Here is a 122,784-nt window from a genome sequence, read left to right as displayed (position 1 = left end):
GAGAAAATTACAATCATGGTCTTGAATTGGAATCATTTTTTTTCTGGACTCTGTCTCGTACCCCGTGTCCCCCTCCGGTCTTGGTCTTGACTCGGTCTCGTACCCCTTGTTCCCCTCCGGTCTTGGTCTTGACTCTGTCTCGTACCCCGTGTCCCCCTCCGGTCTTGGTCTTGACTCGGTCTCGTACCCTTTGTCCCCCCGCGGTCTTGGTCTTGACTCGGTCTCGTACCCCTTGTCCCCCTCCGGTCTTGGTCTTGACTCTGTCTCGTACCCCTTGTCCCCCTCCGGTCTTGGTCTTGACTCGGTCTCGTACCCCTTGTCCCCCTCCGGTCTTGGTCTTGACTCTGTCTCGTACCCCTTGTCCCCCTCCGGTCTTGGTCTTGACTCTGTCTCGTACCCCTTGTCCCCCTCCGGTCTTGGTCTTGACTCTGTCTCGTACCCCTTGTCCCCCTCCGGTCTTGGTCTTGACTCGGTCTCGTACCCTTTGTCCCCCCGCGGTCTTGGTCTTGACTCGGTCTCGTACCCCTTGTCCCCCTCCGGTCTTGGTCTTGACTCTGTCTCGTACCCCTTGTCCCCCTCCGGTCTTGGTCTTGACTCGGTCTCGTACCCCTTGTCCCCCTCCGGTCTTGGTCTTGACTCGGTCTCATACCCCTTGTCCCCCTCCGGTCTTGGTCTTGACTCGGTCTCGTACCCCTTGTCCCCCTCCGGTCTTGGTCTTGACTCGGTCTCGTACCCCTTGTCCCCCTCCGGTCTTGGTCTTGACTCGGTCTCGTACCCCTTGTCCCCCTCCGGTCTTGGTCTTGACTCGGTCTCATACCCCTTGTCCCCCTCCGGTCTTGGTCTTGACTCGGTCTCATACCCCTTGTCCCCCTCCGGTCTTGGTCTTGACTCGGTCTCGTACCCCTTGTCCCCCTCCGGTCTTGGTCTTGACTCGGTCTCGTACCCCTTGTCCCCCTCCGGTCTTGGTCTTGACTCGGTCTCGTACCCCTTGTCCCCCTCCGGTCTTGGTCTTGACTCGGTCTCGTACCCCTTGTCCCCCTCCGGTCTTGGTCTTGACTCGGACGAGATTTGCTCCTATCTTGGTCATGAATTGGTGTCGCTTTAGGTGGTCTCAAACACAAGACTGGTCCAAACACTGGTTACTCTGTGAACCAATAGTTAATTTGTTACTCTTTGTTCACATGGTAACCATAGTGTTTTATAAAGAAATAAGCTGCACTGTACCAATTTGAAGATGGAGATGTTTAGATGGCCATGCCCTCAGACTGCAGTCAGAAACCTCCATATCAATGAGAATCGTCCTTAGTTTCACGCTTCTCCTCATTCCTCTCTTTTTCTCCCTCTTTCTTTTTTCTCCAGCCTTTGTCACCATGACGAACACCTCGTCTGCCACCTCCTCTGCGGCTGCTGCCGTCTCTCCCCCGGCTGTGACTGTTGGTCCGTTTTTCCATCCATCTCACTGTACGCATGTCCAGGGCACCACCCACTGCACCTGTGACCCCGGATACACCATCTCTGGGCGTGACGGCACCTCTTGCAAAGGTATACTGCAAACAGCTACCATTGCTATGGTAACATCAAAAGACACACCGTCTGTAATGTTATATACTGTTACTGACATCAATGGCAATTTTAACTGTGTGTGTGTGTGTGTGTGTGTCTTTCAGACATTGATGAGTGTGAGTTCTTCCACATGGGTCAGGCTGGCCGGCTGTGTTTACATGCCTGTGTTAACAGCCCTGGAGGCTACCGCTGTACCTGTCCTGCTGGATACAATCTCACCCGCGACGGACGCAACTGCAAAGGTGAAAGGAGACCACACACACTGTACCAAAGTCTCAAATGCTCCCGCAGCGCTGAACACACACACTCACACACACCATCAAATCCTTTGGCTCAAAACATGCCAGTTATGCCAGATGAATACTAAACATTTGAATAGTCTACCACAATGAGAAAGAAGATCATTTGGCTGAAGGATAATGAATGTTTCCTATTATTTCCTATCCGTTGTAGCTGTAATTCCATGCAATTCTGTTATCCACTGGCTGAATAATTAAACAAACCATACATCTGGTCTGAATAAATGTTTGTTTTTGTAGACAATTACAATAAATCAGTTATTTCTCTGTCTCGCTCTATTTTCTCTCCGTCTCTTTATCTGTCCCTCACTTTTAGAACATATTATTCTCCCTCTCTCTCCCTGGCCTGTAGACATAGATGAGTGTGCCACCAGACTGAATAACTGCACCCGGGACCAGATGTATTTAAACAACTACGGAGGGTTTCCAGTGTGTACGTGTGGACTGCTCCCGCATACGAAACGCCACCTACAGCAAAACCTCACCCATGTGAATACCTCCTCTTATAGTTAATCAAGAAAAGATTTGATAACTATTTTTATCAGTCTCTTGCAATAATCCCTCTTAATGCCTATATCCTTCCCCGTTCCCCAGGCGTTGTGAGCGTAACCCCTGCTCTGTGGACAACAAGGTGTGCTCTCAGGCCCCTAACTCCATCTCCCACCACTACCTGTCTGTCGTATCCAACCTGTCAGCACCACGCACCATGTTCCGTGTGTCGCCCCTCCGCCTCATGGGCAACACGCTGCGTTTCTCCCTGCTGGGCCGTGGGCAGGCCCGACGTCACTTCACAGTGCAGCGGTCGGACCGCCAGACAGGCCAGCTGGTGCTGGGGAGCCCGGTGCAAGGACCTGCTACACTGGAGGCAGAGGTGGAGATGACCGAGCTGGAGAAAGGGGTCCAGCTGGGGCGGTACATCACCAAGATCACCATGTTCATCTCCCAGTACGAGTTCTAGAGGGAGAGAGAAAGGGAGGGGTGTGAGTTGAGGGAGGCCAGCTGGAGTTGGATGGAGAATGGAGGGAAGAAAGTGGATATGGGGGGTGGGTATGGAGAGGATTTCAAAGAGACAATAGTTTAGATAAGAGTTTGGACGAAGGGCCGTTGGCAGAGGGGTGCGTGAAAGGGTACTGTGGTAAGAGTTTTGGAGTGGGGCAGTGGCTAGGGGGCTGGGAGGGGGGTAGAGAGGGTTGAGGCACTAAGTCCTAAGGATCAAAGAGGGACTAAAAGGAGGGGAAGAGGGAGTCTAAGTTGAGTCGAGACATACAGGTATGGCAGGAACGGATGCATTTGGTAGAGTTGTATCAATTCTAATGACAGTAAGGGAAGGGTTCAGTTAAGGTTTAGGGGTGTGCAAAATTAGGGATGGGGACAAGGGGTCAAAGACATGAAAATTTGAAAATGGCCACTTGTGGTGGAGATTGAATGTTTCCTCACTGTAGCAGAGAGAGTGAGAGAGAGCTGGGCTTGTAAATACGAGCTCCTTAACTGGTTTTATTGTTTTACATCCAACATATGACAATCAATATCTGTAAAATGAGAAGACATGAAGCTACACATTGACAATCCTTTATTTCCTGGTCTTGTGTTAAACTTATTTTGATACACAGTTGAAGTCGGAAGTTTACATAAACTTAGGTTGGAGTCATTAAAACTCGTATTTCAACCACTCCACAAATTTCTTGAAAACAAACTATAGTTTTGGCAAGTCGGTTAGGACATCTACTTTGTGCATGACACAAGTAATATTTCCAACAATTGTTTACAGACAGATTGTTTCACTTATAGTTCACTGTATCACAATTCCAGTGGGTCAGAAGTTTACATACACTAAGTTGACAGTGCCTTTAAACAGCTTGGAAAATTCCAGAAAATGATGTCATGGCTTTAGAAGCTTCTGATAGGCTAACTGACACCATTTGAGTCAATTAGAGGTGTACCTGTGGATGTATTTCAAGGCCTACCTTCAAACGCAGTGCCTCTTTGCTTGACATCATGGAAAAATCAAAAGAAATCACCCAAGACCTCCACAAGTGGAGGTCTTCCTAAATTGGCTTCCTATTTCGCAACAAAGCATCCTTCACTCATGCTGCCAAACATACCCTTGTAAAACTGACCATCCTACCAATCCTCGACTTTGGCGATGTCATTTACAAAATAGCCTCCAATACCCTACTCAACAAATTGGATGCAGTCTATCACAGTGCAATCCGTTTTATCACCAAAGCCCCATATACTACCCACCATTGCGACCTGTACGCTCTCGTTGGCTGGCCCTCGCTTCATACTCGTCGCCAAACCCACTGGCTCCATGTCATCTACAAGACCCTGCTAGGTAAAGTCCCCCCTTATCTCAGCTCGCTGGTCACCATAGCATCTCCCACCTGTAGCACACGCTCCAGCAGGTATATCTCTCTAGTCACCCCCAAAACCAATTCTTTCTTTGGCCGCCTCTCCTTCCAGTTCTCTGCTGCCAATGACTGGAACGAACTACAAAAATCTCTGAAACTGGAAACACTTATCTCCCTCACTAGCTTTAAGCACCAACTGTCAGAGCAGCTCACAGATTACTGCACCTGTACATAGCCCACCTATAATTTAGCCCAAACAACTACCTCTTTCCCAACTGTATTTAATTTTTATTTATTTATTTATTTTGCTCCTTTGCACCCCATTATTTTTTTATTTCTACTTTGCACATTCTTCCATTGCAAAACTACCATTCCAGTATTTTACTTGCTATATTGTATTTACTTTGCCATCATGGCCTTTTTTGCCTTTACCTCCCTTCTCACCTCATTTGCTCACATTGTATATAGACTTGTTTATACTGCATTATTGACTGTATGTTTGTTTTTACTCCATGTGTAACTCTGTGTCGTTTTATCTGTCGAACTGCTTTGCTTTATCTTGGCCAGGTCGCAATTGTAAATGAGAACTTGTTCTCAACTTGCCTACCTGGTTAAATAAAGGTAAATAAATAAATAAATAAATAAGTGTGGTTCATCCTTGGGAGCAATTCCCAAACGCCTGAAGGTACCACATTCATCTATACAAACATCATGGGACCACGGAGCCATCATACCAATAAGGAAGGAGACGCGTTCTGTTTCCTAGAGAGGAATGCAATCAATCCCAGAACAACAGCAAAGGACCTTGTGAAGATGCTGGAGTAAACAGGTACAAAAATATCTATATCCACAGTAAAACGAATCTTATATTGACAAGACCTGAAAGGCCGCTCAGCAAGGAAGAAGCCACTGCTCCAAAACCACCATAAAAAAAGCCAGGCTACGGTTTGCAACTGCACATGGGGACAAAGATCGTACTTTTTGGAGAAATAGAACTGTTTGGCCATAATGACCATTGTTATGTTTGGAGGGAAAAGGGGGAATCATGCAATCTGAAGAACACCATCCCAACAGTGAAGAACGGGGGTGGCTGCATCAGGTTGTGGGGGTGCTTTGCTGCAGGAGGGACTGGTGCACTTCACAAAATAGTTGGTATCGTGAGGCAGGAAAATTATGTGGATATATTGAAGCAACATCTCAAGACATCGTCAGGAAGTTAAAGCTTGGTCACAAATGGGTCTTCCAAATGGACAATGACACCAAGCATACTTCCAAAGTTGTGGCAGAATGGCTTAAGGACAACAAAGTCAAGGTATTGGAGAAGCCATCACAAAGCCCTGACCTCAATCATATAGAACATTTGTGGGCAGACCTGAAAAAGAATGTGCGAGCAAGGAGGCCTACAAACCTGACTCAGTTACACCAGCTCTGTCAGGAAGAATGGGCCAAAATTCACCCAACTTATTGTGGGAAGCTTGTGGAAGGCTACCTGAAACGTTTGACCCAAGTTAAACAATTTAAATGCAATGCTACCAAATACTAATTGTAAACTTCTGACCCACTGGGAATGTGATGAAAGAAATGAAATTTCACGTTCTTAAAATAAAGTGGTGATCCTAACTGACCTAAGACAGGGAATTTTTACTTGGATTAAATGTCAGGAATTGTGAAAAACTGAGTTTAAATGTATTTGGTTACGGTGTATGTAAACTTCCGACTTCAACTGTATTTATTTTGAAGGTGTTGTAAACCCCTCTTTGTGATCTGCTTTTTATTTATCTGAGAAAGCACTATTAAACATTTAATCAAAACACTACAGTATGATTTCTAGGGTTTAATTATTTACTTTCCCTATATATGTATGTCTCTGCACAGGACTGAATAAGGGGCTTGCCTTGAAGTGTGACCTGTAGATGATCTGTCCGTCATAGTGGATTAAACAGGAGTATGATGTACAGTATGAGTAGTGCAGGTCTGAGGAAGACATTAGGCATGGCAGTACAGAGCTACACTGTCCAGCAGACAGACAGCCAAAGTCACTCTGCTCAAAGAGCTACTAGATCCTTACAGTATATGAATCAGCTAAACCACACACACTGTGTATATTGTTACTTAATGAGATATGACAAATTTAAATGCTCTTTTCCACCTTTTTAGCACTGGGTGTTTGGGGGCTTAGGAGTACATGCGCGTGTGTGTGTGTGTGAGATGTACTATAGATTCGGCTGGTGTTGTTGTGTGGGTTGTAGAGGAGGCTGATGAAATGTTTCACCCCTGTGTCAAGCTGCCCACAAACCTTCCCCACTCTCTGCACTCTATCATCTGGATGGACGTGAAACCCCTGGTTAACACCACACCACACACACGGCCAATGCCACAGACACACACAAACAAGATCCAAGTGAGCAGTGGTGTGAGAACGCATACACACAAACTCTTACACAATAAATGACCAGTAGTGTATAAGATATTCCACATCACAGCTCCCTCAACATGGAGCACCCTGCAACGACCACAGCACCTTGAGTGTACTCTAAAGTTTATATGTCACGTGCCCTGAATACAACAGGTATACAACACCTGTTTGAATTCAGCGCACGTGACAAATAAACTTTGATTTGATATAGAGTACACTCACTGTGCTGTGGTCGTTGCAGGGTGCTCCATGTTGAGGGAGCTGTGATGTGGGATACCTTACAGTGAAATGCTTACTTACAGGCTCTAACCAATAGTGCAAAAAAGGTATTAAGTGAACAATAGGTAGGTAAAGAAATAAAACTGTAAAAAGACAGGCTATATACAGTAGCGAGGCTATAAAAGTAGCGAGGCTACATACAGACACCGGTTAGTCAGGCTGATTGAGGTAGTATGTACATGTGGTGGGTGGGACACAATGCAGATAACCAGGTTAGCCACTGTGTGGGAGCACTGGTTGGTCGGCCCAATTGAGGTAGTATGTACATGAATGTATAGTTAAAGTGACTATGCATATATGATAAACAGAGAGTAGCAGCAGCATATAAAGAGGGGTTGGGGGGGCACACAATGCAAATAGTCCGGGTAGCCATTTGATTACCTGTTCAGCAGTCTTATGGCTTGGGGTTAAAAACTGTTGAGAAGTGTTTTTGTCCTAGACTTGGCACTCCAGTACCTCTTGCCATGCGGTAGTAGAGAGAACAGTCTATGACTGGGGTGGCTGGGGTCTTTGACAATTTTTAGGCCCTTCCTCTGACACTGCCTGGTGTAGTGGTCCTGGATGGCTGGCAGCTTAGCCCCACTGATGTACTGGGTCATACACACTATCCTCTGTAGTGCCTTGCAGTCAGAGGCCGAACAGTTGCCGTACCAGGCAGTGATGCAACCATGTTGCAGATGTAGAACCTTTTGAGGATCTCAGGGCCCATGCCAAATCTTTTTAGTTTCCTGAGGGGGAATAGGCTTTGTCGTGCCCTCTTGTCTTGGTGTGTTTGGACCATTCTAGTTTGTTGTTGATGTAGACACCAAGGAACTTGTAGCTCTCAACCTGCTCCACTACAGCCCAGTCGATGAGAATGGGGGCGTGCTCGGTCCTCCTTTTCCTGTAGTCCACAATAATCTCCTTAGTCTTGATTACATTGAGGGATAGGTTGTTATTCTGGCACCACACGGCCAGGCCTCTGACCTCCTCCCTATAGGCTGTCTCGTCGTTGTTGGTGATCAGGCCTACCACTGTTGTGTCGTCTGCTAACTTAATGATGGTGTTGGAGTCGTGCCTGGCCATGCAGTCGTGGGTGAACAGGGAGTACAGGAGGGGACTGAGCATGCATCCAGTTGCAGAGGGAGGTGTTTAGTCCCAGGATCCTCAGCTTAGTGATGAGCTTTGAGGGCACTATGGTGTTGAACACTGAGCTGTAGTCAATGAATAGAATTCTCACGTAAGTGTTCATTTTGTCCAGGTGGGAAAGGACAGTGTGGAGTGCAATAGAGATTGCATCATCTGTGAATCTGTTTGGGCGGTATGCAAGTTGGAGTGGGTCTAGGGTTTCTGGGATAATGGTTTTGATGTGAGCCACCAACCTTTTAAAGCACTTCATGGCTACAGACGTGAGTGCTACGGGTCTGTAGTTGTTTAGGCAGGTTGCCTTTGTGTTCTTGGGCACAGGGACTATGGTGGTCTGCTTGAAACATGTTGGTATTACAGACTTAATCAGGGACATGTTGAAAATGTCAGTGAAGACACCTGCCAGTTGGTCAGCACATGCCTGGAGCACACGTCCTGGTAATCCGTCTGGCCCCGCAGCTTTGTGTATGTTGACCTGTTTAAAGGTCTTACTCACGTCAGCTACGGAGAGGGGGATCACACAGTCGCATATATAGGCACTGATGTAGGTGTAGAGTGTGAGGGGTTAACCAGCCCAGTGCAGCCACACAGAGCCAGGCAGTGTGCATCAGTGGAGACAAACAGGCACTAACACACTGAACCTAGCTCCACCTCGGAGTCACCCTGTTGGGCCGAGAGAGAGACGAGGAGGGGGGGGCTCCCCTGGCCTGGGTGAGACCCACTAGGGGAACAGAGGGGGGGGGGGGGGGGGGGGGGGGGGGGGATCCCAAAATAAGATTGCACACTGAGGGACGGGGGAAATGATAAAGAGAGATAGAGGGAGAGAGTGATGGCTGAATAGAGTGGTCTGAATATCAAGCAATTCAAAGCAGTTAGTCAGTCATCGCCTGAAGGCTGCTGTGAATTAAGAGCCCAGTGTCTCTATTTCTGCTCTGAAAGAGACCCCTCGCTGTTCTTCACTCTGTCTGTATCTCTCTCCCTTTCTGTCTTGATGAAAGGAAGGGACAGAAAGAGAAAGGAAGAAAGGAGATGTATAGTTGAATGGCATCCTGTCCCAATGTTGTCTGTCCCCGGGGGAGGAACAAAGCTGATGTGGTGATGAGTCAGTCCCCACATCCTCTCTGACCCCTTCCACACCTCTTCTCTCCTCACCCCCTCCTAACCCTCCTGTCTCTGCCCACCCAGGACTACCTGTATCTCACCCGCACCCTCCTCCTGTCCTGAATGCGAACCCTACACTCTGACCTCACTCCTCTCCTCTTTTCAATTTGTCTCAGACCCCACACAGACACATTAAAGGCCCAATGCAGCTGTTTGTTTTTTTATATCAATATCAAATCATTTCTGGGTAACACTTAAGTACCTTACTGTAATAGATTTCCATTCAAATGGGCAAAAATTCTAAATGATTTCTTAAGATAGAATTTAATTGGTCTATTAACCAATTACCTGCATGGTGATGTCACCATGGAAAGCCAAAACTCCCACCCATACAAATCTGTGTGGAAGACTGTATTTTAATCCAGCAACATTTTTAAAATTCAAATAGGCAAGTCAGTTAAGAACAAATGACAGCCTACCAGGGAACAGTGGGTTAATTAACTACCTAGTTCAGGGGCAGAACAAGAGATGTTTACCTTGTTAGCTCAGGGATTCGATCCAGCAACCTTTCAGTTATTAGTCCAACGCTCTAACGACAAGGCTACCTGCCACCCCAAGAGAGATAACACTGATTAATGTTTTCACACTTTTACAGTGTTAGTTTCATCAGCTGCACTGGGCCTTTAAAACACAAGCATGGACAAACATGCATGAGCACCCAGGCGCATGCACACATACACACACACAAACACACCCTGGGTCTGAGTTGAAAACAGAGTTGGAAACAGTAGCGAGCGTTCCAGTACTCTTTATCTATTAGTAACCTTAGACCACCATTCCATTCCAACAACATCAAAGAGATCCAAGATCTCTTCCTCTCTATCCCCCTACACATGCATGCACACACACACACACACACACACACACACACACACACACACACACACACACACACACACACACACACACACACACACACACACACACACACACACACACACACACACACACACACACACACACACGCACGCACACACAGTACAGCCAATAGGGTGCTCTGAGGATTTCATCTATCACAGCCTGTCTGTGGGTGCCCATGTGTCAGGTCTAGAGTGTCTCTCCTTCCCTCCATCTCTCTTTGCCTATCTCTCTCTCTCTCTCCTCTCTCTTTCCCTAGATCTTCCATCGTTATCTCTCTCTCTGTCTGATGTGGTGGAAGAGTCACCCTCTGAGCAGATAAACCTCTGAGTGCCAGCGGTGCCAACTCTCTGAAATCAATATCCTCATTCTGGTCTGGCCTCCCCACACAATAAGAGCTTATACTCCTATAAGCCTTTACCTAGTCCTCTTTGAAGCCCCTCTCAGTCAGACATCAGGATTGTATGTGAAAGGGGACACTCCGTCCCTGTCGTGGATTTAAGGGAAGGAAGGAGAGTTGGGGCCCAGACCCTTGTCTGTTGACTGGACCCAGGCAAACTGAGACATGCCCTAGATCTAGAGCCAGAGTTTGGCTGGCACAGGCCCAACCTGGGTGGGCGCGCTGGCCAGGTGAGAGGGGTTGGTATGCATGGTAGCAGTGCCCAGCTGTTACAATGGGAGGTCTGTGAGAAATGAGGCCAGGGCCAACAAAGCCCTGACTGTGCCCACGTCAATCCCCCAGTCCTAGAGCCAGGAGCAGGTAACACATGCAGCCAGGTGTGGAGTGGGGGAAGGAGAAGGGGAGGAACTGTTCTGGAAGATGTCTAATCTGACCTCTAACTGTCCGTTACTCCTCTCCCCGGGACTCCTCTATTCCTCCCTGTCCCACCCTCTCTCTGCCCCTTCCTCTTTTCTCTATTGAAGGTGTTATGGAGGTGTTATGAATTCCCTGCTGGTGACTGTTATCAGCACCTCACAGCCCTTCCAAGCTGCTCACTCCACTCCCAATCCCTCACGACCTGGAGCCTGAGGGTGTAGAGGCACCTTAGACCGTCCTCTCAAACTTTCCCTGAACTGTGTGACCTGGCCCTGATTGATCGTTGCTAAGGGGAACGTTGTTAGGGGCCAGGACACCCGGCAGCACTTCAGACTGTGCAGGCCACTATCTCCTCACTTGTCTGAGTGGACTTGTGGATTGGAGTGCAGAAAACCACATCCTTACCACTAACTATCTGTTGTATGTGTGTACGGCATTAAAGTTCCCTTGTGTGTAACTCTGAGGCTGCCTCATTCAGCAGTGGAGGTGCTACAGATCAGCCCGAACGGAGAGTCACTCTCTTTCAGGCTACAGTCCCACTTCTGTCTTTGATGGAAATTAATTTGTCGCTCTGATTAGTAGCATAGATTCCAAAGTATGTGTGTGGTTATTATGGGGCATTTGGGGAACACTGCAGCTGTGTGTAACAACAACTACAGAGTGTAGTGCAAGCGGCCTAGTACATCACTGGGGCAAAACTTCCTGCCATCAAGGACTTCTATACCAGGTGGTGTCAGAGGAAGCCCCTAAAAATGGTCAAAGACTCCTGCCACCCTAGTCATAGACTGTGCTCTCTGTTACAGCACAGCAAGCGGTACCGGAGCCCCAAGTCTGGGTCCAAGAGGCTTCTAATCAGCTTCTACCCCCAAGCCATAAGACTCCTGAACATCTATCAAATGGCTACCCAGACTATTTGCATCGCTATTGTTATTTTACTGCGTCTCTTTAACTATTTGTTACTTTTATTTTATTATGTTTTTCAATATTTTCTTAAAACTTTATTGTTGGTTAAGGGCTTGTAAGTAAGCATTTCACTGTAAGGTCTACACTGGTTGTATTTGGTGCGTGTGACAAATACAATTGGATTTGATTTGATTTGAAGATCGGTTTACCAGTCCGTCACACGGAGCTGCACTGCTCCCTAGTGTCAATAACAAGGCACTTTACCAGCCTAGCCTGAGGGGAGGCATGGGTTTATGTGGAGGCATCATCTTAATGGAACAGCACAATACCGCTCACCAAACATGCCTACCCTATAGATCCTCCCCCCACTTTGTTTAATTGATGTCAAATGATTAATTACAGGATGTGTCAGATTGGTCAATAATGGTGTTATACCACAAGGTGGCAGCACCAGCTAACATTGATTCACTAATATGATAAAAGGTGAACTGAGCTGCCACTGCTTCTCCACAGCTCCACAGCTCCTGTTTCCCTTGCTGTGAATTCAATATCACTTTAAAAGGACTCACATCTCACAATCATCGCATCAAACGAATCAATAAAGTACTCGTAACACAAAAGTCTCTCCTATTATTGATCCTAAATGTTGATATCAGGTTAATCAATGATTTCGGAGAGGTTGATGTTGTTTGCTGTGACTGCAGTATGAGAGACTCAGGTTGTTTCCATCTATTAGCTGTTGTTCATCAGCAAATGGAGCCTGCAGTATGTTTCCTCTTCTAGTTTGTTATTCTTCCTCATCCCTCTCGTACTACCTCCATCCCTTATTAGACAGTCAAGCTCACAAACAGGTGGTCGTTCATATCTTTCTACCTTTACTGTGTGGGAGAGAGCATGTCTGTGTGATTACTGTGGCTCAGTGACAGAAATAACACAAGCTTTCCCAATTACAGCTCCAGTGTTAAGCCACCTGTTTCTTCCTGAACATCATGCTCAGGGTAACTGTACCTGCAGGTATGATGGCTTTAAATACTTTAACCCATTTGTTCCCACATTTTTCACAGACATGACACTAAATATTTTGCAATTAGTAAGCCTAACATGTAAGCCATATTTACTTTTTTATACATATTAAAAGTATATACCGCGTTCAAAAGTTTGAGGTTACATAGAAATGTCCTTGTTTTTGAAAGAAAAGCAAAAAGAATTGCCCATTAAAATAACATCAAATTGATCAGAAATACAGTGTAGACATAGTTAAATGTTGTAAATGACTAATGTAGCTGGAAACGGCAGATTCTTTATGGAATATCTACATAGGCCTAGAGGCCCATTATCAGCAACCATCACTCCTGTGTTCCAATGGCATGTTGTGTTAGCTAATCCAAATGTATCACTTTAAAAGGCTAATTGATCATTAGAAAACCATTTTTTAAATTATGTTAGCACAGCTGAAAACTGTTGTACTGATTAAAAAAGCAACAAAACTGGCCTTCTTTAGACTAGTTGAGTATCTGGAACATCAACATTTGTGGGTTCGATTACAGGCTCAAAGTAGCCTGGAACAAAGACCTTTCTTCTGAAACTCGTCAGTCTACTCTTGTTCTGAGAAATGAAGGCTATTCCATGCGAGAAATTGCCAAGAAACGGAAGATCTCGTACAATGCGGTGTACTACTCCGTTCACAGAACAGCGCAAACTGTAACCAGAATAGAAAGAGGAGTGGGAGGCCCCGGTGCACAACTGAGCAAGAGGACAAGTACATTATATTCCAAAATATTCCAAAACATGCATCCTGTTTGCAACCTAGCACTAGTAATAAGTAATACTGCAAAAAATGTGGCAAAGCAATTAACTATTTGTCCTGAATACAGAGATGGGGTAAATCAAATACAACACATTACGGAGTACCACTCTTTATATTTTCAATCATTGTGTTCACTCTAATCAAATAAAATGTTATTGGTCACATTCACATGGTTAGCAGATGTTAATGTGAGTGTAGCGAAATGCTTGTGCTTCTAGTTCCGACAGTGCAGTAATATCTAACAAGTAATGCAACAATTTCCCAACAACTACCCAATACACACAAATCTAAAAGGGTGAATGAGAATATGTACATATAAATATATGAATGAGCGATGGCCGAGCGGCATAGGCAAGGTGCAATAGATGTGATAAAATACAGTATATACATATAATATGGGTAATGTAAGATATGTAAACATTATTAAAGTGGCATTGTTTAAAGTGACTAGTGATACATTTATTAAAGTGGTGAGTCATTGGGTCTCAGTCTAGTCAGCAGCCTCTCCAAGTTGGTGATTACTGTGTAACAGTCTGATGGCCTTGAGATAGAAGCTGTTTTTCAGTCTTTCGGTCCCAGATTTGATGCACCTGTACTGACCTCACCTTCTGGATGGTAGCGGTGTGAACAGGCCATGGCTCAGGTGGTTGTTGCCCTTGATGATCTTTTTGGCCTTCCTGTGACATCGGGTGCTGTAGGTGTCCTGGAGGGCAGGTAGTTTGCCCCCGGTGATGCGTTGTGCAGACCGCACCACCCTCTGTAGAGCTTTGCGATTGAGGGTGGTACAGTTGCCGTACCAGCCTGTGATACAGTCTGACAGAATGCTCTCAATTGTGCATCTGTAAAAGTTTGTCAGGGTTTTGGGTGACAAGCCAAATGTCTTCAGCCTCCTGAAGTTGAAGAGGCACTGTTGCACCTTCTTCACCACGCTCTGTGTGGGTTGACCATTTCAGTTTGTCTGATGTGTCCGCCGAGGAACTTAAAACTGCATCATGTTATAGGTATGCTTGTAATAGTTAAGGACTGGGGAGTATTTCAGGATAAAAAAGAACAGCACAGGCAAAATCCTAGAGGAAAACCTGGTCCAGTCTGCTTTCCACCAGACACTGGGAGATTAATTCAACTTTCAACCAGAGGAGGCTGGTGGGAGTAACTTTAGGAGAACAGGCTCATTTGTAATGGCTGGAATGGAATGATGGAACGGAGTCAAACATGTGGTATCCATATGTTTGATGTGTTTGATACTGTTCCATTAACTCCATTCCAGGCATTACAATGAGCCCATCCTCCTATAGCTCCTCCCACCAGCCCACTGCTTTCAACAGGACAATATCCCTAAACACAAGGCCAAATCTAAACTGGAGTTGTGTGTGTGTGTGTCTGCATTGTACTGGGCCATTAGGATGCTGTTGTTGATATGTTGTTTGGACTGTGAATGTTAATTGGAACACTTATAATCCAGTCAATGATAAGAACTCCCTCCTGCCCCTCTTCCCTGTACGCATGCTCCCACGGACGGACGCACACACACAGACATAGACACACACACCATCCACAAACAGCCAGCTCTGCTGTGGTCTGGTCGGATGCGTCCCTGGAGCAGAGCAGAGATGAAGACACACTGAGCATGTGATGAGGCAGTGAATGGCTGCGAGCAGCGGGAGATCTGAGGGCTAGGGGGAGAGGTATGGGGGCTCATAGGAGCACTGGAACAGTATGGAGGGCTGAAAGGAGCTTTATAGGGGGCTGTGGGGGACTGTGAGGAGCGGTGTGGTGGGCTGTGGGACGACTGTGAGAAGCGGTGTGGTGGGCTGTGGGACGACTGTGAGAAGCGGTGTGGTGGCCTGTGGGGGGACTGTGAGGAGCGGTGTGGTGGGCTGTGGGACGACTGTGAGAAGCGGTGTGGTGGCCTGTGGGGGGACTGTGAGAAGCGGTGTGGTGGGCTGTGGGACGACTGTGAGAAGCGGTGTGGTGGCCTGTGGGGGGACTATGAGGAGCGGTGTGGTGGGCTGTGGGACGACTGTGAAAAGCGGTGTGGTGGGCTATGGGACGACTGTGAGAAGCGGTGTGGTGGCCTGTGGGGGGACTGTGAGGAGCGGTGTGGTGGCCTGTGGGGGGACTGTGAGAAGCGGTGTGGTGGGCTGTGGGGGGACTGTGAGGAGCGGTGTGGTGGGCTGTGGGGGGACTGTGAGGAGCGGTGTGGTGGGCTGTGGTGGGACTATGAGGAGTGGTGTGGTGGGCTGTGGGGGGACTGTGAGGAGCGGTGTGGTGGGCTGTGGGGGGACTGTGAGGAGTGGCGTGGTGGGCTGTGGGGGTACTGTGAGAAGCAGTGTGGGGTGCTGTCAGAACCTGTGGGAGGCCTTCCACTCCTCACCCAATACATTCACAGCCTGCATCACCAGGCGACAGCACTCAATTTAATATCAGCTGTCAGCAGTCCATGCGTCTTAGTGTTGTAACAGGCCTCTCCTCGGGTGGCGATCACGCTTTCAAAGATAACATCTGTACTGAGATATATAGCTGCTATGAAAAAATGAATTACATGTGGTGAGATCAATAGTTGGGGGCAAACTCCTCCTAAGCCTTCATGTTCTAGTCTTGACACTAGGGTGTGAGAGGGTTCAAGGGGATGGCTCTATTGCTGTTTATTTTCCCTCCGCCAATTAGTCCTTATATTTTAAGTATTTATCTATTTCCCCCGATGTTCTGCTTTCTCTAACTATGTTTTTCATGCTTCTTTTTTAAAATGTCATTTTAAAAATCAGTGTCTATGTGACAGCGACATCAGAGGAAAGGGAACAGAATCATTGATGGTGAATATGCCAGAGCCAAACGCACAGGGAGGGTGTTATCTCCTAGTTTGCAAATAAATGCACTGTATGCACTCCCTGCTGATGTCAAATTATTTCTGTGTGAAGAGAGAACAACATAATCAAAACCGGAAGTATGGTGTGTCAATATAGAAGATTTAAATATTATAACGCTCTAGAGAAAAAAACATCAATAACTACAGGGGTCTATGTAGTTGATACACAGTTGGTAGAATAAGTGATTCAATCTTTTATTTCTCTTTTGTCATACATGTATCTATAAACATAGATTGTGAACAAGAATGCATTCTCATTTCTAACAACAGCCAGCTGAAGACTTGCAAGAGAGTGTTAAGGGGTTGAATTGGCAAATTAGAAGCTGGGATGATTAGGTTGGTATGATAATACTGTATGAAGGGCCAGATTAGGAAACTAGGAAACCGGATCGATAACCCCTCTCATGACAAGTGCCATAGGATCTTTAGTGAACAGTCAGAAGCTATGTGTGTGACACAATCACTAACAACCTGATTTTCCTTGGAGGTATCCGATCCAAGTAGTTAACCCAGGCCCTGCAAATTAGTAACAAATTGAAAATAACAAGTTAAGAGTTGCTGGTCACATACAAGGGTTAAATGTAGAAGGACTGGAGGTGTTCGTCATTAACGACAACCTTATTCCTCTCAATGGGTGCTCCCCCGTCACACTGTCACTCTGTAGGACCCAGAGAAAGTGAAAATGACATACCTCCTTCTCTACGGGACAGAAGGGACCCTGCCCTCTGGTAAGAAACACTCAATAAAATGCCATCTCTCATTAAACCACCTTTTCTTCCTGTTGGAAGTGACTGGTGAGATAGGGATTTCTGATTAGTGTGGTTCACATAGAGAAACACTGCCCTTATGTCTGGAAGTGTTGTTATCTTAAGAAAAGGATCATGCTACAGTCAGAGATGTGTATTGACATGGCTTTGGGTCATGCCAAGTCAGTCTTAGGTGGCTAGGTCATGTACTGAGGATGTAATCAGACGTCAAAGTCAAGACAGTCCTTTGTTGGACACCACAAAGGAAATGACCCCGGGGCAGGTCAAGGACCCTTGTGGCGTGGGTTTGTTGCAGACTTCTGCTCCACAAGGAGCAAAGAGGAGGGAGTAAGAAAGTAAAATCTCACAAACTGTACATACACAACATGAACAAATTCTGAATAATTGGTGGTCCATGTTCAAGATTGAGTAGTGTACATGAATCCAACACCAACAGGAGCAGTATATAATGCCAAATGGGGGGGGGGGGGGGGTTGAATACCAGCATGCCATGTTTGTCAGGCAACTACATTAAGTGGTTGAAATGTTGCTATTAATGGTTTTGATGTTGGGTTATTGTTGCAGTTGTTCAAGGCTCTTGTTGTTGATGACATGACCTGTTGCTAAATCTGTTGTTAAATCAACCACTGACTTTGCAGTTAGGCAACCTCTATGGTAACAAGTGATTGCATAAGTAGAGGCACAGAGGGTTAAATCATATGGACTTGGTAAAAATCAACACACTGCAGTCTACCACGAGGCCATAACAAATTGCCATCTTTAAGACAAAACCAGAATAAGACCACTTGTAATTACTGAGACTGTGTGAAGAACACAATAAGAAATTCGTTCATCCATAATTTCTTTGGGCCATATTTCATTGGAGGCCTAAATGTATTTTTGTTATTCATATATATATATATTTTTTTACATTCATTCAAATACTAATTTAACTACAGCACATCCTCCCGTACCCCGGCTCTTGGAGAAGTGCATGGTATTTTAGGGCTGCATCTAAAAAGGGTTAAGATTCTTGCCCTTGCCCACTATTACATCAGCTGCTTCGTTGCCATGACAACAGCAATTAGCAGGAACTCAGTTTCCAGGCAGGCAGTGAATAACTCTGTGCCTTGTCACCATGGCAACCAAGGTCAGGGCAGCCACACACACATCTGTCTGAAGTGAAAAGCAGCCATGATGGTGTGGAGCAAAGCACATGGGCTTCTCACTGTAGGGACAGATACAATTTATCAAAATACAACTATCTAAGCTAAGCAAAACGTATAGTGCATGAGTTGCATTAAGTATAGGATCAGTTCATTTTATTCCTTTGTGTAGTCATATCACCCTTGGCTACTGAAGAGATTTGATGCCATATTTCTTCGAACCCCTACCATCTCTGCCTACAAAATACTAAAATGTACAAAATTATATTTGATTCGTGGAGCATTTAATATCCAATACTTATTTGTATGACTTATTGAAAATGATCTATGCATGGCTGCAATAATGCATAGCCTCATATAATTTCCAAAGGCTAAAGTAGAAATATTAAGATTTAAAATATGTGAATACAATAGAAAAAATGTAAAACACAAGCACAGTAATTATTCTACATTTTAGCCCATTGTTAAGAATAATTATTATTCTACTGATCAGACTAAATAAAGTAAATAGATAATAAAATATCCTAAAGATTACATACATTTGCTCCTATAACCTAACCAAATCATTTTTTGATTCATTGTTTCCCCTATACACTCAAACGTACCCATATGGAATCACAACTGTTTGACAAAATGATATTCATGGTTACAGTTCACCCTACCAAACTTCCCTGCTAAAAACATACTGTAGCTCTCTGCTGCCCTTTCGTTGTCACAACCTTAATTCCAATCACCAAACGAGGGGACTAATGCAGGTGTGGATTAAATCGATTTTAGTACATGCTGTCAAAAGGCTGCATTCTGCAACAGGGACAGGAGTAGCAGCAACCACATTTTGTTGTCAACACTGTACATAAAACAACGTTACCATGCTGCTCTTTTTACAGTTTCATAAACTCAGCAGATAACGTTCTCTCTCAATTCAGCGTCACTCTAATCTTGAGGGGCGTTCCTTTAAAAACTGCATCCAATCCCCCTGATCCCTTACATAGCTAGACCAATCATATGCTTCAAGGTGCCGTGGTTCACAGTGCTGTGGCAAGACAGAACAATGATAGAGATTCCGCCCGTGATGTTAAATTGCAGTCGCAGATGCTCCGACTTCAAAACGATTTGGAGGTCAGTTGAAAAGTCAACGCACTGACTATATAATGGACTAATGAGGAAAATAAAAGCAGTACTTTTCAATGCATGAGATATAAGAGGTGTGCCGTGTGAGCGTGAGAATAGGGTAAAATACGTGTGTTTCACAGCCAATGCATATGAGTTGGCAGTTATGATGTTACATTATCTTTTAGTTTATGTGGCATGATATGATGGACGCTCACCGGAAGCGTTCATGGGGATGGTACACGTCTTAGTGTGTAATGTAATATGGGAGGTCAACACCGTTGATCAAATCTACTATATTTACTCAAGAAAACCATAATAATAAAGATGTGTCTACTGTTCATCCTGTTCACATCACAAGGTCAAACATGACCAAAATACACAGCCTGTATGCAAAAGGCCTCAGTGTGCCAAATGCATATGGTAAATGCAACAGGTTTCAGTTTTTTTTAAACATATGAGATTACTGTTTCATTGCACAAATGTTATTTAAAGCAGTTTACAGTTAAGCCACATACTGTATAGACATGCATGCAAGCACCATGCCTCAGCAACCTGAGCCATCGGGAACCAGATTTTGCAATTTAATCAAAACTGTGAACCTTCAAACTACATATGGACTTAGGAAATACCCCCGACAATGAGGAGAAACTTTTATAAGGTCACTAAGAGATCGTAATTTTAAAAATCCACTTTCATGTCATTTGCTCTTGCATGAAGTACCTGCAATTCTAACTTTTCCCAAATGAGAGAGAGGGCTGAAGTGATTAGACTGAAATAGGGACTCCTGTAGGGTTTTCTGTTTCATATTACAGGTCTGGCAGTCAGGTGAAATCAAATGGAAAGCATTCCACATGCGGACAGACACCCTCACACACACACACCCTCACACACACACACACCCTCACACACACACACCCTCACACACACACACCCTCACACACACACACACACAGCCTCACACACACACACACACACACACCCTCACACACACACAGCCTCACACACACACACACACACCCTCACACACACACAGCCTCACACACACACACACACACACACACACCCTCACACACACACACACACACACAGCCTCACACACACACACACACAGCCTCACACACACACACCCTCATACACACACAGCCTCACACACACACACACACACACACCCTCACACACAAGGAGCCGCTGTAGAATCACACCTCTCAGAGAGAGAAGTAAGAGAAAGAGAATTAGAATTGTACACTATCAGTTCACCTCACACACATAACACAATCAAGGCAAATTCACAAACTAACACAGAATATTCCAATCAATTATCGACCAGCTCATAGAACACAAATTCAACCCTAAGATGAGGCCGCACCAGCTCCACTAACACTGTCTTGGCATCTCTTGAGCCCACTCGCTCTAAATTGTGTTTTTTTCTTCCAGATGGCCATCCTGTCCTAAATAGTTTAACAGTCCTTCCTCCTAAACGTGTATCTTAGTTCCCCAATTTCCCCTCCCCCTTCCTACCGAAGGATCAGCGTCTGTTAGCAACAGTTCTGTGAATAATCCTTCACTGTAGAACATACTGTATGTTTCTCTATGGAGGGCTTTCAAGAAGGATTCAGGTCAATACAGGACAATATCTCATACTAGGGTTGGGCAGTTTTCAGATGTTCATACCATCATACCGTTCCTGGACCATACCGGTAAACGGTATTACGGGCAGTGCACACAAGGGGCACTATTTCTTTCCAAATGTAAAAAAAAATACCAATGCTAACAAGCAAACATAAACTAATTGCAAAGGCAGACAACCCAGCTCATAAAATTATAAAACTTCTGTATCTTAAAATGGCACAGTCTTTTCAGGGTCGGTTTGGGAAAGTGGAGGGGATTGATTGTCTCTGCTGTAACAAAGAAGCTTGATCTTGCAAGCTAGCCACTTAGTTAGCATGTTAGCAAACCAAATGCATAGCTGTAGCCCTGAGCTGGAGTTAACTATCTAAGATTTGCCAAATAAATTAACTTGTAGTTTTAACACTGAGTTTACAAAACATTAGGAACACCTGCTCTTTGCAGGACATCATAACTGACTGACCAGGTAAATCCAGGCGAAAGCTATGATCCCTTACTGATGTCACTTGTTAAATTCACCTCAAATCAGTGTAGATGAAGAGGAGGAAACAGGTTAAAGAAGGATTTTTAAACCTTGAAGCCTTAAACCTTGAGACTGTTGTTCAGAGGGTGAATGGGCAAGACAAAAGATTTAAGTGCCTTAGAACAGGGTATGGTAGTAGGTGCCAGGCCCACTGGTTTGAGTGTGTCAAGAACTGCAACACTGCTGGGTTTTTCACGTTCAACAGTTTCCTGTGTGTATCAAGAATGGTCCACCACCCAAAAGACATCCAGCCAACTTGACACAACTGTGAGAAGCATTGGAGTCAACATGGGCCAGCATCCCTGTGGAACACTTTCAACGCCTTGTAGAGTCCATGCCCTGACGAATTGAGACTGTTCTGAAGGCAAAAGGGGTGCAACACAATATATCGAAGGCGTTTCTAGTGTTTTGTAAACTGAGTGTGTAGAGAGTTGGGCAAATGCAATTTCTGTCTGAATGTTCCGATAGTGCCACTTTTTCCTCCATAGTCATTGCTAAGTGATACAGTATGTTAATTGACACTTCTGCGTTGTGCTGTTTATTTCTGATAGTTTTCAAAACCTGTGAAGATGTCCAACCCCCGAATACCATGGGTATTTCAAAATACCCCGGTATTCGCTCTATACGGTATACTGCCCACGCCCTTTTCATTCCATTTAATGACCTTGCAATGTGCTAAGGACATACAGTACGTCACAGCATTGGGTATTTGTTTCAGGATAGGTTTCAATGGTAAGAAGTCTTGTGAAAGGCCTTAATACAAAGTCCACAATGAAAAGACTCCTTTATACAGTACGCAGTTTTACAGCTTTCTCATACAATTGATTTGTCCTACAATTTTCATTCATTCCTTTTTTACATTGGATGCACCCAACTATTATAAGCCCATGTTCTTTCAACCCTTACATGTGTCTGTTCGTCAAATATGAACAAGAATGGCATTTTAAACTCCTTTGGTATCCATTATAGCATTCTGTTATTGTACTGTATTGTATTCTATTATATTTAATATGACATTTTTTAAGGAATAACATATTGATTTTAGATTTTCTTTATAAGAAAAAGAACACAAACAAAGGAAACGGTCTTCTCAGCCCCCTGTTTGATCTTGCACTGTGATTCAGTGCGCTCTAGCATCGATGGATGTGTGTATCAAAAAACAAACACAAAAAAGAGCGAAAAAGGCTTAAAGCAGTGGGAAGGACTGCACACGTGGCCTTGAGTGCAGCATAATGGGTCTAACACCAATTATCCCTGTTCCACGCATGGCCACTCAACAACTTGTAATTTTCTTTGCTAGCAGCATGTTATAGTACAGGCTAACATTAAAACAGACTTTAAAAATGAGGGAAAGAACATTAGAGTTTCTTAGTGAACATTGCAGTATGTACCGTGGATTCTCTCTAATAGGGGCTATGGGGACAAAAGGTCTTCATCTTTTCATCAGGGTAAAACTCACATCCTGTACGTGGTATGGCTATATCTGTGCCTGTCCAGGGTTGTTCTGAGGACACACACATTTGGCCCAGCGTTTTCCTGAGTACATGACATTATTAGTGTATTTCTAGAAATGCAATTATACTAGTCTTGCTCGCTCAGGCTTTTAGCAGAAGCCTGAGATGTATTATGAAGATTGACTAGACCTGTGAGTGACACAGTGAGAAGGAGAGAGAGAGAGCAGTACTTGTGCCATCAACGGAGGAAGGCAAGGGGGCCTACTTGAGCTCCATTTGGTGACTCTCACCTGCCTCTCTTCTGTAAAAAGCTCCTTTGTTCTGCAGGCGACCATGCGGGAGGTTGGAGGGAGGATGGAGGATGCAGATGCTCAGGAGGGGGACTGCATTTGTTCCTCTAGCGTTGTCTAGACATGGTGGTGGTGGGCCAAGCCATTTTAGAAAAGGCAAATTGTGAAAGGAAATTAAATTCAGGTACGGTCGGGGATCTGTGATGGACGTGACTGAAAAGTTTACTATTGATGCAAAAAAGCTTTATATTATATTAATATATACAGTACCAGTCAAAGGTTTGGACATCCCTACTCATTCAAGGGTTTTTCTTTATTTTTTACTATTTTCTACATTGTAGAATAAAAGTGAAGACATGAAAACCATGCAATAACACATATGTAATCATGTAGTAATAAAAAAAGTTTAATAAAAAATTTTTATATATTTGAAATTCTTCAAAGTAGCCACCCTTTGCCTTGATGACAGCTTTGTCCACTCTTGGCATTCTCTCAACCTGCTTCAACTGGAATGTTTTCCAACAGTCTTGAAGGAGTTTCCACATATGCTGAGCACTTGTTGGCTTCTTCACGCTGGGGTCCAACTCATCCCAAACCATCTCAATTGGGTTGAGGTCGGGTGATTGTGGAGGCCAGGTCATCTGATGCAGCACTCCATCACTCTCCTTTTTGGTCAAATAGCCCTTACACAGCCTGGAGGTGTGTTGGGGTCATTGTCCTGTTAAAAAACAAATGATAGTTTCACAAAGCGCAAAACAGATGGGATGGTGTATCGCTGCAGAATGCTGTGGTAGCCATGCTGGTTAAGTATGCCTTGAATTCAAAATAAATCCCCAACAGTGTCACCAGCAAAGCACCCCCACACCATTACACCTCCTCCTCCATGCTTCACGGTGGGAACCACACATGCAGAGATCATCCGTTCTCACAAAGACTCAGAGGTTGGAACCAAAAATCTTAAATAATATCCAGCTTGTTTTTCTTGGCCAAAGTCTCTTCATCTTATTGGTGTCCTTTAGTAGTGGTTTCCTTGCAGCAATTCATGAAGGCCTGATTATGCAGTCTCAGTTGCAGAACAGTTGATGTTGAGATGTGTCTGTTACTTGAACTCTGTGAAGCAGTTATTTGGGATGCAATTTCTGAGGCTGGTAACTGTAATGAACTTATCCTCTGCAGCAGAGGTAACTCTGGGTCATCCTTTCCTGTGGCGGTCCTCATGAGAGCCAGTTTCATCATTGCGCTTAAGGGTTTCTGTGACCGCACTTGAAGAAACTTTCAAAGTTCTTGAAATGTTCTGGATCGAATGACCATCCATTCTTAAAGTAATGATGGACTGTCCTTTCTCTTTGCTTATTTTAGCTATACTTGTCATAATATTTACCAAATAGGGCTATCTGTATACCAGCCCTACCTTGTCACAACACAACTGTTTGGCTCAAATGCATTAAGAAGGAAAGAAATTCCACAAATTAACCTTGGCACACCTTTTAATTGAAATGCATTCCCGGTGACTACCTCATGAAGCTGGTTGAGAGAATGCCAAGAGTGTGCAAAGCTGTCATCAAGGCAAAGGGTGGCTACTTTGAAGAATATAAACAACACACTTTGAACACTTAAACAACACAATGTAACTACAAGTCAATCACACAATCGGTGTCCTGTGTGAATTTAAGTGTGCTCTCTCTAATTCTGTCTCTCTTTCTCTCTTTCTTTCTCTCTCTCGGAGGACCTGAGCCCTAGGACCATGCCTCAGGACTACCTGACATGATGACTCCTTGCTGTCCCCAGTCCACCTGGCCGTGCTCCTGCTCCAGTTTCAACTGTTCTGCCTTATTATTATTGGACCATGCTGGTCATTTATGAAAATTTGAACATCTTGGCCATGTTCTGTTATAATCTCCACCTGGCACAGTCAGAAGAGGACTGGCCACCCCACATAGCCTGGTTCCTCTCTAGGTTTCTTCCTAGGTTTTGGCCTTTCTAGGGAGTTTTTCCTAGCCACCGTGCTTCTACACCTGCATTGCTTGCTGTTTGGGGTTTTAGGCTGGGTTTCTGTACAGCACTTTGAGATATCAGCTGATGTACGAAGGGCTATATAAATAAATTTGATTTGATTTGATTTGACCTTAATCCAATTGAGCCCTTCTGGGACATCATGTCTCGACCCATCCACCAACGCCACATTGCACCACAGACTGTTCAGGAGTTGGCGGATGCTTTAGTCCAGGTCTGGGAGGAGATCCCTCAGGAGACCATCCTCCACCTCATCAGGAGCATGCCCAGGCGTTGTAGGGAGGTCATTCAGGCACGTGGAGGCCACACACACTACTGAGCCTCATTTTGACTTGTTTTAAGGACATTACATCAAAGCTGGATCAGCCTGTAGTGTGGTTTTCCACTTTAATTTTGAGTGTGACTCCAAATCCAGACCTCCATGGGTTGATCAATTTGATTTCCATTGATCATTTTTGTGTGATTTTGTTGTCAGCACATTCAACTATGTAAAGATGTAAGAATATTTAATTCATTCAGATCTAGGATGTGTTATTTTAGTGTTCCCTTTATTTTTTTGAGCAGTGTATATATATATATATATATATATACTTTTTTTGTGGGGACCAGATAATAAAAAAAATACATGCTTTGTTATATTAAAAGCCATGCCTGACATTTTGAAGAAAGCCTCATTTAGGAGTTAACTGAATGACTCACTACATCCTCATCAAATTGTGTAGTACATGAGTGAATAAAAATGGTTTTAGCTTGCATAGAATTGCATAGAATGTTCTAGACAAAATGTGTCTGAGTAAATGGTACTGGTTTATTCCGATTTATTGAACAATTATCTCCCCTTGGTAATGCCACGTCATATAACTCTAAAGCTCAGAGAGAAGATACTGTAGTTGTTCGGCTGTGAAAATCACACAAAATAAAGATACAAAAAATATATATATACATATATATATATATAAAAAAAAATATATATATATATAATTTTTTTAAATATATATATATCAACAAAAAAATATCGAATTGGTGGGTGTTTATATTTGTCCTGTTACACACAAGTGTATAATACAAATGTGTTTCTTGCATATCTCAACTCCCGCTGAGATACCCGCAGGAAGTGAGGTGGCCAAGGTCACCATTGTCCTACGCCCCTGTTGAACCATAATGACTCAAAGAACCCTTTGAGCGCGTCAATGGTTCTTTGCAGTTCAGAAAAGGGTTCTTTCCTCTTTCTGTGATAATTAAAATGTAGGGGCGGCAGCTCATGAGAATATTTTGAGGTGTGGTTTGCGCACAGCTTTTTTTGTACAAACGTAAGTGTCATTCCAGTTTATCAAATGTGTTGTCTTATACCATTAAATGTTGAACATGACTACAGCCAGAAATTGTGTCTCGTGAAAGACTCACAGAAGTCCTTGTGTCATGGGAACTGTTGTCGATATCAGTGGTTCTCAAACCTCTCCCTGGGAACTCAGAGCAGTTTCATGTAAATGATCTATTCCAGAGCTAGCTCACCAGATGAATCAACTAACACTATAATAACAACAATGGAATTTTAATTTAAGAGAAAATAATATAATATGGCTAACCAGAATAAACAACCCTGTATGGTTTTCAAGAGGCTATTGAGATTCTCCATAAAGGTTATGTACAGAAAAAAAGGTAAAATATAGTACCAGAATATATATATATATATATATATATATATATATATATATATATAAACCATATAAACTATATGGTATGGTTCTTTATGGAAGCTTAGGAAGGGATTCTTAATTGCACAATAACACTGGGGACAGGTAACCTAGTGGTTAGAGCGTTGGACCAGTACCTGAAAGGTTGCTGGATTGAATCACCGAGCTGACAAGGTAAAAATCTGTCGTTTTGAACAAGGCAGTCAACACACTGTTCCCTGGTAGGCCGTCATTGTAAATAAGAATTTGTTGTTAACTGACTTACCTAGTTAAATTAAAAATAAATTAAGGTTCCATTTAGAAATGTATGAGCATGGTTCTTTATAGAACCTTTAAAAACGAGATCTATATAGCACCTAAAAGGGTTCTGGTATTTTTAAGAGCCAAATAACCCTTATTTGGCTCTATATCAACAACAAAAAAATGTCAAGTGACACCTGAGTAACGTGTGATGTGTAAAAGTAGCCGTCTCTGTCTGTTTCCCCACCCAGTCCTACTGCTCCCGCCCTGCCTGTGTTGCTTCATCCTGTTCACTCACTGAAAAACAGCTCAGGAAAATGTTGGTTGCTTTTTACTCTAATGCTGGTTGCCATGGAAATAGATATGTGCCAAACAAAGGACAGAGGGAGAGGGAGAGAGAAACAGGAAGGAAAGGAGATAGCTTAACAACTCACGTGACGAGTGTGTACGGTTTGTCTTGCATCCAGTAAAAGATTTATTCAGGTGTGATGGAGTAATTGTGTATATTTGCTTAAAGGAAGTTCAGAAGCCATCAAGACACCTATAAATATTTGTGAAACGTCTTGGACTTTTGATTGGTTTGAATGATTGGTGTTTAATTGGCTACTTTTATGTGTATGTTCAAGAGGAAGAGAGAGGAGGGGAGAGAAAGAGGCAGAGATTGAGCGAGAGAACGAGAGAGAGAGAGACCGACCATGTGTTTGTGTGGGTGTTACGTGGGCGTCCTAACAGATTGGATGACTATGCTCTTGGTGGTGCACGGTTGTTTGCTATTAAACTAGTCTTCTCTCATGTGGTGAGCTATGTACTCTGTCAGTATTCTTTGATATTACTATGAACTATGAATAGGCATAGTATTGAAAAGGGTTTTACTCTGAAACATTCAAGGAGTATATCGCCTACTCCAGTCACGCTGAAGGCTAAATGAATGTTCGTATCGCCTACAGTCATATCACCCACTATAGTGAAGTCTGATACTGATATTTTTTTTGCACTGCACTCTACTACATAAATGGAATTACGTTACATCTTTTTCTTTTTCCACACTTTCTTTTTGAGAGCTGGTGCTGTTGGAGTGTGGGGTGAACAGTATGAGAACACTAATGAGAGTTTCAGGGAGAGCAAGGTACCGAGCGAAGGAGGAGAAATGGAATAGAGATTGGCCAATCAATTATTCCCTTCATTTTCTAAATGAAGAGCAGAGCACTAAGAGGTCAAGCAGCACTGTGGGTGGGCTGAAGTGAGAACAGACTGACACCTGAACTCAACAGGAGAAACAGTGGGGAGTCGGGGGCTCATATTCACAATGGGGCCATTTGGAGGGAGTAGTCTACTCAACAAAAAAATACCAAAATTGGACTACCAGTGGTTTTCCTTTAATTTGCCACACAACATCATGCTGCCGTTATACCCAAGGAGATCAAATCAATCTGAATCTCAGTTAGGTCTTAATCTCAGTTAACCCAGAACAAAAATCTTGCTTAATTTGGTCAAATATGTCTCGTCTGTCCACAAGAGATTAGTTAAATGAGGGTCATGGTTCTGCAGCATGCATTGCCAGGCTGGAGAGCATTAGCCTTGTTTGAGGTTTTACACCCTACCAAAGAAAAGGTCATTAGCTGATGAGGGCAGTTACCTGGAAGAGAGGCACCTGGTGGGTGATCCTGCTTTCCTGTTGGCTGGAGAGATAGAAATCGAGAGAGAGAGAGAGAGAGAATACATGAGCAGATGCTCGCTCTCACGCAGCACAGTGAATTACCCATACCCTGCCTAAACAAACCCAGCCCATCGCAGACAGGTGTGTGTGTTGTAGCACTGATACCGAGTACAGACATCTGTTCTAGTGACCTTTGAACCTCAGCTCTGTTTTCATGGCAGGTAGCAAAGCCCTTATCGTCTCCTGAGAACTCTGAATGGCTGATTGGAACCATGCATGATGAACCATGGTGTATAAATACAATGTGAGCCATTCCCTCTGGTCCAGGCTTTTTATTAATTGTCTCGTTAAGCACTCTTTATACACCGGGATTAGAATAGAATCAAATCAAATTGTATTTGTCACATGCGACGAATACAACAGATGCAGACTTTATCATGAAACGCTTACTTACAAGCCCTTAACCAACAATGCAGTTCAAGAATCACACGCTTACAGAGAAAATTATGGTATTGACTGGCATTGTAGAAATAATACACTAATATCACAATAACCAGAATGTTTCAGTAATAATGTTTCATACATGAAAGAATATCTAGATCTGTGATATGCAAATGTGTTTTCAACGACTACAGTATGTTAGACCCGAACATTTAGCGCCACACAATAAAAAAGCTAGTATATTATATTGAAGTCATTAGTATAACGCTCGACAAACTATATTTTGTGAGCTCTTCATAAGATATATTTCCATATGTCTCGTTTATAGCCACCAAGACACGTGCATACAAATCAAAGCACATTTCTTTGGACAAAATACAAAATTCAGGTGTTCATTCAATCAGAAAAAAACTATAACTCTACATATTTTGAGTAGATAATACATCTGAAAAGATTACATGATCTCTTGCTTTGTGAAACATTATGAAACTGCTAAATGCCAGTTACAGGCTCTTTGCTGCTGTCTTGGATAAAAGAGAGGAAATATGCATGTAAAAAGCCCAATTTGAGATGAATACAGAGAACAATTTGCCTCCATGCGTTCTTCCTGAGGGTGGAGACACTGTGTTTAAATACAAGCTGTTTCTTTGAAAGGCTGAGGTGCTGGTCTCCAGCGGAGAATGGAGGCGATGTTCTGTATACTGTAGTCCACACACAAGTTGGACAAAGCAGGAGCAGATCAGCCAGATGTAGACAGGCAAGCATGCTGGTACGCTACTATACAGCTACTTGTTTAACAGGACAGGAATACAGTGAGACAGTGGTCAACATGAACAGAATAGTGTGTGTCTCATTTGAACAATAAAATGCCTTGTGAATAATACATATAGTGACTTTTATCACATTAAAAAGAAACTACATGATTTGTCATAATTATTGATACAGTTGCTAATTTCCCTATGATTATCAAGGCATTAAGAATATAGATGTAGTCTTAATGCATTAAGGGGTTAATTGGAGGTGTTTCAAATTGGGTTTTCACAATGCATGCAAAAAACGTGGAAGGTGTTTAACCCGATCTAGTCCCAACAGGCAACAGCTGTGATATCTATCGCTCTAATATGAACAGGTATATAGTATCTTGCATATTCAAATGTATATGTTGAATGGCTCGGTGAAAGATTGGCTGGAGTTGTGGTGTGCCCTTTAAAAAAAAAATCTTCAGGGACTTTCAAATTCAGTCTCCTCGATGGTGACGTCACCGGTGTTCAGAATATTGACAGGCCACCTGTCGGGCGAGCTGCTCTTTAAAGCGGCAGGACTGTAACGACGCTAGACTTCTCTCTCTACACATGGCATCGAGACGGGCCGTCATCTTTCTTCCTCAACAGATAGCAAGAGAGTAAGCGACAAGTAAACAGAGGAACAGAGGTAGAGCAGGTAGACAGAGAGGGAGAAGGAAGTGCTATAGGTTGGCGCTAATTCATGATGTGCAGTTTATACCATCTGAACATGATAGTCCTTCTTAGCAAACCAGTGACGCGTGAGGCATCAGCAACCAGGGACGATTGAAGAAAGAAATACACGCTGTGTCTAAGTACTCTGAAGGTAAGATACTTGTGTGTGTGTGTGTGTGTGTGTGTTTGTGTGTGTGTGAGAGAGAGTTTATGTTGGGGTCGGGTGAAAGGAGAGAGGATGCCGGACTGTGCAACAGGTCGGCTGTAGCAAGCAAAATCCAAGCACTCACACGGCTTTTTCCTCCACCGACACAGTAAGCTACTTGGGCTACATTTGCAAGTTAAAAGCATTGGTTAAGAGCCCCCGATTGAAATAGATTTCTTGTAGGCTAGGTACCGTTTATATAGTTCCCATAAACCATGACCTTTCGAACCGTAGACTACATTATATATTTATTCACGATTCCTGGGATTAGAATTGAGCAGCTGTAGTGCGTCGCTATCAAACGGATTTGCAGTTAATTACTTGTAAAAACGTCTTCTACTTTGCTTTCGGATAAGTAGGCTATATGTAACCATATCCGTTCGGACACATCATTTATTATTGCTTTATGCTACTTCCGATAGATAAACCATCCATAACACACACACAGCACTACCATCTCTGGTTCAGCACCACCGATGTGGACGGCTCCTTTCGCTATGTGTTGGTCGTAATTGGCCTCTTAGTTGCCCACTGTATATGATCCACGGTAAACACAAAACTAGCAGATATATTTTCTAGAAATCATATTTGCATAACAATTGCAGGTTAACGAGTATACCTGTTCATTGTTCCTGTTTAACCAATTGAAGTGGCAGAATAGGGCACCTGTACTTATTGATGCATTATGTTAAACTGGTGGAGAAAAGGAGTCGTATATAATATGAGCAAACATGTTTAACAAACAGGTTGGTTAAATGAATTCAGTGGGTTTGGTGTAGTTATTTGGAACAAAGCAGTATACATAAATGTAGAAATGAACCAAACCAATTCATGCTAGGAGTCACTCTTTGATGTCTGATTGTTTGTGGAGAAATTATTTATCATATTGATGCCTCTGGCCCCCTCAAGGCTAAACAGATATGTGCAAGCAGGGATGCATCTGCCAGGAGCACATCGCGCGAAATTCAGTCTCAGCTCTAACCTTGAAGAGGGCAATCTGCTTCTGAAAGAGCAGCTCTTTTGAAGCGCCACAGGGTACAGAAAACACACACAAAAACAGGTCTAAATGTATTTCTATGTGTTGTGTGTCTGAGAGAGTGTGCATGTATGTGCATGTGTGCGCGTGTGTATGTCTGAGAGAGTGTGCATGTGTGTGCGTGAGTGAGAGAGAGAATGGATGCCATTTAAAGAGAGACATTTGAAGTGCAGTCCCAGTAGTTAATGCCAGAGTGGCCGGTTTGTATGTGTGTCCCCATGGAGCCCAGGGGAGGAGACCCAGCATCTGAACTGTCCTTTCATCAGCCTGTCAGGGCAGGGAGCTGGTCACCCACACTGAGAAAGAGCACCCAGACTCCTCATCACCACACGACTCAGATATATATAGAGAAAGAAGAAATCCACAACAGCCGAGATGAAATGAGACAGGAAAGAATACAGCTGATCAGAGGAAGGGAGAGCAAACATTCCCTCCAAATGCACTAATCGTTCTATGCTCCACTAAAAACAAACCTGTTTAATGTCAGCTTTCAAAGGATAATAGAATATGAATAATAGAATAGAAAGTGTGTCATGTATCAAAGCATATCCATCCCTGTTGGTTTGTGACGCTAGATTGTTGACACAGCTTTTGGTGTCTTAGAATACATTTCCATGGTTTCGCTGGAGCAGAAGGGAAGGAGAAAAAGTGTGAACGGTATCTATGGAGAAGGAGGTGAGGTGGCGGTGTGGATGCATGATAGAAGTCTGTTATACGGTCAGTTTGGTGGATAACATGTAGACAGAGTTGAAGCTCAGTCCTAATGTAATACAGAGGAGTGGGGAAGGAACGAGGCAGATCTGACACCAGATGGATGAGTTGAGAGTCAGTCAGTGTGGCTGTGTGCCCAGAGAGAGTCACCAAGCCTCTCATAGGACCACATATTCACTTACTGACATGGACACCATGGCCCTAACCCCCTAGCCACTGTTTCTAACCAACACACTCATTCCTGGGCATCCACACATCATAATATTACTACTCACATATCTCTCATATCCCTCTTATGACTGACTACATTGCCTCTTATGACTACCCCAACCCTTTCTACACACTTACCATCATCTCCAACCACTCTCCCCCCACACACTTTGAATATCCCCAATACCCCAGTCTATCACCCTGCATCTACCTGTAACCTTCATAACCCCCCCCCCCCCCCCCCCCATCCCATCCCATCCCATCCCTACCCCCTCTGCAACAGCAGCCTCCATTTCAACCCCAGAATCCCACCCCACTGCTACTTTGACATACCTCCAGTGATGTTATGGTAAAAATATATATATATATATTCTGATCGCAGTTCTCGGTGAGTAAAGTAACATTCCCTGTATACTTTCCATTCATTTTTACGCAAAAGGTGGGTTAACGACCATAACGTGCGTTTACCCTCCACCACACCCCTGTATACCTCCACCCCTGACTCCCCTCCCTCCATCCCCCAGCACCTTACTTTCCCTGAAATGTGTTTTATTACAGTAACAAGAGGGCTGCGCTTTAGAAATCAGTCCACAGTCCCTGTGCTCATCTTCTTCACGCCCGTCAAAGTGTAAAAAATCCACTCTGAAATACATCTGAAACAGAAGGAATCTTACACTAGACGAGGAATCGTACTCTACAACGAGGTAAAATGATTGGGAGAGCGTGCAGTGCACACTAACTGAGTCACCATAGAGCACATCCATTGGGGAGGGGACCAGGGTGGAGGGGAGGGGGCCACTGCCCCCAGTCTTCTCTCCTGCTGAGGCATGGCTGTGGGTGGTGAGTCGCCAGGCTCCAGCTGGCCTACTGTCTGTGGCAGCAGCTCTGGTGCAGGAGTGGCGATAGATCACGCCCCACACATGAACAGGGTCACTGATAGCACAGCACCTGACATGAAATTACATACTACGTGCAATGAAACATGGAGAATACAGAATAAATACAGCGGACAGTTGCAGTCAGGCTACACCTAATGTGATCTTTTACTGTCATTTGATCATACACCAGCAAAATGTTATTTCGGTTAGTGTCTCCTGAAAATGGGATCAAACTGCCCATCCTTTGAGGTGACGGAGAATTGTAATCGAATGTGTATTGACCCAAAGGTGTTTTTATTTGATTTGCTTGGTAATTGATAAGGGAAAATACAGTCTGGATAGCCTGGGGATGTAGTGGATTTGATTTTCCTGCACCGCGTGTCAGCAGCTGTAAGGTAAGATGTAATATTAGGACTTACAGGATTTCTTCCATTGTGCAAAATTCAGTTTCTAGCCACAGCTTTTTACAAGAAAGAAGCCACATATTTAGAGCTTGTTTCCAAAGGAACCCCATTGGCCCATAAGACAACCGTTTAAGACAAACCAAAATCAATTTACACAATGATAAAAAATCCATTTAGATAATGATCATTCTTAATTCAATACTAGGGAGGCTTTCTAGGTAGGACATGTACAGTGTTGTTGGGAATCACTCCATGTAGATGAGCTACAGTAGGAAATCATTCAATTGCAATTACAGCAACAGTGTGCACTGCACACTCTCACAAGCGGTTTTCCTCGTTGTAGAGTACGATTCCTCGTCTAGTGTAAGATTCCTTCTGTGTCAGATGTATTTCAGAGTGGATTTTTTACACTTTGACGGGCGTGAAGAAGATGAGCACAGGGACACTGGACTGATTTCTAAAGCGCAGCCCTCTCGTTACTGTAATAAAACAAATTGTTCATGTAACTCGACAGAGATCTCAGGGGAGACATCATGCTTGAGTAGTAAAGAGAAGCTGAGCTGTGCTCCAATCATAGCAGACACTGGATCGTGTGCTGTTTCTAGAGCTCTGAAACCTCCTCAGATCTGCCGACAGGCCACAGGCAGGTATTCTATTATTACATACAATAAGAAACAACAACGCCTGCTGTATTTCATGTTCCCCTGCCACTGTAATGTTAGTCTGTCAGATGGAAACAAACTGCATTCCAGATCGAATTGAGCTGTTATTCTGAGCCGTTTGCTGTCACTCGCGTAAAGATGAGGCACCCGGGATTCAGACTGAGATGTACTCCCTCATCGGCTTCTTAATGTGGGATCAAAAGGGAAGTCCCCACAAGTGTTTGTGTGTGTACCTGCATGCATGCGAGTGCATGCGAGTGTTTGTTCATCTGTTTGCGCGTTTCTGTGTGTGTGTGTGTTTGTGCATGCACATCATACAGTATGTATGTAAAGTGTGTGTGTGTTGTTATCGGAGATAGGGGAGGGTCTGTCTGTCTCCATAAGTCTTTCCACTAATCAGAGCCGCTCCACACCTGTGGAGAGACAGAACTAATGAAACGAGGGGTGAATAAAAAGCCATTTAAGAAATTCCTGCCATGTTCCCTGCTGACAGGGCTGGGTGATGAGATGTTATAATGGAGTTAAGGTGAGGCCAGAGAGCTGCCCTAAGGGCATGATTATTCTCACTCAGAGTTATTGAATTAAAGTCTCCCTCATCCTCATTTCAGTCTGGTTCTGGAAAACTGGAATGTATTTTTCTTTTTACACCTGATTGTTTGGCCTCAGGGAGTCTGTTTTATCTTTCTCCCACATGCCAGGTGCATGCTGGTCTAATTTGTCAGTGTTATTTAGAATCAGAATGTTTCCAACTGCACTGTCTAGACATTGTGATTTTAAAACTAACAACACATATACTGTATCTAGGTGTTCTTCCTCTGTTGTTCACCATTCTACATCTAATGTCGAAAAGGAGAATGTGAAATGTTCAGTGGTGGTGTGTTTTAGTCATGGGGTCAGGAAGAAACATGCTTTGGTGTTTGTTATTTTCTCCTTTCTGTGTTGATGGGAAAAAAAGGCAAATTGCCAGTATTTTATGAATCATAGTCTGCCATAATCATAGGCGCTCTAGTTGAACATTAGTTTCCATTCAAAGCGCACAAGGACAGAATTGGCCCTGGCCCCTCGCTGCCCGCTGTGTCGGTAATTGTATAGAGGACAGGCCTTCATTTGAGCTGGAGAGCATAATTCAGCCGGCTTTAATAATGCATTACCATTCTATGCTGCACCTATTAGTTCTTCCAGGACTCCAGCAGAAATAAGAGGAACATATTCCAGACCTTTTTCCTCATGAAGACCCCAAGTAAATATATAAATGGATGCAGAGGCAGGCTCTGCTTTTTTGAACAAGTCTCTCATATTCACACTAGCGGATGGCCCTATTATGGTTCATATATATTTAATTGGGAAAACGTATTTGATCCAAGTCAATTTCCCTCTCACAGTGGGACTCCTAATGTAATACATTACCCATGGCGGTGGCAAGTTACCCTTTCCTCCCCAGCCAAGTCTGCTCCCATTGAGTGGAGCTGACTCCCATACAATGCTATCCAATTATGACCTCCGCTTTTGTTTGTGATAACCCAAGCAGTTCCTTATGCAAAATAAATGGGACTTGAATATAGGCTAATCATGCCAGTTAGCACACAGCCAAACACGTCAGTGGGGGTAATGACAAAAAGCTATTTAGAGGCTAATAATTATATATTCATTGATATAGAATGATGTGTGTGTGTGTGTGTGTGTGTGTGTGTGTGTGTGTGTGTGTGTGTACTGTAGGTGTATGTTGTGTAGACAAAGAGAAAGCAAGAGGGATGGAGAAGAGTAGAGAGACAGTCTAAGGCTAAGCAGTCAGAATACCATTTCAAATGAAGCACATTAGCCACAGTTCCAGTCAGAGGCGGCCAACACAGCTCTACACTACCTGCTGAGATCAATGGGGAATCATTCATTTACCCAAGTGCCTTATTTCACATTGACTTGTTTAAAATTCAAGGACCCAACTCCCTTTCAGCACCTTTTCAGCATCCAGACAGGTTGAACTGCCTTTGATGAGCAAGTTGATAACTTGACACTGAAAGACTGTTAGCTACTGCTACTCAATATGTTCAGACCGTTAAACAGAATGGCTAAATATTCATCAGAAAGAATAGCGGGTGAAGTATCATGTCCTATTTGAACTCTTTATTTCTACTTCAATGCATCCAATCAAGAGATCTGTTCGTGATTGAAAGTATCTTAGGAAAATGATGTGCATAAACACGGTCTATTGCACATTAGTTTCTCTGTGTCCCGCCGTGTCACTTGGACCATTGGTTGCACTATGCATTAAATGCAGTTTGAGCGTTTACAAGGACAACCCCTCTCCATTGATGGGTTTTATTAGACTCAGAGTGCTGTGGCTGTATTGGCTATGTCCTTCCTGAGCACTGAGAGAGGAGGGGGACACAGGTGACAGTCTCTGGAAATGAAGGAGAATATTATGAATTTGGAAGACTCTCTGCCCACTCACTGGAAATTGGGATTTTACACCATGACATTATTAACTTCTCCAAAACAGGATTTGTAAGGGCAGATAGAGCCTTAATAAACAATTCCAACAGTTTAGTAGCTATAACTGCAGTCTTTAATTTGTCTTAGTTTCCTAGTAATTAATACAGGTGGTAAATTAAATCTTACAATGTATCTGGCTGGCCCTGATCGAGCTTGTCATGTCTTTTTATTTTCCCTAGGGAGATGACACTGCATCGTGACTCAGGGGGCTACCATCCAAGCTGACCTTACAGAACGCTACAACAGAAACGGAGCCACAGCTCAAGGTGAAGAGTTCTGACTTTTGTGGTCCTGGACGCTATGGAAGACTAGTGATTTTGTTGTTGTAAATTCAGCACCCAGACAACAAGTCATAGTCTACCTCAGTGTCCAGAACTCATGCATCAATGACACCTCAAGCTTTTAGTAGAGACATAATCGTACAACGCTTAGGAAGAGTGGAGTCTTATTTTGAAATTGTGGGATGCACTGTAACCTATTGTCATTTCCGATGGCTTATGTGTTCTTTGACGTTTCATCATAAATTCACATATTGTATGTCTTTTACCATTAAAGGAAACTCCTCTTGATTGAGAGGTGTCTTTTATTATTCTTTTAAAATATAATGGCTTTTGTCAGTTCTGTGTTTAGGCTACATCTGATGTTAAAATGGACACGTTTCGGCCATAGGGGCTTCAATCATCAGATGTTGGGTCCATTGTGAGTGTTGATATGGAATAAATCCTCTTCATTCCTATGTGCAACACAAGTTTTCCATGAGAGAGCACCACTGCTGCTGATCTCTAGTCTTTTTGGGAATGTTATTCCATGACAGGCCACGGTTCTTCTCCAGGTTTCTTGTCTAAATTAATAAATACTCAGTATGAATAAATACTCAAAGATTAATACTAGCGAACTTGGTTAGAGTTGAGCACATCTTATTGAACTTTATATACCTGATATTACCAGTGTGAGCTATGAACTACCATCCATGATCAGTAATGGGATTGATATATTTAGAAAATGCAAATGTGTTGAAATATGTTATAAAACAATGGATTATGTGTTGTGATTTCTTATTCGATCAAGTCTTATGAAATCTTAGCGTAGGTACTTTAACTTTTTCTTTAGTGTTACCAATCAGAAGGTTATTAACACTGTAATAACACAATGCACACACTCTGTTTACAGATATCATTCCATAGACCTTGAGTGGCAAATAGTAAGTAGTAAGCCTTGTCCACGCCAGACAGCCCATAGTGCCAAAATGACTGTGATGTATAATTTCCCAGCAGTATGGCCTTTACAATTTTGTGAAATTCTAGACCTCTATAAATTCATTCGCCGCAAGGAAAGAAAAATGTATTGAAGGAAATTAGTTGTATTTATTGCATTTACAGTAGTTACTGGATGAAAAGAGAGATGGACAGATTAAATGGAAGCCTAATGACAGCCATTTGTAATAGCTTTTTTTGAATATGAATATGCATCACAGAGAGTAACAATGAGAGTGGGCGTTACCTTCAACTCTGAGATCAGTGTAGGATGTTTCCATGGTTACTACCATGGCAACCTTTACTAAAAAACAGACATCGGCCTAGAACAAATCAGTATGAAATAGTCTGATTTCCATGGCCTCGAGGGTCATTGTTGGTGAAACTCAACAACCCTTTCACTGTGCTGTAGAAATACATCTCTATGGAAAAGGGGCATGCTGTAGATAGCTGGATAACTGAATGGTGCCTCAACTGAAATGGCCAGACAACCAAAAGATAAAGATATAACTGCTACAATAATATCAGGCTATACTGCAGGAAGAATAATCTCCAAGGTCTTTTTGCAAAATGGAGCATTAAAATGGCCTGAAGTACAGTGAAAAGATTGTTTTATACAGTGCATTTTGAAATTAATCCATAATAGATGATACCAAGCTGAACTCAATGTTGGAGAAATACCTTTGGGATCATTTTAGCAGTAGACCTCCTCTGTCTCCATTTTTATTAGGTCATTAATTGTGCCATAGGGTTAGGTTGAGTGGGTTTGAAACAGGGGCTCAGAAGCAATAGCCTACTGAAATGGCTTTTCAAGCATAGATCCAATAGTCTCAAAATCTATTTCTTAAAGATCTAATGCAGCCGCTTTTATCTCAATATCAAATCATTTATGAGTAACAATTAAGTACCTTACTGTGATTGTTTTCAATTAAAATGGTCCGAAATATATATATATATTTCTAATATCAAAAAGAAATTTCTCAAGCAATAATTTACAGACAGAAAACTAGCTGTTCACGAGGCCTTTAATGAGCAAGGATATGATACTACACCCAAAACATCACGTTTACATAAATTGATAGTGTTATTATTGGTTTATTTGTAATTATTTGCATTCTTTTATTTGGGAAAGTTCATTTTTAACGTGACTCCAGCTGGCTTTCTGCAGAAACATGACAAATCATGATCCACACATACAGTGCTTTTGGAAAGTATTCAGACCCTTGACTTTTTCCACATTTTGTTATGTTACAGCCTTATCCTAAAATTGATTGACGAGGAAAAAAACTATCTGCGCACAATAACCCATAATGACAAGGCAAAAACAGGTTTTCAGAATATATATATATATATATTTTTAAATGAAATATACATTTACATAAATATTCAGACACTTTACTCAGTACTTTGTTGAAGCACCACTGGCAGCGATTACAGCCTCGAGTCGTCTTGGGTATGACGCTACAAGCTTGGCACACCTATATTTAGGGAGTTTCTCCCATTCTTCTCTGCAAATCCTATCAAGCTCAGCCAGGTTGGATTGGGACTGTCGCTGCACAGCGTTTTTCAGGTCTCTCCAGAGATGTTTTATCGGGTTCAAGTCAGGGCTCTGGCTGGGCCATCAAGGACATTCAGAGTCATTGTACTGTTGGAAGGTGAACCTTCGCCCGAGTTTGAGGCCCTGAGTGCTCCGGAGTAGGTTTTCATCAAGGATCTCTCTGTACTTTGCTCTGTTCAGCTTTCCTTCGATCCTGACTAGTCTCCCAGTCCCTGCCGCTGAAAAACATCCCCACAGCATGATGCTGCCAACACCATGCTTCATTCACAGTAGGGATGGTGCCAGGTTTCCTCCAGACGTGACGCTTGGAGTTCAGGCCAAAGAGTTCAACCTTGGTTTCATCAGACCAGAGAATCTTGTTTCTCATGGCACGAGAGTTCTTTAGGTGCAATTTTGCAAACTCCAAGCGGGCTTTCATGTGCCTTTATACTGAGGAATGGCTTCCATCTGGCCACTCTACCATAAAGGCCTAATTGGTGGAGTGCTGCAGAGATGGTTGTCCTTCTGGAAGGTTCTCCCATCTCCACAGAGGAACTCTGGAGCTCTGTCAGAGTGACCATCTCTGTCAGAGTGACCATCGGGTTCTTGGTCACCTCCCTGACCAAGGCCGGGCCGCAAGCTCAAGGAAGAGTCTTGGTGGTTCCAAACTTCTTTCATTTAAGAATGATGGAGGAACCGTGTTCTTGGGGACCTTCAATGCTGCAGAAAACAGCATGACATCACCAACAAAGCCAGAACAAGTTATAATTTGTTTCATAGAATCTTCAAAACGAAGTATGAATGAAGTCAAAGACTGTGGTGTTTGCTGTGTAGTAGCAATCATTTATGAAACTCAACAGAAAAAACTATAGTGCCTTTCCAAATCATGTCCAATCAATTTAATTTACCACAGGTTGACTCCAATTAAGTTGTAGAAACATTGAAGGATGATCAATGGAAACAGGATGCACCTGAGCAAAATGTCGAGTCTCATAGCAAAGGGTCTGAATACATATGCAAATAAGATATTTCATAAAAAAGGTTTTGTTTTTTTATAAATTTGCAAACATTTCCTGTTTGCAAAATCTGTTTAACCTGTTTTTGCTTTATCATTATGGGGTATTGTGTGTAGATTGAGGGAAATGTTTTATTTAATCCATTTTAGAATAAGGCTGTAACGAAATGCACTTTACGAATGCACTATATATTAAATCACATAGATAACATAATGTAGCCAACCATATGTGGATATTGCAATAATAATAATGAGACTATGATTAACCATGTTTTAATATTGAAGGATAAACTGCCAAATAACCTACTGCATATTTGCTAGAGTACTCTTATTTCTCCTGTCTTATTCAAATGTAAAACAACCGGAGAACATTCAGAATCATAGTTTGTTTGATTACAGTCATTGGACCAGAGCGGTTTCAATTGAACACGCTCAGCACATTACTTTGGACGGGTTGTGAATAGATACAGTACAGCTGCGACCGGAAGTGACTTTTCATAGTACGCTAGTAAAGGATTTTAGTTAACCCTTTTCCTAACCTTAACCTAATTATCCTAACCTGCTACGAAAAAGTAACTTACGGTCATGGATGTATACCCAAAGATGTGTTCTATCTGTGCCACCACATAGTCGAAACCCTTTGGACGAGCATCTGCTAGTGTCTACTGAATGACATCACTTCATCCAAACATTCCCACACCTTCCCTGCAACTCTCAAGCCTCTCTGCTGGAGGGTAATGGATTGGAAGATGAAAAGTTAAAGTTTTCAGTAAGTGAATACATTTCACTGTTATTTACGTACACATTTGTTTGTGGATGCTTTATGTATGCATAAGAGGTACGGGATAACTAATTTGTGTGTAACAAAAAAAAAAGTTTTAGCTAATGTTAGCTAGCTAACTTTTTGGGGGGCCAAATTCTGCTAGCTAACTATGGCGTTCTGTGAAGCTACTCAACCAAATTAGCTATTTTGGCAACTAACGTTACGGTATACGTATATGTATTGTGTTGTTCTCGTAAAACAATTTTAGCCAGCTAACGTTCGTGAGTTAGCAACAAAAGTTACTTTCCTAGCTAGTTAGCCAGCTAGCTACCGAGACTATCGTTAGATCTGGTCCATCGCGCGATGACAACAAATTGGCTGGTCATTTATTTATTTAACCTTTATTTAACTAGGCAAGTCAGTTAAGAACAAATTCTTACCAAAAGGCAAAATGCCTCCTGCGAGGATGGGGGCCTGGGATTAAAAATAAAAACAATATAAATATAGAACAAAACGCATCACAGGGGAGACAACACTACATAAAGAGAAATGAGGCAACAACATAGCAAGGTAGCAACACAAAACATGGTACAAACATTACTTGGCACAGACAACAGCACAAAGGGCAAGAAGGTAGAGACAACAATACATCACAGCCATAACTGCCATCTGCTAACATCATCTTCAGTCTGAGTGTTATTTTTGTCTGTAAATTACTTTTGTTTAGTGACTGGCATCAATATACCATTGCTGTAACTCAGAGTAAAGATGTTGCCAGAGTGATGGATAACGTGTTCTTATGTGCGCACAGGGTGGCATACCTTTAAGCACGTTGGTCCACGCTCATACGACGGATCGCCACTAGTGCAAGCGCACCCGACGTCAGTGGTAGAAAGTATTTTATTTATGATAAATGGTACCCTGCACACGCAGAGAAGGGTCAGAGAGGAAGATGCCAAGCGTTAGTATGTATGGGCAACTTTTTTGCATAAACGCCTTCCCACCTTTGAGACAATGACTCCCGTTATTAGGGCGGAGACATTAACATCTCATTATTGTATACAGATTTCTGGAAAACTTCTCCAGACAGCACTCTCTGGCAACATTTATACTTTTGGGTCTACTCTACAAATCATTGATTGGGTTCGACTATGCAATGGACACGCAATGGACCAGAGCTATGCCATCGTGTGTAACTAAGCTAAAGCTAGCCAGCAGGCTGCGCGAGTTCCAAATCAAAGTTTTTGTTTACTTGGCGGTCTAGACGTCAGACATCTTTTCAATTAAAGTAATTAATGTATAAAATCCCCAAAACAAATTCAGACTGGACGTGCTGTTTAGCAGATGACTAGCCAGTTACAGAAATCCACATATTGCTTTGCTAGATGCTTATTTTATTATGACCAGATAACAATGCCATCTATTAAGTTCCCATTATAGCATGGACTCATTGGCATTGTCTATATAACTAGATAGAGCTAGGCCTATATTTAAGTAATAAGGCCCAAGGGGGTGTGGTATATGGCCAATATACCATGGCAACGGGCTGTGCTTATGCACAACGCAACACAGAGTGCCTGGATACAGCCCTTAGCCGTGGTGTATTGGCCATATACCACAATCCCCAGAGGTGCCTTACTGCTATTATAAACTGGTTACCAATGTAATTAGAGCAGTAAAAATAAACGTTTTGTCATACCCGTGGTATACGGTCTGATATACTACAGCTTTCAGCCAATCAGCCTTCAGGGCTCGAACCACCCAGTTTATAATATATTATTTACACAATATATTTGTTTAGTCTCTTTCTACTGGCATTTTCTTTCATTGACACATTTTATTTCTTATTTCTATTGAATGTTAACATATTTTCTGTATGAGGATTATTGATGGGGTTTTCTGTATGAGTGTATGAGTTGATTGTGGTTATTTTGGCCTGTGTAGGATGTCCTGTTTAAGATGATTGAACTCACAAACCAGAGACCCTGAAGGGAGTCCTGGACCCCTGACTACTAGCCCAGCCTGCCAGCGATGTCTCCCAAAGTGCCTGGCCATGGCAGGGTGGAGGACACGGCGGTACAGGTCGCTGTTCGAGTGCGCCCCCTGCTGCCCAAGGAGCTGCTGCACAGCCACGAGAGCTGCATGACGGCTGACCCTGAGCAGCGCAGGGTCACTCTGGGTCACGACCGACACTTTCACTGTGACTTCCTGTTTGAGGAGACCAGCTGCCAGGAGGAGGTGTACGCTGTGTGTGTCCAGCCCCTCATAGAGGCCTTCTTTCAGGGCTTCAACGCCACTGTCTTCGCCTATGGTCAGACAGGCTCTGGGAAGACCTACACTATCGGAGAAGCCAACCTTTGTGAGTTTCTGGTTTCTTCCCAGCTACCTGCAATGTTTGGTCATTTAATCATTTTTGTTCTATGTCTTTTGAGTTCCATCAGAGGAGATGTGCTAGCTTGTAGTGTAGAGGAGCGGAGAATAGATGCACATCTTCTGGTGTGTGATATAGAAATGCTGATATGCAGAGAGTTCACACCCATCCTGGAAGCCAACTGCACTTCCTACAATTCAGCTGCCACAGCCTGCGGGAACAGTCCATACCAGACAGGCTTGCCATCTGAGCTACTGGTGTGTGAGATGGCAAATCTGTGTGGGTGGGTTATGGTTACAACACAGAGCGTGTGTGTTTGTGTGTGATGAAGTATGTGCTATATTAGATCAGTTCTGTGGTGCATGTGTGTGTCAGAGGTACGTGTTCCTTCAATGAAAACAGTGCAAAGCTGCAGGCAATGGTTTTATATACGTACATACTTAATTATCCTCAGAGAGGTTACTAGGCTATACCATACAGGGTATATGAACCCAGTGTCTCTGTGTGTAGCTTCCTTTAGGGATGAGGAGCAGGGCATCATCCCCAGGGCTGTGGCTGAGGTCTTCAAGCTGCTGGATGAGAATGACCTCAGTGACTTCTCTGTCCGAGTGTCTTACCTGGAGGTGTACAAGGAGGACTTCAGGGACCTGCTGGAGGTGGAGACAGCCAGCAAGGACATCCACATCAGAGAGGATGACAAGGGCAACATTGGTATGGATATTTGTTTGTTTGTTTTTCCAACAAATATTTATCACAAACAAGCATCTCTCTGTGTTGTCAGGGATCTTAAAGTTCAACATGAGGGTAGGGAGGAGTCAAAGTCATGTGTGTTAGTTATTCATGTCCCTGTCTGTGCTCGTGTGTGCGCTTCCCTGCAGTGCTGTGCGGGGTGAAGGAGTGTGAAGTGGAGGGGCTGGACGAGGTGCTGAGCCTGCTGGAGTCTGGCAACACGGCCAGACACACAGGTGCCACCCAGATGAACCCCCACTCTAGCCGCTCACACACCATCTTCAGTGTGCACATGGACCAGCGCAGTGGCAGCTCCCGGGCCCATGGTAACCCCACCACGGGCACCGGGCCTCACGTCCTCTCCTCTAAGTTTCACTTTGTGGACCTAGCGGGGTCGGAGAGGATCCTCCGCACAGGGAACACAGGGGAGAGGCTGAAGGAGAGCATCCAGATCAACAGTGGGCTGCTAGCCCTGGGGAATGTCATAGGAGCCCTGGGAGACCCCAAGAGGAGAGGCACCCACATACCATACAGGGACTCCAAAATCACCAGGTATGTAGTCATCTAACATTTGGGGACTCATAAAATGGTGTGCAGGGTATATTGTTTTTCCTCCTTTTTTTGCAAATAATTTAAGTCTGACATTTAAATTCTGTATTCAGGATCTTGAAAGATTCTCTGGGAGGAAACGCCAAGACGCTGATGATTGCATGCATCAGCCCCTCCTCTGCGGACTTTGACGAGAGCCTGAACACACTGAACTACGCCAAGCGAGCCCGCAACATCCAGAATCGGGCCACGGTGAACTGCCGAGGAGAGACGGACCGTGTGGAGGGGCTGGAGCAGCAGATCCGGGCGCTTCGCAGGGCCCTTGAGAACCGCCAACGCTCAGAGACCCGTATCATCGCCCGCTCGGACCCAGACAGGCGATTGCGCCCCGGAGAGGGAGAGATCATCAGACTGCAAGCCCAGAGTGCCCACTACAGGACCTGCACTGACACTGCATACAGGTGAGATGAAATGCACACAAACTGCTTTAATTTTCTTAATAATCACTGGCATTAAGTTCAGTAGTTGACTAGAAGTAATATTATCAGTTTCATAAACAGTTTCATAAAAGGGCACTTTATTGTGAGGATAGATGTGTGTGGGTGTTGTGTTTGGCTAATGAGCTCAGGAGTAGTTGTATGAATATGTAAGTCTGTGTACCCATCCCCAGGTTGCTGTGTGAGCTGCAGGGTGAGGGGGTGCTGACTGCGGAGCAAGGCCTGAGGGTGAAGGACTGGCTGTGTTCTGTGGAGGAAGAACGCAGCGGCCTGACCACTGCCTCAGGACCTGACAGCGGCATCGAGAGCAGCTCCACCGAGGACACCTCCGCTCTGAGGAGGGGGAGGGCTGCAGTCAAGAACCAGGTCATACACACATTAACAATCACTACATCGCTCACTACATATTCATAAAGCTCCTATTTATTCAAAGAAAAGGCTTAACAAAATATTTTATCTTATCAACAAGAGGTTCATCCTAGGGCTGGGTAATATATCGTATTTTAAGGTATACCGGTATGGACCCACATCCTGCTATGGGTTTTTACAATGCTGTTTATAGCGATATGTTGATACAGTGCTAAGTAAGTTAACAGTTCCAAAAAGTGGACTACTTCATGGTCAGTTTTGGATAACGTTTTCATATGTATGCACATGGTGGCATACTTTTAAGCACTTTGGTCCATGCTCATCTGTCCGATCACTAGTGCATGCGCACCCAACGCTAGAGGTTGAAAGTATTTTCTTGTGGATAAATGATTCCTGGCACACGCAGATAAGGTTCTGAGAGGAAGAGGTGAAGAGAGACGTTTCACGGCTCATAAAACATATTTAGAATGTTTATTTTTCAGAAACAGAAAATACTGTCAAATACCGCCATACTGTCAACATTTTTAAAAAGATGTGATATTTTGGCCATATCGCCCAGCCCTAGTTCATCCTATCCTAAAAGCATTCAAACAACCTGATGGAATTATGGTGGTAAGGCATCAATCATCTCACCGAACAATCCAGGAAGTGTTGTTGTGCTCTGTGACTCATAATGTATCTGTCATTGAACCCCACAGGAGGCAGAGAGTGGTGGGGAGGAGTTGGGCCGTAAGAGGGAGGAGAGTATGGCTCAGCTCCAGGGCCAGGTCCAGCAGCTGGAGAGAGAGAACACAGACTTCCTGGCTGCTCTGGAGGACGCTATGGAGCAGTACAAACAGCAGGTCAGAACTACACAGCATTTTGACTTCTTACTGGCATTTTGGTGTTCAACATGACAGCACTGTAATCATCAAAGAATAAAAGCAAATACATTTTGTCTCATTTCTTAGTCTGTCCTCATTTGCCTCCAATATTTCAGTACTAGTCTCCGTAGATAATCATTTACATCTTGAGAGATGATCAACATTGTTCATTGTTTCAATGTTTCAATTATTCTCTCCCCCTCCCCTAGAGTGATAAGCTGCAGGAGCAGCAGGATGTGATAGTGGAGCTGCAGTGTCTGCTCTCGGGGCCAGGTGTACCGAGGTTGGGATTACACCTGACACCACGCCCCCACACCGCCCCCCAGGGCTCCACGAGCCACTCCCACAATGGACTCACCAACAGACAGGTACCTGACTGATCAGCACCTCTTAGTAGTGGAATGAAAACTGGCATGAAGTTCCACAGTCTCAACGTTAATCAGTAGTGTGTTCCACAGTGTATGTCGCTGTGCTATGAGTGTGACTGTGTTGGCTGTAGGTTAGTCCAGTGGACTGTGTGGAGAGCAGCTCATTTGGTGACCAGATCCAGTGTGGTTATGGTCAATCTTCTCATGACCACGAAGACCTAGGAGAAAGAGAGGTGAAGGACTCTGAGGAGGAGGACACTTACGTCAACATGAGCCACGACAGACGGAAGTATGGAGAGAATATCACATCTTTATTTAAAACTGAGTGAGATCAGGCAGATTATAGAATGCCCAAGCATCATTGACTGTCTAGGTTATTGATGGCTACTGTATGTATCTCTTAGACACGTGAATCTGACTTGGACTAAGAGAGATATTATGGGTGGATCAGCAGTTGGAGGGAGAGGTCTCCTGTCTCAGCTGCCTGGGCTGCCTGCCTCTGAACAATTCTCCACCAGGCGTCCATGTGAGTCCCACAGCAGGACGGGGCCTAATCAAATTCTAAATGAACTAATTCAAATTTAAGTTGACTGTGGAAGCACTAACATGTGTTTACATCCCCTTCTCTCTGTGCAGCCAACTCTAGTGTAGGGGACAGCTCAGTGGGTCTGGGGTCAGAGTGGGGCCTGCTACAGGCCCAGCAGAAGATCAGAGAGCTGTCTGTCACCATCCGCATGAAGGAGGAGCTCATCAGAGAACTGGTCAAGACAGGTACATACCTAAGACCATTCCTTCCTGGCTTTCTATATGATGGCAATCACATGCCTGTTTTCGCCCCATAAACAATACGTGATGTACCATGGAGTGGTGGGACAGATGTTATCATGTGTTACTGTAGGTAAAGACGCCCAGGCTCTGAACAGGCAGTACACCCGTAAGATCTCTGCCCTGGAGGGGGAAGCTGAGCAGGCCAGGCAGGAGGTCCAGGAGGCCCAGAGACAGCTTCAGGACCTGGAGAAACATGAGAAGGAGACCAGCGGTGTCACTGACAGGACCAGGGCCCAGGAGTGTCGCAGGAAGATAGCTGCAGCACAGAGCAAAGTACAGGTCTGTCTGTCTGAGCCAGACTCCTCCTTGCACCTAACCATAAACATCAATGCCTTCCTTAATATCAATACACAGAAGTATATTTTTTTACACCTGCATATTTAGTTAAAATAAATGCATGTTAGCAGGCAATATTAACTGCGTTCAGTGCAAGCAGAGTCAGGGTATATGCAGCAGCTTGGGCCGCCTGGCTCGTTGCGAACTGTGTCAAGACCATTTCTTCCTAACAAAGTCCCTAATTAATTTGCCAGAATTTTACATAATTATGACATAACATTGAAGGTTGTGCAATGTAACATCAGTATTTAGACTTAGGGTTGCCACCCGTTCGATAAAATCTTGAATGGTTCCGTATTTGACTAACAGAATAAACGTTTTGTTTTCGAAATAAATGATAGTTTCTGGATTTGACCATATTAATGACCAAAGGAACCACCAGCTTTCATATGTTCTCATGTTCTGAGAAAGGAACTTAAACATTAGTGTCACAACTTCCGCCGAAGTTGGTGCCTCTCCTTGTTCCGGTGGCGTTCGGCTTTCTAGCTGCCACCGATCTACGTTTCTTTTTTCATTTGTTTTGTCTTGATTGTACACACCTGGTTCCCATTACGTTATAATTTATTCCCTATTTAACCCTCTAGTTCCCACATGGTTTTGTGCGTGTTTGTTCTTTGTTTAGTGTTCAAGACTTCTGTGAGCTGGTGTGTTTTCCCTGCGTGGAAATTTTGTTGTTTCTTTTCGAGTAAAGTACGTCTTTTACTCAGTTCTGTGTTCTGCGCCTGACTCCGTCCTAACCGCTGCACATTGACACATGACAGTTAGCTTTTTTAAATGGCACTTATTGCACTTTTACTTTCTTCTCACTGTTTTTGCATTATTTAAACCAAATTGAACATGTTTCATTATTTGAGACTAAATTGATTTTATTTTTGTATTATATTAAGTTAAAATAAAAGTGTTCATTGTTCATTCAGTATTGTTGTAATTGTCATTATTACAAATATATATATAAAAATCGTCCGATTTTAATCGGTATTTGACTTTTTTGGTCTTCCAATAATCGGTATCGGCGTTGAATCACAATCGGTCGACCTCTAGTTTGTACTCTCCTGTGTCGGTTTATTCATATTTGTGTGTGTGGGCGTGTGTGTGTGCGCGTTAGGTCCTGAGCCAGCGTCAGAGGGACACGGCGCAGCTGGCCTCACTGTCTGCACAGAGCGAGCGGCGTGTTTCGGAGCTGGAGCGCAGCGTGCAGGGCATGAGGCAGCAGCAGGAGCAGCTGCAGAGACGTCTGCGACACGAGAGCCAACAGAAACGACGCCTGGAGACAGAGATGCAGCGACGCACGCACAGAGTCAAGGTGCAGCCCTGAAGAATGTAGAATACCTACTAAGAAACAGAGTGGAGCAGGACAATGCTGTGGTTTTTAAGGATTGGCATTTGTCACATCCAAAAGTTTTCAGTGATCACATGACATCAACACATGACTAATTTGCATTCATAGCGTATTACGAACACTCCACTGTGGCCTAAATTCTGCAGACAGAATTCCAACATGTAACTAACACCCGAATTATGCATAGCAGCTATTTCTAAGCAGCTATTTCCCCACATCAGTTTTCTCAAATGAGAGGACTAGGCAGTTTGATGGCAATTATATTGTTGCTATTAGAATATGATGCCTGCCTACCTTGGTATCCCTCTGTTTTTACTGAATACTCCTTCTTTCCATCCCTCTTTCCCTCCCTCTTTTCATCCCTCCCTCTCAAGGAGCTGGAGATAAAGAATGAACAGCAGCAGAAGATCCTGAGGATAAAGACTGAGGAGATTGCTGCCTTCCAGAGACAGAGACGCAGCGGCAGCAACGGCTCTGTCATATCACTGGAGGAGCAACTGGTGTGACATGGGTCTTGTACAATGCTTATGAAGCATTTATATAGCACATATAAACAGTTGATGAAGTATTTATACACCAGTTATACAATAGGCATAGAATCTCAAAAGCATTTATACAGATGTTACATACAAACCATGCAGTAGTTCTACACCATTTATAAAGTAATTCTATGGCCTTTTAAAGTATTTTATGTGGTTTTATCCATAGTTTCCTCTATATATGAGTAACAACTAAAACTAGCCTGGCCAGGAGATCAGCTGGCTACATATTTATCCAAAAAGCATGTTCCAACATCCAAAGGCTTTATTTCCATTGTTAAGAGTGAAAGATGAAAAATGTCTCGTATCCCCCAGCAACTAAATGCAGCTGAGTTTCCCCTGTGTGTTTCCGTATATCTCACACTCATAGTACACATTGAGTGGAGAGAGTCTCAAGTCATTATCATATGTGCCTGGACAGGCCCAGAGCTCACACTGACGCTCACACTGACACTCACACTGGACCAGTGTGATACACAGCCACCATACTGAACTCTGTGAGAAAGCCTGTTTTAGTGGGTCTCTTAGCATGGTCTTTTTAATGAATAGAGTAAGAGACCTGGCAGTCTGTGTGATGGAGATAGGTGCGATATAGATCAATACACTGAATGATAGGCAATCAACAACAAAAACTCCCAGCTGCCTGTCAGTTATAGATTTACAATGTTGTGGGGCACAAGTGTTTAATTATTTCTTGTCTGGGCTTCCAATGAGCAAAATGGCTGGTCTTGTTATTGAACGTTCTTCAGATGTGGGATGTGTCTACATTTGCCCCTTTTGTGTGCAATGTGAGTTACGTCTGAAATATTGAATTCCTTTGTACGGTACTACCGTGTTTCATTGTGGATCCAAATGAAGTGTGTCTGCATGTGCTCCTGTGCGTGCAGAAGATTGAGGAGCAGAAGCGCTGGCTGGATGAGGAGATGGAAAGTGTTCTGGAGCAGAGGAAAGGACTGGAGGACCTGGAGGGAGAGCTGACCAAGAGGGAACAGATCCTAGCCAAGAAGGAGGCCCTGCTGCAGGAGCGCAGTGGCCTGGAGACCAAAAGACTCCGCTCCAGTCAGGTACACACACATTAAACAAGCCCCACACACTCAGTGGCCCTTTAGGTACAGTGGTTTGCCAAGCTAATTTCAATTTAATGATTTACCGTACTCATTGATAAATCATTAATAAATCTAGTATGGCCGAGTAGCGTCTTTCCTTCAACTGTAGTATATCTCTTCTCTCCCTGTAGGCCCTCAGTGAGGACCTTGTGACGTTGTCTGGCCGTATCGAGTCTCTGGAGCGGGAGCTGAGTGAGAGGAACGGCCTGCTCCGCAGCAGCAGTGCCCAGGACTCCCAGCAGATCCGCCAGGAGATCAACAACCTGCGCCAGGAGAAGGACACACTGCTCAAACAGAGAGTGGAGCTGGATGACAAACTACGGCAGGGTAGTCTGCTCTCACCAGAGGTCAGAGACCCTACAGGCTTACAGAAGCTTCTAACACCGCCCCAACACTTCTCTGTGGATTCTTTCCATACGTAGTATTTGTATAGTTTCTGTAGTTTGGCGTGTTAGGTTCTGAGTGTCAATGCAGGCGGTGCCCCTGTAGTTTGGTATATTGTGTGTGTGCCTGTATTCCCCCCCCCCCATTTCAACCCCTGTGACTCTCTTTGTTCTGTCCCCAGGAGGAGCGGTCTGTGTTCCAGCTGGACGAGGCCATCGAGGCTCTGGACGCTGCTATAGAGTATAAGAACGAGGCCATCACCCAGAGACAAAGGCAGCTGAGGGCCTCTGCCAGCATGCTCTCCCAGTGGGAGATGAACCTTATGGCCAAACTCAGCTACCTGTCTGCCTCAGAGACCCGTGCGCTGCTCTGCAAGTACTTTGACAAGGTCTGTCTGTGTGTCCCTCTTCCCTGCTGTTCTGGTTTTCACTGTGTCAGCTTAAATATATGGCCACATAGTCAATGTGTACACGGCAAGTCTCCATTCTGATTCAAAGCAGCATGGAAATGGAGAGAGAGAAAGATGGGGAATGTAAGTTGTTTGTGTGTGTAGGTGGTGTCGCTGCGGGAGGAGGAGCGTAAGCTGCAGCTGGCCCTGGCAGATCTAGAGATGCGTGGTGAGGAGCAGCTACAGCTGGTGCAGTGGCTGGAGAACGCTCTGGACCGCACGCAGCTCGACACGGACCGCAGGCTCACACAGCAGCAGAAGGAGCACGAGAGGAGTGTACAGCTACTGCTGCAGCAGTGCCGAGGTGGGCCTCACACACAAATAAATACACACACTTGTAGGATTTAGGCAGAACATGTCAGAATATAACCAACATTTTTTGTTTTCAACAAAGATCTAGGCACACTTTGTTGCTCCACCTCAAGACAACAAAATGAGACATGGGAACAACTACCCCTTTCTATTTTTAAGATATATATTGTTGATATTTTATCTCCATTCAGTTTGCCATGTCTATACCTCCCATTCAACCATCCCACACCCAGTGTGATAACAGCCACCAGGCCCATTATCTGCAGCGCAGTGTTCCTCGGGTATTGTTGTGGTCCCGCTGATGTTTACTTCCCTACAGAGCAAATGGACGAGGGCCTGGCGGGGAGGCAGAGGCAGTACGAAGGCTGGATCCATAACCTCAGTAAAGAGCTCAACCACTACAAGGCTGCCAACCTGGAACTGAGCAACCGGTTCAGGGAGCTGTGTGGCAACGCCAGCCAGCCCATGGAGCAGGGAAAGGGTACTGTATGGCTCATTTTGGATAGGGACATGCTATTGTCATTTTTTTTACAAAGCGCCCTTGTCAGTAGGTAAAGTACATTAATGTACTTTATGTAACATAATGTAGGTAAGATAAGATAACAGAAGGCATCGGTATAAAAAACATAATCCAATCTCTGATTTCTGTTAAAATAATCCTCATCTGCTCAAATACTCAGACATCTGCTCTCTCAGATAAAAAATTTAAAAAGTACATATGTAAAATGCACATCTGTCAGGGAATAATAAGTATTCAACATTCAGTGTTTGTGAGTATTCTGTCCTAGTCTGTCCTGTTCAGTGCTGGGCTGTGAGGCCCGTGAATATTCATTATTTTATATGTTGCGTTGCAGTTCTGGTCTTTGAGGGCAGAACAGCAGGCAGTGGCAGTGTGGAGAGGCTGAGCCGTGGCCCAGACGACAGCCGTAGGGGAGGGCCAGGGGAGCCAGAGAGACCAACCAGGTCCCGGGAGGAAATAAGGGAGCTGGTCAACGCCCCTCTCCCTGCCACATGGAGGCGCTCCTCCCTCCCCACCGAGGACCCCTGCGGCATGGAGGAGCTACAGCAGCGGGTGGCCGTGGAGACGCCTGTAAACCGGGTGGTTCAGACAGGCATGGGGCCTTGGAGTGGAACGACATCTCTGCCATTTGCCAAATCACGCAGAGAGTCCCGCCGATCCAGCCTCAACACCGGACCGCTGATCTCAAACAATTCCAGAATTGATGTGAGGAAAAATCCTGTTTAAAAGCTCAAGGACCTCATGGTAGAATCGAGTTGAAATGCAAAAGGACCTTACGGGAGAATTCAGTTTAAATGCCAAAGGGCTTAATGGCAGGATCCTGTTTAAAATTAAACAGAATCAAGTTCAATTCAACGTGTCAAAATTGACTCATTCTTTTTTCCTGTTTTTGTACTGTTAAAATTGTATTTGTTTTATAAACTGTATATCTTTTGTATTCATCCCTTCTCATTTTTCTATATTTGTGGTTTTATAAATAAATGTTGAAGAATGATCTTTGTTTTCTATATCAAGCACTTTTCTTTTCCTCCGTGTAATTCATCCGCTTGTACAATAATAGACGTTGTCATCATAAACAGGTTATACTGTTCACTGTTGCTATTTTGTCGTCACTACCCATTTCTGTATGTGAAATAAAATATGATTCTTGCTTCTGTAAGCTCTGACTGACATATTGTAAAGGCATGATATAAAAAATATTGAAAGTCGTGGTTTGGTGACTAAATAATTATAAAAATTGTTATCTTAAATGCATAAAGCCATACATTTGGACATCAATCAATCAAATGTATTTTATGAAGCCCTTTTTACATCAGCAGTAGTCACAAAGTGCTATACAGATACCCAGCCTAAAACCCCAATGCAGATGTAGAAGCACGGTGACTAGGAAAAAACTCCCTAGAAGGGTGGAACCAGGCTCAGAGGGGTGGCCAGTCAGAATTAGAATACTAGAATGGGAATGAAACGTAATTATGATGGGATAAAGATCAACCATTTTGGTTAGGGAGTTGGTCAACCATGGTATGACAGTGCTGTGATAAAATAATGAATTTGAAGAATGTAACTGCACTGTATGATTGTTAGTGCGCTAGCCAGACAGTTTTAGAGGAATGATTCCATAAATGTTTCCATTAACTGCCCATATGACATTACATTCAAACAATGCAGTCACTCCACAGCCATACACTGGCTGAAATCAATTGATGACAAGCTGTAAATGCAACAGGTACTGATATTGTATCATATATCTCTCACAGCTTTAAAATAAAATGAAAATGTAGACATTTATGGTCTATTTACATATACATTATCAATCAATCAAATGTATTTATAATGCCCTTTTTACATCAGCCAATGTCACAAAGTGCTGTACAGAAACCCAGCCTAAAACCCCAAACAGCAAGCAATGCAGATGTAGAAGTACATTACATGACCAAATGTATGTGGACACCTGCTTGCCGAACATCTCATTCTAAAACCATGGGCATTAGTACGGAGTTGCTCCCACCTTTGCTGCTATAACAGCCTCCACCTCTTCTGGGAAGGCTTTCCACTAGGGGACTTGCTTACATTCAGGCACAAGAGCATTAATGAGGTTGAGCACTGATGTTGGACGATTAGGCCTGGCTTACAGTCAGCGCTACAATTCATCCCAAAGGTGTTCGATGGGGTTGAGGTCAGGGCATTGTGCAGGCCAGTCAAGTTCTTCCACACCAATCTCGACAAACCATTTGTGTATGGACCTTGCTTCGTACATGGGGGCATTGTCATGCTAAAGCAGGAAAGGGCCTTCCCCAAACTGTTGCCACAAAGTTGGAAGCACAGAATCGTCTAGAATATCATTATATGCTGTAGCGTTAAGATTTCCTTTCACTGGAACTAAGGGGCCTAGCCCGAAAAAAGAAAAACAGCCCCAGACCATTATTTCTCCTCCACCAAACTTCTCAGCTGGCACTATGCATTGGGGCAGGTAGATTTCTCCTGGCATCCACCAAATCCAGAGTCGTCTGTCGGACTGCCAGATGGTGAAGCATGGTTCATCACTCCAGAGAACGAGTCCAATGGCGAAGAGCTTTACACCACTCCAGCCGATGCTTGGCATTGCGCACGTTGATCTTAGGCTTGTGTGCGTCTGCTCGGCCATGGAAACCCATGTCATGAAGCTCCCGACAAACAGTTATTGTGCTGGCGTTGATTCCAGAGGCAGTTTGGAGCTCGGCAGTGAGAGTTGCAACAGAGGGCAGATGATTTTTACACACAATGTGCTTGAGCACTCGGCAGTCCCGTTCTGTGAGCTTGTGTGGTCTCCCACTTCGCGGCTGAGCTGTTGTTGCTCTTAGACGTTTCCACTTCACAATAACAGCACTTACAGTTGACCAGGTCAGCTCGAGCAGGGCAGAAATGTGATGACCTGACTTGTTGGAAAGGTGGCATCCTATGACGGTGCCACATTATAAGTCACTGAGCTCTTTAGTAAGGCCATTCTACTGTCAATGTTTGTCTATGGAGATTGCATGCCGTGCTTGATTTTATACACCTGTCAGAAACGGGTGAGGCTGAAATAGCCAAATCCCCAAATTTGAAGGGGTTTCCAAATACTTATGTGTATATAGTGTATTTAGAGACTATTTATACAGAAAATTGGTATATAAACTGTATTTATAGTTATGACAATCTTAGGTTGACAATGATTATATTTTTTCTGATGTATAACATGCCTTTTATTTTCCTGCATAAGTAAAATCAGGATTATGCCTCTACTGCCAATCATTCCAATTAGACTGGTTTCACCACATTCTGGAACTAGTAATTAAATCATCTCTCTATGTGGTCAGTTCTCTTATGGCTGTGACTTGTGTAGATTATAAGAAGAATTCATGGCCATTAAGGCCAGCTCATTCCCATAGGGCGGCGCACAATTGGCCCAGCGTCGTCCGGGTTAGGGGAGGGTTTGGCCGGGGTAGGCCGTCATTGTAAAATATGAATTTGTTCTTAACTCACTTACCTAGTTAAATAAAGGTTAAATAAAATTATTCCAAGACGTTCAAATGTTCATAGATGACCAGCAGGGTCAAATAATAACAACAGTGGTTATAGAGGGTGCACCCTAGAACTAAACGTTAGTAAATGATTACACAGTACATCAGATAGGGCAGGAGAATTTGACATCACATTTCACAAAAAGGACAGACGGACCACCGCCACCGCATAAGTCTATAAATTAGTTCTGCTGCTACAGAGGGCAAATATAGCACACAATGATTTATAATACTGATCTCACGATCCTGGATCAATTTAAGGGGCAAAAAAATGTACGAGCATGCCAGGAGTCGAACATAGAATCTTCTGATCCGTAGTCAGACGCGTTATCCATTGCGCCATAAGCCCAGTACTGGAATGTGATGCCAAAATAGCTTTTTTGTAATTCTTCAATTCCTGGTCAATTACTGTACAAAGGTAAAACGTGTGATATGTTACAAATTCTAGTTAGGTGGATAACGTTAGCTAGGTTAGGGATTAGGATTAAGGTTATAGAAATAAGTTCAGGAGTTTGTTTAAAGGTTTACGGTTAAATTAGGGTATGTGCTGATGTTGGGTTGGCAACTGTGTTGCCTGCGTGATGATTACAAAGACTCTCGAATAATGCTAACGTTAGCTACTGTAGCTAGCTAACGCTACCTAGCATTACATATGCCTCTCTTGGTGATAATGCATAGTTTCCGCAGATCCTTTTTCTTTGGATGAACTGAAAAGACATCACATCACGTGAGAATCTCGTTTTGTGATTTGGATGGGTGGTGCAAAAATAAAATTAACGAGCTTGCCAGGAGTCGAACCTAGAATCTTCTGATCCGTAGTCAGACGCGTTATCCATTGCGCCACAAGCCCGCTGATGATACAAATAGCCATACCAGCAATTTTTAATTGGTCAATTCCAGGTAAACGATTTGTAGTAAAATTGAGCTTTATGGAGCCTTCAGCATTGTTACAAAATTTGGGAAGCTGTGTGGTACAGACAGAGCTCGATTTGCAACCTGGTTTCAGAGCATTTCGTATTATTCTGTACCTAAATCCGAAGATGTTCCATTTAGTATGATATGTTACATTTCGTATGGTATGTATTAATTTGTGCATGTCCAATAACACATGTGTATGATATATTATGAATTTGCTAAATGTACAACATGTTTCAAATTTGCAAAACATGATATGTTACGAATTCTAGCTAGGTATTAATGTTAGCTAGCTGGCTAACATTAACATGGCTAAGGGTTAGGGTTAATGTTAGAGTTGAGTTTAGGAGTTAGGTTAGGGTTAGCTAAACGGGTTAAATGTAGGGTTAGGGGGAGGATTAGCTAACATGCTTATACTCCTCTGTAAACTGGTCATCTCTGTATACCCGTCACAAGACCCACTGGTTGATGCTTATTTATAAAAGCCTCTTAGGCCTCACTCCCCCCTATCTGAGATACCTACTGCAGCCCCCATCCACACCCGTTCTGCCTGTCACATTCTGTTAAATTAAAGATCCCTAAAGCACACACATCCCTGGGTCGCTCGTCTTTTTTGTCCGCTGCTGCTAGCGACTGGAACGAGCTGCAACAAACACTCAAACTCGACAGTTTTATCTCAATCTCTTCATTCAAAGACTCAATCATTGACACTCTTACTGACATTTGTGGTTGCTTTGTGTGATGTATTGTTGTCTCTACCTTCTGGCCCTTTGTGCTTTTGTCTGTGGCCAATAATGTGTGTACCATGTTTTGTACTGCTACCATGCTGTGTTGTCATGGGTTGCTGGCTTGCTATGTTGTTGTCTTATTCTCTCTTTATGGAGTGTTGTGTTGTCTCTCTTGTCGTGATGTGTGTTTTGTCCTATAATTTATTATTTATATTTAATTCCAGCCCCCATCCCCGCAGGAGACCTTTTGCCTTTTGGTAGGCCATCATTATAAATAAGAATGTGTTGTTAACTGACTTGCCTAGTTAATAATTAAATAAAGGTAAAATAAAAAGAAGTCTGGGCATTCCTACTTCTTGTGCTTCATGGAGCAGACCTGTTAAGAAGAAATTGTCAACGTGAGTTTGTATTTCAACAGGACCTCCCGTCCCCACCTACTGTCAACTAATCATGTAAATACAGAGAAATATGGAGCCCTCCATTTGGGGTGGGCATCTGTGTTGTGTAGTTAAATGTTGTGAATATCCTGCGTAATGATAACAAAGAGCTAACTTAGCTAACATTGGCCTCTGGCGATAACAATGGATATTTTCTGCCGATACTTTTTATTTGAATGCACTGAATAGACATAACATCATGTGAGAATCTCGTTCTGTGATTTGGATGTATGGTGCAAAAGGGAAGTGAACGAGCTTGCCAGGAGTCGAACCTAGAATCTTCTGATCCGTAGTCAGACGCGTTATCCATTGCGCCACAAGCCCGCTTCTGGTTTTTGCTCGCCATTGCTTCTTTATAATTGGTTGATTCCTGGTAACGTCGTGCAATGTCATGGCGTAATTTCTTCGGAGGCGGACAACTATATGATTGGGTCTCACCATGCTGTTAATATTCGGGGACTTCAAAGATTTCCCTAGATGCATTTTTTGTCCTTTGGGTGGTGGACCATTCTTGATACACATGGGAAACTGTTGAGCGTGAAATTCCAAGCAGTGTTGCAGTTCTTCACACACAAACCGGTGTGCCTGGCACCTACTACTGTGCCATACCTGGTTCAAAGACACTTCACCCTCTGAATGGTACCATACACAATCCATGTCTCAAGCCTTATAAAGAATTATTTAACCTGTCTCTTCCCCTTCATCTACACTGATTGAAGTGGACTTTACAAGTGACATCAATAAGGGATCATAGCTTTTCCCACTAGCACTGACTAGCACTGGGAAAATGTACTTGATACTATTGTGATGTGTTGTTGTCTCACCTACAGTAGCTATTTTAAGATGAATGCACTAATTGTAAGTCACTCTGGATAAGACTGTCTGATAAATTACTAAAATGGAAATGTAAAATGGATTCACCTGGTCAGTCTATTTCAAGGAAAGAGCAATGTTTCCTAATGTTGTGTACACTTTGTGTAGATTAAACTAAGCTTCATAAACTAGGTTTTTACACATTTGTGCACCTGCAAAATACATATTGTTGTCTTGTAGGCTTACCGACTGACATGCTGTCTTTTAGCATTCTCCAGACAAGCCTAAAGAGCACCTCTTCCTGTTAGCTGAGCTGTAATTACAGGTTGACAGACTGGGGTCATCTCCATGGCCCCCTGCTAGGTTCTGAGTGAATAGGTGGATTCTAAGCTTTTCAGTAGATCTGAGTTTTAATAATATCCATCACACTACTTTGAAATATCTGTAAGAAAATCATTTGATATAAAAACTGATCAGTGCAGACAGCCGTTGTGCAATCTGATATAAGACAATGGTGCTCGTCCCACATTGTTGCATGAGGCCAAGCAGTGTGGAAAGTGTTGTAATTCAGACGAAGCGACAAAATGACATGGATTTGTTAACCATGTCTGCTATAGGAGCCATGTTGACCTACTTATATAGTTGTTGTGTTGTGCTGTCTATGGTTTGTCTGTCTTTGTACATTCCAATTCATTTATAAGCTAGTCCTACAGTAGAGGGCACTATGTTGGGTCATGGGTCATGGTCACATGTAGGCCTATATAGACACACAGGTGACCAGTAATTAGGGATGCATAGGTAAGGAGAGCATACTATTCTTGCTCAATGTTAACCCTTTGGAACTATGATATGGCAGATGGTAATTACATCTGCCAGTATCTAATTCTTGTTATTTTAATATTTGCTGCTAATAAATGGACAAAAGCCCCAACTAAAATGTTCAGGTCTGGAAAGCAGATATGTTTTGCAAGCATTTACGAACATTTGCAATCCAGCCTGTGCTGGCTAGGCTACATCTGCCCTTTTCCTAATTTGATGATGGTCATCAAATGTTGTATGCATATTATGGAACATACGTTTGTAGAAACCATTTGTTGATAAATTGTTTTTCACCCCCATTTGTTTAATCGAAGTGTGTTTGTTATTCATTGTTGACTGTTAGTGTCAAATAGCCTACTATTTTAATTGTTTGACTTTATGGATTCATACACTAGATGGCGCCAAATGACTGGAACCGTTTTACTAATATCCTTACAGGAGGAAGGAGCGACTTCATCCAAATTCAAAACGGAAAAGTTTGTAGCCTTTCTTTCCCTGCCCTTGATGCCGAGTCCTTGCGGAACTAAAGGACTCGAGGACTCGAGGGTGGTAAGTCAATGGTGATCGTTTCGTTTAACTTTCTAGTCGAAATGGCGTGTCTCAATGATATGTCATATGTTATTGTTTATTATAAGGAGGCATGTAATAATGCAAACAAATTAAAACACATGAAACATGTTATTATCATTTAATGTTACAAATCTATAATTCTAGATCTCTGAAACTGTGCACTGCCATTTGTTAGAACACAACTTTAGTTCTAAAATTACATATTGAACACTTTCATTCATTTGCTAACCAACTGCATTAACAAAGCTACTTTAGGACTATACAAATCATTTTAAAGTCTTGTCTGCACCAAACATGGAAAAGATTGCATTTGACTTCTTCAAACAAAACAAGGACTCTTTGTGCAGTGAATCTAATTCCTAGGTTTAGTGTGTATTATATTCGCATATTAGAAAAAATATCTTATAGAACATTGATCGTAGTTTGTAAACTTTTTTAGAAGATGTGAATATGCATTGGGGGAGAAATATAAAATATAAACTATCTATTGTAGAGTAGGATGTTTGTGTCTCGGCTATAACTTTGGTGATTTAATACTATCATTTCTGATATATTACAAAACATCTGACACAAACAATTAGCAATCCTATATTACAATGTTGAAACAAATTGAAATAGACCTAACATTTACGAAATTATCTTAATTGCCCAATTAAGATTATATATTGCATTTTCGATTACAAACGTTATAGAGGTTATGCCTAGAGCATATCCCATTGACTTTACAGTATGATAACACGAGGAATGAAAAAACATGAATCGAGCACTAGATGTCGGCATAGCCCAAGTCAGTTGGACCATTATTCAAACCTCTTCGTGAATTTCTTATAGGCCCATCCTCTCTTTTCAGATGACGGTCAAACCACGGGTCAGTGACATACAATTAAGATTAAAAAGTCTATACGCGCTTCAGCATTATTCGATGTAATCGATTTACGGATTGCCAAAAACTGCTATTTGGGATATATTTCAACAATTTGATCTGGAGATTCAGCAGGTTAATATGTGTGAATAAAGGCTATGGAAAGATAGAATTTTTTGGCTGACCTGGGTAACATCACTGCAGGCATTTTATTTTGATAAACGAATTTACAATGCATTATCTGACAATGGCTCGCACAATTGGTTAACAAGCTAGTAATCCGTCTGTCTATAGAGACACAAGCACTTAGCCTAACCTTAAATTACCCTCTCTACAAGGAGAGACCGGACCCAGTGAAAGCACCACTTTGTTATAACAAAACCCAGGGTTTAGAGGTCAAGAACTGACCCGCTATCTCCGCGACGTGTTCTGTCACTGCCTGAGCCATCAACCCCACAAAGTCCCTCGTGACATTAGTCCATGACATGAGTCTATGATCGATTAATGAATATTTTTATCCATTCGAAAATCCATTTGTGTGTGAGGTAAAGATTGCGTGTGTGTGTATTTAAAGTTTATTTTTCACATGTACAAGTACAGTGAAATGCTTCACTTGAAAGCCCTACCCAACAGTGCAGTATTCAATATAAAAAAGTATAACTAATAAGAAAAAATAAAAATAATAAAAACACGAGAAATAAGAAATAATAGAGGAAGATATATCGTGTGTGTGCGTGCGTCTGTGCGTGCGTCTGTGTGTGCGTGCGTTCGTGTGTGTGTGATCTAATTGAGTAAATAGCCAAGTGAAGACAATCTGCCTCACACAAGTATAACCATATGATTTTACCAAAAATAAAAACTAGAATGCCTTCAGTACCAATTTTTTTGTTGTTGTTGCATTCGACAAAATGCACAGACAAGCCTGTCCAGTTATTATACCTACTCCAAAAAGCCTTTAAAAAAGAACGTATGTTATTAATGCCTTTTTGCCGTTGTCTCGCAAATACATGTATTTCTATACAAAACATATTAAGATCAGTTTTATTACAAGGTGCTCCATCACTGAGAGCTCGTATAATCATGCATTACCTTTGTTTGGACCACCATCCAAAATGGTACCTAAATGGTACATAAATGGTACCAATACTTTTTACAGTATCTCTGCATATTATTTTCTCTACTTCCCTGTCCGACTGGGGCCGAACCGAGAGAGGAGATCCGAGATAAGTTCAAGAATTTCGTCTTCCAAGCCTGGGGAAAATTGAATACCCACAAAACATAGTCCAGATAGGTTTTTGAGTTACTTTAAGATTGATTTGTTGGCTGTGATATTGCAAACTTAATTGAAACTTCAATCGGTTTGATAGTTTAGAGAAATTAGATCACGACATTCTATGAACCATAAAATCGTTTACCCTCCATAAAGTATTTGTATTTTCTCTATTCTCATTGCCTATTGGCTACATACACTGCTGGAGCGGAACGTTGTGGTGTAGAATATCTGCTTTCAAACATGAAACATGGAGAGTGCCAAGCATTGAAGGTAAAAAGGGGGATTAGCGAGAAGAAAATGCTCATGCTAAAAGTGTAGACTGCAGGCTTAAATAGCTCAGCTGATAAATGAAGATATAGCAAGCTGCATTGATTACGTCTCATCACATAGCACGCACTAACCCATAGCCCACCTGGACAGTTTGCCAAAACGGTTGGATAAAAAAAATGTTATGCTAAAAAACTAGGATAATATAGCCTAATAAATATCATAAAGACATAGAAATGACATTAACAGATGTATAGTTAATTTATTATAAATAGCTACACAGCATCTTTACTGAGCACATCTACCACAGAGCAGATCTTACACTGGGCGCGTATAGTATCAAAGCACAGAACTACAAGGCAAAATCCAGTTTCAATAGATTCCCTCTCTCTTCTTCGATGATAGGCCTATTCTAGCACCCTATTTCATCCGAATTAGCTTAATTTAAATCTGCCACACCAACACCCGAAGGTGGATTGGGCAATACTAGGCCTAGCTCAGTATGTCCTCATCCAATAACATTCATACAGAGTTAATGGGGGGGGGGTACATCTAATAAACACAAATACACAGACACACACAGGTATAAACCTGCGTAAAAGTCACCAAACGTGCATAAAACCCTGTTAAATCAAATTGTAGCCTACCCCTTGCCATAAGAAACCAAGTTTGGGGTAATCTTTCGATCTTTTACTTATATAGTGTAATAAACAGGCGGTAATATTATCTCAAGTAGCCTATAGCCTAAACATGGATAGAAGAAGCGCTCTCTCATAAAATGGCATACGCGCAAAGCATGATTAACTCACACGTGTATGCTCACTGTTGTACCTGACACACACGCACACGCACGCACACGTACGCAAACACACACACACACACACACACACACACACACACACACACACACACACACACACACACACACACACACACACACACACACACACACACAGTACAGCCAATAGGGTGCTCTGATGATTTAATCTATTACGGCCTGTCTGTGGGTGCCCATGTGTCAGGTCTAGAGTGTCTCTTTCCCACTGTGTAGCCTGTCTGTGATTGGTCACTCGGCCGTTTGCTTGCTGGAGTGACGTCACTGCAGGAGAGAACTGTCAGAGGAAGAAGCATTTAGAGAAAAAACTCTATGCTCTCAGGGTAGTGAGAGCAACGGAGGCACGGAGGAGAGCCACAATGGATAAACTAACGGGCCACGGGAGGACCGCGCTTTGATTTATAATCCGTCGAGAGATACCATCTCGTATGCCATCCACGAGAGACAAGTGAAATAACGGTTAAGGGATCTCACAACCTCGGAAATAAACCACCAATTCGACATGGATCGGTTTGAGCATCGACAGCGCCTTTTAGAAACTGGCTGCCTCCACCTGCTTCGAAGGCGGATTTTGGATAAGAAGCGTTTATCGTTTTCTGTACTGTCCTCTCTTCATAGGTTAATCATCTGATTTCATTTCCTCGGTAAAAACCTATTCTATAGGCTAGCCATATGCTTCTCATCCTATACCGGAACCCTTACTGCTGCCTTCCACGCGGGTGCGCCGCCCTCCATTGGATGGCAAAAGAACCAGGAAAAATGTCCTCGCATTGAAAAGTAAGGATTCCTTATTCAATAGACGTCGATGTGAGTTTATTTCAGGCTATATAGCCTACCGCTAGCTGCAGACACTCATCTTTGTTTACCATATCGCAGCCATCAATTCTGACCATCATTTATATATTTATATACAGTGTTAAAGAGTCTGAATTGATCTAGTAAAGCTGGCTAATTATGGGACAAATGAACCTGTGTCTGATCTGATCAACTGTAGCCTATGCTTATATAGTCGAAAGCGCGGATAGATCTACATCGCCCTGTATAGCCTCTATGACATGTATAGGCCTATTTGGGAAATAAACGCAGTCCTTTTGGTCATGTAGATACTGCTAGGGGTTTTATTTATATGGTATATTGGTTAGATTATTTTCTACGTTCATTTAGTAAGATAGTCGGTGTGATGAAATTAGGCAGTTTCAAATGTAGCCTATAGCCTGGTAACCTAACTGCTTTGTAGGAATATCCTCATCCATACATTGGATGTGTAATGTCACCCACATACAAAGACATGTACATAAAATATGCAATTATTTAGGCTATTCTGTAACATAGCAATAAAGTTGTGTCAATTTCTGTAAATATTTTAATTGTTGCATTATATTAATAACAAACAACATTGCGTTGTGTTAAATTATTGATGTGTTAAATCGAAATTATTTGGAAATTGCTTACAAGATCACTATTATTCGTGACTTTTTCAATTAAAAGCTATGACGTAAGACGCACTGATAAAGGGAAACGTGGGTTCATCACAAGATTAGTCTTTATTAAAACATGTGCAGAAGGCTCATTATAGATAGACTAGCTACAATACTAAACCCGGTAAAATAATGATGGTCTAAAGGCCTACACGCGTTCTACTTGATGACATGATTTAGCTTGTGTTTTTTACACTCCCTTGTGAGAAATGAATGGATTAGTTCATGAATAGCCCAATTGTGTGTTAGTGTGGGTATCCTCTATGATCTTTTGAAACAGATACATTTTTCCAGGAGGGGTAAGAAACTAAATTATATCCAGATATACAAATAGCCTATAGACTAAGGATTTCAATAATAATATGACATTAATAATAATAATAATAATAATAATCATATAATTTCATTATAATGATCATAGGTGACGTATAGTGCCATGCAGTCCTTACCATAATAGACACAGGCTATTTTTCTGGAAAAGTCGCTATGCCTATAATAGCGTACCTACTGCGTGCAAATACGATGCCAATCGATGCAATTAAATCGCCTGTGATATGTTTTTACATGAATTTATCCTAATTTTTGTCATAAGATATGTAGTGGGAGTGGAATCCTAAGTGGTGAAGACGGTGATGGTGTATGGGAGCAGAACTATAGGCCTATAAATGGAACATTTCAATGTGAGCCAAGTCCTCCGCTGGTTGAGAGTCTATTGATCGATTTACTCTAAAGTGACTCGGGATTTAATATCGCGATGATTTAAGTTATGCAGAATTTAAGGATCTTTCACAAAAGGCGGGAAGCTGGTTGCACGTCCAGGCCAGGCTTGTAGGCCTATAGGCCTACATGCTTGTGATGTCACCATGCATGGGTCTATATCAGTGAGAGTAGTTAGAGATGGAGACAGATTAAAACCTTTCCCAGGGTCTTATTCATCGACCCCATGGCCTGCACATCAACTAATAATCGGAAATATTTCTATTGATGTAGGCCTATTTATTATTATTATCTTTTTGGGGAGAAGGGGACACATTTATGGATACCAATTGGTGGTAGCAGTGTCATTATTAGGCTAATTATTGCATTAACAAAATGTTTATTTTTCATGTTAGGTGGAACCCATACGATACTCTGGCAGTATGTACAAGAAGGAGTCGGTTGCTATCTTTGGTTATCTAGCTGTATGAGTGTTACTCGGCCGTCATAAAGCTAGCTAACCGAAAGTAGGAATGTCCTCCAAACCTGCGACTCGGACAGGAATAAATGGTGTCTGGGAGTGAAGACACAAAATAACATAATTGATATGCAATTACAGGCCAATACCTCAGTGCCTTTCCGGTAAGTTATAACAATTTTCCCTAATCACTTATTATAAACATCTGTTGAAACACTTCTGAATTCCTCAAAACCTGCTACAACCCGAAATTTAATACGTTTTCTTACTTAATTTAGTGAAAATATTCTCAAAATATAAGTAGGATCATCTTTATAGCATGCCTTTAAATGAAAAGACAACATTTTCTACAATCATGCTGTGAATTGAAGTGTATATTTGTCCCACTTTTGTTTAGTATGCTTGGAGCAAGAATACTCTTTATATATTTATTTATTCCATCACGCAAAGCATCTGGAGTGTTTTTGCCTAAAACATCTTCTAAAACGAAAAATACTTCAGAAAAAGCCTTTATTCCGTTCAGAGGAATACATAACTTTATCCAGTCATATGAGTGAACTGTAACAGTTGGTATTCAGGCCTGAATATGAATAAAGCTTTGTTGCATAAAAGTATCCACAGTTGAGGCTGTATTCCTTATAGTTCTCACTGCATAAATCAGGTTTAATACACGCAAACAAATATTGAATTAAGGTTTAATGAAATGGATTAAGATTTGTAGCTCATATTGATATCATTCTTAAAAAGGTGGAAAGGTTTCAATTTTCCAGAAAATGGCCGCTATTAGCCCTTATGACGTATTTAGGCCTACTGTAGTCCAATGCCTATGAAAAAGGCTGTCCTGATTAAGATGAGCTATGTAGGCTTTGCCTACCCCTTGCACTGATATTCTGAATAAGCGTAGACTAATGATATCTTTCAGTCGATATTAAGTCAAAGAGATCCATGTCATTACATAAACGCATCATTTCAGGAATAGTTGTGTTCTCACATTGAGTTGTGTTACCTAGAAAGGAAGAACACTTAAGATATTCATGGTTTTTGTAGATTTTAAATGCATTATACCTCCCATGTGAGTCACACAATACTTTTACGCATTGTGTGCACACCTAATCGCCCAAATGATTCAAGTGTCTCAATTTGGACTTTCTGCCTGGCCCTTCACGGTGCTATAGCCGTCCTTCAAAAGGCAACTTCTATAGCTTCTCTTGGAGAACCAAATCCGGGGATGCATTTTCATTCAACCAACAACTCCTCTCAGAGCCTACAGTGGCTCTCAATGGCTGGAGCGCGCTCCTGGCTAATTGGTTTGATTCAGTAGGAGGAGGCTATACGCTGGATTTGTGAAACGTCCAAGCGAGCTTTTCCCACGACCGGACAGATCTCTCCATTCTAGTGTGTCACCAGACAATTTAGAATTTCCACTGGTCAACCCGGTGACATAGGGCCCACCAGTCGCTATTCTGATAATCTCGTCCTTAACCAAAACCGCATCCTATTGATGTCTATTCTGAGCTTTACATTACCCAAGTGTTGGCCGATATCTAAATTCCTACTCAGGTATTTTAATACTGAGAGTAGGCTAGTTGTTGATGATGGAAATGAACAACTACTATCAACTCACTTGATTTGAACACTTCATATTCTAATCAATCTCAATATATGTTTAAAATATCCACCTATACGTATTTATTGTAGCTTCACCTTTCTTCACTAACTGCATGCTGATTGCACCTCTACTCTACTCAAAACAAAAGCCTTGTGTCCTCCAGCCTGCCTATCTGAATCTCCTCATCAATAACTGTAATGCAGGCTCTGGTCCAAACAATTCCCAAAAAAGAAGAATGGAGACATTATCTAAATCAACCACATCTATCTCACCACTCTATTCTTCTCTAGGCCTAATCCAAATAAACATGTCCTTTGAATGTTGTAGAAGAACCCTTGGCATGACTATTCTATAACCCGACAATGATCAAATTAATTGTCGCTGAATGTTAGTAATGAGAATTCAAGCGTATTGTTTTAATGGATACGTGTAGTTTTTTCTCTCACTATTGCATTGTATTGTATTTGGAAATGTCTTTGTTATTGTCAAAGGTTGATCCAGTGCCCTTGTCACTGCAGTGGCTGCCTGAGATACACACAGAAACTCTGCAGTATGAACAGCACAAACTGTCTACTATATGGTAAGTAAGGTATACAGTACATGTGCATATTATATGGTAGAGTAACAGCTAATGGCAGATATAGAGAGGCATGATGAGAGGAGAGAATATGAGAGAGAGGTTGAAAACAGAACATGAACATGAACCAATGTGGGTGTGAATGACAGGTGCTAGGATGCAGCTCCGTGCCTCTTGGCTTCAGGTTTCTCTATGCCTCCATGGGAGCCTTGGTGGAGATGAAGATGTGTAAAAGCTCCAGTATGTTCCTGGTTTGTGCTGGTGGCAGCATGACCCAGATCTGAGCTGGCTCCCTGTAGTCGTCAGGTTCTGACGCTGCTGCCTTCAGCTTTGTAGTACAGAAAGGAGGAAAGAGCAGAGGAGGAGTAAAGGAGGAAAAACGCTGAAACTTCAGCATCTGCTTCAGCCACTTCTTTCCTCTGAATCCATTCTGTTTACAAAGAGGCTGTCTGCCTGTTTCATCTCATGTGGGTTTTGTTTTCCGACCCGCCACCCACCCACCACCCACGTTTCTCACTGATCTTCAAAAATACATTCTCCCTGAAGATGGAGGAACTATAGTCTCCATCTCCAACTCCCTCTCTCATTCTCTGCTTTTATAGGCTAATCATAGAATAACCTCCTTTATGGACTCTAAATTCATTTGACTTGACACAGTAGCAAGCAGATTGCTATTCTGAGTAGATCTTACAGCCTGAAATTATATTTCCTCTTATTCATGAAGGCATAGATTAGAACGCTAAAATATAAATTAGTATTATGAGTCTCTTTTACAACAATTTAATCATGAATCTTTTTTGTGAAATAAATAACTACTGATGAACAAGTGTGCTCTTTACATTAGACCATCTGCTAAACGGGACAACGCACCACAACAAAGCATTTTTTGCTGGCAAGATCTAGGGTGGCTGGCGGGTAATCTTTTTTTCTGCCCGGCATCTAACCACTCTCTGACGAGCTGGCAACCCCTTTAATTAATTAACGGTGTTGAGAGCGGCTCGTTCTCTATTGTCTCTAATACACTGACCCCCTCCCACAGTCTGAAACGACAGCAGGCTCACATACACACTAAAGCAACATTGCAGCCACTATGGGTAGCACAAAGCCAGTACAATACATGCCATACAGTCTACTGTACACCATTGCTTGAGTCAAATAACCAGACGGCACTCTATTAAGATTACTATCAAACGCTTCACCCAGAGTCTAGTACCTTGTAGTGGTGTGACTGTCAGATACAAAGGAATTACAGTTATTCTGTCCTTTTATTTCCCTAAAGACAGATTATGTGGTAGTTGCCATGGCAGTGATAAAAGGGGGTCTGTTTTGTGCTTTATTTCCTCCACAGTGACTGCCAGCCATTCACACCAGGTCTGGATTGAGCGAGGGGAAAGTGGCACAGTCGTCACAAAAAAGGAGAAAGCAGGAGGGGAAGAAAAAGGCCAACCCCCTTGTCCCTCTTCCCTTAAATCTCCATCACCGGAAGCCTTTGGTGCCATCTGTGCCCCTGGAGAAAAGGACGGACGAGATGCCTCCACCCTGTGCCAATGGGGACAAAGGAGCTGCCAGTTAGAGCGGCCCCCCTCGCAGGCAGCCAGAGGACTCTGTGTGACTGACTGGGGCTGAGCTACGGAAGCCATCTTGATGGAGAGTCTTGCTGCTGCTCCTAAAATGGCTGTGTTGGCATGAGGTAGGGCTGGCAGCACCATCGGTTCTATCGGGCTTTTCTCCATCACTCCTCTCATCAGTAGGCTAGCCTCTGTCAGCCCTCTCATCTTACACTCTCCAGTCTGAACTGGCTAACGAGTGTGACAGGGTTTAGGAGATATTAGATCAATTAACGCTTGTAGGCTAGAGAAAAAGCAGCCCCATCCATTACTGTTTAGATGTTAACGAGGCATTGCATTAACGAACTGACTATAGCCTTGTTTGATTTTTTGATTGTAATGTGCGTTCAGCACACTTTGCAACAGACAAGCAGTTATACGTTTTTTTATAATATACCACATTAAATACACGTATTTCCATATGAATAAATATTTATCTCTTAAATAATCCTAATTTTGAACATATATCTTTCTCTCACACATGCACGCACGCACGCACGCATGCACACTCACACACACACACGCACACTCACACACTCACACACACACACACACACACACACACACACACACACACACACACACACACACACACACACACACACACACACACACACACACACACACACACACACACACACACACACACACACACACACACACACACACACACACACATACACGCACACACACACAGAACACATACAATCCTTGCACTCTCAGGTTACATAAATCGGGTCATGTCAGATGATGATGATGCCCTTGTGGCCTTCAGCCACAGAGCAGAGCTAGCACACTCGTTGGTCATTACACCTTCAATCAGTCTCAAACCTACATTCAACCCTCACATCTCAAACCGCTGTTTGTCTCATACACACATCTTACATATGTGTCTTACATCTAAACCCACTGTTTTCTCATACTTAGCTTACAACTTCTGTCTCACTCGCGATACGTCTATTGTGTATGCATTCATACCTCATACTATAATGTGTCTCCTACCTATGTACATCTTCTATGTTTCACAACTATTGTACATCATTTGCACAATCATATGCACCTTACCAGATGTCTTCGAGCTACAATTGTTCCTGTATATTCTGTAATTTCAAAGATCTGGCTATTGCTTACGTTGCACATGGAATTACAAAATACAAAGTGATAGACCTTTTAATTTTCCATCATTGCACCTCATTGTTTACTTCCACTCTTGGTTACTTTGGCTACTTGATATTAAGCTATAAACTATTCAAAAAAGGACAAATGTGCACAGGGGGTTTAGCCCTAATTAGTTTCAGTCATTTCAGATGTTGTCTTTATGTATAACAGAGATGAACTACAGTTTATATATCCTTATTATCAGCACTTTTTTAAATGTATTTACATCTGTCATGAAAAATGGGCATATTCACAAAATAAGAAAGACAACAACAACTATGGTTGTATCTGTGTGTTTATCATAGAGAGGGAAACACCATTTACAGTACAGTAGGCCAGGCCTACCAGTCATGTTGGATGGTGTACTGTACAACATGTTCTGTTTATATTATCATCTGGCTTATGGTGAAGAGTAGAATTGGAGTATGATTTTTCATAGCTTTAAATTATCAGTCAATATAACAGGGCAAATGTATTTCTATACAATATATTTCTATACACTATAGATGTTTCTATAGGCACCTCACCTTGAACTGAAAATATTTCTCTTGGTCACAGTACAGGATGAAATGATTATAATGATCAGAGCGGGTCATTGCTTTCATTGCACAGACTGCTGTTGCTATGCAATTTATAAATTACACGTTGAGACAATTAGCTGGACAATTATGTTAACAAGCTAGGAATATGAATATGGCATGATAAATGGAAAAAAGGTAGGCTACCTAATGTAGGTTATGTGGTTGATATAACGTTAAACTGAATTTCACAAAGTCTAATATTACAGAGACTGCAAGGCAATATTACATGTATGTAATCTGACGATGTACTGAAAATATTTGGTATCGAAAATAAATAATCATATTCTTTTGAACAATAAATTATTCGCATACTCACTGAAGGTAGGACCTTGTCTGCCTATTTAGAAACCGATGTCCAACACAAACCGGATGCAAAGCACGACCTTGAGATAGGATCATTTGCAATAGAAAACCCACAAATAAACGCTGATATTTATAAAAATACTTTACATACGGCCTACTAAATCCATCACTATTAAAGACCACATATTTGTAAGGAAGAAAACACCAAAATATAGCCTGTTACTGAATCATTGGCTTTACAGAGATAACAAATAAAGGAAACAATGATGCAACTGCAGCCGTTAATGAAGAGCACCAGACAAGCTCTGTATATTAACATAATTGCATAGAAACGAGGAGAGAATGCAGAGCCGTCTTTAAAGGAACAGCAGCACATTAGAGGCGCGGGCTGCAGCCTTGTATTCGCGTAGGGTTTAGCTGCACGAGACACGCGACAGCAAAGTGGAAAATGTGGGATTAATTTTTGCCAAATGTAAAAATATCCAGTTTAATCCGAATATCCCCTAAATCCTGAAGTCCCTTTACTGTAACTAATGAAATGTAAAAGCCAGTGTAGATCATCCCTTACAGTAGGGTATCTTTTTATGAAACCTTTATGGCAGCCAAACAAAACCACACCAGATACAAAGAGAGAGTGACTTATAATACATACAGCCTAATGCCTCCTATATGGTAAATATAATGTCAATTGTTAAATTATGATTTCATTTCATTACAACAACAAAAAATAGGCCTATAGACACGTTCCACCTGACATCATGTGGTATATTATGTTTCTATGATATTTTGATTTAGGGATAATACCCCACTAAATCATGTAGGGAAATAGCATTCATTTGGAGCAACATTAATTCGTATCCCCAAAAAATGTATGCTTGATTGTTTGTACACACAAGAATAAGATCACAATGCTTGTTGAGTGATTATACATCTTACCTGCATTGGATGAAAGATCTACAGTAGCCTAGCCTACCCATACGTGCATGTATTCATCATCATGTACATTACATGGGATGATAAATGAATAACCACTATGTATTTTAGTACAATCAAAGATTACTGTAGCTTTAACATAACAAAGAAAAATAATGTGCCTTTATTATGATGAAGGAAATCCGCTATGCCTTTAATACAACAAAGGACAACTGTGCCTTTAATGCCCAAGCAACCTTTAATTAGACTAGCAGTCTCTCCATAGGGGGGAGGGGCCTCCTCATACCTGATTTACATATTCTCAAGGCCTCCATCGCAGATGTGTCACTGCATAGAATACAGGGATGGGCAGATATAAAGAAGCTTACTGGAAGAAGCAAAGGACTAGCTCTACACACAATGTGTTAATTAAACCTACAATCAGTTGTAGGGAATCTCATAATGAATAGCATTTGATGTAAATATGATGATAAGTGTGTGTGTGTGTGTGTGTGTGTGGGGGGGGGGGGGGGCGCGCGCCCAAGGCAAAGCCTATGACATTGAATATGCTTTGTTAAGTCTATTCCTGTGTTCGAATACTATCACATCTGGCTGTATCAATTAATTAATCATTTCCACTATGTGGATTAGGTGCCATAGCAACTATTCTCACAGACCATAGATGTGAGTTATTTTGCATTCATGTGAGAGAAAGTTCTTACAGTGATAATTTTCCACCATATATATGTCATAAAATCCTCATATCCTATATATTCTACTTTCAACACATGAATGCAGATACAAAGACTGTTCCGTTTCAGACTGACTGTGGGACTAAAATAGACCTATTTTGATCCTGATGCTTCATGTCCCATTTACTCAGACCGTGGGCTTGTATTTGGATGATTCTTACTACTAATTGGGGGGTGATATAGAGAATGCTCTGTCTATAATCCTCCTGGTTGAAAGGTTTAAAGGTTATGAAATCTGTAAACATGACTGATCTCTTTGTTTTCATTGGGTGGATTGATTTCATATGGCCTAGTTCCCAGTTAATGAAGAATACTATTGCTGTTACAGTAGACTACATGCATATCTCCCCATTGTCTTCAACCCTGATTGTTAACGCTGGACACAGGGAATTATTTGGTGGTGATGTGGTGGGAGCCACTGGTACAGTATGTAATCAGTGGTTTGTCAGTGAATGCAGTAGCATTGCAATCTAATTCAGCACCTAGGACAGCATCAGTTTAAGGCAGATGTTTTTACTGTAATGACTGGTGATGTTGCATTCTGCATGCACATGTGCCGAGTAGATGCACGTTTTAATTAGACATTGGCTGTGTGAACCAAAACACGTTGATTTGAACAACTAGCTCTCACAGTCTCACGTCAGAATTAGACGTTCATCCATGTTTCTCAAATGTCACATTTCGAAGTTATTCCAAACATCAAATTTCAAAGTGTTTAAGGTTAAGTTTAGGCATTAGCTCCACATTTTTAAGGTTAGGGTTAAGTTTAGGCACTACTGTAACTCCAAAGTCTTAAGGTTAGGCGTTAACTCTGAATGGTTAAGGTAAGGGTTAAGGTTTGGGATAGGTTTAAAACAAAAATCTCAAAAACATTTTCCTATCGCTGAATTAGAACAACCAACGTTAAGCCCATCCTCCATCCTGTCCACAACACCCTAGCAAAACCCAAACCTATTTGACTGTAAAAGCACTCACTGTTGCCTCTGGTGGCCGGTTTCCACATCATCTCCCAATGTCCTCAGACATGGATGGACGTCTAATATTGACTTGTATCACGAGTGACCTGGCTGGATTTAAATGTGTTCTATAAGAGAATGGGACAATGCTATCTTTCCGCAATGTGACTAATACCACATTGTAGGGTGCCCATAGACACGGAAGTCTGAAATGCACACGTGAACAGAAAGACACACATGCACACACACACGCACGCACACACACACACACACACACACACACACACACACACACACACACACACACACACACACACACACACACACACACACACACACACACACACACACACACACACACACACACACTCACACTCTCACTCTCACCCACGTACAAAACATCCATACTGATTCCTGTTAAATGTCTCTTTTAGCTCCTGGCACTGGGGAACAGAGCAGAGAGCAACAGTGAGCTGTGATCTTTGAGCCTGGGCTGCAGGGCTGCAGGTCGGTGTAGTGCACTGTGTACTACAGCTGTCTGTCTGTAGCTAGTCTGCCTGTTGGTAAACAGTAGATGGAGTCCACATTATCATTCTGCTCCTGGCTCCCCTCCACAATGACTGCTTTGTGAGGGGAGCTCTTGACGGAGGTCCACCACCCCTCTTTCCCACCATTGTGTGGGTGGGTGCTGCAGGAGACACAGGGGGTAATGGGGTGGGAAAGACGCTCCAGACCAGACACTGCCAGATGCCTGCATTAGCGCCAAAACCATGAGAGTGCCCCCTGGAAAAGCAGCCCCTCTCCCCGTTTTTCTATGTATTTATGTCTGTGTGTGTTAGTGAATGTGTCTCAGTGTGTGTGTGTGTGTGTGTGTGTGTGTGTGTGTGTGTGTGTGTGTGTGTGTGTGTGTGTGTGTGTGTGTGTGTGTGTGTTTTTTGCACAAATTATCATATTAGTTTAAAGTCCTAAATTAGCTATTTTTTTAATTATGTTGCACTGTTAAAATAATAACTTAAAGGATAATCAGAGGCATGTGTTTAAAATATAATTCATAGTTACAATGTTGGAAAACCTAAACGTATCTTAACTCACTGAGTACGCTGGGGGTTACTGCCCCTCATAAAAGCTTCAACTACCTTGTGTCTATAACAGCCAGCATATTAATGGTTGTTTATGGGAGAACAATTTTCAATAATTCACAGATGTAAAATCTTTACTGAATGTTATGATTTAAAAAGGCATAATTTGTTAGTATGGATTAACAATTTGGCATTGAGAATGTCATGTTACATTTGAGCTGGGTGGCAGACTGTATTCCCGATTCCCCTTCTGCCACAGACAGGCTATTAATTAAATGACAATCACAATATATTACCCTGTAAAAGGAGGCAGCCAGAGGGAAAATTAGAGAGAAAGGAGGGAGAGAAGTTGTTTTTACCAAGGGGCAGACAACAATATTTCACAGTAAGGCATTCAGACAATGATAATAGGTGATAATGTATGCAGGAACAAAAGAATGAGAGGTAAACAAAGGTAATGAAAGAGAATGTGAGAGGGATAGCACAGAAGAGCTCACTTAAATATCATGTTTAAAACAGTTGTAAAGAGAGAGAAATTATGTTTGAGCGTTAACAGGTTTATCCATTCAGAATGTAAGGTGGTGGGGAGTTTGTGTGTGTGTGTGTGTGTGTGTGTGTGTGTGTGTGTGTGTGTGTATTTATGCATAGTATCTGTGTGTTTTTATGCACTTCTGTGTGTTTATATGTGTGTGTGGACAGTCAGTGTGTGTGTTGGGGGAGGGGATGTACTGTCTGCCTCTGTGTGTCTGTCTGTGTTTCCATGTGGCTGAGGCTGCAGCTGGCATATTCATAGACAGGGTGAACAGGGGTCTGGGAGCTGTCTGGAACCACCTTGTATTATCCCACTAAGGAGCTCAATCTGAATCAAATGCAAGATACCGATCATACTTGGGTTATGACTATAAAATGAGTTATTTCTTTTCAGAGTGTTACCGTAGCTCTATTCTGCCATTTCTCATGAGGTCAAGTGGGCTGTTAGAGAAGGGGTTAACAATAAGAATAGAATGGCTGTGAATGCTTCTGTTACACCTCCACTGAACACCTAAAGCTGTGGTTCCCAAATCCCACATTGTACTGTAGCTGAAGCCTTGTGGATTTTATCAAGACCCCGCTGCTAAACACAACCAATGAATCAATACAGTATTTTCACCATGATCCAGGCAGAATTAACAACTGACGGGTGGGTTCAGACCCATGTAGATAAACACATTTAAGTAATCTTCCATCACATTCAATGTTATAACCTGTCCATAAAAGGGACTAAATCACACACCCTGCTCTGAGCTTTGTCTAAAGATTGTATGTTTTACACTCCCTCTCCTCTCCTCCTGTGAGGATACCTCAGCTGCGATCTCGTCTTAATCTGGGGATAAACGCGATTATCCCGCCAAGGATTGTTCTCAGCTTTGTAACGGCAACAGGGGACCTTTCACATCTCTTTTCTTCCCATGGCCCAGTGGCCATAAACAGCGTGGACCCCCAGACATGGGCCTGCCTCAGCTTACAGGCATTAGTATGGAGACAGCGGCCATAACAGTCCTAGCTAAAGGCTATGGTGTTTTCACCAAATGTGGGCAAACAATTGGTCAACCAAACAAGTTTTAATGACCACTTCATCATAAATAAAGGCATTTTGTATCCATTTATTGTGGGATCATTTAGAAAAGGTTAAGGAATGTATCACTAGATAGTCTTCACCTCCATTGTGCTGCGTGTATCTCTCTATCTGCCCATCACTCACACGGCCTGTGAACATTTCAGGCTGTCTGTCAAGTTCAAGTTCACAGCGGTGGGAATGTCTAGACTGATTCACATTCAGTACTTCTTCATCTACTTTTGTCAACCCCCCTCCCATCCTCCCCCTGATGGTCGTGTCCAAGGCAGGCTGGGGGAGCCCAGTGTTCTGTGGCGTTTCCGTGGCGTTGCTATGACAGAGGGGCTGCAGCGTTGTTATGGTAGCAGGCCTGGCGGGCCCAGCTATGTGCTGGTGAAAGGGACAGCCTGTCAGAAAGTGTGTGAGAAGTCCCTTAGGTCCCCCTTACAGCTGGGCAAAGGCACCCTGTCCCCCCACTCTGGTCCCCTCTTGTCCCCTTCCCGTCCTCCTCCTGTCCCCTAGCAGACAGGCCAGAGCCTGAGAACACAGAAACACAGAGAACATTTTATATTCATTAGACTCCCCTCTCTCTCTCCCTCCCTCCATCACTCACTCCTTACCTCCCTGTCTCCTTCACTCTCCCTCCATCTTTCTCCCATCCTGTCTCTCCTATGCATCCCTCCCTCCCTCTCTGGGACAGTAGAAGCAGGACCCTCTCATCTGTCTGCCTCTTCCTACCCTACTAACTGGGAGCTCATCCAGTCAGGTTGAGGCTTTCAAATACAAATGGACTGGAATGGCGCTAAAGACTTTGAGTGAGAACACTGGGGGCTATGTGTATTTGGACATTTTAAATGAACCTGAGTGTGTGTGTGTGTGTGTGTGTGTTTTGTTGAGGTCTCATTCAGGACTGAGGACGAGTATTGAGCATAAAAGGCTGATGATTTGCATAAGCTGCATGCTGTCTGAGGGTTTGGTGGGGGGGGGGAGCCGCAGAGAAAAAAATATATGAGAGAACATAAAAAAGAAAGAGGGAGAGATCCCGCATTGTGGATGAAGAGAAAAAAGAGGGGGCTTGAATAAGGGAGAGGGTGGAAAATTGACAGAGAAAGGGTCTGGCCAAGTCCCCCGGTGGGATTAAATTGTCCAGAAACCTCTCTATATATAATTTGGTGAAATTGGTAATGGTGCGGGTAGACTGCCCCGTGTATATTCAAAACTTGATGAGAGACAGCTAGATTTGTCTTAGTTGTTAAGTTGATGACAGTTAAGGATGAAGCAATAAACACAGTTATCAGAAAACGTTAATATCCCACATGAATTCACAATGATTCTTTGTATTGGTCAAATCTGTCACTTTTCTGCTTCTATCCACTCTGGAATTGCTTTGCACATACTATAACACAATTGTCCTTATTATTCATAACATTTCTATTGGTGTACTCCAAGTACCGAAACTGGTGTTAATGTGTTTTGAATAACGCAATGTAGAAATAGATGGAAGACTGTACATCCACATTTATTTTTTAACCAATCATTCACTGACTGACACATTCCCTGCTCCCAAACTAGATTCCATCAAGCATCAAGGCCAAGACCATTGTCATCCCTCCATCTTACTGTGACCTAAAACAATACTGGTCACTGTTTACAGTTAACCAATACGCTCTGTTCTGGGTTCTTGTGTTAAGCAATGTGACATGGGTGACTTACATGTTGTTTTTTATCTCTGTGCCTCCAGGTCCTGCTGGTGTTGACAACCTCCAGAGGAAGCCTCTTCCAGTAGCCCTGAGCCCTGAGCCCTGGGCCCTGGGCCCTGAGCCCTGGCAGTCGGTGTAGACGCACCAGCGGGAATAGCATGTCAGATCCCAGGATGTCACACAAGGCCTTCCTCATTGGCATCCTCTCCAGTCAAACACTGAGAAATTAGGGCACTGAAGAATCCCCCCTAAAGTTAATGCTTGGAGAGATTTACTGTAAGGACAATGTTTGGAGTTATTTGAAGACATTGTTTGCAGAAGTTGCACACGGATTATCTGCAGATATATTGCACTTGGGTAATGAATGTTCTCTTTTCCCTGTCTGAGAGTGTATAGTTTCAATATAACTTTTAACATTACAGCAGAATGTAAGACAATGTGTGTATGATGTGAAATCAAAAGGGATGAGATCAACATGTGTTCATACCTTAATCTAAGTGTGTGTGTGTGGTGCGTGCGTGCGTGCGTGTGCGTGTGTGTGTGTGTGTGTGGTTTGTCCCTATTGTACTCTTTAGAGTACTCTGGAGTGTACTGGGCTTCAGAGAAGCACTACAGTGCCCTAATGTGTGGGCTGCTTACAAGAGAAGCTCTCTGGATGTCTATCCTCTGTCATGTGCAATTAGTTACTTTATGAATAGAACTGACTACTCTATGCAAATAAATGTGAATGACTCACCCTCTGGCTGTATTGCAAATGTTGTTTAATGTTTGACTGTCACAGTGAAAAGAAAGACATTGTTTGGTGAAGATTCCATCCATTTACTGTATATCCACAAATGCTGCATTTTTCCAATTACAAATATTATCTGCATGTGTTTATAGTGATCAGGGAATGTTCTACATGAAATGTGTTGGATACAGTATTGAAGCAGTCAGATTAATAGCCGTCTCATTGCCTGATTGGTATTATTATCCTTATTCAGAGAGATAGACAGTTTTGAACATACCTGCAATAAAGAAAGGGACACATACTTGTACACTAAAGTCATACAAAACATGTTTTTGTAATTGAGTTCTGACTTGTCATAACTTCTGTGCTGTTTGAATTGAATGTGTATACAGAATAAATAATTCAACAGATGCCTAAAAGATTCTAGTGTTTTTTATTGCAAATACAGAAATTATTGATATTGAAGTTTATATGTCTGCATTTAGACATATAAGATCTTTTTCAGATCTTTTTCAGAGATTATCTGATTGGTCAAAAGACTAATACGTGAAAAACAGATCAGAATTGGGCTGCCTGTCTAAACGCAGCCTAGAGCTACAGACTCTGATAACTACAGTATGTTGCTCTTAAAGACAGTATGTGTATCAGCACCTTGGAAAGCACACCACAATAGAAAGCTGTTGGTAGATTGGTCTGGATCTTCTATTTACCAGATGAGTGTGAATATTATGCAACCAATCACCTTTATTTTGAAATGTGAATACAGTCCTACAACCGTTTGGACATAAACAGACCCTCCTCATGAAGGCTTCTGAAGTAGCCTAAAATAAATCAAAAGTAGCCTACCAAGGATTACCAGATGACCAGCTCTCAGGTTTGCTGGTCTTTGATCGGTAACTGCTTTCATATACATTTTTTACACAATGCATTTTGAGTGACAGGTGACACCTAATTGCTGAGAAACATTGAACATATCCTAAAATGATTCTGCAGAAACCTAATAAGGCATGCGCTGAGAGAAATGAAATCATGCTAATGGTTTGGACGAAATCTAAAGTGCAAAGGCATAATAACATGCAAAGAAAATAGACGTGAATCAAAAAAGAGAGAAACAGTGAAGTTGAGAGAGCCGATTGAGACACAGTGACGCAGAAGTAGCGGTACAGACATGACCCTGCAGAAGTTTCTCTCCTTGAGCTAACTCCCTCTCCATCAGAAGGCGTTGTTGTTTTGAACATTTAATTGCTCTTTAAATTCGATAGAGTATCGCCAATCACTCGCCATTTGACTTCAGACTGGATAGCACAGACTCGTCGACTCAAAACAAGCAACTCGTCTTTCCCCTCAAAGATGCTTCATCGTGGATTGACCGCAGAAAAAAAGAATCTGAAAATCAAATACATTTTACCCGAATTAAGAGGCTAGGCCTACATCTGATTTTTAGATTTGAAAAACATCACGAATCATTGCTTCATAAAGCCTGTGATTAAGGTAAGCAGATAATGATTTAATTGTGTGTAGTGCTTAACCAGTCTGTAAAGCAGATCATGTATCTGACAACTAATTTATGGCTATGTCTTCTCTGCAATATTAGTCGGGTCCACGTTGGGAATCATTTGCATAGGTCACTGACATTTGGAAATAGATTGGCCCGAAACACACTCCAATCGAACGTTTAGTTGATGCCAAAATACCTCATTCAAAATAGATCCAATACGGTTATCAAAAGTTATATTTTATTTTCGACCATTCCAACCGAAGTCGCTTTAGTTTGCCCATAGATAGGCTGGCTACTTAGCTTGACGTCTTGGGCCACCTATCTCTGACACCTTTTTAATGAAACATTCAAATCTAGCCTATACAAATGAACGGTATAAGAATAGAATGTCGATACATCTTTATTAATCGTTTATTAGCTTAGATTTCTAGAGTGCCTACAATAGAACATCTCAAAATAATACGTACTTGTAACATTTTGCCTCCATGTATTAGTGCTTCAGATACTCTATACGTGAACACTACACTAGCTTTACATTCTAGTCAGTTGAGTTAACTTATTTAATTGCAGAAACAATAGCCTACAATAAAAAAGCTTATGGATTGCTTTACAGAAGGTCAAATAAAGGTTAGGGTTCAAATATAATATTGTTTATTGCACGTTCTTTTTTCGGTAAATCTGTATTACTTTCTGACAAAATGCAAATATTTTGCTATCCCAAATAGTCACAGCATTCAGAAGACACTCTGAATGTAATTTGGTGAAATTTAAACACAAAGACAGAAATGATCACAAAAGTGCACTTTAATGTGTTTTAGTATCAGGAGGGGATCAAGCAGTAAGCTGAGTGTGAGTCTATATTGCTGACAATCCCATCTCCAAGTCCATCGCCAAACAGGGCTGGATGGATGCGCCAGCCAGAGAGGGTTATGACCTGTCCTTGTAAAGGGACAGCTTCACCGGGCAAAGACCAATAAAGTGACACGTGCTTATCAACATGATAATGTCCTGTTCACAACAAACCTGGGGTGTTTTAAGACATTGTAATTTTAAGACATTGTAACTATCTTAAAAGGTTTATAAATACTTTTATATTTATGAAGTGTTTACGTAGTTTAGACAATGAACTAGTTTTCAGATAGTTTATCATATTAACATTGTTATTCCTTGTACTTCTCTATTTCTTCCCATAAATCTAATCTATAACTACCCATCTATTATAAATCAATCCATCCTTTCATAATATGTATTTTTATGTAAAGAGTTTTATCCTAAATTCTACATTTCCTCCTATAATACCGGACAGTTCATGGGGCACTAATGGGCAATGTTATGTTGAAATGCAGGTACTTAAAAAAATGGCTGCACTTCATATTCAGAAATGATGTCAAACGTAGCTTTCATCAATGCAATATAACAATACAGTGTATAGAAAATAGGAGTTTGATGATGGGGTGAAGGGATGATGGGGTGAAGGGATGATGGGGTGATGGGATGATGGGATGATGGGGTGATGGGGTTTCAACGCTTGGAATGTGACTCAGAGAGGGACCTGTTAGAATCCTAGATGTCAGTGCTATTAAGTGTCTCCCCAGGGCCCTCTAGAGCAGCCAGGGGTCAGAGGGGATGACCGCAGTTTAAGTGGCTTGTCCGTCTATTCCCCAATGGCCAATGGAATGAACTCCATTGACAGGAGCTGACATGAATTTCTTTCACAGTGACACTGAAAGTGTGATCGTTTGATTACAGACACTGAAATACTCTTATAACCATATCCCCTATTAGGTAACAAAGGATTACATACACTTTTTTTATTACAGTATATTCAAAACCATAACCTTGACCTTCCGTTTTTCAATGGACAATAGACTTAAAATTCCTATAATATGCATAATTTTCCTTGCATGTTGAGGGTTTGTAACTATCAAAAGAAACCATTTATCCCTGACTAAAATTACAATTCATTTCACAGGACTTTAGATATCCCATCTCTTACATAATCTTCACTACTCTCTTGCTTGGGGTGAAACGTGTATGATAATGTAAATACATTCTGTATGTGTACAGTGTTAACTGAAGCCACTCCCATGATGCTCCCAGCCCAGCCTAAACTAGACTAGTTGTGTGAATGTGAAAAATGCTTGTGAAACAGCCCTGGCTCCCAAACGATTCTAGTAGACTGCCACAGGAACTTGACTGCATTTGTTCTGTCACATGGCACTCCACGATCATTTGTATTCATTCATTTATTCTTCTCAGATTTTCTGCTTGTCATAAAGAGATAGATAGGGCCTATTGTAGCAGGAGACATTGAGGGTCTCATTCTTACCATCACTGAGAAATGAATCTTCAGGCTTTCCGTAGGAGAACAAAACAACCTTTTATGTTCTATGTACTGGTATTTAAATAAACAAAATACTCTTCATCATCATTTCATATATTTACATTGCTACACTCTGAGGCGTTCTTGGATGGAGGAACAACTAATCCGTCCTGGGGAGTAGGGAGGTGACTAAACAAGGCACATATAGTCTAACAGCTAAAAATCTATTATCCTTAAAACGCTTTATGGGACTGTAAAATAGACACATTTTCTGTGGCTATCATTATGGGATGTGGAGGGAAAAACATCTAGCCAACTTCAGAATGGACTATAAGCAGTCATTGTCAACAGAACACAGCATCTCACTGTATGCAGCCATACACTCAATTCAACCAAGAGCCTCCTGTACAAGACTAGCACTCAGAAACGCCTGAGCCCCCGTGCACTGATATCAAAACACAATCGTGTACCTCTCTAACTGTAAGTGGGAAAAGAGGAGAGCGGAGAAAACGGCCAGTCTTTCAGAGACATCATTATGGCCGTCTCCTGAATGGAGAGCAGGCAGAGCGCAATTAGCTATAGACCAGCTCCCCCTGCAACGGAGGGCCGTGGATTATTGCCCAATCATTTATATCTTCCAAGCCAGTGAGCATTAGGGCCTGTATTCTGTGTTAGCATAAGAATAGAAACAGGTCCTGTGAACTTCACCGACCTATTGACCCTGCTCCCCAGACATGAATAGCACCACTTTCAGGCTCCCCAGCCTCTCAAACAGGCTTGAACCATGCCTAAAGTCCTAATCATGGTAATTTAATATATCTTAAGCCCCTGGTTGCTTTAGTGGAGCTCCTCTATAGTTTGTTTTAGGCATTCACTCCTTCTCACCTCATCATTACCGCTCCTTATTTGGCAAATTTAAGGGGCTGCTATGACACTACAAGTCCCTTTTCATCACCTAAATAAGCTGTGCTTCCATATAATTAGAACGGTTTTCTCAACTATTCAGTCTTTTCAGATCAAGGCAACAGAAAGAGGAAACCTCACTGAGGCAAGATACTGTACTCTGGCATGAAGAACCATGCCAGAGAATGACCCTGTCTTGGATATAATTCTAACACTATTTACATATGTTGCAAATTATGGCCCACCATAACCACTGGCACACACACACTCATGCCAATGTCTCCAAAAGCACACACACGCACACACACACACACACACACACACACACACACACACACACACACACACACACACACACACACGTACACACACACACACACCTCATTGAGTTGTGCACTGAGGATGCATGATAATACGATGTGTGAGGAAGAGGAAGAGGAGGAAGGGCAGGGTAATTTAACGCTGGGGATAGGCCTAATAGACAGTAGAGGAAGAGACATTTAAATGTCTTTCTCAATGATGATTCTCCTCGTTGTCAGTATTATTGGTTACTAAACCTGCTGAACAGTCCCAAACTGTACAAATGTCATTGAATAACTGAGAGATTGTATAGCTAGACTTTTACACATAGGATTATTTTATATCAGTGTTCATGTTAATGCAAATGAAAAGATGACAAAATGCCTGAAAATCTCAAGCATAATGAACAACTGGGGAGTGACTGAGCAATACACGTCTCTCCCTCTCTCCCTCACTACCTCCGTTCTTGTGTGTGTGTGTGTGTGTGTGTGTGTGTGTGTGTGTGTGTGTGTGTGTGTGTGTGTGTGTGTGTGTGTGTGTGTGTGTGTGTGTGTGTGTGTGTGTGTGTGTGTGTGTGTGTGTGTGTGTGTGTGTGTGTGTGTGTGTGTGTGTGTGTGTGTGTGCGGGAGTGAGAGTGAGACATTTTCGACTATTTCATCCATATTTTTATTCCCTCTTTGAAAACAGTATTACGATCCCAATATCTCTGTCTCAACATGAAAGTGCAAACAACATCTTTATGACAGAAGTAACGACGCAAGCATCCTAAACACACATGCGCATTTCAGTGGAGAGGAGCAAAAGCGACCTCCTCAGGATAGAGGATGCATTTCTAAAGTCTGCAGCAGTTTGTAGTCCAATTAAACACATGGTTTTGTGGTAGTGGACCGATGACCTGAACGAAGGCACGCATCTCGGCAATGACTTTTGATGCATGTAGCTCTGTGTAGTATAGAGCTGAAGGAGAGCGCCCTGTTTAAAGTTGCTGAAGGACTGGCTCTATTTGAACTTAGGCAATGACCTTTGGCAAAGTAGCAAATGATGTACATGTAGCCTATAAAATACTTTGAAAAGATAACCTTTTAATTTTCTATGAAATCACATTATCGAGAAATAGCATAGCACAACATCATTATTGATAGGGTGCTCGTGAACATGAAGTGCTCATGTGAAGGATAGCAAAAATGTGCCCCATATCAGAATGTCTTAAAACAATAAACTAAATTAGCCTAAATAGAGTTGGACATGTGTTCATACTTAACTGGAAATTGAGTTGAACTTTGGCCACATCCAGTAGATTAAAGTTATGACACAGTATGTGTCGCTGAGATGGAATAGGCCTACATTAGATATGAAACATTATTTAATCCGGATATGACACTGCCCCTGTGTCCGCGTAAAGCATTGTGCCCAACATCAATTCATCTTTAAATAGCTTTATTAAAATACAAGTTATTTTATGTGATTTCATTTATAAATGCTCTCATTGCCGCTGCTACAGCGTTAACTACATAGTGTTAAACATAATTAAACATAATTACTCCTTCACCACTGCCAGCTATACTGTTAATGCACCCTGGGCAGGCGGGAAGGTGTGACGTTTGGCAAGTGTCCAGGTTTAAAAGCCTTCTCTTTGTCAAGAGGGATAGACACATGGCCATTATGCTCCCAACAAGCCTTTTGATCAGTACAACAGTTATTTATAAAATATCAGCCTATTTGCAAATAGTAGTCCATAACACCTCCACAAAGTATTTTATTATGTTGTTTAATGACTCATGTTCGTCCTTTTAGTATACAATTCTTATTACTAGTATAGGCCACTGTTTCTGTTTTCAAGATGCTGAGAAAAATACAACTGTATTTTTATCAGCAATGAAATCTCACTTGTCTAATTAGATTGTACTTGCATGATATATGTGTGATAAGCTATATGAAATAACGTTCAATATAATTTTTAACAGAGAGAGCGAGAGAGAGACCTGCTATGCAGAGCAAATCTAGTTGGGCGCTGTCCAGGGTACAAGGTGCTGAACAATGTGACGACACGTATGTATGAGCATGTCTTGGCGTGTCGTGGCTGAGTAATTACCACTGTTTTCTAACAACAACCATTTCTCCAACTATAGACCTAGTTACAGCGAAGGCAGAAACATATTTAACTCCTTAAAGCACGATGTTGGCCTGATTAGACTCAAGATATGAAACACTTTTCAACAAAAACTAAAAAGGTGAAAGACCAAGGAGAGCGGCCCATATATTGCACGCGTGAAACAACGACGAATTCGATCACTCCATTGATGATACATAGCTTGTAAGTGTTTTCTGAATGTGACCTTCGTCGTGGTCGTAGTAACATGTGGTCGGCCTCAAACATGATGCCAAGTAGGCCTACTCTGACAAACGAGCGCAGAGTGGCACTAATGTACAGTGTAGACCTAAAGTACAAGAGCAGTACTCGTGCTCTCTAATTTCAAGATGTTTGACTGATGTTTGAATTATTCGTGGGCATAGCCCTGTTAATAATATGTGTTATCGTGTTGTAAAATAAGTGCTCCTCATCAATGTAGCTAAATGTATTTTTTGAGTCCAAGTATGGGATGAATAACGTCCCATAACCTTAACTTATCCCCAAGTGCTCCAGTAGGGCTACTGAAGGTTACATTCGATAACATATCCGCGAATAGAGGCCACATATTGTAGGCTTATTGAATAGTGTTTAGAGAACAGAGCAAATCGGTAGGCTAGGCAGAGCATGTTGAGTGGGCTAACTCACAGAGCCCGTGGCGGACAGAGAAATACTCTAATCTCCAAATGAAATTAACTCAACTGTGTCAATATGATAAACTCAACTGTTTCCATTACAATGCTATGAAGACCAACGATATCTGATAAGAGCTTTAAAGTTTGAGCTATTATAGAAAATCATGATTTAAATGTCTGAATAGATGGCGTCGAAATTGTGTCTCTATTCTTGGCTCGTTTTAATTAGGCTCTCGTCCAGAGGGCTGCTTATTGTTTCAGCATTGATACATTTCGATACGTTTCAGAGCTTCATAGTTCCAGCGTTTCTAGTTGTGGGATTATAAATGTCATGGAATAAACTTGATCTTATTTATCATTTCATGCATGTGTTATTGTAGCAGTTGTAGTTGCAGAACTTCTTAAAACACTAAAATAAAGTTACTCAAATGAAATACCTTTTGAATACGTTTCCAATAGAATGTGCTGACTATACTTCAGGGGTGTGGTTGCCAGCTACAGTAGTCTGTAGCCTACTTGATCCAGTCCATGGAAAAATGAAGACATTATTTTAACTATGTGATGCATTTGATATGCTACTGCGATGCTTATAGCTTTTCAATTATATAGTTTTAAGTCCTCTTGTACAAAGCCCTCGGCAAACGAACTGGCAATAAAACATTTTGACCAAGCACATTTCTATGCTGCGGATAAAAGGGACTTCAACTGTTTATGTCAGCCCCTTTGAAACAAAAGGGATTGACATAGCAACGTAGAAGGAAATAGGATTTTATAGTTCAATCATCATGTATTTCTCTATTATAGCTCAGTTACAGTTTTGATCTCATCAGAACGTAATTTATAATATTTTATAGACCATTCTTTTATTTGAGATTTATAGGTGTAGTTATTCGAAAATATTTAAAATTATATTTTAGAGGAGTGGAAATGATATTCAACTTTCCTCTTCAGAGTTGTATAATTATTTTTAATCGTTTAATTGTCATCCAGGCGTGCCTCTTATGAGAAACAGGGTTATAAACCACACTGTCATAATATCATAATTACTGTAACAATTGTTTCTCTATTTTTCAAAATGGTCTATGAATGACATTTTGTTCTAGGCATATTTGTATGTCACTGTAGCCTAATAGGCTATATTACAACTTATATGGTGTTTGTAAGCATTTCTAAATGTGTGCTGATTGCCTTGGTTTTAATAGCAGCCTATACGTTTTAAAGGCTATATTGTACTTATGGTAAATAATATTTGACTTCTCCTCTTGATCCTTTCAGATGTTTTCATTAAATAGTCTATTGAGATTATTTTCATAATGTGTTGGTATGAAGTATATCTAGTTCAACTAAATCTCCACTATTATTTCGATCTATTAAGTGACATATATCCATTTATAGAAAACGTGTGGTCCTTATAAATGCAACATTTTTTGTATTTTATTTACATCATCTTTTTTTCTCAAAGGGTATTTTTTAAGACACTGAAATACATCCCAATAAATGTAGCTTTTCTTCTATAGCATTTTCTAAAACAACAGGGACTATGTTTTAGGCTATTTTATCATGACTGTCTTAAGTGAAATTACTGTACTACATCCCATAAGGGAAAAGGAGCTGCTAAGAGTGCGGCATCTAGTGGCATCCTGTAATCAATGCTCATTAGTAAGTAGGCCCAGAAGCGGATGGAAATCCCGTTTGAACCTCAGTTGAGGTTTTGTCTTGCGTTGTGATTCCTCCATGAAAGCATAGAGCCCGTGTATTTGGATGATCGACTTATGTGTATTATGTCATCTGAACGCGAGACTCTGCTCTAGAATGAACATTGAATACATCACATTCATTAAGCCCAATAAATGATCAAAAATAACACAGAGACCTATATTTAATCATGGCCACTCATTGTAGGGTTAGTTAACAGTGGGGTCCATTCATGGCGGTGGTGCAGGGTGTATATTTGCAGGGGGGAGTTTGAATATATAAAGAGTAGGAAGTCACACAGTAGAGTTATTGTCCTAGCTGTCTCCTAGTCAGAGAGAGGGAGTCTAAGCGCTCTCTTTCGGAGTCTGGTGCTCCAAGTGGCACAGCCTCAGAATGTTAATGGAGACAGAACAGACCATGGGGGAAGTAGCCAAGACCAACACCACCATTACTGCCGGCCCTACTAGAGACCTGGATCTGTGCACTGGTTCTGGTTCTATCCCCCTTTTGTTAATTGTGAAAAGCGGGAAAGAAAGAGGGAGAAATGTGCTAAGCTCTTCCGTTTGGGTCTCTCTGAGTGATTGATACAGTTCCTGTGTAGTGGGAAGGATTCAATAATGTTGCCCACTCACTGCCATCTTGGTGACTGGCCAGTTAAGCCTATGTGTGGGTTTTGTCCAAGTGAAGTGATGCATTTTTTTTTATTCATCACGTCTCAGTCAAACATACATGATTCCACATGTCAACCACAATTCAAACAAGACATTGCCATTTCTCTTGAGGGGAAAAAAATCTGTATGTTACCTATTTATGTCATGTCTTTCACTCTATTGTAATGGCATTGTTATGTTGAAATCTCTCTGGAGCTCCAATGTGGTATCAACTTTTTGTAAACTCTTGACCTTTTCAAATGATTGCAACAATGTACAAACATATTCATTATTGCATCTTGTAATGCCTCAGCATCAACTCGGGCAAAGTGCCATTCCAAATCCATTCATGTCTGCCGCTCAAAACAACTTAGAAATATTGTGATCATTTTCAAATGAACATGAATTCAATTATGTATGTTCAATCTATATGTGCCTGCACACTGTTAACTATATGGGCCATTAAACTCTAGAGCACGTTACAAACCTGTTTTTTCCCCCCACATACACACCCGTGCCTGCAGAAAGTCAATGTAAGTGTAATGTAAGTGTAATATAGATGACTAGATAAGGTATTGTGTTTCCCACAGAGAAGAGAGGCTGCATGGTAAACCCAGTGGGTGAAGATCAGATGCCCCTAGATCAGATGCCCCTATCGCCGCCAGGCTCCACTGTGCCAGTCTATGCCACGTTGGCACCATCTGCTGGTAACGCAGGCCTCTGTCTCAGCCTTGTACTGTGGAACTCAGCATGTCAACTGTACTGTAACTATACCTCTCGTATGGAGAACTATGACATATTCAGTCTATTCTAGGTAAAAAAAAAGGCTCCTTATCAACCCCCACACATACTTTCTTAACTCTATTTTCTTAAAACTGCATTGTTGGTTAAGGGCTTGTAAGTAAGCATTTGATGGTAAGTATTTGTATTTGGCACATGTGACAAATAAAATTAGATTTGATATTAAATCTATTCATATATCTCAGTTGCACTATGAGGTAGCAACATGCTATGTTTCCCTTTGAACTGTACAACACCACCATGTCATTATTGTAAATAGTCATTTTACTGTCAGTGACCTACAGTACATTGCTAAATGAAGGTTGAATAAATACTACACACTATTCATATTTTCCCAACAAATTCTGTTCCTCAATTGTTTTAACCAAATCAAATCTCTCACAGTGATATCACTAGTGTGCTAGAGAAAAGTTGCTTTGCTGACAAAACAAACAAAGTATATACAGAAAGTCATCATAATTCAAATATGATATTTTTGTATAGCTACTGTATAAAGTACGAAATATATATATATATATTTAAAAAAAAAAATAATATATATATATATAGTACCATTAAAAAAAATTGGACACACCTACTCATTCAAGGGTTTTTTCTTCATTTTTACTATTGTCTACATTGCAGAATAATAGTGAAGACACCAAAACTATGAAATAACACATATGGAATCATGTAGTAACCAAAAAAGTGTAAAACAAATAGAAATATATGTTTATTCTTCTAAGTAGCCACCTTTTGCCATGATGACAGCTTTTGCACACTCTTGGCATTCTCTAAACCAGCTTCATGAGGTAGTCACTTGGAATGCATTTCAATTAACAGGTGTGCCTTGTTAAATGTCCTTTCCTTCTTAAAGCGTTTGAGCCAATCAGTTTTCACAAGGTAGGGGTGGTATACAGAAAATAGCCATATTTGGTAAAAGACTGAGTCCATATTATGGCAAGAACAGCTCAAATAAGCAAAGAGAAATGACAGTCCATCATTACTTTAAGACATGAAGGTCTATCAATCTGGAAAAGTTCAAGAACTGTGAAAGTTTCTTCAAGTGCAGTCGCAAAAGCCATCAAGCGCTATGATGAAACTGGCTCTCATGAGGACCGCCACAGGAAAGGAAGACCCAGAGTTACTTCTGCTGCAGAGGATCAGTTCATTAGAGTTACCAGTCCCAGAAATTGCAACCCAAATAAATGCTTCACAGAGTTCAAGTAACAGACACATCTCAACATCAACTGAGTCTGTGTGAATCAGGCTTTCATGGTCAAATTGCTGCAAAGAAACCCAGACTAATGGATACCAATAAGAAGAAGAGACTTGCTTGGGCCAAGAAAGACGAGCAATAGACATTTGATCAGTGGAAATCTTTCCTTTGGTCTGATGAGTCCAAATTTGTTAGTTCCAACCGCCATGTCTTTGTGAGATGCAGGGCAGGTGAACGGATGATCACCGCATATGTGGTTCCCACCGCGATGCATGGAGGAGGAGTTGTGAGGTTGTGGGGGTGCTTTTCTGGTGACACTGTTGATGATTTATTTAGAATTCAAGGCACACTTAACCAGCTTGGCTACCACAGCATTTTGCAGCGATACGCCATCCCATCAGTTTTGTGCTCAGTGGAACTATTGTTTGATTTTCAATAGGACATTGACCAAACACGCCTACCGGCTGTGTAACGGCTATTTGACCAAGAAAGAGATGAGTCTGATGAGTCCAAATTAGAAATGTTTGGTTCCAACCGCTATGTCTTTGTGAGATGCAGGGTAGGTGAACGGATGATCTCTGCATGTGTGGTTCCCACTGTGAAGCATGGAGGAGGAGGTGTGATGGTGTGGGGGTGCTTTGCTAGTGACACTGTCAGTGATTTATTTAGAATTCAAGCCACACTTAACCAGCATGGCTACCACAGCATTCTGCAGCGATAAACCATCCCATCTGGTTTGCACTTAGTGGGACAACCATTTGTTTTTCAACAGGACAATGACCTAACACACCTCCAGGCTGTGTAAGGGTTATTTGACCAAGGAGAGTGGTGGAGTGCTGCATCAGATGACCTGTCCTCCACAATCACCCAACCTCAACCCAATTGAGATGGTTTGGGATGAGTTGGACCGCAGAGTGAAGGAAAAGCAGCGAACATGTGCTCAGCATATGTGGGAACTCATTCAAGTTGGAAAAGCATTCCAGGTAAAGCTGGTTGAGAGAATGCCAAGAGTATGCAAATCTGTCATCACGGCAAAGGGTGGCTACTTTTAAGAATCTAAAACATAAACTATATTTTGATTTGTTTAGCACTTTTTTGGTTACTACAGTACATGATTCCATATGTGGTATTTCATCGTTTTGATGTCTTCACTATTATTCTACAATGTAGAAATTGGCAAAAATAGAGAAAAACCCTAAAATGAGTAGGTGTGTCCAAACGTTTGACTGGTACTGTATATATATCAATTAAATGTTTCAAAGATAATAAGCTGTCAAGAAGACATGTTATCCATTACAACTGTAATCGCAAGAGGTTTAACATTAGTTGAAACAGTGCCTTGAGATTTATTTTCACACTATGAGAAGTAAGATCTGGGTCCATATCTACAAAGCGTCTTAGAGTATATGTAAGGATTGTCTTCCTCTTCTGATGAGGAATAAGAAAGATTGGACCAATATGCAATATGGTACGTGTCCATGTTAATATTTATTTAAACTGAACACAAAACAAAATAACAAGAGAACGACCATAAATGAAACAGTTCTGTCTGGTGCAGACACAGAGAAATAAAACAACTACCCACAAATCATAGTGGGAAAACAGGCTGCTTAAGTATGGTTCTCAATCAGAGACAACGATAAACAGCTGCCTCTGATTGGGAACCATACCAGGCCAAACACAGAAATACAAAAACCTAGAACACATAGAATGCCCACCCCAACTCACGCCCTGACCAAACTAAAATAGAGACATAAAATAGGAACTAAGGTCAGGACGTGACAATATAAGTGCTGATCTAGGATCTGTCCATATAATATTATTCATTTTGATCTAAAAAGCTGAACCGACTCCAGATCAGCACTCCTACTCTGAGATTGTCAAGGATTTCCTCCTCTTCTTCCGAAGAGGAGAGGCGAAAAGGATCAGAGGACCAATATGCGCGTGGTAAGTGTCCATGGTACTTTTAATATGTAAACGTACACATGAACAACTGATTACAAAAAAAAACGTGTGAAACCCTAAACAGCCCTATCTGGTGCAAAACACAAAGACAGGAACAATCACCCACCAACACACAGTGAAACCCAGGCTACCTAAGTATGATTCTCAATCAGAGACAACCAATGACACCTGCCTCTGATTGAGAACCATACTAGGCCGAAACATAGAAATACCCAAATCATAGAAAAACAAACATAGACTGCCCACCCAACTCACGCCCTGACCATACTAAATAAATACAAAACAAAGGAAATAAAGGTCAGAACGTGACAGAGATGCTTTGTGGATACGGGCCCTGGTGTAGGAAAGATAATTCAATTCAGCATTCTGATCTCCATGACATGTTCTGAATAATTGACAAAACCTTGACTCAGTCCCATGCCAATATATTACGTATGTACTGTATCTTGAACTTAAAACTGATATTAAAGTGATATTAATGTTCGATTTTTTTGTTGTGTTGATTATTACACATACTTTAATGCAAGTCGGCATGCACATACACATGCTAATTTATGCTCCTTCTCTTTGGCACACACACACACACACACACACACACACACACACACCACAGTCACCAGTACGCACACACAAGCAGACACGCACAAACACACACACGTGCACTTACACACACACACAAAACACATAATTCCCAATTAAAATATCCGGCTTCCCATCCAAAAGATCCAAAGGTAGCATGCCTGGCTGCCATGATGAGTTTAACAACAAGGGGTCTGTGAAGATGTTTCCTGTGGCCCCAACACTAGCAATCAGAGGAAAGGGCCTTAATTTGTCCATCTCTTCCCCTCAATGCAGCTTATTGTTTCAGCTCATTGGGATGCCTTGATGAGCTTGGAGGATGAGGGGCAGATGAGCAGCATTCTCCCAGAAACAGAGACGGGCCTGGTCCTGGAAACAAGGAGCCACTCAGGGTCTAGGACCTCCGTCCACCTCGCCCCAGCAGAGCAGGGTAAACCCAGAGAAGAGAGCTTTGTGCTGGACAACAAAGCACAAACATTCCCCTCATTTCTCGCCTCATTCTGCCCCAATCAGAGCTCCTAATTAACACTGAATGACACTGAATGTCCTTAGAGAGAGTGGAGATCAAATGGTAGCAATTATCTGTGTGGACTTTGATGAGGTGGACTCCCATGCATTCATGTGGCTGCAAATTTGATCAACAATACTCTGGTTCCCCTGCTCATGGCACAAAGAGGGAGGGCAGCCTGCTTAGTGTGGCCTCCTCGGCTAAACAACACAACGTGACTAAAAGAACTCGCAAAGGTTTGGGTTACGTGACGTCGCACACATTCTAGAACACTGCAGCATTTAAAGCCACCAGAGATGTCCAATATAGGTTACGTTATTCTGAAGGAAGGGAAACAGGACATATACTCCATCCATTTTCACAAAGCATTTTTCTCCTATTTTGTGTACTGTATATATGGAAATGAGTAGAGATCATAGCACAGAGAAAGAGGCTAATAGTCAGGCAGCTGTGTTATTACTGTATGTTCAAACTGTGTTCATACACCTGCCAATACACACATTATGAAGAAACAAATGCATACAAGCACACACACACAAATACTGTGTCTCTGTCTCTGTCACACACACACACACGCACAAACACACACACGGCCGTTCATAAAAAAACAAGATCACTCCCTCTCTTTCGAGACATTGGAGGGAAAACTCTGAGTTACATCAGGAGTACACACACAGTCCCCCACAGTCACGGGGCACAGTGTCCCTCAGTGGCCAGGCAGGGCAGTGTGTGGAGATCAGGTTTTGTGAGGCTCTGACATGATGTGACAGGCCAGCTCTCACTCACATAACTCTGTATTTTGGTCCTTTTTTCTGCCTTGCTTGTTAACAATGGTTCAGTGGAGATTTCTTTATTTGAGCAGACAATGGTCTCTTTTCCTCATTCCCCCCCCCCCCCCCCCCCCCCCCACACACACACACACACACACACTGGCAGTCGCATGCACACTCGCTTGCTGTCACACTCATTTTGATGTTAATTAATGACATCACCTCGGAGTGCGAGGGTTGGACAGGGGGAAGATGGGGAGGGGGGGGTGCGTTTGTTTGCTGAGCGGACCGTGGGAACAGGGGGCTCTCCAGGGTGGCGAGTCAGGGGCTTCAACAATACACACGCTGTCGCCTTTCACCCAAACACTCAGCCGTCCCCAGAGAATACACCCCTCCCTCCCTGTCCCTTGGTCTCTCACTCCCTCCCTCTCTGTGAGTCTGTCCTTCCTTCCCTCTCTCTGACTCTCTCTCTTCCTCCACTGCACTTGTCCTGTGCTGTATGAGTCGGCTGCCCCCTGTCTGCCTGTCTGTGTGCCAGTAGCAGCAGCCTCCTCTCACCACAGCCACACAGGACAGTGTGATGCATCAAAATGCATCAAAGTAGAAAGGGTAAAGTGTATCCAGCATTGGCTTCATGTTTTAAAAGTAATGTTATGGACCAGACTCCCGATGGGAAAGATGTACCATAGGTTTTCTCCTGAAATTACTTTCTACATTGAAAACATATACAGTACAAGTCAAAAGTTTGGACACACTAACTCATTCAAGGGTTTTTCATTATTTTGTCTATTTTCTACATTGTAGAAAAATAGTGAAGACATCAAAATGATAAAATAACACATATGGAATCATGTAGTAAGCAAAAAAGTGTTAAACAAATATTATATTTGAGATTTTTTTGCCTTGATGACAGCTTTGCACACTCTTGGAATTCTCTCAACCAGTTTCATGAGGTAGTCACCTGGAATACATTTCAATTAACAGGTGTGCCTTCTTAAAAGTTAATTTGTGGAATTTCTTTCTTTCTTAATGCGTTTCAGCCAATCAATTGTGTTGTGACAAGGTCAAGGTCCATATTATGGCAAGAACAGATCAAATAAACAAAGAGAAATGACAGTCCATCATTACTTTAAGACAAGAAGGTCAGTGAAAACTGAACATTTCTCAAACTTTGAAAGTTTCTTCAAGTGCAGGCGAAAAAAACATCAAGCGCAATGATGAAACTGGCTCTCACGAGGACCGCCACAGGAAAGGAAGACCCAGAGTTACCTCTGCTGCAGAGGATCCGTTCATTAGAGTTACCAGCCTCAGAAATTGCAGCCCAAATAAATGCTTCACAGAGTTCAAGTAACAGACACATCTCAACATCAACTGTTTAAAGGAGACTGTGTGAATCAGGCCTTCATGGTCGAATTGCTGCAAGGAAACCACTACTAAAGTACACCAGTAAGAAGAAGAGGCTTGATTGGGCCAAGAAACACGAGCAGTGGACTTTAGACTGGTGTAAATCTTAGACTGGTCCAAATGTAAGATTTTTGGTTTCAACCACCGTGTCTTTGTCAGATGATCTCTGCATGTGTGGTTCCCACTGTGAAGCATGGAGGTAGAGGTGTGATGGTGTGGGGGTGCTTTTCTGGTGACACTGTCTGTGATTTATTTACAATTCAAGGCACACTTAACCAGCATGGCTACCACAGCATTCTGCAGCGATACACCATCCCATCTGCTTGCTCTTAGTGGGACTATCATTTGTTTTTCAACAGGACATGACCCAACACACCTCCAGACTGTGTAAGGGTTATTTGACCAAGAAAGAGAGTGATGGAGTGCTGCATCAGATGACCTGGCCTCCACAATCACCCAACCTCAATCCAATTGAGATGGTTTGGGATGAGTTGGCCCGCAGAGTGAACAAAAAGCAGCCAACAAGTACTCAGCATATTTTGGAACTCCTTCAAAACATGTTGAAAAAGCATTCCAGGTGTAGCTGGTTGAGAGAATGCCAAGAGTGTGCAAAGCTGTCATCAAGGCAAAGGGTGGCTACTTTGAAGAATCTCAAATATAAAATAGATTTTGATTTGTTTAATACGTTTTTGGTTACTATATGATTCCATATGTGTTAGTTAATAGTTTTGATGTCTTCACTACTTTTCTACAATGTAGAAAATAGTAAAAATAAGGAAAACACCTGAATGAGTAGGTGTGTCCAAACTTTTGACTGGTACTGTAAGTACAACAGGAATGTAAAATATTGATACAATTTCAGTTGGTTTACAGCATTTCCATCGACAGTCTGACAGTAAGCATGGTGACACCTTCGAAGAAGCTCTGTCGTTCACCTAAGCTCAAAACAACACTGCAAGAGGCCATAGCGGAAGGGCTTTGTGAAGGACAATACACAGAAGGTCCTAAACTAATCAGAATTGGACAATAAAACAACAACTCAGGATTTCCCAAAAGAAGAAGAAAAAAGCTCATGTGACATAACTTGGAGGTGTTGATTTGTACATAACACCAAGACCAACAACCAAACAGGAGCTATGTTTACGTTCCATTTGTGTCGCTTCCATTTGTGTCTCTGGGTATGCTAGTTTTTGCATTGTCTAGGGTTTTTTGTATGTCTAGGGTTTTTTGTATGTCTAGGGTTTTTGTAGGTCTAGGTGATTTGTATGTCTATGGTGGTCTGATATGGTTCCCAATCAGAGGCAGCTGTTTATCGTTGTCTCTGATTCGGGATCATATTTAGGTAGCCATTTCCCTTTGGTGTTTGTGGGATCTTGTCTATGTGTAGTTGCCTGTCAGCATTCGTTTGTATAGCGTTTCGTTTTGTTAGGTTGTTCAGTGTTCATTCTTTAAATAAGAATGTACGTATACCACGCTGCGCCCTGGTCCGATCCTTATAACGAACGTGACAGAGAGGGGTATTCAGCCCCCCATCCCCAGTTGAAGCCCTGTGACAGCAAGGTCAGTCCCCTGCTTTCTCCCTTGTCTCTCTCACTGCAGAGTCAGACACAGACACATCTACAGCCTCCCACAGCCTTCAATCTGCATACATCTGCATGTGGGCATAAATATGCATGTGTGGCAAATGGGGCCACTTCTGGGCTGCCAAACCCTACAGGGACACAATGGGCAGCCACTCGGCCTCTCTGTTTCATCTCCCCACCAGTCACCATGGGACAGTCTGACCACACATAGACATGTCACTCTCAGCTCCTTGATTTACATGCATGGGAATGTCTGTGTGAGGGCATACCAGCACTGTATTGGACAATGTGTGTTCTGAGAACCAAGATAATAGGATTGGAAATAGCACTGACTGCAATCCATTTACTTCAATTTCGTTATATCACACATCCTTCATAGGAAACCAAACACACTTGCAAAAAGATGACTCAAATTCAACTGCAGTTACAAAACAAAGTTTAGTAGTGGCTGAGTCCAGAGCCTGAATGGATGACCATCGGGGCCAGTGACAATTACTGTGTCCCTCCCCTGTGTGTGGAGGAATGTGTGGAGTGCTTTCACTGCCGTGAGGAGTCAGACCTGCCTTCAATCAGACCGACTCATTCACAAGACTATGTGAGTGTGTATGTGTGATTATGTGTGTGCGTGTGCCACCCAGCAGGCTCAGGGTCCCTTAGAGGGACCAGGCCAACGTGAGGCAGGCAGGGACGTGTCAATCACGGCTCCCGTTGGACAGAGATGTCTCGCCAGGCAGATTAATACCGCCAGACCAGGCCGCGTGCACTCTACAGCTCTCTGCCTTGCCTAGCAACCAGCCTCAAGTGAGAGAGAGGCGCCATCCCTAGCAACAGGAGCTGAGCAATGAAAAGGCCTTGCACCTTAGCAACGGGGCCCTGCAGTAGAGAGAGGGCCTTCTCTGTGACCGACTGAAAACGCCTCTTTATTTATCCTGTGTGAAGTTCATCTGATGGTTCAGAGAGGAGACCCCTCCCTCTCTCTTTCACTTGTCACACAGAGAATGGAGAGATGCAGAAACTTGGAAAGGAAGAGAAGAAAGGGGCAGATACTTGGAGGATAAGATCATGACTAATGGTTGTTCTTTGCGGTGGAGTTCTGACAGAGACTAAAACAACTGCAGTGAAAAGGCAGGCCACTGGTACAGAATGATGATGACGGGCTGGGGTGTTGGAGCACAGGCTCTCCTTTGCATATGAAGGAAAAGAGCGGGAACGTAGAACGAGGAAGGAATAGGAATATCGGAAAAGTTACTCGAGAGCCACTTGCTTGAATGCTAAAGGGACAGATTTGTGCTACCAGAGAGAGATTCATTTGAGAGATCACCGATGTGACTGGCGTTTCGGCAAATAAACCAACAACACCCCCAGATGGTGGAACAGAAGGGCTGTGAAGAGGTGTAGATGGTGGAACAGAAGGGCCGTGGGGAGGTGTAGATGGTGGAACAGAAGGGCCGTGGCGAGGTGTAGATGGTGGAACAGAAGGGCCGTGGGGAGGTGTAGATGGTGGAACAGAAGGGCCGTGGGGAGGTGTAGATGGTGGAGCAGAAGGGCCGTGGGGAGGTGTAGATGGTGGAGCAGAAGGGCCGTGGGGAGGTGTAGATGGTGGAGCAGAAGGGCCGTGGGGAGGTGTAGATGGTGGAGCAGAAGGGCCGTGGGGAGGTGTAGATGGTGGAGCAGAAGGGCCGTGGGGAGGTGTAGATGGTGGAACAGAAGGGCCGTGGGGATGTGTAGATGGTGGAACAGAAGGGCTGTGGAGAGGTGTAGATGGTGGATCAGAAAGTCCGTGGAGAGGTGTACTTCCTTTGTACTTCCTTTGTGCTTCCTTTTTTTGATGGTGGGTTAAATTTAGGGGCCTGTTGTATTTCCCACTTTCTTTCTCTCTCTTTCTCTTTTCCGTCACTGTCAGGTAGCCATCCTTTTTTTCCGGGTCAGTGAAGGAGGATCATTTAAGTTCTCCTGTCTGTTTAGAGGGATTGATTAAAGGTCCAATGTAGCCATTTTAATCTCAATATCAAATCATTTATGGGTAGCAATTAAGTACTTTAATGTGATTGTTTTCAATTAAAATTGTAAAAAATAATCAAAAATAGCTTCTTGGCAAAGAGCAATTTCTCAAGCAACAATTTCACTAGGACTGTCTGGGAGAAGTCTGCGTGAGGGGCTTAATTGGATGAGCCTAATGGGAGGGATATTTAACCTGAAAACTTGCTGCTATTGGCAGAGAGGTTTGAATCTCTCTTTGTTATTGGTCTATTAACTTATAGCGCCTGGTGATGTTGCCTGGTAGGCTAAAACTCCATCCCACCAAAACAGGATGAAATTTCATGTGGTCTTCTCAAACAGCTCTTACACTAAAAGGGCATTCCAATAATTTTCGCAATTTCACAATATAAATTCCAACCTCAGTGTGTAAATATATATATAAAACACAGGAAAATCACATATATGACTGCACTGGGCTGTCAATCAGTTTATTCTTATCCATTAGTCCCTATCAGGGCTGTGGCAGGTCAGTAGGCCTGTATTCAGGGCCTAAACACAGTCATTATCAGTAACTCTATTCTTCCAGCAGCCCCCTGACGCAAGAAAGGACATTGTCCCCACTCAGAGACCACTCTGGGCGTGGGGATGAGCGCCCAGGCTGCTCCAACAACTGCTTTACGGAAGTTTTATTTTCATCTCTGTTTTAGAATACCATCTTGCAATCACTATCACATCTTAACTTATTCTCAGGACCAGAAATATAATAACTTTATATTGTAGTCAATGGTTTGCCATTGAAAAAGTATCGGAATACTGTCTAACAATATTAAAAATAAAATTGTCTGTTTCACCCTTTGACTTTATGTCCGCCAGCTATTTCTGCACCTACAATTCCAGAAAAGGATTAGCAACTAAGAAAACTATATAAACAAAGGAATGTCTGTGATGTTCTACTTGCATTTTCAATGAACCTTTAAGTCCTGAATGGTCACATTTCTAGTTTATGCTACGAGGGCATTGGGGTGCAATAAAACAACTGAGTGACAGTAGAAAATACAGCCTAGCGGGGTGAGTCATCCTCCCGACGTGACAACATGTCAACTAACGAGTGAACCCAGCTACAAAACTTTGTTGACACTGTCTAGACCAGGGGTGTTCCTGGAGAGACAGGTACTGCAGGATTTTGTCCCAACTAGGCACCACACCAGACCAACAGAGCTAATTGATCAGTTCAGTGATTGACTAAATTCAACACACTTCATCTTCCAGGATGGTTAAATCAAAAACAGGACCAGGGTTGCCTACCCCTGGTCGAGACTTACAGTCCTGACTTGTATTTAATTATCCGGCAATAATCGCAACATATCATATGCATTTCAACTTACTGTAGGGTTCATGATGAGCACCATCATGAGCATTGTAGCAGCTACACAGAACTTTCACACATTATACCCTTTCCATCTCCTATTCACTCTCTGATTCTACCTGCCAATCAAACCAAGCTATTGGTTTATAAAAGGCTAATGATCACCTCTCGATTAGACGGCACTATAAGACGTTTCCCCACCAACCTACTCCCACTCTAATTGGTGGCCTGATGCAGGTGGAGCAACTAATTGGATCCTTTTAATCCAGCCCCGCTCGCCACCCCTTTCACACCATCACTGATCCTGCTGCTTTTGTGTCCTGATCAAAGCCCAGTCCATCTATGAATTGATGTTTCTCTGATTCTCCCCCCTCAGTGACTCCTCTACAGAGTCATCCCCTCCCAAGAACATCCCCTTTGACCCCAACAGATGGACTAATGTCAGATGGCAAAACAAATGTTTTACAAGGAATAGTGTTTTATCTGTGAGGAGGTGACAATTGGTGATGGAAGCATGGAGGTATTGTAGGGCACTTCTCCATCGACGTAAGCATCCACCTTTGTAAAAAAAAACAGTCTCTAGAATCTACCTCTCTCACAGAGTGGAAAAGAACCAATCTACGACTACAACAGTCTCAGGTAGCAGTATCCTTTTCTCAGTGACCTGAAAGAACTTGATAGATAAAATCCACACACATCCAGTTATGTCACCTGACATGAAAGAATGTGGATCAGGAAAGTATAGTGATATATGACTATATTACCTGACACTCCCTCTCCCTCTGCAAGCCACTCCTTCTCCAGGTTCTCCTTCTTGTCTTTCTCTGCCTCAGACACATCTACAGGCTCCCACAGCCCTGAAAGCAATTGATGTCAACAAATCCCCTTGCCCTGATGATCTAGACCCCCACCTACTACAATTAGCTGCAGACAAAATTGCTCCTCTTTTAACATACAGTCTCACCCTAAAATGTAATGAAATCCGCAAGTTGTGGAAATCAGCATTTGTCCTACCTCTTTAGAAAAGAGGTGATCCCACTCTACTGAATAAGTATCGGCCCATATCTAAATAGTCTGTTCTGGCAAATGTATTGGAATCCCTAGTCATTAAGCAGTTTAAGGCCTACCTCCAGGAAAACAATATTTTCAGTGGTATGCAATCAGGTTTCAGTTCTAGCCACAGCACTGTCACAGCAAAGATAAGATAAGAAGCTGCATTGTGTATCTGCATTCATAGACTTGTCAAAGGCATTTGACACTGTGGACCATAGTGTCTTGGTGCAGAGCTTAACGTGTATTGGGATTACTCACGCTCTGGAGTGATTTGTGAACTACCTGTCAAATAGAACCCAGTGTGTTAAGGCAGATGGTTGTAAGTCGGACACCATAGAGCTGTGCTGAAGTATGCCTCAAGGATCAATTTGAGGTCCCCTATTGTTTATTATCTAAATCAACAACATTTGGAGACATATTGAGACAGCTGATGTAGATGTTTATGCAGATGACACTGTTCTCTATTCAAATGGCAGCCGTTGAGCTTTTTCAAAAGCCAAAGTCAAAACAGCTTTTAACATCATTCAAATCAAATCACATTTTATTTGTCACATACACATGGTTAGCAGATGTTAATGCGAGTGTAGTGAAATGCTTGTGCTTCTAGTTCCAACCATGCAGTAATATTTAACAAGTAATATAACCTAACAATTTCACAACAACTACCTTATACACACAAGTGTAAAGTAATGAATAAGAATATGTACGTAAAAATATATGGATGAGCGATGGCTGAACGGCATAGGCAAGATGCAGTAGATGGTATAGAGTACAGTATATACATATGGGATGAGTAATGTAGGGTTTGTGAACATTATATAAAGTGGCATTGTTTAAAGTGACTAGTGATACATTTATTACATCCAATGTTTTATTATTAAAGTGGCTAGAGATGAGTCAGTATGTTGGCAGCAGCCACTCAATGTTAGTGATGGCTGTTTAACAGTCTGATGGCCTTGAGATAGAAGCTGTTTTTCAGTCTCTCTGTCCCAGCTTTGATGCACCTGTACTGACCTCGCCTTCTGGATGGTAGCGGGGGAACAGGCATTGGCTCGGGTGGTTGTTGTCCTTGATGATCTTCATGGCCTTCCTGTGACATCGGGTGGTGTAGGTGTCCTGGAGGGCAGGTAGTTTGCCCCCGGTGATGCGTTGTGCAGACGTCAATACCCTCTGGAGAGCCTTACGGTTGTGGGCGGAGCAGTTGCCGGTGATGCAGCCCGACAGGATGCTCTAGATTGTGCATCTGTAAAAGTTTGTGAGTGTTTTTGGTGACAAGCCAAATTTCTTCAGCCGCCTGAGGTTGAAGAGGCGCTGCTGCGCCTTCTTCACCACGCTGTCTGTGTGGGTGGACCATTTCAGTTGGTCCGTGATGTGTACGCCGAGGAACTTTCCACCTTCTCCACTACTGTCCCGTCGATGTGGATAGGGAAACTTGATGATTGAGTTGGAGGCTTGCATGGCCACGCAGTCATGGGTGAACAGGGAGTACAGGAGAGGGATGAGAACGCACCCTTGTAGGGTCCCAGTGTTGAGGATCAGCGGGGTGGAGATGTTGTGACCTATCCTCACCACCTGGGGGCGGCCCGTCAGGAAGTCCAGGACCCAGTTGCACAGGGCGGGGTCGAGACCCAGGGTCTCGAACTTAATGACGAGTTTGGAGGGTACTATGGTGTTAAATGCTGAGCTGTAGTCATTGAACAGCATTCTTACATGGGTATTCATCTTGTCCAGATGGGTTAGGGCAGTGTGCAGTGTGATTGCAATTGTGTAGTCTGTGGACCTATTAGGGTGGTAAGCAAATTGGAGTGGGTCTAGTGTGTCAGGTAGGGTGGAGGTGATATGGTCCTTGACTAGTCTCTCAAAGCACTTCATGATTACGTAAGTGAGTGCTACAGGGCGATAATCATTTAGCTCAGTTACCTTCACTTTCTTGGGAACAGGAACAATGGTGGCCCTCTTGAAGCATGTGGTAACAGCAGACTGGGATAAGGATTGATTGAATATGTCCGTAAACACACCAGCCAGCTGGCCTGCGCATGCTCTGAGGACGCAGCTGGGGATGCCGTCTGGGCCGCCAGCCTTGCGAGGGTTAACACATTTAAATGTTTTACTCACGTTGGCTGAGAGCCCGCAGGTTTTGGTAGCGGGCCGTGTCAGTGACACTGTATTTTCCTCAAAGCGAGCAAAGAAGTTGTTTAGTTTGTCTGGGAGAAAGACATCGTGGTCCGCGACGGGGCTGGTTTTCCTTTTGTAGTCCGTAATTGACTGTAGACCCTGCCACATACCTCTCGTGTCTGAGCCGTTGAATTGCAACTCTACTTTGTCTCTATAGTGACGCTTAGCTTGTTTGATTGCCTTGCGGAGGGAATACTACACTAACTGAGCTAAATGATTATCGCCCTGTAGCAGTCACCTTGCCCTGATTATAAGCAGTGGTTTGAGCTTTCAGTTTTGTGCGAATGCTGCCATCAATCCACGGTTTCTGGTTGGGGTATGTCTTAATAGACGCGGTGGGTACAACATCACTGATGCACTTGCTTATTAACTCGCTCACCGAATCAGCGTATTCATCAATGTTATTGTCCAACGCTATGCGGAACATATCCCAGTCCACGTGATCAAAGCAATCTTGAGCGTGGAATCCGATTGGTTGGACAAGTGTTGAACAGACCTGAGCACGGACTCTTCCTGTTTTAGTTTCTGTCTATAGGTTGGGAACAACAAAATGGAGTCATGGTCAGATTTTCCAAAAGGAGGACGGGGGAGGGCTTTATATGCGTCACGGAAGTTAGAATATCAATGATCCAGGGTTTTGCCAGCCCGGGTCGTGCGTTCGATAGGCTGATAAAATTTAGGGAGCCTTGTTTTCAGATTATCCTTGTTAAAATCCCCAGCTACAATAAATGCAGCCTCAGGATATGTGGTTTCCAGTTTACATAGAGTCAAATGAAGTTCTTTCAGGGCCGTCGATGTGTCTGCTTGGGGGGGAGGGGGGGTTATACACGACTGTAATTATGATCGAAGAGAATTCTCTTGGTAGATAATGCGGTCGGCATTTGATTGTAAAGAATTCTAGATCAAGTGAATAAAAGGACTTGAGTTCCTGTATGTTGTTATGATCACACCACGTCTCGTTAGTCATAAGGCATACACCCCTGCCCTTCTTCTTACCAGAGAGATGTTTGTTTCTGTCGGCGCAATGCGTGAAGAAGCCAGGTGGCTGTACCGACTCTGATGACGTATCCCGAGTGAGCCATGTTTCCGTGAAACAAAGAACGTTACAATCTCTGATGTCTCTCTGGAAGGCAACCCTTGCTCGGATTTCGTCTACCTTGTTGTCAAGAGACTGGACATTGACGAGTAGTAAACTCGGGAGCGGTGCACGATGTGCCCGTCTACGGAGCTTGACCAGAAGACCGCTCCGTCTGCCCCTTCTGCTGCGCTGTTGTTTTGGGTCGCTGGCTGGGATCTGATCCATTGTCCTGGGTGGTGGACCAAACAGAGGCTCCGCTTTGGGAAAGTCGTATACCTGGTCATAATGTTGGTGAGTTGACGTTGCTCTTATATCCAATAGTTCCTCCCGACTGTATGTAATACAACTTCAGATTTCCTGGGGTAAGAATGTAAGAAATAACTTATAAAAAAACAAAATACTACATAGTTTCCAAGGAGGCAAAGCGAGGTGGCCATCTCTGTCGGCGCCGGAAGTACATTCAACAAACTCTGTACGATTTAAGGCTTGTTGTTCCTTTGTCACCAGAAGATAGTTGATTAGTTGTACTTTTAATCTGTGTTGGACTAGGGTGATCCTATTTATGTGTAAACCTCAAACTCTACACTGAAGGCTCTTGACTATAGTATAAATACTGTAGCAAAAAAAACTGTAATATACTATAGTAATTACTATAGTGTTTTGCGGACTGTAGTATACTGTAGTATTTACTATAGTTTTTTTATCCTTGTGATAGAAGTGGGGGCTTTGTCCTTGAGGAAATCTGTGGGACAAAATCCTCAAAGAGCAACTTTTCCATGACCTGTAGTGTTGGATGGTTGGTTGGTCAGAGGTCTGAACAGATAATTCAGAGCTTCTGCTCTTTTCTTTAATTAAAACCGCTTAAGGATCCACTCCTTTCTTTCAATTTTCGCCTGAAATGACATACCCAAATCTAACTGCCTGTAGCTCAGGACCTGAAGCAAGGATATGCATATTCTTCATACCATTTGAAAGGAAACACTGAAGTTTGTGGAAATGTGAAATTAATGTAGTAGAATATAACACATTAGATCTGGTAAAAGTTAATACAAAGAAAAAATGTTTTGTGCCGTCATCTTTGAAATGAAAGAGAAAGGCCATAATGAATTATTTTAGCCCAGGTGCAATTTAGACTTTAGCCACTAGATGACAGCAGAGTATGTGAAAACTTTTAGACTGATCCAATGAACTATTGTATATCTATTCAAAATGTTGTATCAAGACTGCCCAAATGTGCCTAATTGGTTTATTCATACATTTTCATGTTCATAACTGTGCACTCTCCTCAAACAATGGCATGGTATTCTTTCACTGTAATAGGTACTGTAAATTGGAAGTGCAGATAGATGAACAAGAATTTAAGCTTTCTGCCCATGTCCTGGAATTTTTTTGGTTTCTTACAACCTCATGCTAATCATGTTAGCCTACTTTAGCTCAACCATCCCGAGGTCAGGACATAAATCCTGTAGAGGATAACCTCTAGGGAACACAATATATGGTTTATACTTGGCATGTAGTTTTCTCACTTATGGGTGGCACAAATTGGGATATGGGGAGGGTAATGGGCAGGGTATATGCAAATAATAAATACTGTAGTATATAAACTCAGAAAAAAAAGAAAAGTCCCTTTTCAGGACCCTGTCTGACAAAGATAATTCGTAAAAATCCAAATAACTTCACAGATCTTCATTGTAAAGGGTTTAAACACTGTTTCCCATGTTTGTTCAATGAACCATAAACAATTAATAAACATACACATGTGGAACGGTCGTTAAGACACTAACAGCTTACAGACGGTAGGCAATTAAGGTCACAGTTATTAAAACTTAGGACACTAAAGAGGCCTTTCTCCTGACTCTGAAAAACACCAAAAGAAAGACGCACATAGTCCCTGCTCATCTGCGTGAACGTGCCTTAGGCATGCTGCAAGGACTGCAGATGTGGCCAGGACAATAAATTGTAATGTCCGTACTGTGAGATGCCTAAGACAGCGCTACAGGGAGACAAAACAGACAGCTGATTGTCCTCGCAATGGCAGACCACGTGCAACAACACCTGCACAGGTTTGGTATATCCAAACAGAACACATGACAGGTACAGGATGGCAACAACAACTGCCCGAGCTACACCAGGAACACACAATCCCTCCATCAGTGCTCAGACTGTCCGCAATAGGCAGAGAGAGGCTGGACTGAGGGCTTGTAGGCCTGTTGTAAGGCAGATCCTCACCAGACATCACCGGCAACAACGTCGCAGCAACTTTGGATTTTGACCCCTATCCCTTTGTTCAGGGACACATTATTCAATTTCTGTTAGTCACATGTCTATGGAACTTGTTCAGTTCATGTCTCAGTTGTTGAATCGTATGTTCATGTAAATATTGACACATGTTAAGTTTGCTGAAAGTAAAGGCAGTTGACAGTGAGAGGATGTTTCTGAGTTTACTATAGTAATTACTGTTGTGTTTTTGCAGACTGTCGTGTTTTCGCAGACATTACTGTATAATTTAATGTAGTGTTTTTGTGGTAGGTTGTATAATGCAGTATTTACTATTATACTATTTATTCTACAGTATACTCCAACATTCTAAAGTAAGTATACACATGATTGAGGTATACTACATTGCGTAGTATAGTATTCTACAGTTTACTACAGAATTCTATAGTAAGTACTATAGTATTCTATAGTAACCTGTATTTTTTTTTTATGTGGGGCCCTTCTGTTATCACCAATCATGTGATCTCTACTGTGTTGTGGGGTGGACATCACTAGCAACACTCAGGCTCAAACACTGGTACATTCTTATTTAGAAGGCCATTTTAGGAAAACGTCTATTTTATCTATAGCTTGAATGAATTCTCCTAGCTTGAATGAAAAGAAGCTGAAATCTCAATGTTGTTTTATGCTAACAGTCCTGAAAATTAGAACCGAGCATGGAAAAAGTCCTTTAAATTACTCCCCTGGTCTTGGAATTCCCTCCAAGCCAACCTAAAGCTCCAGGACCTGATGTCACTAGTTTGTGTTTCCTTACATAAGGAAGCATGTTGTTTTACTTAACAAACAAAACACACACATCCACTGTTTGTTTGCTGGTGTATGTGTGCTGTTGCCAGTGTTTTCTGTCTGTGTTGTCCGTTTTGTCTTACTTAGTTTTTTTATCCCCTGTCCCCACAGGAGCCCTTTGCCTCTTGCCAGGCCGTCATTGTAAATAATAATTTGTTCTTAATTGACTTACCTGGTTAAATAAAGGTTAAAAAAAAATATATGACAATAGGCGTAGTTCTGTGTGTGAAACTGAAAATGAGATGAGAAGTTTCCTTTATGTAATATTCCACCCCTGATGCTTCTCACTTTCCAAAATGTTTCAAGAGGGTGTCCTTCCCAACCAGAAACCTCTTTCACATTCATTCCTTCCACATCACATCCATTCAAGCACCTAAGCACAAAAGACCATCCACAGCCTCAGTGTTCAAATGAAATGGTGCGACTAGTTGAAGTTCTTTCTCCATTAATGGTCCACCTGGGACCTGGAGGGAAGCAGAGAGAAGCCTATTGTCTGTCATTAGGGAGCTGTGGTGTTGTGTGATGGCTGACTGACAGGGACAGACCTCTCAGGAAGCCTGATGATGATGAGTCCTGTTAAGAGCAGAGGAGCCCCTGATAGTTCATAGAGTGGTGGGTTGGTGAGACCAGTGTGAGTCTGAGAATAGAGATCTATCAGCCCAGATGGACCCTGCAGCCTGCTCCAATCAGCTCACAAAAGTGATATAATTACCAGGGCGGGAGGGGAGAGGGCCGCCACCTTTTGAGTTCTCCCGGTCCCCCCTTTCCCACCCACCCATTCTACCACACTCCAAGCTTACTGATTTTGCCACTCCTCCCAGCCCAGCCGTTATCCCCCCTCCAACAACAGGCCAATTTGTCCCCGCGGCCCAGTACCCCACGCCCACCCGCTGCGTTATTTAGCCCCTCTCCTGCACTTCAATGGCAGGTATTGATTAGAGAGCGACCACCCCCCCTTCACGTTCCCCAAAAACCTGGCCCCCCTCTTCCTAGCAACCTTTAATCTGATTACAGGCTTTCTGCAGCCTTTCACATGGGGTTGGCCTCAGGGGGGACAATGGTAGGCAGAGTGGTTTCACACACACTCCCAGGGTCATGTGATCCAGGAGAGGAGCTCCCTCCAATCTCCTCCAGCACCCCGGGTCCTTTCAGGGGGGACTATAGTAGGGTCTGCCCACCTGCTTGTCCGCCTGCACTCTTCAAACACAGGATTAACAGGGACATCTCTGTTACAGTCCCACTGCCTCCTCCTCCTCCTGCCTTCTGCATCCCGCCTCCATCCCCCTCTGTCGGCCCCTCAAACCCACAGCCTTGTTTGATTAGCCTGAAGAAGATATATGAAGCCATTTCCCTCTCACTTTCTCCCCCTCATTCTCATTCTTTACCTCTTCTGTCTCGCGTTCTCACTCAGTTTGAAGCTCCAATCCCTCCTCTCTCCTCCCACCTCCTCATGGGAAAGCTATGTGAATCAGGGAAATCGCTGCTCCACCCTCCCTGCTCTCCCCTGCTGTCCATCTAATTTATCCCATGTAATCCCCTAAACCTGGGCTGGAGTTGCTGCACACTGCCTTAGTGTCAAGGTTCCCCTGGTTGACTTTCCTCCCATCAGGATTAGAAGTGGTGAATTCCTCATAAAGCCACTTCAGGGCCTCTCCCCTCCCGACATGCGCTCACTGAACTTGCTCCAGAGTAGATTCATTATGAGGAAGCTGTCCAATTCTTTCCAAATGCAGATATATACAGTATATTTTGCTACTCATTCCTGTAGAATACCATTTCTATTGTGAATAAAGTGTCCCTTGTAAAATATTCTGAAAACTATTGTGTTCAAACTGATAGTTAAGAGAAGTAACCTCATAATTAAGCTTAAATCCTAATTTGTGACCTCTTTACTCATGAAACCAGCTGGTTTGTCAGGCAGGCACAAAGCTAGGGTCCACACTGAGTGTTTAGAGTTCATTAAACGCCATGGTGATGGATCAGGAAATAACCCTATTGACTAGTCTGTCCAGCGATCGGGATCTCTGTTAGGCCTCATTACCATGAGAATACTGGGATTGGAAAGGTTGGCCCTGAGGGTGACCAAAATGGACAGGCAACAGACCTCCATCAGGCCAGCTCAGACCCTCTCCTTAACCCACCACGCCCTCACATATGCTCAGCGAGAAATGACATGGTTTGCTTTCTGTCTGTGTTTATGGTCATACTAATAATCCCCCTCTTTGACCTGATGCAGATACTCTTGAAATATAAATGCGTATGGGTATGTGAGAGTGAAAGTAAGAGTTATTCAGGGGTACTTGGTACAATGATGGTGATAATCATGTCTGTCAGACCTATAATGAACATACCATAGAGAGTCTCAGACAGAAGACACAGGACATATTCCACATCAGTGGCGTATTTAACCTTTATTTTGACAGGGAGTCAATGCTGAGACCAAGGTCTCTTTTCCAGATGAGCCCTGTATAGCACCACAATACACATCAAAATACAATATACACATGAAACTACACATCCATATACACATTAAAATATACAACAATACATTAAAATAATACCTGTCACAGAAAACACAGGGTGAGAGATGAGGGGAGGGACTTGGCTGAGAGTAACAGATGGTAGGGCCAATACCAGGCCTCAGTTAGTCAGAGGGGTGCTCTTCACTTCACAGAGTGTGACAGAGATTGATCTAACCTTTGACCTCTAACATGTTGCCCTATAAGGCTAAACAAGTGTCTTTGGTTGTGTAATACAGCCCCTTGGGCCTCTGGATTGACCTCTCTAAGCCCTCCAACTCCCAACTTTGACCGGAGGAAGTGGCCAGGCTAGGTCACAATGACATCGGGTTGTGCTTCGTGAGACAGGACAGAGAACCCTGCTACATACCTCTGATTGGCTGTGGCTCAAGGCACAAGAGCAGGATCTTTATTTTTACTAGCTCAGATTTGAACACATGGTGAGGTCAAAGGTGCTGGTCTAAGATCTCACTTACTGTAGACAGGACAAAGGACCCTACATACATTGCAAAAGCTTTATGATAACTATGGGAGCAATAGCATCACACAATAAAGGTCCAAAGCTGATTCCTGGTAGGTATGCTCTGTCACACCAGCCTTCGCTTTGGCTCCCCATCCTGTCCAGCTCAGGCGATCGACGTCGCCAGCCTTCTAGCTGCTGCTGAACCTGCTGATGGCAAACGCCCTTCACTCATCAACCCCGGACTTGTCTCATCATCATTACACACACCTGGTTCCAATCCCCACTCTGTCACTGTATATATACTCCCTCTGTCATTTGTCTTTGTTGGTCATTGTAAATGCTGCTTGTTTTCCTGAGAGGAATCTCTCCTACTATTTCCTGTGTACTTTTTTGCATTTTGGGTTTCTTCCCGCTTTTATTTATATGTATGTGTGTATAAATAAACTAAATAAAAAAGAAACGTCCTCTCACTGTTAACTGCGTTTATTTTCAGCAAACTTAACATGTGTAAATATTTGTATGGACATAACAAGATTCAACAACTGAGACATAAACTGATCAAGTTCTACAGACATGTGACCAACAGAATTTGAATAATGTGTCCCTGAACAAAGGGGGGGACAAAATCAAAAGTAACAATCAGTGTCTGGTGTGGCCACCAGCTGCATTAAGTACTGCAGTGCACCTCCTCATGGAGTGCACCAGATTTGCCAGTTCTTGCTGTGAGATGTTACCCCACTCTTCCACCAAGGCACCTGCAAGTTCCCGGACATTTCTGGGGGGAATGGCCCTAGCCCTCACCCTCCTATCCAACAGGTCCCAGATATGCTCAATGGGATTGAGATCCTGGCTCTTGAAGTTCCTGTCTTGCAGGAAATCAAGCACAGAACGAGCAGTATGGCGGATGGCATTGTCATGCTGGAGGGTGATGTCAGGATGAGCCTGCAGGAAGGGTACCACATGAGGGAGGAGGATGTCTTCCCTGTAACACACAGCGTTGAGATTGCCTGCAATGAAAACAAGTTCAGTCCGATGATGCTGTGACACACCGCCCCAGACTATGACGGACCCTCCACCTCCAAATCGATCCAGAGTACAGGCCTCGGTGTAACGCTCATTCTTTCGACGATAAACGCGAATCCGACCATCAACCCAGGTGAGTCAAAACCGTGACTCGTCAGTGAAGAGCACTTTTTGCCGGTCCTGTCTGTTCCAGCGACGTTGGGTCTGTGCCCATAGGCGACGTTGTTGCCGGTGATGTCTGGTGAGGACCTGCCTTACAACAGGCCTACAAGCCCTCAGTCCAGCCTCTCTCTGCCTATTGCGGACAGTCTTAGCACTGATGGAGGGATTGTGCGTTCCTGGTGTAACTCGGGCAGTTGTTGTTGCCATCCTGTACCTGTCCCGCAGGTGTGATGTTCGGATGTACCGATCCTGTGCAGGTGTTGTTACACGTGGTCTGCCACTGTGAGAACGATCAGCTGTCCGTCCTGTCTCCCTGTAGCGCTGTCTTAGGCTTCTCACAGTACGGACATTGCAATTTATTGACCTGGCAACATCTGCAGTCCTCATGCCTCCTTGCAGCATGCCTAAGGCACATTCACGCAGATGTCCAGGAACCCTGTGCATCTTTCCTTTGGTGTTTTTCAGAGTCAGTAGAAAGGCCTCTTTAGTGTCCTAAGTTTTCATAACTGTGACCTTAATTGCCTACCATCTGTAAGCTGTTAGTGTCTTAATGACCGTTCCACAGGTGCATGTTCATAAATTTTTTATGGTTCATTGAACAAGCATGGGAAACAGTGTTTAAACCCTTTACAATGAAGATCTGTGAAGTTATTTAGATTTTTACAAATTATCTTTGAAAGACAGGGTCCTGAAAAAGGGACTTTTCTTCTTTTGCTGAGTTTATATATATACACACTACCATTCAAAAGTTTGGGGTCACTTAGAAATGTCCTTGTTTTTGAAAGAAAAGCAAATTTTTTGTCCATTAAAATAACATCAAATTGATCAGAAATACAGTGTAGACATAGTTAATGTTGTAAATGACTATTGGAGCTGGAAAAGGCTGATTTTTAGTGGAATATCTACATAGGCGTACAGAGACCCATTATCAGCAACCATCACTCCTGTGTTCCAATGGCACATTGTGTTAGCTAATCAAAGTTTATCATTGTAAAAGGCTAATTGATCATTAGAAAACCATTTTGCAATTATATTAGCACAGCTGAAAACTGTTAAAAAAACAATAAAACTGGCCTTAGACTAGTGGAGCATCAGAATTTTTGGGTTCAATTACAGGCTCAAAACGGCCAGAAACAAAGACTTTCTTCTGAAACTCGTCAGTCTATTCTTGTTCTGAGAAATTAAGGTTATTCCGTGAGAGAAATTGCCAAGAAACTGAAGATCTCGTACAACACTGTGTACTACTCCCTTCACAGAACAGCTCTAACCAGAATAGAAAGAGGAGTGGGAGGCCCCAATGCACAACTGAGCAAGAGGACAAGTACATTAGTGTCTAGTTTGAGAAACACCTCACAAGTCCTAAACTGGCAACAGTATTAAATAGTACCCGCAAAACACCAGTCTCAACGTCAACAGTGAAGAGGCTACTCCGGGATGCTGGCCTTCTAGGCAGAGTTGCAAAGAAAAAGCCATATCTCAGACTGACCAATAAAAAGAAAAGATTAAGATGGGCAAAAAAACACAGAGGAACTCTGCCTAGAAGGCCAGCATCCCGGAGTCACCTCTTCACTGTTGACGTCGAAACTGGTGTTTTGCGGGTGTTTTGTCTCTAAAAGCTGGGATCTCTTAATGTAAACTGCACTATCCTGACTCTGTTTTACAAATCTTTCATTGAGTGTATTTGAACTTTTTGTATTGTTTGTTGGTTTGGCAATGCCACTGTCAGCCAGAGAAATATGCTGAAAAGGATTATCACCACAGCAAGCAAGGTACTTGCTAAACAGTCAGACCTGGATGAGATCTTTCAGGTCAGAACCCTCCGCAAGGCTCACAAAATAATTTTAGACCCAAGCCACCCCCTGTACCCAGACTTTGAACTACTCCCCTCTGGGTGCAGATATCAGCACCCCTCAGCAGGAAAAACAGAACTAGACAATCATTTGTGCCAGGTGTGATATCCCTCCTAAATAATGTTAATGTTCCTATCGACTCAGTAAGGCCAGGAGGCTAGTCTTTAAAGAAAATGTATTTATTGGTACGTAACTGTTATGAAAGTTGTATTGTCAATTTTGTTTTGTATTTAAACGCCACTTTAAATGTGTACATGACACTGCAACAACATTTCCACATGAGGACAATAAAGTCAGTAAGTAAGTAATAGTTGCTGATAATCGGCCTCTGTACGCCTATCTAGATATTCCATTAAAAATCATCATGTTCCAGCTACAATAGTCATTTACAACATAAAAAATGTCTACAGTCATGACCAAAAGTTTTGAGCATGACACAAATATTAATTTTCACAAAGTCTGCTGCCTCCGTTTGTATGATGGCAATTTGCATATACTCCAGAATGTTACGAAGAGTGATCAGACGAATTGCAATTCACTGCAAAGTCCCTCTTTGCCATGCAAATTAACTGAATCCACAAAAACATTTCCACTGCATTTCAGCCCTGCCACAAAAGGACCAGCTGACATCATGTCAGTTATTCTCTCGTTAACACAGGTGTGAGGGTTGACAAGGACAAGGCTGGAGATCATTCTGTCATGCTGATTGAGTTCGAATAACAGACTGGAAGCTTCAAAAGGAGGGTCGTGCTTGGAATCATTGTTTTTCCTAGGTCAACCATGGCTACCTGCAAGGAAAGACGTGCCGTCATCATTGCTTTGCACAAAAAGGGCTTCACAGGCAAGGATATTGCTGCCAGTAAGATTGCACCTAAATGAACCATTTAACGGATCATTATGAACTTCAAGGAGAGTGGTTCAATTGTTGGGAAGAAGGCTTCAGGGCACCCAAGAAAGTCCAGCAAACGCCAGGACCGTCTCCTAAAGTTGATTCAGCTGCGGGATCGGGGCACCACCAGTACAGAGCTTGCTCAGGAATGGCAGCAGGCAGGTGTGAGTGCATCTGCACGCACAGTGAGGCAAAGACTTTGGAGGAGGGCCTGGTGTCAAGAAGGGCAGCAAAGAAGCTACTTCTCTCCAGGAAAAGCATCAGGGACAGACTGATATTCTGCAAAAGGTACAGGGATTGGACTGCTGAGGACTGGGGTAAAGTCATTTTCTCTGATGAATCCCCTTTCCGATTGTTTTGGGGCATCCAGAAAAAGCTTGTCCAGAGAAGACAAGGTGAGCGCTACCATCAATCCTGTGTCATGCCAACAGTAAAGCACCCTGAGACCATTCATGTGTGGGGTTGCTTCTCAGCCAAGGGAGTGGGCTCAGTCACAATTTTGCCCAAGAACACAGCCATGAATAAAGGATGGTACCAACACATCCTCCGAGAGCAACTTCTCCCAACCATCCAGGAACAGTTTGGTGACAAACAATGCCTTTTCCAGCATTATGGAGCACCTTGCCATGAGGCAAAAGTGATAATTAAGTGGCCCGGGGAACAAAACATCAATATTTTGGGTCCATGGCCAGGAAACTCCCCAGACCGTAATCCCATTGAGAACTTATGGTCAATCCTCAAGAGGCAGGTGGACAAACAAAAACCCACCAATTATGACGAACTCCAAGCATATATATATATATATATATATATACACAGTATATATGTGTGTGTGTATATACTGTATGTATGTGCGTTAATAAACTCAGTAGTTCTGAACCTGAGCCTGCCTCCTGCCTACTCCTCTCTACACTTGTGACATGCTCGGAGTAATTGGACTAGAAAATAGGGATTCACAGCACTTCTATGAGGAAAACACTTGAGCACAACATACTTTTCAAACACACCTTTAAGTTATCACTGAAGCACTAGCCAATTATATAGTGATAGCCCAAGAAAAACATCACAAAAATGACAAATTCCTGTTAAACATGTTGGAGCAGTCAAAAAGCAGGCAGAGCTTTGGACTAGTAACCGAAAGGTTGCAAGTTCGAATCCCCGAGCTAACAAGGTACAAATCTGTCGTTCTGTCCCTGAACAGGCAGTTAACCCACTGTTCCTAGGCCGTCATTGAAAATAAGAATTTGTTCTTAACTGACTTGCCTAGTTAAATAAAGGTAAAGAGGCAACTTACATAAAACTCCTTTCAAACTCTCCTTAGCTGTAGTCTGTCCCAAAGCATCGTGTTACACCTACACTCAATATTTACAGGATTCATATATTCAAAACAATTTCAATGATATTACTGATTTGAAATAGACAATTCATCATCCTCAAATGGTGTAGGCCCCAAATTAGTAGTCTCTCCAAAAGGGGGACACTTTTCACTCTGACCCAAATCCTTTTTCTTAACCTTAACCTCAGTCTCCTAACGTGCTACGCTAATTTTCCTAATCTGCCTCGAAAAAGTAATTTTGTGTGCAGTGAAAAGTGTTTCCCCTCTCCAAAATGGCTGACTGCAGTTGCCTTTTAAAGGGATAGCAGGTCATTGATTTTAGCCCTTCATTACCTCACCATAGTGGTGGACATTCAAAAGGCCCCACCTGTTACAGTTCATGTTGATCATGCTGGTCTGTATGTTCATTTTATGTACAGTATCTTCTCATTCACACTGAGCATGACATCAGAGATACACATACTGACATCCATCTTACATGACTGTGGAGCTATCAAGGAGAAGAGGCAAACACAGTATATCTAACATCACATTTTATTTGTTAAGTTACATGAGTAGCAACATTTAAATAAACATGATTTTGAGTATAGATTGAGATTTACATAAAACATCTAAATAACTTTTGTCACTCAGACAACAGCACAGTAAAAACATAATTAACAGGTGGAAGACAGAGGGCTTCTCAGAAGGCAGGGGATACATTCAATCATTAGAGATGGTGATGAAAATGTGTTTGCATAAACGTAGCTTTAAAAGCTGTTTAAATGCATTATGTTACCAAAAACGTTCAAGTAAAGTTTAAATCGTTATCCCAAACAAAGAGGCAGTGATGAGTTGTAGAAGTACATTTAAAGTATTTAACCAAAGAAAATGATCACATTGGGGACTCAAAGGGTACTCCTGCATTGTGAAAATAGAGCAAAACCATTTGGGGGATTTTCAGAGCACTAGAAACTAAATATTCACTTTGAACTAAAAGTAAACTACTGTCGTCTTCACATATGCACCAGCTGTATTAAAATAAAAAATGATCTGAAAAGAAAATGTGAAGAAAATGTACAACATACAAGGCCACAGAATGAGGATTGGTCAAAGTGATTTCATTAAAAAAAACTTTCCTCAACCTCATTCAATTCAGTGGTTGTGGTCAAAGATTTCACAGTGTGTGATTATATATACATATATACATAAAACATATTACACAGTATACCAATACTCAGGAAAAGCTCTATTGGCCATTTTGTGTAGTAGGTTGTAGTTGCACATACATAATGTGGATTAAGTGCAGATCTTAGAGGTCCTTTCAATAGATCAGCATTTTACCAGAATTCAGGACACAGTGTTCCGTGTCAGTGCATAACCATCTAGGAAGTGTATGTGATCTAATGGTGTGGGTGGAGGGCTGAAGGCACGTACAGTATCTAATGGCTTCAAATGTAGGTAATGACCTTAACATAAGATGCAAGAAAGCATGTTTTAATGTTCCTTGTGTAGGTGCCTTCATTTAAGGGGAGTGCGGTTGCCTGTTGGATTTCCGTGGTAATTCCGTGGTGTCCTCGCACCTCTGTATTTAGCTTTCACAGTGTTCCACGGAGAAGTTGGACTCAGATCTATTAGGATAAGAGCAAAACATCACAGACTTAGAAAGAAAAACAGAAATGTTTCCCTCTACTCTTGTGGAATGATTAGTCATTAAATAAAGTTTTATTTTTTATTTTTACAATAAACAGAGAACATAATAGTTTGAGAAAAGATTGGATTATCTATAAATAATTACTGTATTTAAAACTAATCCTTGATTATAACTTCAACAAATCACTAACGATTTGTGTGATATGGTCAAACAGAGCATGCTGAATGGACTTACAGGTCTTGCTGCTTGTGGATCATGTGGTTGTTGTACTCCAGAATGGGAGGGATGCTCTCCTGATGCTCCTCCTCTTCATCAGGGAGCTGTGAAGAAATCATAGGTGATTTAGGTGTTATTGTCCTACTTGTGTGAAATGTCTTCAGTGTGGTCAGTGCAATGCAATAGTTTTATTGACTACTATAGTTGATCTTTATTTCTCCTTTTTTTCTCCATTTAGTCATAAAAATTCAGATGTAGATCTCAAAGGAGGTCTGTAAGTCGTCACGTGAGACTAAATCAAAGACAATGGCACCACCTAGTGGCTATATTGTGAACAGCAGGTGATGAGTGGCTGGTTCCCTTACCTCCCAGTACACCTCATCATCGAAGCAGTTCTCATCAGCAGGATCACCCCAAATGGGTAACTTCAGGATGGAACCTGTGAACAGAGGAGATAGCGTTTAACTTCAGTCCCTTTCCTTCAAGTACGTCACCCCTTATAACACCCATGTCACCTCTAGGTCACCCTTTATATGCCCATGGCTCCTCTCTATCTCTGATGCTAGGCTGTCGTGGCCAAACTCACCGACTATAGCTCCTCCTACAACCCCGAAGACGATGGACACACACATGCCAGCGGCCTGGTATCCACCCTGAGTTAACACAGTTCTGTCCTTAAAGTCTCCAGTGAAGTCAAACGTGTTGATCAACCTGGACAGAAAATAACAATGTACAGAGTCAGATTGTGTGCCATATTTAGGCTTATTGTTGAGTCTTCTAATGACTCTGTATATTTCCAACTAACTGTTAGACTACAGCCTAAACTGTAATTGACATAAATTGTTTGGTGTAAAATTACATTCATCGTTTAAGATCTGTCCTGTGACATACAGTAATTGTGTGATATGATTGGTTGATGAGAGGTTGTGGGGGAATATGTGTTCTGATTGTCTGGTAACAAGGACACATGTTCAGGTTCATGTGGTTTGGCTGTGTGGCCCTCGGGTCTCCTGACTCACCCCTGCTTTCCGTAGACTGACTCGCTGGCAGCTGCAGCAGTGATGGCTCCAACTATCCCGCCAATCACCCCAGGCATGGCGTGCAGGTTGTGTATTCCACACGTGTCCTGAATCTTCAGTGTCTTCTCCAAGAAGGGCTGGGAGGAGACAGGGAACAGTTTAACACACCCGTAAACAGCCCCAAATAGTGTGTTATGGTAAAGGAATCTGCCCAAAGATTAGGCAACCACTTAGAGTGCTATACCTTCTTCTTTGAGTGTGGCCCAACATCATTCATAAGAAGTAAGTAAGAGTTGGCATGCCTTTCTTTGGACAGAACCTACTATGCCTACAAAACAAGACATTGTAGCTTTAAGCTGTGAGTGGCCAGAGTTGAGACTCACAGAAATGAAGATGTAGCCCATGGTAGAGATGATGCCGCAGAAGAAGCCCACGATCAGAGCGCCGTAGGGAGAGATCATAAACTCAGCCGCTGTCCCCAAGGCAACACCCCCCGCCAGGGTGGAATTCTGGATATGCACCTGTTAAGCAAGAGAGAGCACCAGTCATGACACTCGAAAACATGTCAGTCAACAAGATGAGCGCAGAGGAAGATTATGCAGACTGAGAGGTCATCAGCTAGTGTCACAAATACACAGTTACAGAGAATGTCACACATTCAAACACACATACACATAGTGATGATTCTTACCATGTCGAGCTTGCCAGTCTTCTGGGAGAGGCTGGAGATGGCCACTGTGGTGAGGACAGTGGAGGCCAGGCACAGGTAGGTGTTGATGACTGCCCTGTGCTGACCGTCTCCATGGTCAGTAATGGCCGAGTTGAAACTGGGCCAGAACATCCACAGGAACAGTGTGCCTGAGGAGAGAGAAGGGACAACACAGTTAAAACACACCAATCATCACACATTTCAGAACAGGAACAGTGTCATGGCAGAAAACTTCTACAAACTAAAGGTAGGTCACCATCACCAGAGGGAGTGAAACCCACACAGAGCAAATCAGAACCATTCAAATGTTTATGCAATGAACAACTAGCTCACCAATCATGGCGAATGTATCGGAGTGGTACACAGAGCCCTGCATACGCTTGCTCTGGTGTAAATTAGGTCGGTAAAGGACCCGGGAGATGGCCAGACCATAATAACCTCCAAAGGTGTGAATA

At 42.6% G+C, this 122,784-nt stretch overlaps 3 protein-coding genes, 2 long non-coding RNA genes and 2 other non-coding genes across 8 annotated transcripts in view; 4 read left to right on the top strand and 3 right to left on the bottom strand.

Annotated features, from left to right (window-relative positions):
* Positions 1 to 1,307: 1,307 nt before the first annotated feature.
* On the top strand, positions 1,308 to 3,479 carry LOC109894992 (fibulin-7-like). The gene is made up of 4 exons (XM_031829449.1): positions 1,308 to 1,542; positions 1,668 to 1,805; positions 2,215 to 2,284; positions 2,457 to 3,479. The coding sequence occupies exons 1-4, from the start codon at positions 1,371 to 1,373 to the stop codon at positions 2,818 to 2,820; spliced, it is 744 nt and encodes a 247-aa protein (XP_031685309.1). The 5' UTR covers positions 1,308 to 1,370; the 3' UTR covers positions 2,821 to 3,479.
* A 27,212-nt stretch (positions 3,480 to 30,691) lies between these two features.
* On the top strand, positions 30,692 to 38,030 carry LOC116374873 (uncharacterized). Its single transcript, XR_004210890.1, has 2 exons — positions 30,692 to 31,016; positions 37,641 to 38,030. It is a non-coding gene; the product is annotated as an uncharacterized LOC116374873 (long non-coding RNA).
* Positions 38,031 to 41,740: 3,710 nt separating this feature from the next.
* LOC109895234 (kinesin-like protein kif7) lies at positions 41,741 to 54,795 on the top strand. Of its 2 annotated transcripts, none has more exons than XM_031831020.1 (20): positions 41,741 to 42,035; positions 43,974 to 44,388; positions 44,911 to 45,111; positions 45,279 to 45,681; positions 45,792 to 46,139; positions 46,349 to 46,541; positions 47,243 to 47,386; positions 47,617 to 47,775; positions 47,907 to 48,064; positions 48,180 to 48,301; positions 48,412 to 48,546; positions 48,674 to 48,882; positions 50,045 to 50,242; positions 50,653 to 50,778; positions 51,708 to 51,881; positions 52,055 to 52,270; positions 52,489 to 52,695; positions 52,861 to 53,059; positions 53,387 to 53,548; positions 53,922 to 54,795. In XM_031831020.1, exons 2-20 carry the CDS (start codon positions 44,061 to 44,063, stop codon positions 54,311 to 54,313), a joined length of 4,074 nt encoding a protein of 1,357 aa, XP_031686880.1. In that variant the 5' UTR covers positions 41,741 to 42,035; positions 43,974 to 44,060; the 3' UTR covers positions 54,314 to 54,795. The 2 variants fall into 2 exon arrangements, with proteins under 2 accessions (XP_031686880.1, XP_031686879.1); XM_031831019.1 differs by having other exon boundaries at positions 41,742 to 42,035; positions 51,705 to 51,881.
* Positions 54,796 to 57,903: 3,108 nt separating this feature from the next.
* On the bottom strand, positions 57,904 to 57,976 carry trnar-acg (transfer RNA arginine (anticodon ACG)). Its single transcript has one exon. It is a non-coding gene; the product is annotated as a tRNA-Arg (tRNA).
* A 1,481-nt stretch (positions 57,977 to 59,457) lies between these two features.
* On the bottom strand, positions 59,458 to 59,530 carry trnar-acg (transfer RNA arginine (anticodon ACG)). The gene has a single exon. It is a non-coding gene; the product is annotated as a tRNA-Arg (tRNA).
* A 5,436-nt stretch (positions 59,531 to 64,966) lies between these two features.
* On the top strand, positions 64,967 to 81,274 carry LOC109894993 (uncharacterized). The gene is made up of 5 exons (XR_002255916.2): positions 64,967 to 65,422; positions 67,236 to 67,461; positions 69,398 to 69,486; positions 70,832 to 71,173; positions 80,167 to 81,274. It is a non-coding gene; the product is annotated as an uncharacterized LOC109894993 (long non-coding RNA).
* A 37,996-nt stretch (positions 81,275 to 119,270) lies between these two features.
* LOC109895235 (ammonium transporter Rh type C-like) overlaps positions 119,271 to 122,784 on the bottom strand; it is a 6,056-nt gene continuing 2,542 nt past the window's right edge. The window contains exons 4-11 of the mRNA XM_031831018.1: positions 122,663 to 122,784; positions 122,312 to 122,478; positions 122,004 to 122,141; positions 121,621 to 121,757; positions 121,188 to 121,312; positions 120,967 to 121,040; positions 120,620 to 120,705; positions 119,271 to 120,362 (exon numbers count right to left, since the gene is read on the bottom strand). The exon at positions 122,663 to 122,784 is cut by the window's right edge and continues 26 nt beyond it. Coding sequence (XP_031686878.1) covers positions 120,323 to 120,362; positions 120,620 to 120,705; positions 120,967 to 121,040; positions 121,188 to 121,312; positions 121,621 to 121,757; positions 122,004 to 122,141; positions 122,312 to 122,478; positions 122,663 to 122,784 — 889 coding nt within the window. The 3' untranslated portion in view covers positions 119,271 to 120,322. The remainder of the gene's footprint in view (positions 120,363 to 120,619; positions 120,706 to 120,966; positions 121,041 to 121,187; positions 121,313 to 121,620; positions 121,758 to 122,003; positions 122,142 to 122,311; positions 122,479 to 122,662) is intronic.

Source organism: Oncorhynchus kisutch, linkage group LG8 (assembly GCF_002021735.2).
Source record: "Oncorhynchus kisutch isolate 150728-3 linkage group LG8, Okis_V2, whole genome shotgun sequence".
In the NCBI taxonomy this organism is placed as follows: Eukaryota; Metazoa; Chordata; class Actinopteri; order Salmoniformes; family Salmonidae; genus Oncorhynchus; species Oncorhynchus kisutch.
The sequence above is the reverse complement of the archived record's forward strand: the minus strand, read 5'-3'. Positions and strand labels throughout refer to the sequence as shown.

Bases quoted from the DNA above. Each gene is read 5' to 3' on its own strand.
- LOC109894992 (XM_031829449.1), top strand. From the start codon at position 1,371: ATGACGAACACCTCGTCTGCCACCTCCTCTGCGGCTGCTGCCGTCTCT. The intron at 1,543-1,667 runs GTATACTGCAAA...TGTGTCTTTCAG, and splicing joins TGACGGCACCTCTTGCAAAG to ACATTGATGAGTGTGAGTTC. The intron at 1,806-2,214 runs GTGAAAGGAGAC...CCTGGCCTGTAG, and splicing joins CGACGGACGCAACTGCAAAG to ACATAGATGAGTGTGCCACC.
- LOC109895234 (XM_031831019.1), top strand. From the start codon at position 44,061: ATGTCTCCCAAAGTGCCTGGCCATGGCAGGGTGGAGGACACGGCGGTA. The intron at 50,243-50,652 runs GTGCAGCCCTGA...CTCCCTCTCAAG, and splicing joins GACGCACGCACAGAGTCAAG to GAGCTGGAGATAAAGAATGA. The intron at 50,779-51,704 runs GTGTGACATGGG...CTGTGCGTGCAG, and splicing joins TATCACTGGAGGAGCAACTG to AAGATTGAGGAGCAGAAGCG.